The sequence below is a fragment of the Phodopus roborovskii genome, unplaced genomic scaffold (assembly GCF_943737965.1).
Source record: "Phodopus roborovskii unplaced genomic scaffold, PHOROB, whole genome shotgun sequence".
Taxonomy (NCBI): domain Eukaryota; kingdom Metazoa; phylum Chordata; class Mammalia; order Rodentia; family Cricetidae; genus Phodopus; species Phodopus roborovskii.
This window is the reverse complement of record NW_026126638.1, coordinates 8,812,609-8,956,787: the sequence shown is the minus strand read 5'-3', so window position 1 is coordinate 8,956,787 and position 144,179 is coordinate 8,812,609. Positions and strand designations below refer to the sequence as shown.

The 144,179-nt window shown below is 43.4% G+C and overlaps 1 protein-coding gene across 1 annotated transcript; it reads left to right on the top strand.

Moving 5' to 3' along the window:
• Positions 1-32,948: 32,948 nt before the first annotated feature.
• Positions 32,949-126,167, top strand: Rerg (RAS like estrogen regulated growth inhibitor). Its single transcript, XM_051173152.1, has 4 exons — positions 32,949-33,115; positions 113,855-113,911; positions 123,846-123,919; positions 125,299-126,167. The coding sequence occupies exons 1-4, from the start codon at positions 33,055-33,057 to the stop codon at positions 125,704-125,706; spliced, it is 600 nt and encodes a 199-aa protein (XP_051029109.1). The 5' UTR covers positions 32,949-33,054; the 3' UTR covers positions 125,707-126,167.
• The last annotated feature ends 18,012 nt before the right edge of the window (positions 126,168-144,179 follow it).

Sequence of the window (144,179 nt, the reverse complement as noted above, 5' to 3'; positions counted from 1 at the left end):
CCCTCCGACCTCCTTCCACAGGTCACCCCGCCCATGGTTCCACCCCCTAATGGGCGTGGTCAATGCCACAGAAGGACTATCCCACTACAGTCTATCAATCTTGCTTGGTTCTCTGTGGTCCGCCCTCGAAGTTAGCTGTATAATCACCTGTCTTGGCATCAGCAGAAAAATATCCATTCACAGTATAAAGTGTGACTCTTATATAGTCGTGTTTGCCTTTCTTTTACTTTCTATTGTTTATACAATCGGCATCCAAGACAGTGTTCACCATAAACAGATGTATGTATGTATGTATGTATGTATGAGTTTAGACCCCTGTGCCAGAGAAGAAATGGTCCTATAGAAAATATCCGTCATAGTAATGGAACACTGAGGGTCAAAACTCAAAGTGCTTAATGTTTGCCATCCACAAGGTGAAGATTAAATGCAATGTTTAATCAACTTTAATTAAGGATGCCAAATCTGAAATTCATTCCATTTCTTTTCCTTTCTGTTCTCTTAAAATTTCTGTTCTACTTAAAATTAGCATATCAAATATTCTCTCATGCCTATGGATATAGTTTATCCAGAACTGAATAGAAGAGGGGTAGCAAGTAAATCATCCTGGACTCTTCTATAAATATTTACCGGATATTTAGTGTAGCTGTTGTGTGCTCACCCATATTCTAGATCACATGAAAATGGCAGCAAAGAAGTCCCTGCGTTCATTAGAATAAGCATCCTAGTGGAATTTTCTGGCATTAAATATAAAGAAATTGCATGCAAGGTAATGACTAACCCTGATGTTAAGTTAGAACAGAGCTTTCTGTTTTGAACGTGACCCGGTAGAGAAGAGTATGACATACAGGCTGGTGATGACAATGTCTCACTGACCTCATTCATTCTTACTGATGGCAATGCCTTCCAGAAACTGAAAGCTATCAGAGTAATAAGGCACAAGACAGCCCAGCAGTTAAGAGAGTGTGCTGGAGTTTGACTCCCAGAGTTTGCATAAGGGGGCTTACAAAAACCTGTAACTCCAGGTCCTGGAGATCCTGCGCCTTCTTCTGGCCTTTGTGAGTACCTGTTCACAAATGGTACACACACATAGAGAAACACTCATACATATAAATGAGCAGTAAAAATAGGGCACCAGGGGAGGTAGGCAATGGTGCTTCAGGTAAAGTGGCAGAAAAGGGACCAGCTGTACTGAGGAAGAGGTGGCTGGTGGCATGAGGCTGGGCTGAGCAGGGAGCATGGCTGCTACCCTCTGCAGTTCACTCTGCTCCAGTCTCAGGCTGCACAGTCTTGCCTCTGTCTCAGATGAGATGCTGAACAGAAACAGTCCAACAGGTCAGCCTCTTGGCATGCTCACCACACTGACTGACAGCAAGGGGAGGGGGAATCAAAGGTGTAGATGCAGAACTCAGTAACCAGTGGATACCCACTACTTGGTATAATAGTAAAAGGTGCTTAGGTCACATGGGCCCATTTCCCTTTTGTAAAACAATAGGAGCCCAGAGGATTTATTTTTGCCCCAAGTCCCCCAAATTAGTTGCTTCCTGACCCGGGGCTGAGTTCCTAGTTTCTGAAGCAAGTGTTTTCTATTCTTTATTAATATTTGATATTAATATTTGATAAGTAGACAGTGGGAAACTTTCCAAAATGCGAAAGCAATTATAATTCAACTAACCATTATTTTAAAACAAAGTTTAAAAACTACCCACAATTATGTATTTTGTATAAAAAGGAGAAATGGCTGTGATCGCTCCATTTTTAATTCCCTACTAATATTCCTTACTCTTGTGAGTTGCAAGGGTGAGCAATCCAATGCATACCACAATAATCATAAATAATTTAAAATAATTTGCTCTTCAACATTTGCTAATAAATTTGTAAATTCTCTGGGAAAAGAATCAAATGTGTCCTGATGACTCTGGGGAGGTTTCTATGATTTTGAGAAGAAGCCATCCTCTGGCTGACTCAACTGAATAAATCCTATCAACTTTCCCTGCTCCTATCTTATCTATCTTTCTATGTTAGTCCCCTAGTGGGTCTCCAGGAATGACTAATAATGAATATGATATAAAAGCTCTTCATGGATGACATGGCAGTGTATTGAGATGTGTTGTGCACTTTGAACTTAAGCTATAGCAAAACCAGTGCCACTCATGGCCCTGAGACCACTGCCAGCTGATTAATCCTCCATCACCTACACTATGAAAAGGGCTCCAGACTGGAATAGACATGTGGTGAGCCAGCAGCAGATTCTCTGAGGTATTCAACGGTATGATTACCACCAGGATCTTGATCTGTCTTCCTCTCTGATCCCTGGCTCTTAGGATGCCCATCAAAAGAATTCAGAGGAGCCACACAGAGTGTATTATAAAAGACAGATCAAGTTAACACATGATAAATAATACAAAGCAATCTCAAGAGTAAGAATAGACATGGGTCAAAGGAGCCATTGCAGAGATTTTCAGAGAAGCCATGGTAGCTATCTACAGTTTTAAGTAGGTTTAGACCAACGGCTTTTCTGAGGGACATTTTCTTGCCCAGGAGATCACGGTGTCCTCGTGCATCAGAACTTAAGGGATGGAGAAAAGGCATGTCTCCATGGTTTATCAGAAAAATTCCCTCTGAACAGTAATCTACCGGGCATGGCTCAGACCTCACTCTTCTGACGGGAGTCTTACAGCTTTACTACTCCTTTACAAGCTGATTATGGTGGAAGTGGCTATCCTCAAGGACATTCAAAACCTTCTACTACCTAACTGTCTAGCTGTGACAGTATGACAAGAGGGTAAACCTGTTTCTTCTCTGCCAGTCACTGATATCTACCTACACACAGGGTCCTCACAGTCTTTGCCCTGTAGGACTTGAAACAGAAAACCAGCTAATGTGATTCAGCTATTTCCAAGGCATGTGTCAGACCTTCTCAGATGATTGGAGTCAGCATTCACTATGGAGGGCTGTTTCAACAACAGTGAAAAGGGAAATGAGTATATATTAGACACAGCATACTTTTTATTAAGCCAAGTGGCATACATGTATTATTTCAACGGATTCTCCTTAGAATAGTGGTTACTATCATCTGATTTAATATAATCTGAATTCCAGTATAGGTTTACTTGATTACATATCCCCTGGATCACAATACAAAAACCCACCTGATGGTCGCTCTATCATGGTGTTAGGAATTTGCATTTTCCCTTCTCATGACCGGGTTTCTAGTAAACTTAGAGTCATCTCATAACTATCTACATTTCTCCATGCAGCGATTAAAATGCTAGGGAAGGAAGTCTTCATGATGAAAGGCAGCCTAAGCTAGGGGTGTCTTGTGAACATGTAGGCATGCTCACTTCCTTTAAGACATCTGGTAGACATCCATCATACACATGACTGTCTGAATGAAGTGGTTAGAGCAGATATGAGTTAAATATCCATTACCTGAAATGCTTAGGACCAGGTCAGTGTATCTCAGATTTGATTTTTTTCCTTTGATTTAAGTGTATTGGCATATATGCAATGAGATATCTTAGGGAGGTATGATGGCTGATCTTGGTTGTCAACTTGACACCCCTGGGAAAAGAAAACCTAAATTGAGGGATCGCCTCCATCAGATTGGCCTCTAAACTTGTCTATAGGTATTCACTTAATTGCTGGTTGATGAGGAGGGTCCAGCCCACTGTGTGTGGCTCCATCCCCAAGCTGCATAAGGCCCAGCCCACTGTGGGTGGCTCCACCCCTAAGCTGCATAAGGCCCAGCCCACTGTGGGTGTCGCCATCCCTGAGCTGTAAAAGGAAAGGAGCTGAATATGAGCTTTGGACCTAGCTGGTCAGCGGGGTTCCTCCATGGTTTCTGTTTCCATCTCCTGCCTTCAGTTTCAACCTTGACTTAACCAGATGAAGGGCTGTAAAGCATAGGATGAAATGACCATCTGCTCCCCAAGCTGCATTTGGTCATGGTATTTATCACAGCACCAGAGAGGCAATCTGGGAGACAGAAAGGGAACCGTTTAAACATAAGACGTTTTAGTATTTCTTATGCACACCACACAGGCTGCCTCAAGGCCATTTTATTCATTGTTTTTACTGCACATGCACTTCAACGAGGACCTGCCAGAGGAGGACAGGTCCTGGACGGTTACCAGACCCCGTTACTCACACTGATCGCTCTTCTGCAATGAACCAGGAAACACAAGTTGCTAGAAGAGGTCCGTTCAAAGACCTGTCTCAAGGAGACAGAGAAGACTCTTCATCTCACATTTATAGGCCCCAGAAAGCACGGGATGTTGTGGGGGCAAGGTAGCTCTTGTGAGAGAAGAAAGAGGGTACTACAGGGTGACCGCAGGCAGGAAGTCCCTGTCTGGGGTGGTCCTCATCTTCCTGAGGAGGTCTGTCTTTCTTCCTGCTCACTGCTGGGAACTTCACAATGGATTCTGAGTTCCTGCAGCAGGCTGGCTAGAACCTAAGGAAGGGTTTCTCTCAGTAAAAAACAAAAGGGGGGGAGCTTCAGAAGGGAAGGAGCCAGGGTGAGCTGCCAGCGCACCCGTATAACAGCGTTTTGTTGAAGCTCGAACGGTTTTCCATGTAGGTCATATGGGTTGCAGAGCTAAGTCTGAGGTCTGAAGCCTGCGTTCCCCCACTGGTGCTTCACTGCACGAAGCCTGTTTCTTCCAGTGACGTCCAGAGCACACTGCAACCCAGGATGCAAGAGGCACAGGCGGACTCAGTGCAGACCTGCAGCACCCAGAGCTGACGCAAGCCGTCGTGGGAGAGCAGGTGAAACAGCAAGCGGGAATTTTCCAGAATGTCCTGGGGGAAGGCAACCTTCTGAAAACACGGATCACAAAATCTTGAAGCAGGTGAAGTTATACAGACTGAAATGCTTTTTTACAAACTGTGACGGGGGGCGGGGGGGGAGGGGAGCGGCTCCTGGAAGAAGAAAAATGAGAACAGAAAAAAAAAAAAAAAAAAAAAAAAAAAAACCTGGAGAGAATTCAGAATCATGTGTAAGCAAGCATGAATGCATGTGCTCAAACACAAACAACTAGCCAGTATCTGAGAGCATCTCTGGGTTACATTTTCACTCATTTATGACATATATGTATGTGCCTATGTATGTATGTATGTATGTATGTATAGAGAGAGCAACAGAAAGTCACAGAAAGACAGAGACAAAGAGAGATGATAGATATAACTATCGGCATTTTTAAATATATGTGTGTACGTTGTATGTGAGAAATTTCTAGATTTAATCACCAAAGAAATACCTATCTGAACTTCCATGGTGGAAGATTAAAGGTGTGGAGGCAGCTTAGGCTCCTATTCAGCGTAGGCTCCTATTCAGCGTGTGTGGCAATGCCGAACATTGTGCTCAAATGTCCTTTTTGACATGGCCCTAGCACTTGATACATTAAGGAAAAGGATACATTAGGATATTTGACAATAAATTATTTTAATCAGCACCAAAGGTCTGTTGGGGGCTGGAAAGATAGCTTAGCTGTTAAGAGTGCTCACTGCTCTTGTAGAGAATCCAAGTTCAGTCCCAGACACCTCACATGGGGCTGCTCACAGCCACCTGTAACTGTTTTTTTATCTCTTTTAATATTGTTTTTATTTAAAATTGAAGCAAGCTTGTTTTGCATGTCAATCCCAGTTCAATCTCAATTTTAAATAAAAACAATCAAACAAACCAGTACTCAACTTCTGAACATGTTATTACCTCTGTCTACCACTAGGTGACACCACAGGTGTAGCCCTAGCCATAGACCTTTATTTCGGCTAGATGTTTTCAAGTTCCCTGTACTGTCCATGTGCTAGCCAGAGCTAAGAGAGCTAGTGTAGTCCAGGCAATGACTAGCCTCAAACCCTTCCTATAGCTGAGGGTATAGTTGGGCAAAATGACTCAACTCAAATCCAGGAGGTGAAAAAGACAGGACCCCATTATCCCCTTCAAGGGGAACATGATTACCTAAGGCTCCACTCCCAATGGCACCCCCCAGCTACCAACTGCCCCAGTGGGAGCCACGACTGACATTCCAGGGGGCTGTGATGGTGACTACTGACAACTTGATGTGATTTAAAATCACCATGGAAACAAATCCCTGGGCATGTCTGTGATGGGTTATCTAGATTAGGTTAATTAGGGTGGGAGGAGCAACCTGACTTGAGTGGCGCCATCCCATGGGTCAGGCTACTCCGTCCACACAGGCCCCTTCCCCTTAGTGTCCCAGTTTGCCTGGCATTCTGTCTCTTTCTTCCTTGATTCATAGATTATTTACACTGGGTTACACATTTGTACTTTTGTTGTGTGCTTTTAAACACTTAATAACTTAACTATGAAGTAAAATATATGCTTTATTTGTCAGATTCTAGTAATACGTAGTTTCCTTGTTTTCTATGCGTTTGCTGTTAAAAGAATGGACACAGAGACCCATCATGTCTTACGTCTGTTTTATCTTGAAGACCAGTGTTCAACTTCCAGAACATGTTTCTTCAGAAAGAAGATTTCTCACATAAGCCATAAAATGCAGAGCATGTAAATATAGGCATGCAAATTCATTGTGCTGTAAAGAAAACTAGGAACCAGTCAACAGAGCACGAAGAACTGATTGAGAATGATGGCCAATCGGGGGCACAAGAGCTACCACGAATCTCTACAACGCTAGGCATTCGTTTTAGTTCAAGCATCATTTCAAATCACGTCATGGAAGAGAGCTGTGGTGGCTGACAGGGTGTCGAGGAAGCAGTTGGCCCAGTGGGTGGGGAAGAGTGGGTATGTAGTTGGATGGGGTGGAAAGACCGTCAAGGAGGGAGGGTAAATTATCCTCAAGAGTTCGGTCTTCATGTGCTATTTTATCCATCATCTTATTATACAAGTACTTTCAGGCAGGCGATAGAGGACATGTCACATGCACTGTCAGTCTGTGCTGAGGGCTGATTATTTACCTGTATACTTACTTCTCCCACTTGTGTTATAGTCACTTTTCCGCCAGCCTGGTCCCACAGCCACGTCAGTGCAAAGCAATACACAGAGACACTGTGTTAGTTATGAAACTGTTGGCCTGTTACTAGTATTTCTTATTGGCTAACTCTGTCTTAAATATTAATCCATAATTACTAATATATGTATTTCTACATGGTCTTATCTTGCCAAGAATGCCAGACTCACCTCCTCTCTTCCCGAGATCCCAACTCTACTACAATTCCCAGAATCCTCTACCTCTCCTAGTCCTGCCTATCTTGCTTTCCTATAGGCCAACAGTGCTTTATTCATTAACAAATAAGAGAAACATATACAGAATGACAGCTCCCATCACACTTGTTCTTTTCTTACCTCCTTACTCTGACAGAGGATGCAATTTTTTTATTTTATCGTTTATATGTGTATGTGTGAGTCTGGTGTGTGTGTGTGTGTTGTGTTGTGTTGTGTTGTGTTGGATGGGGGGTCCATGGAAGCCAGGACACTGGAGTTACAGGCAGTTGAATATAAAGAGAAATGCATGCTGAAGCCTCCATTGCTGCCCCAACCCTAATCCCTAACATGAAAACCTGGGTCACACGTTACCTGCAAAAGTGACAGAGATTTTGGAGGGTGATCCCTAGGCTTGTCAAGGGCTGTGAGCTGTGACTGTGGAAGAAATGCTACTTGTGCTGTGAACACACAGTGGGGATGCACCTGGGAGATGTGGATGGATGCTACAATACTGTGTGATGTTCATTTGAGGTGGGGCTAATACTACTACATGTCCACTGTAGGCCTTGGGTGATACTCCAGGAATCAGTTACCAAGGAAACAGGGAGATGCCTTTGTCCTTGCAAAGAGGTTACAAAGATGCCATTCACTATACTAGCCTCTTCTCCATATCCCAGGAACATGAAAGCCATGCGAGCAAGGTCCCAACACTCGGAACTTTGATAGCTGTAAGCCGCCTGGTCTTGGGGCAGCAGAGAAGGAACTGATGAGGAGACAAAGTGATTGGACAAGCAGAACTGGGTCTAAGCTAAATGAGACCAACCGATCAGAAATGATTGACACCTCAGGAACCAGGCTGGAATTATTGCTCCAGAGCAGAGAGCTAACAGCTGTGGGAAACAGAAAAGCTTGGTCTGTGCTCATCCTGTGTGAGCTGGAACGCCTTCATAAAATGGCTACAGAAGCAATACGTAGCCCACGTGCTGAAATATTGAAGGAGGGTAATCACAATCACAGGGGCACACACAAGTGCTGGATGTGAAGTTGGGGACGCCCACAGAAGTCACAAAACAAAGATGTCAACTGTTAGTCACTCAACTCATTTTAGAGCTCAGAAGTGAGCCCCAAGCCTAACGTAACTTGCAGCAGTCAGGGAAGAAGCTGACTTCAGGCGTCTGCAAGCACAAGGCAGTTTGGTGCCTTCTCAAAGCACTGCTTTTAACTCCTTTCAGCTTTCTGTCCTCTCCTTACTCCCAAACAGGAAAATCCTGTGGCTCTGCAGATCAGCACTGGGCAAACACAATCCCTTCTAGTTTTCAGATGATTAAAATACTAGGTGTTCTTGCTTGAAGCCCGTTACCTCCCAATTTCATGTCCCCCTCGCTTTCTGTTGCTGTGAATAATCCTTTGTCCAGTTAGTGTGGCCTATACGCACGTGGGTATGGAGCCATCCACTAGTTGTGGGCAATCTACCAGAGGCTGTGTCCCCAAAGGAAGGTGACCTTTCTCCCTCAGCAGCCATCAATTGAGTGTAGAGTGAGGGCGTGGCTATTCTGGAACAACCCACAGTTATTAGAAACCTTCAGGATTCCAAGGGATTCAAGGAACACGAGAAAAAAGGCAGAGTGCGGTTGGGGTGCGGGGTTGGTGTCCTTCGGGTAGTGCAAAAATGAGCAGCTGATATACACCTGGACAGTTCCAGCAAAGGTCATCTTAGCCCTGGCTGGATGACTTCCGGGAAGGACCACTCTCAAGGTTGCTACTGAGGGGCTGAGCACATGGCGTGGTTTGGCGTGGTTGGTAGCGTGTCAGGGAAGCATCCTGAGCCCTCGCTTCGAGGCCCAGCACTGAGTGAACTGAGTGTGATGCCGTAGCCCTGCAATCCCAAGGAGTTCAAGGTCATCATTGGCGACAGAAGCCAGCCCGGGGACACACGAGACTCTGTCATAAAAGAGGTGGGGGGTTGTTCGGGTCTATATTCTGAATCTGGAAGACATGCACATTACTCAGCGTGCCTGAACTTACAGCTCACCCCAGCAAAGCCTCCACTGCTGTCCCCTGGGCTCAGGATCCTCACTTCAATTGGCTGCAGAGCAGAACCAGTCAGTGTAAGAACCAGTTACATAGAGGTCACTGGCTCCCACTAACCCACACCTTCTAAGGTTCCACTCCCCCACCCCCACCCCCAGCAGTGAGCTGAGCTAGCACATGTGTCTTGAAGGTACATTTAAGATTGACACCAGCATGACACGGTGTTCTCAGCCTGTGACATCTGCCCCAGCCAGACAAAGGCATGTTCCCAGGTAATGTGGTGTTATATAAATGCCAAAGGAATTTGCACGGAGAGCATAGCTTGTCTGTCTAAAACCATGGGGGCGGGGCTAAGAAAGAATTGGCTATCGAAGGGCTCCTGGGTGCTCTGCTCCACTTAACTGCAGGTAAAGCACAGAGGAAACGTTTTAGAGTTTAGGAAGACAGGCACAGAGACAAGCCGCAATGGCTTAGTGTGACAGCATTTTCAACAGTGAAGCTGCAAAGCAGGGACTGGAGAGACGGCTCTGGGGTTAAAAGCCCTGGCTTCTTTGCAGAGGACCCAGGTTCGATTCCTAGCACCCACGTGGTGGCTCACAACTCTAACTCCAGTTCCAGGGGATCCTCTGGTAGTGCACACAAATGGTACACAAAAATGCATGCTGCCGGAATACCCACACACATGAAATAATAAATAAAAAAAAATTAAAAATCTTAAGTGCAGAGCAATGCCATAGTAATTATTTCTCTGCCGTAAAGAAAAGCCGCTCCTATTGCCATCACTATCATACAGACCCAAATCTGTTAGTTTGTGTTGAACTGTGGCATCATTTTATAAGGAGGTTCAAAACACTGATCTTTCAAAATACCAACTGACATTTTACATCCAAGCCATTTTTAAAACAAAATCTGAAGATCAACAAAGTCTTACAAAAGGAGAGAACCATGCTATAGTTTTTAATATTTCCTCAGGGCAAAGAGGAACACCTACATGAAATGATGAAAATGAAAGCAAATAACAAACTAAGGAAAGTACCAGGAGGGCAGCCTGAATTCACCTCCCCCACTCCTCCCTACATGCTAGACCATGGCTGGCTCCGTCATTTGTTCTAAAAGTCCGTCCACGCTGGAGCTAAAGCATCATGTCTAGGCTGAAGGGAAGCAAGCATATCATACCTGACATTCTCGAGGGACAAATAAGTTAGGTGGTTTTGGCATCATATACATGACTTAAGGAATGTACACAATATGTCCATGCTTCAAGAACCATAAAAAAAAAATAACTAAAAACTGAAGCCAGTGGGAAGGCTCAGCAGGCAAAGATGTCATCAAGCCTGGCGACCTGAGCTTAATTCCCAGGACCCAGGTGGGGGTAGGAAAGATGAAATCCCAGGAAGTTGTCCTGTCAACTCCACATGGGTCCTCCATGGTACGTGCATACATACGTACATGCAAACTAAATAAGCAAATAAATGTAACTAAAAATTTTAAATTAAAAAAATGTATACAAAGTCAAATTTATGTTTACCCCTGTATTCCAAGTAGAGTTTCATCTCCTAGGTAGGAAATGTGATCTGACTTAGTCGAATATATCTTGTATTCTATGTGAGTGTATGTCACATGTGCACAGGTGTCCAGGGAGGCCAGAAAAGGGCATTGGACCCTCTAGAATGAGAGTTATCAGCAGTTATGAGCCGCCTTTTGTGGGTGCTGGAAATAGACTCAGGTCTCCTGCAAGAAGACAATGCTCACTTCACCCCACGGAGCCATCTCTTCAGCTCCTAAAATCGTGCTTTCAACTCTCAATTTTTGTAGCTGTTCAAACCATTTCAACTTTGGGTGGTTATAGCTGTCACATGCATATTTTTAAAGGGAGAGTAGGCTGTTACAATTAAGGATTCGTTTCTGTAACATCTAGTTCCATTTTGTCCCTGAGAGGCTCAAAAGAAAGACACAGATGAATTGTTAAACAACACTGAGTGTACCTCTGGGACGACCATTCATGAATACCTGTGAAGCACTTTAGACTGAAAGATAATTTCTAGCATTTTCCTAACTGTAGCAAACACCTTTAGATGTTGGGTTGCAAAAATTCCTGCTAACATATCATCTGTGTATTTGAGAGTAATGATAATTAGGACTTTGCCACATAGGAAAGGGTTTTCCTGGCATAAGGGTTTGCTCTGTTGATCTGATAAAGTGGTAATTGTTTCCATTCCTGGTTATTTTTAAGTTGTTTGTGTCTGCCAGAGTCAATCCTGGCTTGGTAAAGCTTGACCTACCAGACAGCTGGTATGAAAATTACTGGTGATTTAAATAAACATAAGCATGCAAAACACGATTCTCATTATGCAAAGTGCGATTCTCCATGTCTCTCAATCCCTTCATCATAGGGACTCATCGAACACCAATATCCTTTATTCTCCAGTCATGTATTGGCTAGTCATACACATTGGGTGGCTTGTGCAGATTTTCTCCAGAGTGAAGCTCTGGACCAGTCACTCAGAAAACCTGGTGGACTCTCAGCCTTGGGACTAAGTCCCAGCCTAAGGGAAAAATCAGCAACCACTGGGAGATAGGAAGATAGAACAGGTCTGAGGTTTGTGTGTTGACAAAGGCACTAAGGCCAAGGTCCCTGAAGTTTCCAGGAGCTAATACAATTTCAAGCCCAAGGGAATGAGAAATGGGATCCTTGCTTGCGCAGAAGGAAAGAGGAGCGACGAACTACCCCCAGCCTGGAGAAAATGGCAGTGCTTAATGGGATTTCAATCCTTTTAGTTTTATTTACAGATTGGAGCTTGCATAAGTAATTACATGCACATCATAGAGCATTCAAAGGATATAATTGAAGGTGTGATGAAAAGGAAGTTCTCACAGCTGCTACTAGGATCCTGGAGGCTGGCTTGATCAAACACCCTGCCATGGACAGAAACCTCAGGAACAGAGAGTGGCTTAGGAGTCTATCCCTGGCACAGCTTAAAGGCAGCCTCTTTTCTCTGGGAACCGGACTCTGAACTCTCCAGGCTTCTTTCTCTGAAGATCCCTGGGTCAGACTGAGAGCTAGGGACCAGGCTTCTGTAGTCTTCCTTGCCTTCCGATTGCGTGGAGTCATAGACTTGTTCTGTGTTTTAAAACCCCAGGGCATCCAAAATCATAGTCAGAAAGGGTCTGATTGGCTGTGGGTATGCAAATAAGGTGAAAACGTGAGACCAATCAGAGCTGTCAAAGCTGGTTGGCAGAGGAGTGTGTATGGTTAGAGGATGACACTGGGAGCATGCCAACCATTCACAGTCAGGTCTGTGGGCATCTGGCTTTGTCTCTGTGGCTGGAGGGAAACAGACTCTTGATACCTATGATCTATCCAGGTTGCCGGTTTGGGGCTTTGTTTTGTTATTGTTGCTGCTGCTGCTGCTGCTGATGCTGTTGTTGTTTTGTTTTGTTCTTTCTGCACTGACAGCTATCAACAACCATGTGTTCGCAGTCATTTTTACCACCCAGCCTGAGTCTGCTGTCAGAAAGGTCTAGCCCCAACAGTAGTTGCCACCTTTGCCAATTTAGGCTAGAAACTCTGTGCAACTCAGTCTTTTCTCTCTGAAACGACAAAACAAAAACAAATAAAATAAAACTTTGACAACACAAAAGCCCTATCACCATGTGGAGATTATTGTTTTTATTTGTGTTGGCTGTGGGAGGTTGGTAGTCTGACCGGTGTCCTCTGAGGCCGTCAGTCACTGGCATTCATGCCTTTTGTATTATATGAGAAGCTGTGTATCCAGTGTCTGTTCCCTGATTTGTGGCCCTTGAGTTGCTGAGCATGGAAATGAGATTCTGTGGCTCAGTTCAAGTCTTTCTCACAATTGTGTACCACACCATCCATCTATGGTAAGATTTATCCTAGCCCATGTACCACGAGACTGTTAATGAAACTGCAAGTAATTTAAATGTGATTTTAATCTCTGCTTCAGCTTCCAAAGCTGTTGTTTTGTATCAAAATGTAGACATGGTTTAATGGGGCTTATCTAATGTCTGGGTAATGACTGGAGACTGGAGAATTCTGTATTCTATCCTTACTTAAGGCTCTAACGATAAAGAATTCTCTGTTCTAAACTATGCTGTCACAAAGCTTTAAAAAGAAACCCCCTTTAAAGCAACATAAAGTACCTATTTATTGCTCCTGTAGGACAGACCCGAAGCTACAATGAGAACCTAAGCAATACCTGTACATTGAAGGCCCCCTCATTATAACATGGACATTCTTATCACTAATGGATGATATGTTCCGGGAGCCCATGCATCTCTAACTCCTGTTAATTGAGTAAGTCACTAGAGGGTTTTACAGCAGGCCAAAGCCTCTCTGACTGACATCAGGAAGAGCAATGGAAGACATCCCTCATACAACAGGCTTTGCAGACAAGGAACACGCTGGGCTCCAAAGGATACGGTCTATTCCTTGAGGGATGCCACAAGAACCCATAAAACTCATCTCTCCTGTGTGCTACTTGACATTTGGTGATGCGGAGATACACTTGTGGGGCTCCTGGATGCAGCAACCTGTGCCAGACTCCTGCTACAGATGCTCAAGGCCTGGGTAGCTTGCCTGCTTGCACTGGGTTCCCTGTTCAGTCAGCTTCCCTAAAGGAACCCAGTTTGGGGAACGTTCCCAAATTCCTTAGGACTGATAAAAATGTAGCTGACAAAGAAAAGATCTCAGTTTACAGTTCAAATCTTCCCAGAGAATATGAGACGTTGCAATGTGTCATGTGACTTCTTCTGGGATAATGTGAGCAAATGCTGATTTACTTACTCCAGGTGGCACCAGCAACATAGCAAGTTCTACCCACGGCTAGCTTACTGGGCCAGTGAGCTCATTGTAGTTGCTCACAGGAACATGTCACTGAACGACAGCCCCGCCACGGATGATGCCACGTGATAGCCACACCCCTGCAGATCTCTGCACAACCTGCAAGTAGTCCCATGGAAGAATGTCTCTTCTCCCAGTCACTGTTAACTGCTCACATGATCCCGGGGAAGGGCCTTCTTAATCTGGGGATTCCCTGGAAAGTCTTGGGAGCCTCCGTCCTCCCTTGAGGGGTGTGGAGGGTGCTTCCATTATGAGAAGGTAGCTACACATGGCCATCCCTACTCCCTGCCTGCTGCCTGCCTCCCTTGGCCAGGACCCCTGGCCTCAGCATCCCAGATTCTAGCTCTCCCAGGATTTATACTATCAGTGGCTGGGAGTCACTACAAACAGGACACTGGTTTTGCATTGGAGCAATTAGGCTCAGACTTCTGGATGCTTACTTACTTTCTCCAAATAGCTTGACAATCTTTGCTTCCCTTTACATCTGGGGGTCCTCTGAGGTCACTTCAACCCATCGGTTAAGCTCCATACTGTTCAGCCTCAAAAGCACCAAGACTACCTCATAAGACCCCTTCCCCATTATGTTATACGTTGTTACTGCATATCTGCAGATTCACAGGTTCATAGAGATTCCCCAGGAAGAGAAATAGTCAGGCTTTTTAATGGTGGAGGGGACAGCTGGACAGAGCCTCATTCTGTTGCCCTGGCTAGCCTCTGACTTTGGATTGTCCTGCTTCAGTCTCTCAAATGCTGAGATTACAGATGTGTGCAATGACACCAAGCAAACCTTCAGGCTTTGACAAACAAAGCCACACAAAATACATGAAAGAAGAAAGCTCTTACCTCTGTAGCCCTCCCTTAAAATGTTGCCTTGGTTTTGATCTTTCTAACCCCAAACACCTCTGAAATTGTCCCCCCTAGGACAAGCAGGATCTGTCAGTTGAGGTGGGTAGCAACTTCAAATGTTACCTCCAGTCTCTGCCTTTCAATTCTGGTCCCTGTCTGGAAACCCATGTAAAACTTCACCTAATTTAATCCTGACACAGTCATAATCCCAGCTCAAACACTTCTGAAGCACAAATCCTGGGCCTCTGGCTCTTGCTATCTTCCCCCTTCTTTCTGGGTATTCCCTGAGCCTTGAGTGTAGGGGTCCTGTTGTGGATGTATCAAGACACTGTTACTCTTCTCTTTCAGGTATACATGCCACAATCAGTTGGGCCACCAAGCCTGGACTCCAGCTTGGGCTGCTTCTGACCTTAGCAATGACATTGTTGCCCTAAATAGTACCCGGTAGAAATTAACTTCTAATTACCTCTGTCACCCCTCACCTGGGATGGAAGAGAAACAGACAATGGACTGTGCATGTGAAGGCTGTGTGAAGTTAGGGAGGAGGAATATTGATTTCAGATTGTAGCTCAGGTATGCGACCCAGAAGATGCAGATGTTCCAGTGGAGAACAGGAGGGTTTAGGAAACTGAGGAGAAGCAGAACAGATGATTGAAATCCTGCACTGAATCATTCTGGAATAACTGATGTTTATCTAGCTTTAGCTTCTTGCTTCTGTATTGTGGCCTTGATCTGACCCACCGCTCTGCCTTTTGACTATTTGACAGTCTACTAGCATTTAATATTTGTGTGTTTTCAGTGTGGCTTCTCCTGTCTTTTCGGATGTTCTCTGGTTTGGATGCAAAATCTCTTAATATTTGATAAATGGTCCTCCTGCCCTCCACCAGTCAGCATTGGCTGAAAAGCCTCAGATGTGTCCTGTTTGCTGTACACATGTCAAATTATAGGAATAATGTATCTTTAACTGATACTTTTACCTAAGAGGGTTTGTTAAACGGTTTGCTTACTCAGTTTGCAAAGGTTTCATGTATGGTTTGGGTGGGCTTTACCTCACCTACATCTTTAGAGGAAGCTCTTTAAAGGGATGCTTTGTGATGAGGATAATATTGCCTGGGAAGGAATGCACTGTGCTTGGGAATAACTCACTCCATGCATTTGCTTATTCTGCACAGAAATCTTTTCACTTTGCTGACAACTCAGTTTTGTTAGCAAACCTGTTGCAGGCTCTGTGACAGATTGGCAAGCAGGGAACACTCTCTCATGCATTCCTGTAAGGAGTATGGTTTTTCCGCCCGCCGCCAGGTCTTGTCCTGTCACCACGCCAGCCCCAAATAACACACCTAGACTCTGTATTTGATACAATGCTATTGGCACGGTACTAGTTTCTTATCGGCTAGCTCTGTCTTAAGTATTAACCCATTTCTATGTATTTCCACGTGGTTTCACCTACCGGGGAGTGGGGCAGGCATCTCGCCTCCCCTGTCTCTCCATCTTGACCCTCCTTACTACTTCCTATTTCCTCCTTGTGTCCTAGTCCCTCCTCTCTTCCTTTCCCATTGGCCAACAGTGCTTTATTCATTAACCAGTATGAGAAACATATACAGAATGACATCTCCCATCATCTCCTCTTTTCTGTCTAAATAAAAAGAAGGGTTTTAACCTTAACATAGCAAAATATATCACATAACAGTTATCAAATAAGAATCACAGTTAGCACTATTTAGTCCATTAACATTTAGCAAGATTTAAGAAAATATTCCATCATCTATTCTATCTTTGTGTCTAAAGTCTAAAGTCTTTAATACTAAGGAAAACTATAACCATAACTATCTATCTTCAACTCCCTCAAAGACCACAGAAGGATAGTATATAAACTCTAGAAATGACAGAGGCAACTCACTGCCTGGTCACCCGAAGTTCTTTTGTAATCTTCCATCTTCAGCCCATAGGCCATAGTGTGTCTGGCAGACTCTTCAGCAAAGCAGGAAACTTTCAACTGTCTTCTTGTATTGGCAGTTTGTCAGTCACTTTCCTCTGTGTTCTGCAGACTGTTTGGCAGACTCTTCCATGAAGCAGGAACTCTGTAGCAATGTCCATCTTGAATCAGTAATCGCTTTTCTGTGGGTCCTGCATGTCCAGTTAATATAGCACAAAGTCAAACAGTCCAGACAAGAGCAGTATCTTGTCCAAATGGCTAGTCTTGCTATATTAAAAGCAAACTTCATAGCACGTTTCTTCTATGTCCATCTTCCATCTTCCTTTCTGGTGCAGGTGGTATTTCCAGGAGCAATTATGTCTCACTGTCAAGGAAAACCCTAAGCCATTTTAAATGCCATATTCTGCAGGTCTTTGAAAGGTTTGAAGAATGCCTATTCATCTCAAATACATCTCTGTATATCTAGAAATCCTAACTAACTTAACTATAAGTTTTGACTATCATAGGTAATTATCTATAATCTGTACTACATTATACATTACATTTCTAAATGAGCTATACAAACACAATACCTAAACAAGAGGAGAAATATACATATGACAAAATTGAACTTAAATTTGTATCAATAAATGAAAATCCATTCCAAAACAAATATCTATACCATAATCCCCCTTTTACCTTTAAAAAGAATTAGCTGTGATCATTAACCACTTATAACCAACCCCATTTAAATGAAAACAAACATTTATACACAATATTTGGGAATTTGGGTGTCGTTCTTTCCAAACTACTTCCTGCTGATAGGGGGCGCTGTCATGGGGATCCTAAGAAGATGCAGAAATCCTGGCTGTAGTCTACAAGGCTAATTTGTCCAGCTGTTTTGAATGTAGGATCACCTGGTACTCTGTTTCAGTGGGTCTGGCTTGATCAAACCACATTAGTCTAGAAGGAATCCACAGCTTTTTATTTTCTGTGGAAACAAAAATGGAAATCCTTTTCCCCAGTAACTTGTCCTTGAACTTAAATGTTAGAGTCAAAGCATTTTTAAAATATATAAATTGAATTAATCCAGCAGCATTTCCTTTATCAGTTGTTGTTATTTTCTCAGCAGTCAAACAATGCAGAGACAACACAATAGCATACAGTAACCAGATTCTCTCTGAGCTTTTCATCTTTACATGGCTTTATTATTACTCTGTTTCTTTTACTTTTTATTTTTTATTTTTTGAGACAGGGTTTCTCTGTGTAACTATTTTATGTCCTGGAATTTACTCTGCATACCAGGTTTACTTTGAAATCACATGAGATCTGCTTGCCTCTGTCTCTCAAATTCTGGGATTAAAGGTGTGTGCCACCACACCCAGTTCCTCTTTGTCTTTTTAAAACCATTTCATTTTTTCCCCCATGTCTACGTATTTTTTTAAAACACAATGTAAACCTTTAGAGGTTTCTCTTAATATGAGTCTGTCTTTACTGTAAATGTTTATATTTTTCTGGCCACAAGTCTTTTACCTGGTAAACAACAACATTGCTGAAATGAAAGTCATACTTGTTCCTGCTGTGGTTTACCAAAGATGGCGGCAGGTACTTTTACCGCCAGCACTGAAAGCTGTGCCCACCGCCTTGGTCTGTGCTGCCATCCAGCAAGCATGCTGCCGGCTTGGAGATGTGGTCACTGTCATTGCCATCTCTCATACACACCAATAAATTGTTAGCAGTGCTTCTTAAGAGCCATGCGGTTTTTTGCCGCTTATGCTGAGTCAGGAATCTTCCCTTAAAGGAGCCGCACGAATATCTACTTGTCTCTCACAAAGCAGAGTCCAACTGAGAAAAATGCTGCTACCAAGAAACCTTGCTTGTCTGTGTTCTTTTGTTTCTAAAACCCTTTTTTAAGCTTTTGTTAAATTTTAAGTGTAAGTTCTTATTAGCCACGTGGGCACCATATGTAAAGAATAGGGTTTTTCCTCCCGCCGCTGGTCTTGCCGCGCCAGCCCCAATTAACACACTGAGACTCTGTATTTGACATAATTCTGTTGGCCCATTACTTGTTTCTTATCAGCTAGCTCTGTCTTAAGTATTAACCCATTTCTATGTATTTCCATGTGGTCTTACCTACCGGGGAGTGGGGCGGGCATCTGGTCTCCCTGGTCTCTCCATGCTGACTCTCCTTACTACTTCCTATTTCCTCTGCTGACTCTCCTTACTACTTCCTATTTCCTCCTTGTCTCCTAGCCTCTCCTATCTTCCTTTCCTATTGGCCAACAGTGCTTTATTCATTAACCGGTATGAGAAACATATACAGAATGACATCTCCCATCACATTCCGGATTCATTTTTTCATACAGTCCATTTCGTGTGGATGTTCTGCTAGTGTGGGGTTGCTCTTGTTCCTATCTTGTATTTAAATAAATAAGATTTCTGGTTTTTTTCAGTTCTAGCAATAATTAAACATTGATTTTTAACTATACCTCTGTAAGCTACCAGAATACAGAGAAAGGTTAGTTGCTTTTAACATTTCCAGGAAGAATAAGGAAATGGTTTTCTGTTCTGTTTTATTATGCCCATGCTTGGAGTTACAAAAAAGTCAATTGGAACTATTTTTGTTTTCTAAAATAATCTCTAGCATTACTATCTACTGATGTTATCCTCTAGATCAAGGCAAAAGGAAAAACAGGAATCAACCATTCCTAAAATGTAGAAAAAGGCACTGACAGCCAGCCACCTGATGATGACTAGAGGAGAATCAGGCTTGGATAGAAATGAGTCCTTGCTGCTTCCAGCATCTCCATCCCACAAATAATCCACAGACCTGCATGAGTGACAGCAGCATGCCTGCCACTCTCACTTGCAGGGTGAGACAGGAGTGACAGCGTCTTTTAATGTGCGTCCATGCCTGCCCATTATCACCCTTCATGAGCAAGCTGTTAACACGCTACACAGCCACCAAACAGTAGTAGATGAGGCCTCTTGGCAGTAGTGATGGTGCAAGAAATATAATTGCAGAATGCAGCCATTTTCCATTTTTATGCTAGGGAATTTTGCTATAAATGGGTAAGTTTTCTTGATCAGCTTTCCCAACAATGTCCAATATGCACATATTCGCTTTATTGCTTGTTTTTAAAGGGGTAATGTGAATTTTTAAAAAATTCCAACTGATATAATTCATATACCCTCATCACAAGACAGAGAACCAAAACAGACAAAGGAAGCCTGACTCCTGAGTGTCCACCAACACCTTCTTCAGCCACCTTCCCATGGAGACCATCATATCTTTGCATATTAATACTCGATCAGACCTACACGTCCATTTGGATTGATTTCCTCAAAATTCCAGGTAATGTGGCTAAAGTGTTTTCATAAACACAGTGGTTCTAAGTTGAATTTGTTTATCCACTGCCCCCCCCCCCGTCCCAAACTGTTCTATTGCCCAATTAAAAGCCGATATAATTCATAACAATAAGAACTCGGTGATTCTATCAGGAAAACCTAATGTTTGGTGATCTGGAAAAGTGAGATGGACTCCTGAGTACTAAGTGTGGTGCAGAGGTTATGGCTCAAAGGTTTTCTCCTCAGCAGCTTGCATGTGTGGCCACATACAGCATGAGCTGTCTACTCCGCCTTATGTTTTAACTTCGACTTCTTATTTCTTATTAGAGAAAGAGAGAACATGCCATTTTTGGAGAGGATTCTGTTCTCTCATTCCATGGTGGGAATCTAATAAAAGTCACTACAATTATGACACTCTGGCTTACCATGTGATGAGGGCCGGGAAGGATTAGGAGCGAGATTCTAAGTTAAATTGACACAGAATATTGGCTACAGGTTGTGTTTCTCTAAACACGTTTGTTCCTGTATTCTTATGCTCCATACAGAGGAAGGACCAGGAAGATCCTTCAACCTTGTTGAAGGCCAAAATGGTCTTGAGGAAGAGGAGCCCATCTAAAATAAAATGTCATGACTATAAGGGTCAAGAGCATGAGGCTGTGTGTCCAGCCACAAGTTAGACATGTACACTCCCTCACTGCCAAGGCTCAGGGGACATCTTGTAAGAGTGTGTGAGAAGGCTGTTAAAAGTGAGAGGGTGAGGAAGACCACAGAAAAACAGGGTCATGAGAGGAAGGCTGCATTCATAGACTCACGCATGGTAGCTGCCTGCACAAAAACCCCACAGATCAAGCCAGTCAACGTTCTAGCACGGGGTGTGGAAGTGGGTGTTCTTAAAGCACCATCTCTTCCTGATGGTCTACTGACAGCAGATGGCTTCTGAGATGGGGACAGTTTGTTTTGTTTTGTTTTAAGGGTGTGGCACCTGGTAGTGCAACCATGCTGATAGTGGTTGGTGAACAAAATTTGGATTCAGTGAGTTATTTGAAAACATACGAGGATATGAAGTTGGAAGAAAATGGGGAAGCAAAGGCTAAATCTGAGGGGAATTGGGGAAGGAGTTGGGTGAATATGACCAAAATATGTTGTGTGAAATTCTTAAATAATTCATAAGAATATGGTAATTTAAGAGGAACATGAGTTTGGGGAGGTAACATGTACACTAGTGTAGGATGAAATTGTTTAAAAACCTGCTCCTTTCTTGTGGTTAGGTGTCATACGGCACAGCCTTTTCTATTATTTTCCACCTTCAGTTTGCCTGTGTCTTTAAGTGTTTTTTATAGACAGCATATGGTTATATTAACTCAATCTGAGTTAGTTTTATTTCTTAGTTGGAGTTTTTGGGTACATTTACAGTTAATATAATTACTGAGATGATTGAGCATAAACCTATCTTGCTAATTTTGTCAAGTTACTACCAATGTTTCTTTACTCTCCTACCTTTTGTTTATTTGTTTGTTTGTTTAATGTATATATCTGTGACCACGTGTGCCTTGCCAGAAGGGGGTGTTGGATCCCTTAGAACTGGAGTTACAGAAGGTTGTGCACTGCCATATGGGTGCTGGGAATAAGTGCTCTTAACCTCTGAGCCTTCTCTGGCTCCATTCCTCATTCATCCCTCCTTTCTTTGCTTCACACTAATGAGATATTTCATTTTATCTGTCCTGTTTGTTTTTGTTTTCCTGAGCTGGGGATTGAACCATGTCCACAAGCATGACAGGCAAGTGCTCTACCACTGATCTAAATCCCTAGCATGTTGTTTCTATTTTATGCTTGGATTTTCTAGTATTTTCCTAGAAATAATAAAAATGTATTCTCAACTTCTTTGTCTGTCTTACATTAATAATCTTTTCACACTCAGAAACCTAGGTCACTATGACTTTGGGCTTCTTACTGTGTCATAGGTTTTTGCCTACAGGTGTCACTTCATACCCTTAAGACATTTTAATGCTGTGGATTTAATTGATTAATGTTAATTTATTTTGACCTATGTGTTGGCATTAATTGAAGTTGCTGATCATTGATGCTTGTGTTAGGCTCTAGCATCAAGACCCACATTTCTCACCATATTCAGGGTTTTCCATTCGTTACTTGCCTTTATTGTTTCTTTCAGATATTTTCTAATATCACACCTTTGAATTTACTAATTCTCTCTTCTTTTACAACTTTTATTTTTTCTGGTGATTTTTAAATGAGAATTGTATTTATTTCATTTCATTAATTCTTTCTTTTAATCCTGTACTCCACAGTTGAACTTATCCCATATGCTCTTAATGTAAGGTATTACACTTAGCCAATATCATTGTTTCCATTCTTTATCAGTTACTTCCCTGCTGATGTGATAAAACACCATGACTGAGGGAACTTATAGGAGGGAGGGTTTATTTAAACTTACAATTCCAAAGGGATAGGAGTCCACCACCATCATGGCAGAGAGCATGGCAACAAGCTTGCACAGTGGCTGGAACAGCAAGCCAAAAGATCCCATTTCCAACCATGAGCAGGAAGCAGAGAGTCAACACAGAACTATCTAAAGAGCCCACCCTCAGTGACACACTAAGTCTGCACCAGTGTCAGAAGTCCTGCAACAGGCCACACCTACTAAGACTACCCCTACAGCACCACCAACTGGGGATCAAGTACCCACATTCCAAAGACCACAGAGCAGCAACTCATTTAAAACAATACAATTTCTTTGTTGAAGTCAATGCTGAAGTCGAACTTAAACTCGAGCTCCAGATTGCCTGTTGGTGTTAGCCTCTCGTTATTGCTGTGTTGTCTTTTGGGCTTTGTTACTATTTAGTAAACTTTACTGGATGTGTTATGCATGAACGTCTGTGTGCCCACAATCACCATACATTGATACCATGATTCCCATGTGACTGTACTTGGAGAAGGGCAATTCCCCATGGTCAATATGATTTCTGAAAAGAAAAAAACAGAATGTCATATAATAAATATTAAATAGACTAGTGTATCACTCAGGGCTCTATATAGGAGCAGAATTAATATATACACATACATGTACATGTAGGCATAACATGAATATATATAGACATATATGTATAAGTATATATGTGTGTGTGCATGTATATAGACTATTATTTGTATGTATATAGACTTTTAGAATGCCTTACGGGCTGTGGCCCAGCTAGTCCAACAATGGCCATCTACCAATAGAAGGTCCAAGAATCCAGTAGTTCATTCCATGAGGCTGGATGTCTCAGCTGGTCCCCAGTATACATCAGAATCCCCAGTATATATCAGAGTCCCAAAGAAGTAGGCTTTGACACCAGTAAAGAAGTGAACTTGCCAGCAAGAGCAAGCAGGAAAAGAGAGCAAGCTTCCTCCTTCCATGTTCTTTATTTAGGCTGACAGTAGAAGGTGGGGGCCAGATTAAAAGATTGTACCTTGTACCACTGTAGGCAGATATTTCATTGGGACATCAGCTCCCCAATAACGACATGGAGACTTATTATTATTAATTATGAAAGCTCGGCTGATAGCTTAGGCTTATTATAGCTCATATAACTTAAAATAACCCATCTCTATGACTCACTTGCTGCCTCCTGGCTTTATTTTTTCTTACCACTGTCCTCACTGCCTCCAAAATTCTGCCCAGCCACTGGGCATTCAGCTTTTTATTAAACCAATCAGAATGACACAGCTCCACAACATTCCAACTTAAAAGATCTGGATTAAAAATGGATCTTCACATTTCAAATGATTTAATTAAGGAAAAAAATTCCCTCACAGGTGCATCCAGACAGTTTAGCCTTTAGTTAATTCCAGATGTAGTCACAATGACAACCAGGAACAGCCATCACAACTGTACAAGAGAAGATTATGGCAGGATCAATCTAAGCAAAAATAGCTAGCAAAATACAGACAAAAAGAGGCAGCCATTGGCAGATATACAGAGGCTTGCACTTGATGAGTCATAGTAAAGAGGCAATAATAGGAAAAACCATGATAATAGTCACTAAATGAATTTCTTCCAATTAAATATAGAACTACATTTAAGTGACTTTGAGAGTGAGAGTTGTAAGTGAAATGCAAAGGATGTGCATCTTGATAATGAGTCAGTAACACCCCAGCAAAACCGGAGAGGAGGCTAGGAGTGGTGAGGACACGTAACAAAGCTAGTCTCCCCACCTTTAATTAGCGAGAAGCCACTTGACACCGAACAAAGCGATACCGCCACAGGCACCATGAAGTCAGAGCCCACATCGCATAATAATTTTGACTTTGGAGGAATTGTAAGGATGGGAAAGCTTGTAACAGAAGCCAACATCTAAAGTCCACTTCTGTTTGTGTTCACTTTGTTTACCATCTGCTAGCTAGGCATAGTTTCTTTTTAATAGGAAATGTCATTTTCAGTATGACAGTACTTAACAAACATTCCGATAAGACTATGTTCTATGGTACCTGGCCTGAAGGTGAGCATCACTATCATCCCTTGTGGCAACAGTGGCTGTTTCTCAACACTATGATCTTGGGGTCGAGTTTCTACTTCTTTGTGTTTCTCTACATGCTGTGATTATTTATGATGAGCCTATTTTGCAGCTTCACACACAGTTTCAGCTTGGATTATACCTTGTGGTTTTATTTTCTCTTCATCTGTTAGGAGTTTAGCATTAAGTCTGGAAGATGGGGAGTATGTTTGACAAAGATCGTCCCCAGGGGTGAGAATGCCCAGGAAGCAGGCATCATGGGTCCTGTGACTGATCCCTGAGACAAGTGGCATAAGAGGGGTGGGCAGTTTTGTGCCTTTTGATAAAGGATGTGTTCTGTAGATCAGAGGACCCATGGCCAGTACAGTATAGTATGTGAGGTTCCAAGGGAGGTAGCTCATCTTTCCTGGTCCAGTGTGTCCAGAACTGCAAGTGTGGCATTTGTACATCCATGTCCACTGATGCTCTACTCCCAGGACAAGGACATGGACCCAGCGTACATGCCTACTAAGAGAAGAATGGGTTTTGAAATGTGACTACACGGACAATGGGATTTTAGTCATCTGTCAAGAAAAATGAAACCATGAAACTCAAAGGAGAGTGGACGAAACTGCAAAGCATCCTGTTAAGAGAGCTGGCTCAGTCTAGAAAGATGAAAACCACGTGTTGTCTCTCATAGGTGGGTCCTAATTCCTAACGTTCATATGAACATAAATGAGGGGTTGTGAGAGTGGGTATAGACTAGATAGGACACAATGAAAAAGGAGAATAGAGGTGCCTGAGGTACCAAAGGGTGATGTATCGTTTATGATGTATTAAAGTTTGCCTGGGGATTCAGAAAGCAAAGTCAACCTCAAGCTATAGATATCAGGCAGTGGTGATACGCACTTTTAATCATAGGACTCGGGATTAAGAAGTAGACAGATCTCTGTGAGTCCAAGGGCACTCAAATCTACACAAGACTGATCCAGTCCTAAAGAGAAACAGCTCACACAAAGATGATCTCAGCGCCTGGGATCACAGGCCTTTAATCCAGCACTAGAGGGCTATAAAAGATACCTGGGATTCATTCTCCAGCCACGATGAGGTTTGGTGGAGCCAGGATCTCATTTCAGTCTGAGGTAGAGTAAGAGCTAGGGCCTGGCTGTTTTAATTTCTGATCTTCAGCTTGAGGCTTGGACCCCAATATTAGTCTCTGGGTCTTTTATCTATGGAGCGACATTGAAGGTCACATGTGACATGGAAGAGGAAAGGTATTGGAGAGCACAAAGGGGGAAGAGAGAATGAAGAGGGAGAAAGAAGAAACAAAAATTTTGTTTGAAAAATACCACCTAATTCTTTGTAGGCTAATACAAAATTTGAAAGACGTTGCAGGAGTTCACACTAATGCCTCTCTTATTGAAAGATGAGCTCTTTTTTTGTAAGGGCTATCCAAGAGAATAGAGAGAAACAGCTTCAGGGACAAGATGATAAAGGATTGTTCACACGAAACCAGCTGGTGGGCTTGTATCCTCTTCAATAATATCTATTGGGTAGGAGTGGTAAAATGGGTACTCAAACTAAAGTCATTGTAAAACACTATATATATATATATATATATATATATAATCTAAATTTTATGTAATATGTAAAGTATATATTCATAGATACTGTATATATCATATATTCAAAGACACTTTATTAAATACTGCTCAATAAAGCATTATGGGAAAAGAAAGCAGATTGAAACTTGATCATATTAATGCTACAAAATTCCACACAATTTGAATTTTATAGGACTCTGTATTATCTTCTTACTGTGGGCCTTTTAAGATATTTTGCATTCTGATGTGCTGAAATCTCTGTCTCAAATATGACAAATATGGGACCCATTCCTTCAATCCCACACTAGTTAACTCTTCCCAAATCAGCATATAAACTATTTAGATGTATCTTGACTAAAGTTGTCTTCTAATTGTATTTATTTGATCATTGTGTGGCAGGTGCCTGCAACAGAGGGATAGCACACTCACCCACACGCACGCACGCACGCATGCACGCACATCACATACACACAGAGACACACACCGCATCCTCACACACACACACACCACATCAACACACACTACACTCTCCCACACAATACAAAGCACATACCCATACACACACACATACACACCACACACGCACACACACACACACACCACACTCTCCCACACAATACAAACCACATACCCATACACACACACACACACATACACACCACACACACACACTATATTCCCCACTTGTCTGGCCTCTGGAATTTCAAGGGTTAGCCAAGGACTGAGAAGATTAGAGTGAATGCAAAGCAAAGGCGCTGTTGACAGGCTGGTGTGACATATGGAAGAGAGTATCTGCTCTAGGTCAGACCAGGGGGCCAGGGCAAGTTGGGATGACCTGGAAATTCATGGCGGATGAAGTTTATTAAGCTTTCCCAATGAGTTGTCATGACACATGCTACTGAAGGAGACACATCCCATAACTGTCACAGGTCCAACGGTTTTATCCAGCCTGCCTGCCAAGTCCTGCCTCCATAGTGACCTTTCTTCCATCCGCTTGGCCTACTGAAGGCTTGCATCACCCTTACTTCCAGTAAACCACCAGATACCCTGGTAAGAAAATCCAGATTTGGAATGAGGAAAGGGACAGGCATAGACATTTGCTGTTGCTTTGTTCGTGTGCATCGTTCTTTGGGAATGCTTTGACCTCTTTGAAGTTCCCCTTCCCCTGTGAAAGACAGCAATTACAATAGCGTACTTACCTCAAGGGAGGTGACTATCAAAGGAGATGAGGGATGCAAGCAGTCCTTGCATAGCTTAGCATAGCATGAATGTTAATTATCTTTGTTGGGGTTTGAACACAATGGGGTAGGACGCCAAGACAAATCTTATAAATGCTGGTCTTGCTGAGAAAACTAAGCGCGTTGGGGATTTTACCGTATATACAAACACGAATTGCAGTTGGATTTGGTGTTTATATCTGTCGAAGTATATTTGTTTCCGATCCGGTCCGGATTTTCTCCCAGCTATTTATTAGCTTGGACCAGTTTTTCTCTCTTTCTCGTTTTAATCCTCTGCTTCCTCTTGAATATCATACGAATAACTGAACACATTCACAAGGCATATTGGCAAGATCCTTTGAAACGAGGCATAGAGAACACTGCGTAAGTGATGCTTTTTAATCAAGAAAGCTGGAGCCTGCAGGCCTGGCGCTGAGCAAGCCTGGGTTGTGGGGCGCTCAGCTGGCAGGCTGGTCCAGCAGGGGACGCCAGAGCGCCTCACTGCAGCATCCCGGCGGCAGAGCGCGGCGGCGGCGGCGGCGGCGGGCAGCAACTCGCGTCCTGCCGCAGTCTCTGGGCAGCTAGTCTGGGCGAGCGCAAGGAAGCACCCCCGCTCGAAAACCACGCTCGCAGCCGCTGTGACTTCCACCCGCGATCGCGGGCCCCCGGCTCTCAAACACTTCCCGCAGCCCGGGTGGGTCAGCGTGGGAGGACTTCCCGGACCCCCGGGCCGGATTGTGAACTTGGAGAGGACCGCGGCTCTCTCTCGGCCTGGAGAGTAAACAGGTGAGTGACACACACGTGTCCAGGTGGCTCCCTGAGGGCAGGGTGCAAGTCCCCGAGAACTCAGCCCCTGGGTGCGCCCTCCAGATCTCGGGGTCCCTCGCCAAAGGCGACTTTGGGGTTCTCCGATTGGAATGTGAACGCCAGCACCAGGCTTGACAGCGCGTCCTGAGCTAAGGGCGTCCTTCTGATTGATGTAGGGGACATCTGCTCCCTGCTGTGAAGCCTGCAGTCTGCAGGAGCTGAAGTCCACCGTGGGCTTGCTCCTGGCTGCAGACCTGTTGAATTCAGGGTAACGAGGTAGCCCGGGGGCTTGCACAGTTACAGCCTCTTTGCTGTCTGTGTGTGTTGCGTTGTGATAAGATGAAGGAAAATTCCTAGCGGAGAAACTGAGTAATCTTGGTTTCAGGAGAGGGCTGGTCCAGAGGGAAGCGATCTCACTCCCTCAGACTGGCCCTGTTGCTGCTGTGCATAGCTTTACCGCCTTACTGTTTTGTTATTGTTTGTAGGATGCCATAAAAACGTGAAAGTGTAGTTATAAAGATACCCCCCACCCCATCCAAAGGAAGTGCAAAACACTGACCTTGATAAGCACAGTCTGTGAAATGATTTATTGGGAGCAAACCCTTTTGATAAGTAAACAGATGAATGAAGCTTTACGAACGTCATAGTCTAACAGAATCCCCACAGGTAGGGGCTTTGGTTTGTATGTACAGTGAGTCAGTGAATGTGTCAGTAGTACCAAATAAAACTACACTTTCCTTTCCTTTGCCCTAATATTTGCTACAATGATTTTATGCATAGAAAAAAAAAACCTCAGTATTTATTTAGGTGTGGCTTTATGATTGGGAATGATAGGAACTTAAAAGTCATTTGTTTATTTGTGTTGCCCCTGATAAAGCGTTCTGCTCATAGAGTGAACTTCTGGCCATGGCAGGAATTCTTCCTTGTGTTTTAGAACCAATGAGTTTTCTCAGATCTGAGGGCTAGAAGGTCTCCACTTACTAATTCAATAGAAACTTGCCTGCAGGTTACTATGACAACAGTTGACATGTTGATGGTTTCAGTCAAATTTTCATCTGGAAATAAAATGTGAAGGCATCTCTAGGGGTCAATTTTGCATCTTCCCTTTGATTTTTCTAAACATATCACGGGGCTGACAGTAGCCAGCTGGATCTTTATTATGTTATAAAGTTGGGGGAGTATTAATCCACATAATTTCTCTTTCACTTGTGAAACCCATGAGCTTCATAGGCCAATAGGGGTTGCTGAAATGTTTGACTTGGTTTAAAAAACATACATTTGATGATTACTTTTATGAAGCATCAATCAAGGCTATAATCACATTTTTAGACACATACAATGACACTTTTACATGAAATAGCAAATTACTATTTATGGGTGCTTCTGTTATAAAGATGTTCTATGTTTCAAAGAAATGCAAGCCAGCAGCTAGCTATTCATAAGTTAAAAGACAGCTAACAGGTTTAATATGCAAACCTTAAATATAAGGCCTTTTCTTGGTGGATGAGTATAAAATGATGGATAAGGAATTTTGTTTTGTTTTGGAACACCACTTGGGTGACCTGGAATAACCTGAAACTTGTGATGTAGCCCACGCTGGTCTTGGATTCAAGATCTTCCCATTCCATCTTCCCAAATGCTAGGGACACAGGCCAGTACCTAAGGAAATACACATCTTTAGCCAAAAGGATGGAGCTTTTTAAAATCTGTATATTCAAAAGACTGGGCCAGACAGGATCACTTAACATATTTAGGAAACAGATTGTGACGTCATGTGTTAAAAAAAGGTTCTGTAGCCCACACTGGCCTCAGGTTGGCTCTGCAGCTGGAAGTGACGTTGGACTTCTAAACTTCTTCCTAAATTCTGGGATTATAGGTATGCAGCACCATGCCTACCACAAACTTAACTTTACAAAGTAGAACAGTGGGTGAATTCTGAATGCCGGTGCCACCGAGTTTACCATGTCTAGAAGTGAGATTTTGAGTTTATGGTCACAGCTCGATGGAGAAGTTCAGACAGTGAGAGTCCTTAGCCCGTGGGAAAGCTGTGAGGGTTCCCTGTGATTGGCTGTGCTAGAGGATAAGCACAGAGAACATATCATATGGGAACTTCCGTTGTGACAGTTTGTCAGATTGTATATCAAGTTGGGAAGAAGGGAATGCCATGTTTTTAGAGCCATTAAAACAGCCAGTGCCTGGGGACAAATGTTCATATGGTGTGGGGGTGGTGGCGGGGGGAGTCCAGAACTTAAGCAAAGTTTTTTCAGTTGCTGTGAAGAATATGTGAACAGCTAGCTGACTGGCCCTCACTTTCCTAGAAAGTGGAAGCTTAGGATAAGGCAGTGTCCTAAGGGCTCTCTGACTGCACAGCCCCATCTGAGTGAAGGAAATGACTTGTTTTTTTTTTTTTTTTTGTTTTTTTTTTTTTTTTTTTTTTTGTTTTTTATGGTGAGGAACCAGGACATCACAGGCAGAAGTGACAAGGAGACACATCATAGCCCAATACAATAGGTAAGGAAATTCTCCTAATTTGAAAAAGCTGCCTACAAATGACACCACTTACAAAGGAAATAAAGTGATCTTGAAGACCTGGGATTGACCAATCAGACACAAACTGGTTAGCTAACAGAGGAAAATCTGCAACAGCTGGGAAATTCCCTTGACTGGTCCCCTACCCAAGGCCTTTCCCAAGTTTACATTTCTTCTAGCATTAAGAACCCAGATGTTGAGCTGACAGTATAGTCTTGTGACAGAGATGCTTGCCTACCATCATGAGTGAGGCCATAGAGTCAGTTCCCAGCACAGCATTAATTCAGTCAGTTAAAGCTGCAGATGTCATGACTAAGGAGCGGCCTATGTACAATGAGCAGAGGCACACGATGTCATGTGTGTGCCATTAGTGTTAGGACGGCATTGTAAATGGACGTGCCTGAGATCGTCTTTAAAGAGGACCTTGGATGTAGACCGCACCACATACCTTTTGTGTACTAGGGTATTACACCCAGCAAAGCATAGGAGTATAATTTGGATAGTATGTATGTATTGGCTTTTGAATCATGTATACTTGTTACATAATTTACCCTGTGATCTAGTGTGAACTGAGGTGAAATTTAACCTTGAAATGGACAGTTTAATTGCATGGTGATGGAGTTGACTGATAGGGCGTATATGGTTCATTAAAGAGATCCCAAAGTGCCTCTCCCCATCATGTGTGTCCTGGCTGGCTTTGTGTGACAACTTGACATAAGCTAGTGTCATCAGAGAAGGAGTCTCAGTTGAAGAAACCTCCATGAGACCCAGCTGTAAGGCATTTCTCAATTAGTGATCAAGGGTTGAAGGCCCAGCCAGTGGTGGGTGGTGCCATCCCTAAGCTTGTGGTCCTAGATTCTATAAGAAAGCAGGCTGAGCAAGCCAGAGGGATAAGCCAGTAACAGCATCCACCCATGGCTGATGCAGACATCAGCTCCTGCCTCCAGGATCCTGCCCTGTTTGAGTTCCTGTCCTGACTTCCTTCAGTGGTGAACAGCAATGAGGAAGTGTAGGCTGAATAAACCCTTTCTTCCCCAACTTGCTTTATGGTCATGGTGTTTTGTCAAGGCAACCCATAACTAAGACAATATATTTATATGTTGAGAATTTCTAAGTAGTAGTAAATACATTTATTCACATAGCATTTATTATCAATTATGCCAAAAAGCAATCTATTCATAAAAACATAGTAGAGGAAGTATTTTAAAGGTGATGTTATTGCCAGGCAGTAGTGGCACACACCTTTAATGCCAGCATTCAGGAGGCACAGGCAGGCTGGTCTCTGTGAGTTGGAGGCCATCCTGGTCTACACAGCAAGTTCCAAGACAGGCTCCAAAGCTGCACAGAGAAACCCTGGACATGCTCAATGGTCTTTGTGTCTCCAGATCTATGGCCACTGGCTGGAAATTTCTGTAGCAACACAATATGTACACATATTTTAAAACAAAACAGTTGTAAATTATTGTTTTTAAAGATTGCTTTTATTTGTAATTATGCATTTGTGTGTTTGGAGCTGTGCCCCCATGAGTGAAGTACCATGGAGACCAGAAGAGGACTTTGGATTCCCAGGCAGTTGTGAGCCACCCAATGGGGTGCTGGGAGCCAAACTCGGGTCTCCTGAATGGTCAGTGTTGCTCTTAAGCAACGACACTAACCTATCCCTCCAGGCCCAGCTCCAAGTTCTGAAGTCCCAACTGAACCTTGGTTCATGGTTTGGAGTGAGTTACTAAGGTCCTCTCACACGGCAGTGGTGGAAACCAAACTAGCAGATGCATAACTCCTATGGTTTGATGGTAACTGCCAACCTTGTGGAATTCTGGAAAGCACCTGGGAGATGGATGGGCCTCCGAGCCTGCCAGTGGGGAGGTTGTCTTGATGGAAGGCCCCACCCACTGTGAGGTGAGCAGCAGCAGGCCTTAGTGTCTTCTGGTTGTAGGTAAGATGTGACCAACTGTGTCACACCCCGCCTGCCATGGTGGACTATATGCTGCTTTGTCAGTGTTTTATCTCGGCAACAGGAAAAGAAACTAAGATGAAAGGTGACCGGTGTGTACCTGGTGTTTCACAGATGTAGAGTCCTTTCTCACTTAGAATCCCAACTGTCTTCTCTTTTAAGGCTCGTGGACCCTTTGGTGGTTGACAATGACACAGAGACTCTAAAGGCTGTCAGCAAAGCCAGTCTGCTCGCATCCTGAGTCTGAACAGTACATCCTGTCATCACCCGCCATGGCTAAGAGCGCAGAGGTCAAACTGGCCATATTTGGGAGAGCAGGCGTGGGAAAGTCAGGTGAGCTCCTTCTTGTGGCATTTATAGGATCTGTGAGTTTGTCACAGCTTTGGGGGTGGAGCAGGTAAGTAGCCCTGCTGTCCTTCCTCTGTATCTAGAAGTTTTATTTTTCAGAACCCACTCAGGAATTCTTCTACCTGTTTATGACAAAGTAAGTTTGCCCATAAAGTACAAGGCACTGGATAGGCCATAGACAGCATGGAAAAAAACCAAATTGTGGAAATTCCATTAAATATCTGTTCTTTCCTCACTATGGAAGATCTCAAGGGGTCAGTTATATGTCTCAACTATTTGTATATTCTCAATAAAATGGTCCAAGGTCAAACAGATGTTGGGGCCTCAGTAAGTGCTTGTTGAATGAATCTCTCTTTGTTGGTGACAGAATTGTTTTCTTGCCCAGTCTTCTATAGCAGAAGGACACTTGAAAAGTAGGCTGCAGACTTCCAAGCAAACCAGCTATGGCCAGGCCTCCAGATTGGATTTAAATTAGCAATTCTGACTAACATTAATACTTTAGAGCTCTCTTTTGTTTGGCAGTGCTAAGGGGGCGAAAGCCAGGACCCTGTACATGTTAAGCCATCACTCTATCCCTGAGCAACCGCCTGGGTCCCTTGAGACATTCTCACAAAAGTGACCAAAATCATCACTTACTCCCTATTCTTAAAATCAAATGTATGCTAAAGGAGATGTCCCCAATTTACCAGTGACAGTGACCAGAGCTTGTCTGGTGTCTCATGGGAAGGAACACAGAACTTTTGGCTATCAGTAAGGACACAAATGCCTCTGGTGGGTTTGAGTATGTAGACAGAAATCTGCCCAGAAATAACTGGCTAATCCCCACACAGATCATCTATATGCTCTTAAAGAAACACACACACATACACATGCATACATACATGCATGCATGCATGCACACAGGCACGCACGTGCCTTCTTTCCGGTTCTGTGGCCAGCCTCCTTCTAGCCATCTTCCTGGCTGTCTCAGCAGGCACCTGCCCTGCTGTAAGCTTTGCCTCTGTGTTGGGTTTTCTTGGCTCTTTCTCTTGCCACCTTGCTTCTCCTCTGCTGTTTATGCCCCTGGCAGAATCTAAACCTGAGAAACAGCTGGCCAGGACTGAAGATGCCTAAGCTCCTCCCCTTTAATCTCCTTTGGTTTCCCAATGTCGTGAGAACCTCAGCCTGCAGCTGGTAGAAGGGTCTGAGAATGAGGAAACTACCCCGGGAGGGTCTCTGGTGGGAGGGATGGAGTATGTGGGGTGGACATGGAAAGAGAAAGGTTTCGGGGGCCGGGGAGTGGGGCTGTGTGAAGATCATGTTGTAAACAGTGGCTCAGTTTGTGTAACTGAGGGGTTTGGCCATCCATCCATTCATCCAGCTTCCTTCCTTCCTTCCTTCCTTCCTTCCTTCCTTCCTTCCTTCCTTTCTTGAAAGTGCTCTTCCAAGACTTCTGGCATGGTTTGATAAGCTGAACATCAGGCTGGCAAGATGGCTGGAGGGAAGGAAGGCTTGCTGTGCAAGCATGGGACACCTGAGCTACATCTCCAGCACCTGTGGTGTAAAGAGCTGGGCGTGGCTAGCACTCCCCAGCCTTAGCTGTAAGTGATGGAATAGGATTGCCTGGGCTTGCTGATAGCCAGCCTTGCTCCAGACTCAGTGAGCCTTCACAAGGAAATTAGATAGTGAAGAAACATCACCTAATGCCTTGCTGCTTCCTCTGCACATCCCACACACCACACATGCCAGCACAGACTGTACACACACAGCTCGGCTCCCCCAAACAAATACACATTTTAATTTCAAAATAATACAGACATGAGAGGCAGCCTCAGGGAAGAGGTACTCGGTTTGTGAATGCCCATCCACGCCCCATCTTCAGCCCCTCGGTGTGAACCGGACCTTCCTATCCAGCCTGACCCACTGCCTGAGCTGTCCCTTCAGTTTCCTTTGTGAGCCTCCAGTAACTTTCCATTAATGTAGCACCTGGTCCCATCATTCCCTCCTGACCGGGTTTCCCCACCTGTGTCCAGCCATCTTCGTCTTTTCTCCAGTTTCCCATCTTTTTGCTCATTTGCTGTTTAAACATGTTGACCTGCTGCTATAGCCATTCCACAGTACTACCCATTAATCCCCAAGAAAGCGATTTAACAAGCCTACCAGCCTTTTAGGATTCTTTCAATGGCTCCACATAACTCCTCTTTGCCAACCTTCCTTCCCAGTGGGTTGGGGCATTACCCTCCCTCCTGGCTTTCTCGGTTCTTCTGTTGACTCTAACTAGTTGTGCTCTGCCTGCCTCTGGCCTTGGGTCTTCTGGAGGGTCTGGGTGATAACTGAGGCCCCCAGATTGTTCCCATTTCCTGTGGGTGATTCTCCATGTTCCGTGCAAAGATGGCACCCTCTCTAGGCCTGAGCTTTTTTATTTTTCATGTTGAAAGCAGAGGCTGAAACTGCTTGTGAAGGTTCTTAGCAGCTCCGTATTTTTATAAATCTTTTCATATCCATTTCTGCACCCTCCCTGCATACATGTTCCTCTCACTGTTCACACATGACATTGTAGGGTGTGTGTGTGTGTGTGTGTGTGTGTGAGAGAGAGAGAGAGAGAGAGAGAGAGAGAGAGAGAGAGAGAGAGAGAGAGAGAGAGAGAGAGAGAGAGCATTTGCAGACATCAGAGTTTTTGTGGGACATAGTTCTCTCCTAAAGGAGAGGTTGGAGAGGGGAGCTGAACTCAGGACCTCAAGCTTGGTAAAGTGCCTTTACCCATTGCCATTGAGCCATCTTGCTGGCCCAGATTCATCCAGTTTTGTTTCTTCCCATTGCAGTAAAAATGACAAGGACAGACAACCTGTCTTTGGCATAACTTGTTTGTTCTCTGAGAGCAGACTCTGTGTTCCTATTTCAACATCTGAACGCTTCCTTGAGACCTGAACCACACCCCTCATTGAGAAGGCAGCGTAGTCTAGATGTAGGCCTGGGAGATGATTCTGAACTTTTCCACAACTCAGTGGAAATAACCACAGTTTTGAAAATACGATGTAGTAATACTGAGCTCATGTGTACTCTAGTTTCTTAAACTGTCCCTACCTGGTTTCTGCCTGATCATGGTAGCACATAGCCACCCTCCAGCCTAGAAGACTGTGTTTGTCTTGGAAGTAATATTAGTTTACTCTCGCCTCCCTCCCTTCTTCTCTCCTTCTCTCTCTCTCAGCGTGTGTTTGCCCATGTGCCCATGACTGCTCGTGCATATATGTGTACATGTATGTGGAAGTCAGAGGTCAACCTTAGGCATCTTCAGTCAGTGGCCATCTTGGTTTTTGAGACATTTTCTCTTGTTAGCCAGGAGTTTGCCATTTGCCTAGGTGGCTAGCCAGTGAACCCTGTATATATGCCTGTTTCTGCCTCCCCAGTTCTGGGGTTACACCAGCACGCCATGGGGTTTGGAATCCAGGGTCTTCATCCTTTGCATACCAGCACTTCATCAGCTGAACCATTTCCCCAAGCCAACTTTTCCTTGTGTAAGTCTGTAAGGAATCGTACATACCGGAGCGCACTACAGTCATGGCTTACTCTGGTGCCTGCAGAGCCTCTCTTGATCCTCCCTTGAGCCCACACAATCTAATCTTCCTCCAGCTGACTAGAGTACCTCCCAGACAGCCAGCTTGAGATGGGGCTGTAGAGACTGGGTATGTCTGATTTGACTTGGTCTGAATTGTTCGAGGGGCTTCAGGCTCACTCCATCACTCTGCTTTCTCACCCACTAACCGATGTGGTGGGACCTGGGGTATGTAAACCACGTTGTCTCTGTACTATTCGAGTTTTATATCATTCTGAGTCTTGGGTTTTGGGCATGTGCTATGATGTTTGACTTCCAAGTCTTCCATGTGAACTTGGCGATGTGAGGCAAGCCACTCCTCAATTCTTTAAGCTGTGGGAGACACACAGTACTACCTATCTCAGTTATTAAGACTGAGTCATTACATGTACTTTTTTTAGTGCAAATCATGACACGTAGCAGGTGTGCATGTGTTAGCTCATACTATTACGATGTTTCATGTATGCTTTTGATTTCTGAGTACCATGGCGAATAAATTAAATAAAAAATAAATGTATATTCTACCTGGTGTTTTGTTTTATCCCTGAAAATCAAAAGGCTAAAGTAACGTAAAACTATGTCCTTACTCAGCAATACCAACTTAAGTAAACACATATGTGCATATACTCAGAGAGGGAGGGGGTAACAGACAGGGACAAAGATGAGAGAGAGAGAGAGAGAGAGAGAGAGAGAGAGAGAGAGAGAGAGAGAGAGAGAGATGAAGACAGAGAGAGGGTGTTCTCTCTTTTATGAGTCCAAGGTCTGGTTCGTGTCAATTACAGCTTGGCCACTGATGGTTATAATCCTACTTAATAGCTTTATATTAAATCATGGGAAAATAACCAGAAATATGTAGTTTCAACAGTATACCAGCACTCTTCCATTGGAAAGTGCTTCTGTATGCAATGACAGACTTTCTAATCCCAAGTGATAGATAGGTCTTCTGGGTTTAGGAGAGAAGTCAACAGAACTTCCCACTGGACGGGTTGACTGTGGAAGCGTCAGCAGGGGCACACTTAAGAATGTGCTCATTACTAGAGCGTGTGTATGATACATATATGGCAGCGTGTACATGGCCTGGTGGAGGGCAGCTTGTCTTCATGGGAGATTGCTGGCTGAGGGACAGCATGCTGAACTCAGTGGGGTGTGACAAAGTGTAGGCTATGGTTTCCCAGCCTTTCCATCTTCTACCCCAGCTGAGGAAACATTTCCCTCCACCAGCCAATGGTAGACTGTGAGTAACGTGGCTCTCACACCTCCCTCCTGAGGTTCTCAGTCTATATTATGACAGGCTCCAAGTAATTAAGCAAAAAGACCTGCCAAAGCCCGAAAGACACCAGACATACACTTTATTAAATTCTTCCGAGATGTATTCAGATTGTAGCAAGTGTGGGAAGGGTTGATTACATTAAAAAAAAAAAATCCCCCAAACATAAAAACAGGAAATTTAAATTTGGTTTCACAGTTGACACCGTCGTTTCAGAACTGAGACACTCTGTGTCACCACAAAATGTATTTCTTGAAAGGGCCAGTCTAATTGATTGAGTAATGTATCCTCTAACTCAAAAGCCAATTGATGCACTTATCCGTGCAAGCTTAAATTCAGATTCCAGGGCCATAGACTGGCTGCCAAATCAAAACAGCTTGTGATATTTTCGTCCCTTGGCACGAGGGTATTTTTCTCCTTCTTGTTCTTGTCTGCCACTTTTTACTTTAATGAAACAGCAACAATCTTTCTTTCCTTCTTTTTGGATATGGGATCTCCTGTAGCCCAGGCTGGCTTCAAATTCATTATGTAGCTGAGGATGACCTTGAACTCCTGCCTGGCCCTCCTGCCTCTGCCTCTCAAGTGCTAAATGGAAAGTGCTTTGTGCAGTGCTAGGAATGAAACTCAGAACTTGATAAGAGCTAAGCGCGGACTCTACCAAGTGAGTCAACGACTTCTGATTTTAGATGGGATTTTTGCCATGTACACTAAACTATTTTAGAATATGTGTGTATATATGCGAGAATTTACTCATGAGTCTGTGTTTGATCAGGTCAGTCTCCTTACGATACTGATATGGCTGAAGAGGCTGTACCATACTTGAAAATGTCCTTTGGGTGCCATCCAGATGGATAAAACAAAGACCAGTTTTCATTGTCTTGTCTTTTTGTCTGTGTAGATGTAGGAAGACATGCGCTTCTCTGACAGCTCCGAGGGTAGTTTTTCTAGTCCCATTCAGATATCTGCAAGCAACTTCCCTCCCTTTGGCCCATCCTTTAAAAGCCATTCTTCTAACCATTGAAGGCAGGTGTCATCAATGGACCTCACTTCTTGCAACACTTTGAGGGGAGCCAGTACTCCCAAGCTCCCAAGACAGAGAGAGGCAAGAGGACATTTTCAAGTTGCAGGACTCACTTATACATAGTATAAAGCCAGAGTTCTAAGTTCAAGCCTTTCTTGCATGCCCAAGCAAGGAAAAAGAGTATGTTTCCTCCCTTCTTTACTGTGACTAAAAACCTGACCAGAAGCAACTTAAGGGAAGACCAGCTTATTGTGGCCCCCAGGTCCAGGAGCTGCAGCGCCTTCCAGCTGGGATGGTGTGGTAGCAGGAGCATGACTTAGCTGGCCACTGCAGTGCAGGGCTGTGACAGGAGCTAGGGCTAGACTGTGAGACCTCACGCCTCCTCCATCCTCCAGTGAGGCTCCACAACCTTCCAAATCAGCACCGCATGCTGGCTGATGACCCAGTGTTCAGACGCAGGAGCCCTCGGGGGGCAACAGAAAGGTATTTAACCTGCAACAGGGGGAGGAGGAGGAAATGTGCCTTAACAGCCCGGGGGAAGAAAAGCACCAACACTTAAGTGGTGAGCCAGCAGCTAAGCGCTTTGTCTGCCTCAGCGATCAACTCCTAGTTAAACTTCCACTCAAGAACTCTTGCAACATCACATGAAAATAGCTCCCTTTCTCTCCCTTTTTAAATATGAAAGGGGCAGAAAGATACATTCATGGAAGAAACAATACAGGGCCATAAAACGGAATTAAATCACGAACTCTCTTTAAAAGTCAAAAGTGCATTTCTCTGCCTCTATTTCTTCTATTGTGATGTATATAATTACATTCAGTCACCCTTTTCTTTTAATTGCCATCTACGTTATTCATTGGAACACCATCTCCTCTCCCTAGTTAGGTGGCGGGCTTTTGTTGCTGCTGTTGCTTCTCACTGAAGTTGACTTTTTTATTTTATTTATTTATTTGTTTATTTATTTATTTATTTATTGCTTCTGACGAGGGCTAACTTTAAGCCGAATGAAGAAAATTTTGAATCATCTCTTTTATTCTCTTGTTATTCTTGGTATCGCTCCAACTTATGGGTTTGGGGAAATAAGCCAACTTTTCAAGGTGGTACCGGCCTTGAAGCCAAAATTCCAATGCAAGCGCATCGCTGTAGCTCCAGCTGCCTTTGAAAATTGATGTGGTTTCTGAAAAAAGGAGCCGTAATTTCTTCCATCCCATTAAAAATAGGAGTGCAGCATTGCAGAAGCAAGGCAACATGAAGTAGGTAATTGCCGCATATGGAAACGGATATGCAAAGCTGATGCATGCGGGTATCCATATATCCATGAGCTGCAAACAGAGAGCCTGGTGGTCACGCAGTCTGCTGGTGCTAGAGCTAGCCTCGAACCCCAGTTTAGGACCTTGTAGAGCTCTTGTGATTGTTTTCATTTTGCCCCATCCAACTCCTCTCCATGTCCTCCCAAACAGTTTCTCTTACAAAACGAAATGATCATCAGAGTTGTGCAATACAACCTTCGTGAAAGCCAATGTTTCATTTTACGAGAAATTTCCAGTGAATAACCGGTGTGTGGCAATGATTCCCGGGGATGCCAGGTGTGTTGTCAATCATTGGGAGTGCAGACCTTCCAGTAATTGGAGGAAGACCACCCACACTAGCAAGGTCACCTCCTTTCCTTCAAGTGCCCAAGCGAGTGTAGGGTGTATGCTCAGCTCCTCTGCAGCCAGCCTGGATATGCATGGTTTTGTGCTGCCATGACTGCCCCTGCTGTTCGCCTCTTTGGAATCAGAGATGTTTCAGCCTCTGCTCATGGCATCACACAGAATGTACTAATACCCTCTCCCAGTTGACAGTCCTTCACAAACAGCATGCCTCACTCAGTCCTTTGCTTCCCAGTTTAGTGACAGTCACTTCATTCACTCCCCAGAGAGCATGCATGGCTTTGGATCACAGACCCGCTCAATCTGGTTTCTCTGAAGCCACTGGTCTAGGATGGATTGTAGCCCTTGGAGGAATGGTTTGCCCAATACAGACCAGAATGAGACAGTTTTGCCTTCTAGATACACACTCTGCTCAAACGTCCTAAGGTCATGGCTGCTCTGGGGGTGGCAGGAGATGTGACGGTGGCTCATGGGGACTTCACTGCCAATGAAGGCTTTGGGTTTGCTGTGTGTGGTTTTGGCTTTTAATGTGTATCCTTGCTGAACTAAATATTCCCTAAGCAGGGTGTGTGCTTTTAACCCAGGTGGAGAAGTTTATTTTTACCCTCCTAAGTATTGTTTTGCCAGATTTAATTGGTTCTTCTGTCTGTCAGGAGACTTTTTGATCTGAATATATGTTGCCCCTCCCAGTTTTCTGTCTTCCGGATGTATATTCGTTCGGGAATATTACAGACCTGTGTCTGTCTGTGTGCATGCACACATGTGTTGTGCTTGTGCTTGTGTGCGTGTGCGTGTGCGTGTGCGTGTGCGTGTGCGTGTGCGTGTGCGTGTGTGTGTGTGTGTGTGTGTGTGTGTGTGTGTGTGTGTATAGGTCAGAGGAGAATCTCAGATATCATTCCTCATTCCCCTGGTACCACCTACCTTTCTTTTAAGACAAGATCTTTCACTGGTCTGGAACTTGCCAAGCAGGGTCTGTCAACTGGCCAGCCAGCCCCAGGGATCTGCCTGTCTCCTCTGTAATCCCAGTGGTGGGGTTGCAAGCTCATATATACCACCATGGCTAGGTTCTAGGTGCTGACCCCAGTTCTTTGATTGACTGAGCTATCTCCCCAGCTGTCATCAAATTTTCTACTTTGATATAACTTGACTTTACTGAAATGATGAGAATAATAATATTAGTCCATTGCACACTTACAGTTTATTTATGAAAAGAAAGGTTATAGGTCTTTGACCTTAGCAGACAGATATTAGCACTATATCACATTATTTCCACTTCTTTTAAATAACTTCTGGTTGGGAGTTATAGCATTAAAAAGTGAGCCAGGTGGGAACCTTACATTGCTAACTCCTTGTTTATTATTGTCCTCAACCTCTCTTGTTTCTGCAACTTATGCTTTTCTTAGGACTCAAGGTCCACTGTTATATAAAGTGCATACATGATCCAATGTGATTAGTCCCAATAGCTCTTCTAGCTAAAATGCCATTTTTCAGGGAGCCATTTCAAGACATGTATGTGTGCATCGATATAAAAAACAACCAAACTTGGTTGATTAAATGAAGTTGATACTACAAACTAGAACTGAGTATGGGCTAGAATGTTCTTTTCTGGTTACAGCAATCGTTAGGAAATCTACTCACAACTCAGGACCACCTGGAGGGGTTAGGTCAGTATGTTTCCAGAAGCCTCTGCCAGAACTTTGATTTACTAGGTGGTGAGCTCAGAGAATTCAAATTTCTAGTAGTTTATTACAAGGCTGATTTTCTAAGTACCTCGTTTTGGTTTGGGAAACAATATGTTGCTTGCTCACTGTTTAATTTCCATTTAGAGAAAAAAAAATTTTCAACTTAAAAACAAAATTAACAAACATGTATGCATTAGCCAGCTGCACATGCTGGGTGCCCAGCACCGCTGAGACTGTGACTCAGAATTAAGTGGCAGACAGGCAACATCGTACTATGTATGACAATTTTGTAGCGAGAACAGAGCATGCAGGTCAGTAAGACCCCTGTGTAAGACCCCTGTGTAAGAGGGCAAGTGTATCACTTTTCTCCTGCTCCTGAAAAGCAGGGCTTTCTCTCACATCGTAGGAGAGCAAGGATGGCTTTCTAAGTAACACAGACCTCAATAACCCTGATAAGAGGAATTTTGATTTTGAGATAGTGAGTTACTTGGTAGTAGTGGGGACAGATCCAGCTAACACATATTGTGTCTAGAAGTTAGCCAAGTAGGCCAACAATGATATAGGTTAAGCACCGCTGATCCAAAAAAATTCCAAGCTGGAAGTGCTCTGAAATTTAAAATTTTCTGAGTGCTGACATAGGGCTCAAAGAGTCTTCGGAGTCAAGATAAAAGATGATCACCTGATAGTCCATGAAACATTCCAATATCAAAAGCCACCACTAATGTCTCAAACACTTCTAGGAGAAGCATTTCAGATAAGAGACAGCTTGCCCCAACTTTTACGCAAAGTTCACACAGGAATCGAACCCAGGACCAGGATCTTAACACACACAGTCAGGTCTCATGGAGAGCCACACTGACAAACGATAGCTAGACTTTACACTGTTCTTCGGTGATCGGTGTTTATAAAACTTATTAAAGGTGGTACCGAAAGAACTGTCTACATTTTAGGAGCATGAGTAACATATTTTCTTCGATGATGCATTTCCTGTCTCCTTAAAAAAAATATTTTAAAATGTTTCCTTCTATTTTCTATCATGGGGCCATAATTTAAGAGAGAGAGAGACAAAAAGAAAAGAATTTTCAAAAAATTGTATTTGTCTGAAATTGATTTCCTTTCACATCAAGAACTCCATAAATTATAACTGAACCAAACAACGGGCTAGCTTTGTACTCACTTGGCTACACGTTGTGGGATGATTTGAAGGATGACTCAACTACACACAGTAATGGAACACAGATTATCTATCTGCTACAGTGCCTAGAAATCATTCCATTAAAATATTTGATGTCTTTCCTTTTAACTTTGTTTTCTTGTTCTGTAGTTATTTCTTTGTTTGTTTGTTTTTGTTTTTGAGGCACATCTCACTACTTAGACCTGGCTGGTCTGTAACTTGCCATGCAGACTAAACATGCATCGACCCTCCTGCCTTGACACTTGCAGAGATTACACGTTAAAATATTTTGTGGCTTGTCCTTGTATATCTGAGACAGGGTCTCATTTAGGTCAAGCTGGCTTTGAACTCATTATTCATTCTAGGGTGACCTTGAACTCTTGATCCTCTTGTATTCCCCTTCAGAATTTCCCAATTACTCCTGCAGGTGCCACTGTCTCTAGTTGTATGCGGTGGTAGGGTCTGAACCCAGGTCTTTGTGCATGCTAGACAAGCACTCGACCTGCCGAGCTACATCTCTAGCCCAATGATAGCCCATTTCTTTCTCTCTTCCTTCTATAAACCACAACATATTATTGACATGGATCCAGCTTTTCCGTATAACACATATGGCATGTTATACAGAAAAGCTAATCTTGATATATTTTTAATGCGGTTCATTCTCAGGTCCCATGTGAAGAGAGAATTGGGAAGGAAGGAATAGAGAGTAGCTTGAATAAGGGATAGAACTGGGGAATTTTTTAAAAAACTTGAAGTCCAATAGACAGATTGCTAACAACAACAACAACAACAACAACAACAAAAATGTGTTAGGCCAGCAAGATGGCTCAGAAGGTAAGGTCTGTTGCTGTCAAGCCTGGTAATAACCTAAGTTCTATAACCAGAATTTGTGTGGTAGAGAGAGAGGACTGACGATTCCAAGTTGTTCTCTGACCCGTACATTCTCATCGTGACACAGAATGAATGAATGGTTATGCTTTTCTTTAAGAAAATTTCACCTCAAGGAGTGTATGGTACATTCACCTTGGACCCTTCAGCTCATGAATGCTAAGGATGAAACTGAGGGATAGGGTGCTGGAACATTTTAGGGAAAGGCTAAGATTGAAGTCCCCCCATCCTGTCTCTACAGCTGAGCCGACCGGGTTCAGGAGAGTGGGTAGAGCCCCCCTTTACAACAGGCCCACAGCACCACCAGCTGGGGGCTTGTGCTAAAACACTCGAGCCTGTGAGCTTTGCAATTCCAACACAACCGGAGAAGGCTGAGTCAGGCTCAAACAGGGTCTATGAAAATGTGTTTTTACTTTGTTTGAAAATTGCTCGAGGAAATGGGAATTCAGAACAAAGGAAGCTGCAATTAAACTAAGAGATCTTAGAGCCTTATTATTTTAACATTCAGCTCTGTTTTAAAAATAGTTTTTCTGTTCCAAATCCCACCTATGATTTCATGCTAAAACCCTCTTATTTGGCTTTGGAGGCTGAACAGTAAGTGAGCGGCTAGGGAAGGAAGATGGAAATTATAAAAAAGATGGAAAAGAACAACTTTAGTGTGCAAAAAAAAAAAAAAAAAAAAAAAATGTGGAGCTTGTTAAATGTCCTCACTGGAGATGAAAGAAAGGATACATTAAGATTTGGCTCTAAAGAACCCCAGGAGCAAAAACACGAGAGACAATCCTTACAATATTAAGGAAAATATGCAGTCAAATCTGAGATTTTTAAAGTTATGTTCAACAACATAAAAAGGGGGTTCCGTTCGTTCCCTCACTGAGATTTGAGATGGTCTTGTGAACCAGGAAGCTGGAAGAATCAAGCCTGACCTGGAGAAAGTGCCAGTGGGCCTCCAGCAGCTGATGATCAGGACTGGTTAGGCCTGGAGCCCATCAGATAACTAGAGATCTTCTATCTGCCATGAATAATACATGGTTAATTACTGCTGGAGCTTTGGAGGTCAATATGTACTTTGGAAGATCATGATGTTTCTTATAAACACCCAGGATCACTGTTTCTATTGTTATTAATATTTTTGTTCTATAATGTAATATTCAAAGTTACAATATGTGGACACTTAATGAAAACTTGGCATGCAGACCCTTGATGGCAAAATGGAAACTTTACTTCTTTGGGGACCTTTCCCCATCCCCCAATAACGTAGAAAGAAAAAAAACCCTCAATGCAAATTAAGACATTCTTCAACCATCACTGAGACCACATAAGCTATTGTGAATGGATGTTTTTTTTCTAAAAATTTCAAGTCTCATGAAGCAAGAATTTAAAAATTATATCTTTCAGAAGATTTATTTTGTTTTTATTTGTGTGTCTGTATGTATGGCATGTGCGTGGGTATCCGTTCAAGTGAGCTGTCCATCAGTTCCCCTGGAGCTAGAGTTACAGTTGGCTATGGGATGCCCAATATGGATGGTAGGAACTGAAATCCAGTCCCCTATAAGAGGCTGAGCAATCTCCCCAACCCCTTCACAATTTAATTTGTGCAATCTAGCACTCCCATTGTTTTCATCATGTAAGTTGACAGTTTCTGTCTTGTTTGAACATCTGTAAAGATATTCAACATACCAGATATCATTGTCTCTGCTCAGTCACATTCCTCGGCAGACCTGTGAACCTTGCTTGAACATCTTGCTTGAACCTTGCTTAAAACATCTTTCCCATAAGTAGTAATTTGAATTGTCCCATGTTAATAGTAGTTTTTCCCCGCCGCAGGAACCACCACCATGCCTGCCCCAAATAACACACAGAGACAATGTATTAGATATAATTCTGTTGGCCAGTTACTTGTTTCTTATCGACTAGCTCTGTCTTACATATTAACCCGTTTCTATTAATCTAAGTATTTCCACATGGTCTCATCTTACTGGAGAGAGGGGCCAGCATTCTGCTCTCTCTAGTCTCTACATGCTGACTCCTCCCTACTACTTCCTCAAATCCTCCTTGTCTCCTAGTCCTGCCTATCTTGCTTTCCTATTGGCCAACAATGCTTTATTCATTAACCGGTATGAGAAACATATTTACAGAATGGCATCTCCCATCAGTCCCATTTTTCAAAGTTTTACTCTGATGACAAAATTTTCTTTTTTACTGAAGGAAAGGAATTGTTAAGAAATAGCATGTTCATTTTTACCCTGGGATGGAGACATGCTGATGTAGCTCAGTAGAATTAAAGCCCATCTCAGGTACTAGTTCAACTAGCTCCTAAGTTAAATTCACCGTGTGCTTTTCAACCCTTCAGTGTTTGGAGGCTGGTGGCATGGCCCAGAGCATGGGCCATCAAGACACTTGATGCCAAACTTGATAAGCTAAATTCAATCCCCAGGACCCACAAGATAGAAGGAGACAACCAACTCCTGAAAACTGTACCTTGTCCTACACACAGGCAGGCAGGCAGACAGACAGACACAGACACAGACACAGACACAGACACACACACACACACACACACACACACACACACACACACACACCAATGTTTTTTTTTTTTAATCCCCAGTTTGTGATGAATGGGTATATAATAATGTGTGTCTGTACGGTAGTTAAAGCTAAAGTTCCAGTGACTCAGAATCAAGTGAATTATCATGCTTTCTACCTTGTAAATGATATAAATTTAAGGTATAAAGGAAGTCACTACTTGGTTTCACGTTTAGTTTTCTTCCTCCATGCAAGGCAAATCCTGGTCTACAATATGGGGACATGAGAAAAATGTGAACCTGCCTCTTTTACCTGGACGCTGTGACTGTACTACATCCATGATAGCCTGATACAAACCAAACCAACAACAAAACTTACTCATGAGCATTCAATAAAAATGCCTGTGAATGCCATCGCACAATGGAAATATCTCATAAATATGCGCTATAGATGTCACAGTAACTCGATTATCTTTGAACAGTCACAGCAGGAAAAGATAAATGGTGCTGCCACCCAGGACCTCACACATCTGGTTTCATGAAGTAGATGCTGAAATTCTTGAGCTGGTGACATTTTGGCCAGACTTGTGAATATGTTGCCTTCCATGGCAAAGGGGACTTGGCAGGTGGGACTGAGGTTATGGATTCAGAGATGGGGTTTTCCTGGACATGTCCAGGGGAGCTAATCCTAAAAGTCTAAAAGTGAAGGACCTTTACTGACTGGGGTCAGAGGCTGGGGTCAGAGCCTGATGGGACTAATGATATAATGGACCTGGGAACAAAACGGTTTCAAAAGACTTTTTTGAATCTTGAAATAGCCTGTGACAGTAAGATGTTTTGAACAACTCCCCCAAGGCACAAATCTAGTAAATGATAAGTGGAAACCCACATGTCAGATCTTTGTAGTTTTAGGTCCATCTCCCACTACCTTGTGGCGACAAAGCTCAACTCAGACACCCAGCACCGCAAGTCACAGAACACAAACGTCTTCCAGTTGTTTCCCCTTAACCTGCTTATTATTTGTGAGGTTCTCATTGGACTCTCAAAGAGCCTGATTCTATGAAAGCCAATCATTGAGATTGGCCCAAGAGCCAGACTCGGATCCAAATCCTGGCCTCACTGTAGCTCTGGAGCATGAGTTACAGAGGTAGATATGTGTGCATGAGCTGACCTGGTCTGTTCCACTAATCTGGTAAAGGCCTAGAGATTGAAATAAAAGACAAGACAACAGGTCATTCATGCAACAGGAATGCTCAAATGCTGTTTATTGAGGGGAAGATAAGGGCTTATATACTGACTCACAGCACAGTGGAAAACAATCAAGGGTCAAGCGTGCAAATTCTCGGGCTTAGTTCCTCCCCAGCAGATGTGTGTTAGCAAATTGAGAAGAGGACCAAGAACTACTCTGGTGCAAGATGTTCCAGCCAACAGCTCCAGGCTTGCTCAAGGTGCCTCTGGGGTCCTTGCAGGGCCCTGCAGTCAGTGACTGCCTTGTGGAAGGTGCACAGTACTTACCTAGAGAAGAAAAGACTGCTTCAGGTTGATACTGTGATGTCCTGTGGAATAACCCATGGAAACAGTTTAGAGAAGATAGCACACACTGTTCTCATGCATGATAGTGAGTCCTGCGCATCAGTGGTTGGCTGGGCCTGTGGTCCTTGCTTGGGATGCTCACATTCGGGAGGTAGGGTTGTTTTGTGATCAGCACCTTCTCTTGTTCCTGTCCTTTCTCACCTCTCATCCCCACCAGGACTGTTCTGTTTCAATGGCAACATTTAAGTAGGATCCTACGCTGTTTATAAAATGTAAGCTCAGCTATGAACACTTAAGAATAACTTTTCCCTTCCACTATAATCATGCATAAAAAATGAATTGCTAGCAGTAGCTTAGAAGGAGTTGTTCCTTTTAAAGGTCTTTGTAAATGAATTCTCTGCCCAGAGAGGAGACATGATCTTGCTTTCTGTATTAACTTTGTGCTTTCTGTGGTGATTGTTCTGTACTGTCAACCCAACCAGATGTAGAATTGCAAGGGAAAGACAATCAGGGATGTTGGTGAGGGTTTCCCAACATGGTTTAACTGAAGTGGATAGTGCCACCCTAATATGGGTGGCACCATCCCACAGGTTGGGGTCCTGGACTGAAATAGAAAGCAAGCTGAATGCCATCATCCACTTCTGACTGCTCCTGGACTGTGGAAGCGGCGTGACCAGGCACACCATGCTATTTCCATGATATGATGGACTGGTCCCTCAGGCAATGAGCCAGCATAATCCCTTTCTTCCTCAGGCTGCTTTTGCGAAGTATTTTTACCACAACAATGAGCAAAACAGCTAAAAACCCACAGGCCAGCAAATGCTTTCCCCTGCTCCAGTTGAGTTGACCCTCAGCGTAGTTTTGGTGCAAGATCTACAGTTTTCCCATGGCATCAGGTATTAGACATGAGCACAGGTACGAAGCCCAAGCTTGACGCTACGTGCATTTGAAAAATGCCTTCCCTAGGAAAAAGTATGGTTGAGACCTGGTATCATTTTTTAGCATGTTTATGCCAGTTCTGTAATAAGCTAACAATGTTAATTATGTCTGTTCAGGAAGCAAGGGCCATCTCTTCAGTCAGCAAAGCTTTGCCTGACCATGACAAAAGGCTCCTTCTTGCTGTTTTCATGAATAGAAGTGCCATGTCTACAGTGTTTCACAAGACTGCGCACTGTGTTCAGCCCTACATGCTTGTTACTGCTCCATCTTAGGGCTAACAGTGGAGTCCAGTAAGAAACCATTGCCCAGTAGGTGCTCACACATGTTAACTCGTGTGGCAACACAGTCTCGTCCTCCTGCTCTAAATGGGTGGGGGAGGAAGGTTGTTTGTCCCACACTCTCCAAGTCTTTGGAGTGCTTGTAGAATAGCACACCCCATGGGTTCTGTGTTGGGTGTGCTAAATGGTTGGACAGCTCACCTCCTTTCATATGCTTCTCTGTTGTGTACCACTCAGGAACATAAAACATGAACCATTGATGGAGCTGTTATTATTTTAGAACAGGCTGGACATTGAAGCTGTGGGTTTTCAGGGGAGGAGAATAACACATTAGCAATGTATTCACTGTGAGTGATGCAACTTTTTGTCTCTGCCTACCTCGGATTTGTGCCATGCTGATTTCTACCCACTTTCCCAAGGTGGCTTTCATTTGACCTCTGTTTCCTCTGTTCAATTCTAAACAAATGAATGCTAATGGATTTGGGTAATTAATGAAACAAACTAGGAGAAACAAAACCAGTTAAGTTTGCTATGCCTTAAGGAGACAAGTGGAAAATTTCCATAGGTTACAGAAGCAGGATACATCATCATTCACAGAGCCGTGTGAAGGCCACCTACTTAGCCGGAAGAAAAAACGAGTGGGCAGGAAAGATTAGTGGTGACCTTTCTCAGAGCTCCCACTCTGCTTCCTGAGCAAGCCGGGAAACTGCCCTGGAGGGAGAGAGGAGTAGCCTTGGTCTGTTACAGCATGTTAGTGGTGTTGGACTTCACCCAAATCAACACTCCTAAAGGCTGCTGTGGAAATCTCAACACCCCTACCCCACCTCACCACGGCTAATTAGACTCTTCTCAAGTCAAGGTTGTTTGCTCATTAGTCACGATTTGAGTGGTGCTCACGAAGGCTCTCCTTCTCCAGACTTTGCAAACATTAATTTGACAAGCTCCTCGACTGTGGGTCGAAAACATTTTAAGGATTTATGCTGTTTTTATTTATGAGTGTGCATAAGAGTATGTGCACATGAGTGCAGGTACCCATAAGAAGTGAAAGAGGGTGTCGGAGCCCCTGGAGTTGGAGCTATAGATGTTTGCAAACAACCTAACGTGCGCGCTGTGTGTACATGCTCTTTACCACTGAGCTTTCTCCTCTGGCCCCACAGGTTCAGTCTTCCTACAGATTTGAACTGATGTAGATATTAGCAACTCAAAATTCCCCACTTCTAGGGAGCGATGACTGAATCCTTTGTGTAAACTACTTTGTGACATTAGGCAAGCGGAAAATCAGTTTTGCAGACACAGCGGACATCAGGGTGGTTATAAAAATGATGCCCAGAGAGTCCAGCCTGGTCTGCATAGAGAGTTCCAAGCTGTCTTTGAGCAGGCGAGAAAGAGAGACAAGAGCATGCAATAAGTCTTCCTCTGTCCTGCCAGCTAGCTCTCGAATAGCTACATGGAGACTTATTATTATTAATTATGAAAGCTTGGCCTTGGCTTGTTTTTACCTAGCTCTTAGAACTTAAACTAAGCAGTTTCTGTTAATCTACCACCCATCCCGATTTTCTCACATCTGCCCTTGTTCCTCTTGGGTGTCTAGATTCATTTTCTATTCCTGTGTCTCTGCCTCCTGCCCAGCTAGCTACTGGCTGCTCAGCTCTGTATTAAATCAATCACAGCAGAGCATCTTCACACAGTGTACAAATATCCCACTTGCTGCCCTTCCGGAGGACCTGGGCTCAGTTCTCAGCATCCAGGTCAGGCGGCGGCTGCCCATAACTTACTCCAGAGGATCCCAGATCCCTGCTCTGGGATTTGGGCACCTACAGTTACAAAAACAAAGGAAACCTGCTTTAATAATAATAATAATGCCTAGGGAATTTAACACTCTTCAGTAAGATTTTTTTTCCCCTTCCCAATGTTAGCAGGCTCTCAGCAGTCAGACACGGTGGGTGAGCCCAAACTCAGCAACCAGAGGGAAAATCTGTGGCCTTGCTGCCTTCTTGGAATCACTTTGAACCAGCAAAGTCAAGAAAACGGGTTTCTTGGTGACTAGAGGAGATGTTGAGCATTCTTGGTGGAGATGGGCTCCAGTCTTTTAAACAACACCATGGCTGTATACACAGTGCGCGAATCTGAGATAAGGGCCTGCTAGCAAAATGCACAGCCTTCATTCCTTTGTAACAGGAACTCCACTGCGTCAGTGAGCCTGTGCTCCCTTTAATTAAAATCTTAAACGATTAGTTAGATAAAGCTGATATTTCAGAGCCCGTCTTCAGAGGGAACATATACCTATTTTTTTTTTGTATTAAAAATTGATTCTTTTTTCATACAATATATTCTGATTAAGGTCTCTCCCTGCACCCCCCCCCAACTTCACCAAGACCCTCTTCCTTTCCAGTCCAAACCCACACCCTTTCTCTCATTAGCAAACAAGTATCTGCAGAATATTAGCAAAATAAAATGAAACACAAGTGTACAGTTCAGAATAGGACAGAAGAAACAGAAGAAAAAGCCAAAGGGAGGTACAAGAAACACATGCATATACATGCAGAGACACACACATTGGCACACATAGGACTCCACTTTCAAGGCCTGGGAAGCTGCGGGGCTGGGGGAGGGAGGGGTGGCAGGGAGTGCATAGGAAGAATGTGGTTCCAACTAGGCCAGCTTTTAGCGACTTTAGTATGATCCTACCAAGAGGCCTCTGCCGCCCCTCCCACCCCCCACCCGCAGCCCCCACCCCAGCAGCAAGGCCTGGAATGTGAGGCAGAAGGAAGTCTGTTTGTTAGTCAAAGACCAGTCTGCGCCCTGTGAATGTGTGCCAGGCAAGCCATGACGTCCCCCAGAAGCCAGCCGTCTCCTCCCTACCCTCCCTCCTGCGATTCTGCATAAACCCTTGCAGGTTCCTCAGAGGGGGAAATAATCTTAGAGCTGTGACTCATTGTTTTCATTATTCTACAGAGACTCGCTTTTTACTTCTTTTCCTCGTCTTGCAGCCAAGTCTCAGATTCAAGCTCTCTGGGGGGAGGGGTGGGAAAAAAAGGAGAGTATGAAGAACCTTCCCCCCACCCCTTCTACTGGCTCCATTCCTCAAGGTGACAATAACCAGAAACATTGCTAGCACCAAAATTTAGGGTTAGGAGGAGACAGTCAGTTGAACAGTAGTCAAAGGGTTGGGACATTTCCTCGTATTTACAGTTATACCCACATTTTTTTTTTTTCTTACTGACAGAATAGTTTTTTCATCCAAACAAGACAGAGTCAAAAATGCCAAATGATGAGGGACATTCCTAGCTTAGAGTTCAGCACACAGTCAGCTGTATTATGTGGTCGTTATTAGGTCATATATGTTCATAAAACTTGGCTTTCTAGCTTGTTTTTCTTCGAGGGGAGCCTAGGAATGAGGATGGAGCTGAGATTCTCACAGTCTTCAAAGGCAGGCATAAATTCTCCCATAGTCTTTCCAACAGAAGAGCACACCGACTGGTTATCCAGTACCAAATGGTCATCCCTGAAAACATGTTTACAAGTAACATTACACAGACTGAACAGGTTGTTTTGGGAATATATATCTATATGTGTGTGTGTGTGTGTGTGTGTGTGTGTGTGTGTTTAACAATAATTAGCATGGAAAGAGTCTCCGCATTTGAAAGAGAGCAAGATGTGTGGGAGGCTTGGGCGGGAAGGGAAGTGATGTAAATATATTCTAATCTCAAAAATAAAAGGAATAATTAAAATGTTTTTAAAGTTTAAGAGCCAGGGTTCCACAGAAAATTGGTTGCTTGTAAGGCTGCTATATGGACATGAAAGCTTAATTCTGAATACCTTGTGATGTCTAAAGGAAATGCACTGGAAGCCTACCAATGTTAATTTCTTAGTTTTGATGAACATTCGATGGTTACCTGAGATGTTGACATTCATGAAGTCTGGTGAAAGGTGAAATTCCTACAAATTTCTCCAAGTCTAAGATAGTCAGAAATGAATTGCTGCAGGTTGATATTTTGTTCTCTTTCTACACCTTTCAACCCTAAGAAATAAGTGACTATGTAATCCCCAGGTCAGTGTCGAGGTAGCTGCATCCAATGCAACTTGTCATCCATTGGTCATAACAGCCAGTCAACAGTCAATAGACCAGTTGCTCTGCCAGTCTTTGGATTGAACAGCTCACAAGTTAGGCAGACCCTGACAAAGCTGTAGGTACCAGGATGATGGGAAACACAGGAAGCCAGCTAAGGCTCAGAAGACCAGATACCACATAGGTGCAAATACATATGATTAGTCAAGATAGCCCTGACTGAAGAAAGAGGGAGGTAGGGTACGGATGTGACTGGAACAAACAGCCCAGCAGAGATGACAGTCAGATGGAGGTGTGGCATTGGGGAAAAGTGAAGCAATAGTGTCGAGATTAAGGAAATCAATGGGAGGCGAGATGAAGCCAGAAAGGTAAGCAGCGTGTAGATAACACTAAGAAGTTAGTTTAAGTGAAATGCGATGGGAATCTAATGAAGAGCTTGAATGGGGAGATGGCTTTGTAGGAGGAGGATGCTATACTAGTAAGTTAGAGAAGCAATTGAGCATGTTGATTTCTGGCCTGCACATGCACATACATATGTGCTCACAAAAATGAGCATGTGCACCCACATACGTACACACACACACATACGTGCATGTAAAGAGATTGAGTCAGGAAGTTTAATAAAATATTTCTGTTTGGGCCAAAGCTAAAACCTCTGGCTTCCCTAGGAGAGAAATCAATTACTTGGGGCAGAAGAGGCCAGTGAGGGAACAGTTGCCACAGACTTAGTATGCAATGTCATAGCCTTGGCACTCTGATAAAGGATTGGAACTAATGGGGACAAAGTCAAGGGGCCCCAGAAAGCACAGACACTGGAGGCCAATGTTTGATATGAGAAGAACCGCTGCTCAGATAACTAGTCTCCACATCCAGGGTCTACAAGTCACTCAGTCTACACAGTAAATTCAAGCTCTGCATGTGGCGGTGGCATGTGACTGATAGGTGGCTTTCCGGAGATCCATATGAGTATATGGAGGTGTGTCAGACACACCCTCACGTGGCTCCTCATCAGTCATGCCCTGCACCCTTCAGTTCAGGCAGAGTCTATAATTTGCTTGTAGCCAGTAGAAAATGACAAGGATGGTAGAATGGCACTTCTGTGACTAAATTACATCACACAGATGCATGACCTAGCTGGCAGCATGGAAAAGACCTGTCCTGTTCTCTTTGATGTTTCTGCTGTACGAAAATGTGACTGCATGGCAAGGGGTTATGGGTTAGGTCGTAGCTGTGCAAGTATCCTGGGTGACTGCCGTCATGAACCTTTAAACCTTCAAAATCACTTTGAGGTGTTGGGTTCTGCTAACCATGTGAAGAAGTTTGGAAACAACTCTTTCCCAAGCCAAGCCCCCAGGGCAACAACACTTCCAACAGATGCTTTGGTTGCTTAGAGTTAAGGAACCCTGACCTACAGAAATTGTGAGATGCTGGATCTAGTTGTGTGTACCTGTAATCCCAGCACTTGGGAGGTGGAGGCAGGAGGATCAGGAGTTCATGGTCAGCCTTGGCTACATAGTGTGTTCAAAGAGTAGTTCAGGTTGCACCATCAGAGTCTTAACCCAAAGGCTTCTTCCTTTTGGCTTTCGCTCACCCTTTATGTTTTCAGCTGCCTGTGTAGTCTGGATATTCTAAGTGTTGCAATTTCTTATCAGCTCTATTTATCAGAACTAGCTGACTTACAAATAAAGAGGCATCTTTACCACCATGGCACAAACCTAGATTGCTGGTGTCAATGAGGGACATTTGCTTCCAGGCGGTAGAGCACTTCTGTGACTTCCTGCTGCTCAAACCCTTGGAGCATTGACCTGTGCTGGTCCCCATCTTCTCTTCTGTGCCTTGGCACGGCCCCATACACCTCTGGTGCTTCAGGGCTTTATGTAAACCATCATCCTCCCCCTAATTTTGTGCTTCGTAAAGCTCTCTTTAATCCCCAGCAAACCCTCTGACTGGCCCCTATTCCCATGCCACTGAGAAGAGTTATATGCTGTGAATTAGCCCTAGAGAACGGATAGGAAATTATGAGAACAGCATGTTTGGGAATGTACGAAGTCTAAGAATTCATACCCGTGTCTATCCCTGAACCTCCCTGGTTTCCGCATCAAGCTTTGCTTGACATTGGTGATAACCAGAAGGCATTAGCTTTTGGACTTTTCCATGGATTTATGAAGACAGATTTATCAAGAAACTCCATGGTGGGGGGAACAAAAAAATCCGAAAGCTATTTTTGGCCCTCACTTTTATTGAAGGCCATGTGAATTTATCTCCCAGCAGACCCGTTTCCTAATCCTCTGGTTGTGGAATAATTTTCAGCTAATGTTTATTTGTCACTTTCTCTAAGCCAGTCTCTGCCTGGGGCTCTGGGGATACAGCACTGAACAGGCTGGTTGAACTCTGAGGAATTTGTCTTGTAAAGTGGAGATATATATCACAAGGAAGTTAATAGCTACAGCACATAGTGTTTTAGAAGGGATGGCTGCAATAAGCAAAATAAAGAGATTGAACTAGAAATAGAGCATGGTCGTTTACAAGTTTGGATAGAGTGGCCAGAAGATATTTCATTGGCAACGGTGTACTTAATGAAATGTCTGAAGGGTAAGAGAGCAGATGCTTAACACGCCAAGGGAACCCCGTGGAGAGGTCCTGTATCTTCAAAGGGGAAGGCCAGCTGAGGGGACCAGAGTGGAACAGAGAAAAGGGGAGATGTCAGAAAGACCGTGTCTTTGGAGTGTTTGGACCATGCAGATATATAGATGGCAGTGTAGCTTGGCCTAGAACAAGATGCAAGGCCACTGGGGAATTGCAAGCAGAAGAGCGAGAGAAATGGCTTCCATCTGATGGTGTGCTGTGACTTCTAAACGTTCCATGTGTTTGCAGGGTGAAAGCGAAGACAAAGGATGAAACAGACACTGTCTAGGAGACTACTGCCATAATATACAATAAATTCAGAATCTTCCTGTCACCACAGAAGGTCCTGTTGGATTTCTGGGCAGGAGGGGCACGGGAGTGTTTGTTCTCTTTGAATGATAGCATCTCTCTCCCTCCCCTGTGAGGACACGGTGGTCTGGAACATTCTCTTCGCCACTACCAATGAAGAAAATGATGAGAGGGATGGTAGAGCCCTCCTTTGCTCAAGAAGATGTCTCTATGGGCTGCAATTTTATTAGGAAAAAAACCATTTAAAGGGAGCATAAACTGTTCATTGCTGTATGGAAATACAACATTCATATGCTTTGGGTATAAGCACGCAATGTGTCAACCCATCCAATGTTAACGTTATAGCTTCACACCAATCATATAAACTGTAGCTCCACCTGGACCAAGCTACAGCTCAACGATGAAGCAAAGCTCAGGGTAGGAGCTAGGGTGGAGCATGGACCGGTTCCCCAATGCCTGGTGGATTAAAGGAAAGTCAAGATGAGGAACCCGACACCTTTGTGTAGCCACATGGTTATAACTGTAGAGACCCTGTGACCATCTCTAAGTAACCGTAGTTAGTTAAGCCTGGATCTCCAGCCAGGTGAGGTTCAGGGTTAAAGTATCACTGCTGGTCACTGAAGTGCAGACAACTTAGCAATCGTATGTAGACCCTGGAGCCGACAAATGTGCCGGCTTCCAGTGTAGCTGCATGGGTGTAGTGAGCCTTCGCTTGTGTTTGCTATTGGCAGATTTGCTCTCTCATAAGAGCAGTGTTTTTACTTTACTTATTAGTCCTTGTTGTGCCTTGATCCTGTTTGTTGTCCCAAGAGCTGGCTCCACAACCCCTCAAAGGTCAACTTTTAACAGTCTCTGTTCTCCCCTCCAGTCTTAAAAAAAAAAAAAAAATGATCTCAGTCCTAACTCCCAAGTTGGCCTCAGATAGTGGAAAAGTTCTCCCGGGTTGAGACCAGAATAGTGAGAGCTGACCCAGACAGTCTAACTATCTCCACGGGGATCTTAATTGAAACCAAACTCCTTATCCATGTTAATGTTTTCCTAGTAGGAAGAGAAAGAGGAAGCCAGACCCAGTGTGCAAACCCTCCTCTAGTTTCTGTTCAGCAGTGAAATTAACAAGGAACCTTTCCTGGGTATTATGCACTGGCTGGAAATCATTTGACTGTCCCCAGGGCCATCTACTCCTCCCAGCTGCTCCATTAATCTCTGGGAAATCCCCAGTGCTGCAACTGTCATTGTGTAATTAAATGCTTTGTTATTTTCTGCACGGCCCTGTACTTCGGCAGCATATTTTTAATAAGAGCAAGGCCTGTTGTTTGTCATTTCTTCCGTATGGCTTAGAAGAGGTAGCGTCCCGTATGTCCTCTGCGGTCACTGTTTCTTCTGAATTAAGTAGTTTTCTCTCCTCGCTCTCCTCCTTTCCTACTCCATTCGCTTCTGAGAGTCTGCTTCTGCCTGCATAAGTAACTGGACCTTTTACTCATTGCCCCACCCCCTTATCACTGCTGACAATAGGAGCACATCACGGTGTTTCCCAAATGCCGAGTTAATCATCCCGACGGAGTCTTCAAAAACAGACGGGAGAACTAACTTGTAGCTTCAAGGGAATGAGGCTTCGTTATCCCTATTTTTGGTGTGAACCAGTTTTGTCTGTCAATCTAATACATTAAGTTCTTAACACATTTTTTTTTTTTTTTTAGAAAAATCCCACTTTTGTGTGTGGGTAAAGGGCAGAAAATGGTGCGGTAGGAATGGAAACAGTGATGTTCCCACCAAGTGACTGTTGGAATGCCGTGTTACCCTAGCCAAAGACAAAAGAGATGGTCCATGACCCTCTCAAGTACACAGTAACTCTTTGGTGTTTTCCAAACCATTGCTGTAAACCCAACTGTTGGTCTCGGTGTGGAACTGTACAACACTCTCACAAGGAAGGGAAGAATCTATGATAGTTATGATTTTACGATCCTGATAGCCTTCTCTCCTAGATATGAAGGTGTTCGAGATGCCCTGAAGATGGTGGGGGGGGGAGTTGAAGGGAGGGGAGAGATGAGCTGACTTTAATTTCATCCCTCTTTCCTATCTTGGAAGCTATGGAATATTGCCTCTATCATCGCTGTACCACACTGGACGAAAGGTTTATTTTGACTCATGGATTGAAGGAATATAGTCCATTGTGTCAGAGAAGATACAGACATGAGTGGCTAAATGGCAACAACAGCTGTGGACCAGCAAGCGAGTAGAAAACAGAGCCAGGCTCTACCACTGAAGGCCTGGGTCTCTGCTTCTTCCAGATAGACCCCACAACTCAAACACATGAGCTGGGAGGGGGGAGTGCATCTTACAAAGCAAACTCTCACCCAAACTCCAGGGCCTAGGGATTTGGGTTGAGGCAAGAAAGGCCAACACACTCGCTGTGTGCTTCTGGAACACTGGCACACCATACAGGGAAATGCCCAGAACCTCATCTTTCAGCAGTGTTTGGGAATATAGAGGGTGGGAAGGATGCTTCTTAGGGGTTGGTACTGAAGATCATCATGAGGTCCGTGGCTCAGGAATGATTCCCTCAGAGGAAACTGTCTACTTCTTCCCTTTAAGGATGCTTAACTTAGTGCCCGAGACCCATGCTGTACAGAACATGCCACCATTTATATTATATAGTATTAATGCATAAGAAGTTAGTTACCCCTAATGTAGCAATGCATTATCTTGGGCCAGGAGTCTGAACTTAGCTTTGATATGATCTCTGCTAAGGGATTTGTCAGGGGTCAGCTGGTGTTTACTCTACTCTTCTCAAAAACCTTAAGTAAGAAAAGCTCTGGAGCTCCTTGGGAGTCTTAAAGCTTTTTTTTTTTTAATGGTTTGGATGTGTGTGGGCTCATACACACCATTAAGTGAAAAAAGCCATCAATAGTAACCCTTTCTTCTGACTCAGTGTCTCAGGGTTTGAGTTGTGCTTTGTCTGGAAACAGCACTTTGTAGTTTGTTTTCCCTGGAGTGTGAACTCCTATAGTCAGGGTCAACCTCCTGCTGAATCTTCCAGGACTGGATTATGGAGAAAGCAAAAGTCATCAAACAAATAGAGTTACCATAGTTACCATCAACCTCACCCCTCCCCAGGAAAAGCATGAAAGAGACACTCTTATCAGTGTGAAGCGATGAAGTCTTAAATGATGCTAAACTTAGACTAGGAAAGAGCACATCATAGACTCCCAGCCCACATTGTCCTCCTTTGGGGAATCTACTTGAGGCTGGGGTATTCACAAGCAGTATTTCAGGAATGCAGAACACCTCTCATTTACAAAGAAACTACATAGTTTGCATTCTGTATTCTAGCTGTTGAAACATGGAGAAAGTGGGTCTAACGTGTGTGTATTCTGGAAATTGTAGTGATTCTCATAGGAACTGCCTTGGGCTAGTGGATGTCATAGATATTCAGCAGGGTGTGTGTGTGTGTGTGTGTGTGTGTGTGTGTGTGTGTGTGTGTTGTTAGAGAGAGATGGGGGAGAGGGGGTACGGGGATGCACACACTTCCCTGTGACAGGGGATGAGAACTGAACTGGGAGAATGACAGAGGCAATTTATGCCATGCTTAGTCTGTGCTTGACAAATTGCTGGGGTGATTTTCTGTTCATTTCCATCGGAGAGCTATATTAGGTTAAGGAAAAACAAAGTTGCCATAAAATGGAATGCCCTTTTCTTCCCTGCCCCTGTATATAAAGACCCTATATAAGACACTATATAAAACCCCCTAAGTACCTCAGATAGGTTCCGAAAGAGCCCCCAAGCACCAAGTAAGAGGTATGAGGGAAATCACTTTGTCACCCACAAGCAGACTCTGCCATATTCATCTCCACTATCCCTCCCCAGCTGCCGGGATTTCTGTCAGCATGATTTGCTACCATTGGATGCCATTAAATCCATCATTTCAAATACACTGTGTTCCTGGGTTTACAGCTTGAAATAACAATCAAGGTTTCTGCATTCTTGACAAATGAGGCCCATCATGATCACACAATGTGCATTGGGAAGGTTTTCTGGATTAAAAACAAAAATTCTGATATTCTAGTTTGATGCATAATCTCTAATGTTTCTTCCCTGGATATAATTTTCTTTTCTATCTTAAATCGGCTAGTTTTTGAAAGCAAGCAGTACCTATTGCAGGAGCAAGACCGCCTTCCACGCGAGATCAGCCTCACACACAAAGAAACACCTTCTCCTGTCAGAAGTAGGTGCACCCAGAATTGCTACCTGTCACTCCTGCACTTACATATTATGCACATTATAAAAATATAAAGGACCAGAGATGGGCATGAGTTGGTAGAGTGCTTGCCTGGCATGCAGGAAATCTCAGATCCCTAGATTCACATAAAACTAAGTACCATGCACATCTGTAGTTCCAGCACTTGGATGTAGAAGCAGGAGGATCAGAAGTTCAAGGTCATACTCAACTACATAGCAATTACAAGAGCAAGTTGGGATACACAAGGTCCTGCCTCAACCCCCAATAAAGTGTAGGATGGTGTGCAAATCAATGGAGACAAACTTGAATTGTTCCTTCTTGTAACCCTTTGGAGACTTATGGTGAGGTGAGGAAACAGATTCAAGGGCATGAAGGGATTCTGGCTTTGTTTTTTGTTTAGTTTTTCCTTCTCTAACTGTGTTCCCTGTAACCTTCTGATCTGACACGCGTGTTGCTGGTTTTCGGGAGCGTCCAGGTGGTTTTTCTTAAATTCACAGCACACATTTCACTTTTAGAAATGTTACAGAAATGTCAAGTGTTTGCTTCCAGGTTCCTCCTCCTCTGCATGGATGGTGAAGAGATGCCTGGCTCTGATGAGGCTGGGCACTCATCCCAGCGGAGTTCATGGTAGGTCAAGCCCCAAACACTGGACTCTGGGATGAGTCAGACTGTCCCTCTTTCAAGCACCTGGCGCTTTTCTGATCTGAGACACATCAAAAATCGTTTCTCTAAAGTAACAGGAGGCCTGTTCTTACGGAGAAGGAGAAATGCTAATAGATTCCAGTTTCTGGACATCTTAGAAAAACAGACTGTGGATAAACGTGCTGGACACATCAAACTTTACAATGCATCAGGAAAAACATCTTCTGTGGCCAGGAAGTTTGGGTTGAATGCCATATTGTATGTCTCCATTGATTTTTCTTAGGATGAAAATTTGACATACATGTCTTTTTTTTGGCTGCCAAAACAAAGAATTTTCATATTCATATATGTATGTACAGTATATGTATGAAATGATAAAAGCAGTTTTAAAGTTAGTTTGATTTCACATCTATAATTTTTAGAGTTCTAAGCTAAGTTGAGAAGTCTAATTTAATATTCTTCAGTACTCTGTACCTATTTGATCATTGTCCACTCAAGTCTCCGTTTGAGATTCTAATGATACCAGATATCAGAAGGCATCCTCTGGACCGTGAAAGCTGGCACAATTGTGGGTTGTTTTTATGACATCTGAAAGGTGTGCCACAGTTCAGGCTTCTCTCACCCCATCTTGTTGTTTGTTTGTTTTATAATGTTGAGCCAGAATGTCTCACTAATACTTTACATTTGGGATGAGTGTCAGCTGGTGTTCTCAGATCTCCAGGGGACTCAGTCAGGTTGTGATGGATGCACACGTGGTGTTGCTGCTGTCGCTCTGAAACCAACACGGACAGGGAGAAGGCAGATGCTTTGCAATCTAGAACTTCACAATCGGAGCAGTGATTGCCTCCTCTTTCCTAGAATCCTTGCTATGTTTGGTGGTTTTAAATGAAGATGGAAAAGGTGACACATTTGCCTCATGTGTGATTCCAAATTCAGTTGTTTGGGCTCTTAACCCGTTCTTTGCCAACTGTTGTACCCGTGTCCCTTTATGATTTAGGCTTCAGGAGAAGTTACTGGGTACAGATAAAAAGCCCTTTTAGCAGAAAACTATTGGATCCAAATATTTACTTTAGTTTTAATTATATGCATGTGCATATGTCTGGGTGAGGGTGTGTGCACGTGCCCTTGGAGGTCTGAAGACAAAGCAGAGCCACCGGAACTGAAGGTATGAGTGGTCGTGGACTGTGCGATGTGGGCGCTGGGAACCAAACTCCAGTCCACCCTGCAAGAGCAGCGAGTGCTCTTAACCACTAATGTATCAGTAGCCACGGATGCTCCTTTTCAAACATTCCTTAGTCTGTTTCCTGTTGCTGTGATACAATAGCACACACTGGGTAGATTATAGAGAAGACAGGTTATCTCCTGATGATTCTGGTTCTGAGAGGGTGGGGCCTGGCGCCTGGGAGGGTGGGGCTGGCACCTAGGAGGGTGGGGCCTGGCACCTTGGAGGGTGGGGCTGGCACCTGGGAGGGTGGGGCTGGCACCTTGGAGGGTGGGGCTGGCACCTTGGAGGGTGGGGCTGGCATCTGGCATAGATGTTCTTGCTGTGCTGTACCCTGGTAGAAGAGGAAGTGAGGTGGAAAGAAACAGGGAGAAAAATGTGTGTGAACTCCTGTGGTAACAAACCTACCCCCTTAACAACTGCATTTCTCTCTTCATGCCAGCAGAGTCTGATCTACCAGTGGTCTCTGAAAGACAGCCCATCTTGATACCCTCACGATTGAATTAGTACGACTTTTAGCGTTCAAGCCATATCAAAATTTAATCTGTTGCAAGTTTTTCCCCCTCTGAGATAGAATTGTGTCACGAACTGTAATTTGATTCTTCAAGGTACGAAAAATAGAAAATGAATTTCCACATGGCTCCTCGCTGTCCTTGTCCTGATATCCTTCAGTTTACTCTATGAATAGCAAAGCCTCAGGCCCCTGTGACAGCAACCTCAGGGGACATTTCACCTGGTTGTAATGTGACTTCACATCTTGCCTTCTCACCTCCAGCCTCTTCTTTCTCCTTGCTGAAGTCAACTTGCACAGCACCCAGGTGTCCACCTATCGCCTTTGGTCCTGTATGGGTGGAGAGTACGTTTGCACGTGGCTAATGATAAAACCCCACATTTACTGAATTCTTAGGATGTCCAGGAATAGTTCTGAAGGATTTACATATGCTCATTAGCAGTCGTAACAGCTGGCGATGAGCAATGTTGACCCCACAGGCAGGTAACTGAGGAGAAAGAAGTTAAGCATCCTATCCAAGGTTTCCCAACTAACGAGTGGCAGGGTCTGGACTGCAAACCTGCAGGAGGAACTGACAGTGCCCTACCCTAACTTCTGAACGATAACTTAGTTCCTGAAGTCTGCAGAGTGCAGCCATCAGCAACCCTGATGGATGAGACCTCTGCAAACACAAACAAAGGAATAAGCCCCAGCCTCATGTTTCAATTAAACATGGAATTTCAGAAAATCGCTCTACTTTTAGTACTTTGTCCCTTGTTCAGATTATTAAGATCTTTCTCCCTCCATATAAAAACACAAGCTTGCCAACTGTTGAGTTCTTGGAGGAAATCCACATGACTTAGTCATCATAAGGCTCCCAGGCCTCTGCTGTCCTGGGCAGACTGTGGGCTTTCCATGGACTGCCATGTTGTTTGCTAGCTCAGAGTGAAACTAGAGTCTCCATGGCAGAGGGTGAAGCAAAAGCTTAATCTTAGAAACCACCGGTGCCTGTGCTTGGTTTCTTGCTACCCAGGGAAGTTTTGGTGCTTAGGGGAGAAGGAAGTAATTGGAAAACAACTTTGTATTTGTCTGCAGGGGACTGGCTACCATTAATCCCATGTGTGTGCTGCAAGAATTGAGATCCAGAGCATATGAAATATCTTAGCAACTAGAATCAACCTGGCTGTGTGGTCTTTCTCCAGTTTGGAGAAGGGACTTTAGGAAAGTCTGCTTTCCACTCATGAAAATGGGGACAAACTACATCGGGTGTGGGGGGGGGGGCTGGCAGATGAACCACAGGGATTTTTTTTTTTAAATCAATAAGTCATGTAAGGGATATGTAATGGCCCTGATGGTTCCCAGCAGAGAGGAGGGTTCCCTGTTTTCCCAGTGCGACTTCTGTCTCAGAGCCAGGGAATCCAGTCAGAGGGTCCCACGGATGATTTATTAGGCCTGTCTCATGAGTGTGGGTGTGGCATTTGAACATTCTTGGCCTCACTGCTAAGAGCTACTGCTTGCAGGAAGCTTGCCTCTAGCTGTTAAGCCTGTGAAGAGAGGCCAAGTCCCTCTGCACACAGCAGCCATCGCCAGTTCTTAGCCGTTTACACCGAGGGTCCCTGCCTCTTACTCTAGGACAGAAGCCTTTCCGGGGAATGCTCCTGGGTCAGTAAATGACACAGAGTGTCCCTCCCAGAGTCTGTACTGGATGTGTCTGGTGGGCACCCTTCACGATGGAAACAGGGTACATCTTTCCTTTGGGCTCACCACTTACCAGTCTTTTATAAAAGTAAAATTCCAAGTCTTCAGTTGCTAGCAGAATGACATTCTGAGTTTGACAGGTTTTGCAGCTGTGACTTTTCATGTTTAGAAGAATTTAGGTCTTTAGGGAAGGACTTTTATTTTCTTTCATCTTCTCTTGTTTTCCTAAAATAGAGTCAGATGAGTGAACATCATGTTTCGGCAGCCTCCTTCTCAAACTTCTAAATTCAATCCACTGCCTTTAAATATTCGCTGGCCCTAACCCGAGTGGTCTGGGAAGGAGCATGAGAAGGCCTAGTTTGTGTTGTCCATAAAAGCTCAGGTAGACCTTTAGAGTGCCCAATGCTCGGTGGGTAAGCTGCGGTAACATGTGACTCTCACCGAAGCAGCCCATCTTTACTGTCTCATTTTGTTTTCTCTGGTGATTGGTAACTTTGCCCATGACAAGCGGTGAATCACACTGTTGTGATTCAGGGCTTTCAGGGGTGGCAACTGGAATGAGAATCCCTGCAGGCATTTTCTCACATGTCTCTTAATGCCTTGGTATTTTGGGATGTTACATGGCAGCCAGCAAATGTTTCCTAACAGAATTTTTTTTTTTTTTTGAGGGGAAAGATGCAGTCTACATATGGAAGATAATGTATTCAAAAGAATAAGCCAGAAACTTTAGAAGGTTTTGGTGTAAATTCAGAAAATCTATGTTTTCATTGGAGCAATTTGGGGAAAAATTTACTTTGGACCACGTACAGACCTTTCACCCCGAACATCAGGGGACTGATAGCAGGGACTTTAATGCATTTCTGTACCCGGATTTAGTCAAGTACAAGAGATTTGGATTTCATTGGGCTTTGACCTTTTTGTCTTCTGAATCACTTTTAAGACTTCAAAATGTCATGGCTGATTGCAGAAGAATTGTCTTTAGAATTCATTGTACCGATTAAAGGGCCATCGTAGAGTAGAGCCTGCCAATGGACAGCTAGGAAGCAACTAGTCTGACATCAGTCCCAGAATACTAGCTCTCACATGTATTCTAACATTTGTCCTGCCTCTGAAACACACATCCTTTCTTGTTCTGCCCCTTTACGCTTCTAGTTTCCAAATACAACAAATGTGCAATTCTAGTAACAAATCTTTCTTGACTTGGGCAGAGGGAAGCAATCTCATGCTGGGCAATATAGTAGCCAGAAGAAGCAGTAACTTATAGTATCAACTCACTCTGCCAGAAACAGGATTTGAAATGTCTCTCTGAGATGACAGAAACACGTGGAAGGCTCTAACACTGGGGTCATTGTTTCAAAGTGCTTTAGGGAGATGTGTTCTCTCTCTCTCTGTCTTTCTTCACCACATGGTGAGTAATTCTATTCTGTCACACTAACCCCACCATTACCGAGGGGCACACCTACCTAAAAGCAATGGCTCTAACTCTGGTTCTCAACCTTCCTAATGTCACAACCTTTTAATACAATTTCTCATGTTGCAAGCCCCAACCACCAAGTTATTATTCTTGTTGCTACTTCTTAACTATAATATTGCTACTGTTGTGAATCATAATGTAAATACCTGTGCTTTTCAATGGTCTTAGGTGACCCCTATGAAAGGGTTAGTCATTTGACCCCCAAAGGAGTCATGACCCACATAAGGAGAGCTGCTAGTCTAACTAACCAGGACTGAGATTACTAATTCACTATGTAGCTGAGGATGACCTTGAACTCCTGATCTTTTGGCTTCCAACCCCAAAGTGCTGGGACTGCAAAAAGCATCTTTCACTGTATTAATCAGACTCTTTAAAGACTCTTTTTATTTTTAAAGTGTATGTGTGTTGGCATGTGTATGTGTGTATCTGTGACTGTAGTGCCTATGGAGGCCAGAGGAAATCATCTGATCCTTTGCACCTGGAGTTGTGAGCTTCCTGATGTGGGTGCTGGGGATTGAACCTGGGTCCTCTGGAAGAGCAGTGAGAGCTCATAACCATTGAGCCATCTCTCCAGCCTGGTCTGATTCTCTAAAGCACAGTGTAATTCTAGAAATGAAAACCATTACTAAAGGGACTGAATGAATCTTCTCTGGTGAATGTACTTTTCACGGTCCCAGGGATCCCTTTGTTAGATCTACACACAGGTTGAGGACCTTGGAGGATGTATCTGCCGTGTGTCCTGGGTTATGGATGTTTGAACTCTCCTTTCCATGCAGTCATTTGATTTACCTTTGTCACTGGGCCCTCATGGAAAGTTTCATTGTTCTTTATTTTTCAATGAAGGAAACTTAGGTTTAAATATAAGAAGAATATGTTTTACACTGAGTTAGTATGGGGTGAAACTAAAATTTAGAAATTACAACTATAAAATTAAGGGGAAAGAGAGGTATTGTCTTAGGCCTTTCCCTAGACTGTGTGTTGTTTTATTTCTGATGCTTTATTTTACATGGTATGCCGGCCCCATTCACCAGTCACAAGATGCGAGTGTTCACATTTCTAGCAGCAACTCAAATAAATGATAACATCAACTATGGCAGCAAACCCAGGGGTGCTGCTTTCAGCGGGACTGGAAGAGCAGCATGACTCAGGAGAACGGCCGAAATGAGTAGGAAGAGTGTGGCCATCTGTGCAGAGGGCATCATGTGGAATGAAGTTCCTCTCAAGGCCTTAGTGGCATGGTGTCAGCACTGTGTAAGAGGAGCTTCCTTCCCTCTGGGATCTGTGAGGCTGCCTGTGCCGGCAGCCACTCTCAACTCATCACTCAGAAACTTAATATAAATGGTGAATGCTCGGCCAATAGCCCAGACTTGTTACTAGCTAACTCTTACATTTAAATTAACCTACAGTTCTTATCTATGCCTTGCTGTGTTGCTTGGTATCTTTCTTTTCCCAGTGCGGTATGCCCGTCTTTTCCCAGTGCGGTATGCCCGTCTTTTCCCAGTGCGGTATGCCCGTCTTTTCCCAGTGCGGTATGCCCGTCTTTTCCCAGTGTGGTATGCCCATCTTGTTTCTCTCTGCATTTCAAGACTCCTCTGACTCTGCCTTTCTTCCTCCTAGCATTCTCAATTTCGCTTTCTTGCCTAACTTTATCCCATTCAGCTATTGGCCAGCCAGCTTCTTTATTAAACCAATCACAGCAACAAAAGGATTATCCCACAGCAGCTACCTTTCTCACATCCACCCTGCTGGCTTGAGGCTCTGCTGGCTCCCAGAGCTACTGTAGAGCTAGGGAAGGTTTGATAACCGTAGAGGGAATTCAAGTGATGCAAACAGTCAGCAGTCTTGTTTGTTTCTGTGACTAAACACTTTTAAGATAGTTTCAGAACTTCAGTTAGTTCTGTAGGTCTAAATACGGCCACTAAACACAGTCTCCAGCAACATCCTCGAAAGGGCGTTGTCATAGGGTAGCCCCACCCGCAGGGTGCTCATGAGAAAAATCAACTGTTTAATACCACAACAGAGCATGGTGGGACATGCGAAAGGTCAGAGGTTTCTGAAAAGCTCGATTTACTCCTGGGCATGTTGTAGGGTGCACCCATGCTCGAGGCTGTATACATACATGCTTAACAAAGATGTGAGAGGATTCCAGTGTGAGTAAGAAGTGAAGTGGATTTGGCTACCTGAGCACTGAAGGTATAACCCAGTGTGCACACCCAGAAGCATGCACACTCAGAAGCATGCACACCCAGAAGCATGCACAGCCAGAAGCATGCACACTCAGAAGCATGCACACCCAGAAGCAGACAGCTGACCTTGGTGACCAGAAGTGAACTTGGGTCCTCTGCTAGAGCAGTCTACATTTGCAACTGCAGAGCTATCTCCCGAGTCCCATTGTCCCACATTTTCAAAATCCACAGACAGTACTAAGTGTTATTTAAAAAAAAAATCAATGGCCCCAGAGTATGTAAATGATGTTGAAAAGAATAAGTAAAATTGGAGATGTATATACCTGATGCCTAAACTTTCTACAAAAAAGGCTCTGTAATCAAGATAATACAGTACTGTTGTGAGGTTTGACATATAGCTCAATGGAACAGGGTCCAGAAACAGCCCTCAATATTAAAAACCAGTTATCTCTTGAGGTATTGAATCCGTTAGTAGAGAAAGTATACTCTCTCCAAGTGGTTCTATGATCACCGCCTGTTCACATGCAAATAAATGAAGTGGGAGCTATTTCTCATGTGTACACAAAATTTAACTCAAAGTGGCCCATAGGCTTAAATAGAAATTCTAAGAAAAAAATCTACGAGTTATAAGTCAAGACTGACTTAATTATGTTTCTTATATATGAGATGAAGTACAAATAACAAAAGAGATATTTCAGCTTGTAAAAAATCAAGACTATACATACCCCTCAACCCAACTGTGGGGGCTTCAGAGCAGGAGGATTAGGAGTTGAAGCCATCCTTGGCTATCTAGGAAGTTTGAGGCCAGCCTGGACTGGAGCTGTGTGAGACTTTGTCTGAAGAGAACAGAAAGAAGGAAAGGGAGAGGGGGAGGGACGGAAGAAAGGAAGGAAAGGAAGTACAACTCATAGGATAGGAGAAAATATATTTGAATGAAATACCAACTAAGAATGCATATTCAGAATTTAAGAAAGTAATTTTATACTTAGCAATAAAGACAAACAAATCAGTTAAATCTTTACAAAGAATTTAAATTGATACTTTTCCATAGAAAATACTTAAGGAACAGTAAGCACATAAAACAATACATTATTAACATTGGGGACAAAGCAAAGAAAAACGTTGTAACACATTCACTTGAGAAAATGCTATGAAGATATTCATAAATAATGCAGAGAAGGGCAAAAAACCTGGTCTCTGGGTGCCCAGAGGATGCACAATAGTGGATGGAGCTACTTTGGAAAACAATTTTACAGTCTCTTAAAACAATGTTGCATGTGACCTAAGTTCTCTCTCCCCTCTCTCTCCCTCCCTTCCTCTCTCTCCCTCCCTTCCTCTCTCTCCCTCCCTTCCTCTCTCTCTCTCCCTTTCTCTTCTCTGTCCCTGACTCTCTGCCTCTCTCATCTCCTCCCCATTTTCTCCTCCCTCTCTCTCTCTCTCCACACACACACACACACACACACACACACACACACACACACACACAATGTAAATAAAATATCTACACAGAATGCTCTACACATATGTTTGTACAAGTAGTATTTAAAATCATCTGAAAGTTGGAAATAGCCAAAATGTCCACGAATATGTGGGTAGACAAAGCCACACCCCTACGGAATAGAATGTTATCCATAAAGTAACAAGCGTTGGCACGTGCTGTAACATGAATGAATCATGAAAACGTAATACTAAGTGAGGCAGACCGGTCAAAAAGGCTGCATGTTGTGTGATAGCATGTAGGTGGAATGTTTGGAGAAAGCAAAGCAGAGGCAGAGGGGTTAGTAGCTGCCTGGGGCAAAGGTGAGTGAGGGTAGAATCAGGATTGGCAGGTAACTGGGTATGAAGCTTCTTTGGGGATTATAAAAACAGATTGTGTAGATACTGCACAACTGTGAATACATCCAAAACATTGACTTGGATTCTTGAGTAGGAGAACTTTGTGCTCTGTTAATTATGTCTATTTTACTTTATTTTTGAGACAGGCTCTGACTGTGTAGCTCTGGCTGGCCTTGAACCTGCTATGTGAACCAAGCTTTCTTCCAGGGATCAGCCTGATTCTGCCTCATGAGTGCTGGGATTAGAGATGTGTGCCACCATGCTAGGCTCACCACATCTATTTCATAGAGCTATTTAGAAAAGAACTACATGTGACTCCAAAAAGAATAAGAGGTATTGGTGTTTTGGATATAATTATTACAGCATATTAATTGTGCAAGTCGGCATTAGGCACATGCATTAAAATATAATTATGCACATATGGTGGTTTGAATGAGAATGCTCCCCATAGGCTCATAGGACGTGGCACTGTTAGGAGACGTGGTCTTGTTGGAAGAAGCGTGTCACTGGGTGAGGGGCACTTTGAGGTTTCAGAGAAACTCAAGCTGAGCCCAGTGTAACTCTCCATTCCTGCTGCCTGCCAATCTGGATGCAGAGTTCTCGGGTACTCTCTAGCACTATGTCTGCCTACATGCCATGCTTCCTACCATGATGGCAATGGACTAAACCTCTGAACTGTAAGCCAGCCCCAATTAAACTCCTTTATAAGAGTGCTCATGGCCATGCTGTCTCTTCACAGCAATAAAACCCTAACCAAGACAGCATATAACCTATTATTTGTGCATATTAACTGCATACTAATAAATTAACTATATATACTTACGGCGTCTCTGGGACAGTTTCAGACATGAAGATACCACACTTCAGCTATACTGTTTTCTCTGCGTCTTCTTCACTTCAGGTTCCCTGGTACTCACACACATCTGTGTTATGCGAAGGGGTGCCCTTCTATACCACGTGTTTTCTTTGTACTGTGAAGGAATGATGGCTCTTACTGTAAAAGTTTATTCAGTATCTACTGAGATGATTGTATGGTTTCTACCTTTGCTTCTGTGTCTGAGCTACTTACATTCATTGATCTGAGTATGTGGCTTAGCCTCCCACCCCCCAGACTGAAACCAACTTATTCATGGTATGTGACCCTTTTAATATCATTTCAGTTCAATTTGCAAATATTTTAACTATGATTTTCATGTCTGCGTTCATCAAGGATCCTAGTCTGCTGTTTTCTCTTCCTCTACTTCCTTTTCTTATTGCTACATCCGTGTCTTTGTTTTGTTTTTTTCTTTTAGACATTTGGTAATATGGACTTTGTAGACCAAGTTTGGAAGCATCCATCCCCTTTCTATTTCGTGGGATGGTTTGGGAAATATTGTTGTTAGTTCTTCTTTAAAAGTCTAGAACACTGTATTTGTGAAATCACCCAGTCAGGGGGGCTCCTTTGATGGAAGATTTTTATACAACTTTAATCTCATTATTTATTATTGATTGTTGACTTATTTAGATGTTGTATATTATTGGCTCAATGTTTGTGTATCATCTTGGTCTAGAATTTTCCCTATTTCTTCTTGACTTTCCAATGTACTGGCATAACGCGTTTTAGAAGTTTGCTAATGATCATCTGAGTTTCAGTGGTATCTACAATAATAGTCCCTTTTTAATCTCTAATTTTATTTCTGGCTCTTTTCATTTTTTAAGACAAGTTTGGCTGAAAGCTGGGCAACTTTTACAACTATTTTCAAATCTAGTATTTGCTCAACTTAGTGTCATTGAACTTAGGCATTTTTCTTTTCATTTCTATTTTTGTATTTTTCTTATCTAACTTTGTCCTTCTACTAATTTTGATTTCATTTGTTCTCATTTTTCTAAGCCCTTGAGCTGTGCCATTAGGTTATTTATTTGAGATACCTCTGTTTTAATTATAGGTACTATTACTATAAAATTCCTTCTTTGAATAACTTTTATTTATTTAATTTAATTTTAATGAATTCCTCAATTTCCCCCACCAGTACAAGTTGACAAGTTTCACTTTGTAAAAACTGGAGGAGTAGATATGATTAACTAGTGATTGACATGCTTTATTTTGAGGATGTTTGATCAATAACCTCTATTATTCTGATGGATTATATTTTGATTATATGTATATCAAATATTCCTTTCCTAAGAAATATAACACCCAATATTCTTAATTTCACTGAACACATGGCTGGGTAAAGAAAATGTGGTGCATATAGCCAGTGGAATTTTGGCATTCTTTGGAAAGTAGATGCACTAGAGATCAATATGTTAAGTGAAATAAGCCAGACTCAGGACAAATCTCACCATTTTCTCTTGTATGTGGATCTGGTATAGGTGTGAGAGCGGAGACTTCACTAAGATTGGGGAGAGGAAAGTCTAAATGGAGGTAGGAAGGGAGAATTTGAACAAACAGTGGATGAATATGCATGTATGAAAGCCTACAGATGTCAAGAGAGATGAAAACAGGAAGCATGCAGATGAGCGGAAGGAACAAAAGAGTGAGGGAGAGGGAAGGGGTAGGGTGACCAGAGCAGCATCTAAGAATATGTGCACGTAGGAACTGTCATAATGAAATCTAGTACTTGCCCACTCATGATTACTTGACCATGGTGAATAGCACCACGGTAAACATGGAAAGCAAGTGTGTCTGTGTGTGTCGACTTAGAGGCTTTTTGATGTATTCCCCAGTGTCCCCAGGTGTGGTATAACTGATCTTACAGTGGTTCTAATTTTAGGGTTTTTATTTTGTTTTGTGTTTTTGTCTGTCTGTCTGTTTGTTTTTGAGGAACCTCCACTGCAATTTCCAGAGGGCTGCCTTAGTTTACATTGTCATCATAAATTCCCTTTAAGATGAAGGGGATTTGGGGGAAGCCAGGCTTTGAGGAACTCATGTGCAATCTCCAAGCTGGGGATCGAGAGAGGCAGGCAGGTTTTGAAGGCTTGATGGCCTGTCAGCCTAGCCTAATTGGCAATGAAGTAACAGAAACAACTCCTAAGGTGTCTATCCTCTGGCCTCCACCAGCGAGCACAGACATGCATATACACTTTATACACTTCCCCATATGTGCACTTACACACGCACACACACACACACCTAAAGTGTCATCTGGCCTCCACAAGCAAGCACACAAATGCATATACACTCCCACACATGTGTACCTATAAACATACATACACACTCACTCACACACTCACACATGGATATCACACACACACACACACACATGCAAACACAAAGCACATTGCAAGCCTGGCCTTACATCTGATTATTTTGAGTTATTGTGTTGCAGATCTCTGATTTGACCCACACATACGCACAGAATCTTTAGCCAGGGATATGTACCTTCTCTATATGGGTGTATGCCTCTGGAGGACTTCTTTTAATATCCTTGACTCGTAGTCTCTGAAAGGACTGTGAGTTAATCATGTAGAAGGGAAGTCTGGCAATGACCAGGAATTGATGTCACATAATTGCCCAGCTAGGAGCTCATAAAATAAGAATTCTGTATACAAAGGGATTTGCTGTGATAGCATTCTCTGGAGGAATAGAACCAATATGATATACATTTTAAGTGAGATTAATTACAAGGGATGGCTTACATAACTAATTCCATGGCCTGCTATCTGCATTTGGAGGCCCACCCAGGAGTCTCATAAGCAGGTTCACATTCCAACACAAGTCTAAAAGCCTGGAGGCCAGAAACACCAAGAACAGGAGTTGGGTGTCAAGCCCAGAGACAGCTAGAAGAGAAATTTCTCCTTTCTTGTCTTTTGTCCTAGTCAAATGGACTAGAAGATGCCCACCTAGGTAGGTGAGGGTGGTATTTTGTGTGTGTATATATATGTGTGCATATATGTGTGTGTGTGTGTGTGTGTGTGTGTGTGTGTGCATGTGTTTGTACCTATGTCTAAAATCAAATCCAGCAGTCAACCTTTAGTTACATTGCTAAGGTCCCACAGTAATGGCTCTATCTCCTTAGGGAGCTGTGGGGGACTGAACTCGGGTCTTTTTGCTTGCACATCAAACACTGCCTGAGCCATCTCTCCAGCCCAGTGCTAGTTTGTCTTTGCTCAGACTCTTAATTCAATCCCCGAGTCTTTCTGAACACAACATCATGGACACACCTCGAAAGACAGGGTAGTGTGAGCAATATCATGATGGTAACTTAGTGTGGGGCTGTCAGCATTTCTCACCAGTCTCCAGGTCTGAACAGAGAATGGCATGCTTGAGAAAATGCCCTCTGAGAGTGGGCAACCCGTGTGCCCCAGGGCAAACTAGTCATCCATCACAGGGGAATACGCCGTACCCACAACAGGACAGCAAGAATACGATAAAAATACCCTGGGAGTCAAGGTTCCCAAGCCAGAAGATACCAGAGCAGAGATGGAAGCTGACTCCGTAGGCTTGTGCAATGCAGCACACTTGCCTCATGACACCCTGGGACCCACATGGCTGACTGAGGTGTGGCAGAGGCTAAGCACAGCTTAGAATAATCGGGGTTGTGTTGCGATCGAAGCTACGGGAACTAGATCCAAGAGGTGGTTAACGCACCTGGGAATGACGCATGGTTCTTGGGCAATGGGATCTTTCCTAGGAAAGCTGTGTGTTGTACTTTCAAAGAGAAGCCTTAAAGACTCCAAGATGAGAGTGAAGATGTTCAGAGGTCCTCGTATAACAGGAAAAGCGGCCACAAGGCAGACCGACAGGTGTCATGAAGGAGAAACCGAGGATAAAGAGGGCGTGGGTGATCTCCCTCTCTCAGAGGCCAATTTCCAGTTACAACCCAACTTTCAAAAGACAGTTTGTAAATCTGTGTTGCCAGTCTGAAGGTCTTTGCCTTGATTTGGACAAGGAGCCAATTAAAACTTTATTAGCTCAAGGGAGAGTAAAGATAGAGGATGGATTAAAGCAGTGTGACTTTGTGTCTTCTGCGACAGATGCCCATACACAAAATGCTTTATTTAGGTGTGGTTTTTTCATAACTAGCTTATTTTCTAAGTTAAAATCCACTTCTACTGCCTCTTAAATGTGGTCTGGTCTAGGTCCCATGAGACCCAGCTCACAGGCCTGCCTATTTCTGTGGTGTGTGTATGGGTTACTTTAGATGGCAGAACTTAGGGGTGCTCCTACGGAGACTGCTCACTATAGAGTGATTCTGAGTGTGTAGCCTGATGGCCTGTCAGTAGCTCGATCAGTCCATAGGCCCCCTAAAGACCTGCTAAGTCAGAAACTCACAGGGTGGGGCTTGAGGAATGTAGGTGCCATAGGTTCCAGAAGTCTCTGATGTTGCTGCAAGTTGAGAGCCCTGTTTCAGGAAAGGCAGGCCGAGTTTTTTCAGTTGGAGAGATCTCTGTTGCCTCTGGTTTGTCTAGAGCGTAGATAGGGAGGGCTAGTCTGGAGGATCTGACTTGTCCAGCTGGACTCAGCTGGCAGTGAGAGAGAAACCCCAGGCATTGTTATGTGTACTCTACACTCAGCAAGACCATCTTTCTTCTGCACCACGGTTTGCTTTGTGTTGTCTCCTCAGTAACATACCTGTTTGCATGGCATTATTTTTGTCGTTGGTGTTTTGAAGTCAGAAGATGAAAGGGCTCATGAACACACAGAGCCTGCTGAAAAGCCATCTCACCAGCCTTTGTCAGGAGTATAGTGGTTGAATATAGCATTCATAACAGTAATGACAGTAATAAATGCTCTCCAAAGGCCGTGTCTTTTATGAAGTTATTTATACATGTTAATGTGATTTTCAAATAGCATGTGTATTGGGGAAGGTGTCTGACAGAGATATCACCCTCACTATCATCATCAGGAGGCAGGTCCAGAGCCTGCATGAAAGGGAAGATAAAGTTAATTGTGTTTTCCCATCCTCTTTTTTTTTTTTTTTTTTTTTTTTAATGGCATCCTCACAGTACCCTGGAGTGAACAGAACTGTGGAGGTTTTGTTTCTAAAACATCTCCGTTGATCCCTTTTGCCATCTCTCATGCTACCAGGGCCCTGGACTCACTGTTGATACCCGGTCCTTCCCAATTGCCTCCTGTATCAGTTCTACCACACCGCATTGCCCAAGCAACCAGCAGGGCTATGCCATGCTGATAACAACACAAATCAAAATTCCTTCACAAATGAGAAGCTATTTCCTCCCACAGAGTTAAATCCTTCTTCACTCTGTGACTGCAAAAAATTAGTCTTTCGATTTTTTAAAAAAATAATTTATTTGGCACATAAAACGATGGATTTCCTTGACATTTTAGCCCACACACACCTCTGAGCTTTGCTTTGGTTCATCCACCGCTGCACCTGCCACCGGTCCCCTTCCTCCTCCTCAACGGGCTCCCCTCTGCTCTCACGCCAGACATATTTGTATGGTTCAATGTAGCCCTGCTTAGAAGAGAAAATGAGCTGTTCCCCTGCCACCCCATTAGATATGACTTCTCCTCGTCTCCCCCCACCCCCGCCAAGTTCTTTCTCTGTCTTTTAAAACAGGTTCTCGTGAAACCCAGGCTAGCCTTCATCTTACTCAGCAGCCAAGAGTGACTTTCAACTTCTGACCTTTCTGCCTCCACTTTGCTAGAGCTAGGATTACAGGCTTGCACCCCAAGCATCGTTTTATGCAGCGGAGGAGGTGGGGTTGGGGTTTGGCGTTGGTCAAACCCAAGGCATCATCGAGTGTGCTGAACAAGCACTCTACCAACTTATCCCCCACCTGTTAAGCTCTTTTGTTGGGCATTTCACACCTGAGGTCACCTCTGATCAACCGCAAGCTGATGGCCAGTCCGTTTTAATCAGGGTGGGGAGGGTACCCTGCAGCCTCAGACAACCCCGGGGCAGCGGTGACAGACCGCCTCCTTGTTGCTCCTTCCTGTCCACGACTGCAACAAAAGCATGCTTCTTCTCATCATCGCCCCTTCCACTGGCCCAGTCAAGTCCCTGGCCGAAGAGAACAGAACGAGAGGTCCCTGGGGAAACCTAGCTGTTGTGATTCAGTGTCAGCTTACGACACGCTACTTCCGCTCCCTGAAATGCATTTCTTCGCTGTTTCCTGCAAAGATGTCACCTGCACACATCCATCCCCGGAGTCTCCTGTACCCAGTGACTTCCACCTACCGGGTAATTGTGGGGCTCCTCACGGCCACAGCCAACTGTGATCCAAGCACTCTCAAGCTTTGTCCACCTCCACCTTTACAATGTTGGTGGTAGTAGCGTGTGCGTGTGCATGTGTGTGTGTGTGTGTGTGTGTGTGCGTGCGTGCGTGCCTCTCTCTGTCTCTGTCTCTCTGTGTCTTTCTGTCTATGTGTGCCTCTCTCTGTCTCTGTGTGTGCGTGCCTCCCTCTCTCTCTCTCTCTGTGTCTTTCTGTGTGTGTGTGTGCCTCTCTCTGTCTCTCTCTCCGTGTGTGTGTGTGTGTGTGTGTGTGTGTGTGTGTGTGATAGAGAGGATAAAGGTGGACCATCCTTCTACAGGGTAGTATTGGGAGTTAGATGGGTGGGTGGGGTCTGAAAAAAACATGCTGCACTGGGAATGTGACAGTCATCATCCCTTCAGTCTGTTTGGATCTTCCTGGTACATACTCCAGGCCACCGTGACCCCAGTGCAAAAATGCATCCTGCCAGTGAAATCTTGCCAGACACATCTGGGTAGGGCTGTTATTTGAACCCACGTCTATCATTGCCTGCTGCAAATGAATGTAACGTGTATGTGGCGTGTTTTTCCACCTTCCATATCAGCTTAAATAATCTGCCCAAAGGCGGTTGGTCTATGAAATGGCTGAGCCCTGGATTACTCCTTATCCACTCTGAGTTCCCCAAGGGAAGTACAAAGTGTATATTTTCTGGAAGTAAAGTTTATTATGTTGTTTGAAAATGTTACTCCGAGCAACAGATGTTATTTTTGGAGCCTTTGCAACTTTATTTTAGAAGAAAACGTCTTGGCCGGAGTTAAAAGCCCTCTGGCTGTAAGTGATTGGTGTACAGGCCAGTCTGGGTTCTTTAGTTGTGCCATGACCGCTTGCAGGCAGAGGCAGCAAGTAGTCTACCGGTTTTCACCAGTTTCCAGACTTAGAGTGCTCACCACCCTGCTGTGAGTAATGTGCTGGGGGCTCAGAGAAGCTCCTAGATGAGTTCCTCGCTGTAACCTTCTCTTTGAAGAACCGCAAGGAAAATGACAGAGAATCCATTGGTGCCCCCATTTGGATTCGGTACAGTTCGTTCCTCTTCATTTGGCTGTGAAGAATAGCAGTTTGGAGCCTCGAAGGGAGACTGTGTAACCCTCTGTGCCAGGATTATTCACAATTTCCTCTTCCGTGAAAATTCTGAGTGGCACCCTGGCTTAACCAAGCCAGCACTCTGCTGGAGATTCAATAAGACCTCTCTGGATTGTCTCCAGGGGACAAAGGTCAGGCTTCCAGTGGAAACCTGACTTCATTTTTGTTTCATTCTCCTAGACCTTTGACTCTTCCTTGCTAGGCATCTCTCTCTTGTGGGTGGCTCACTACCTTGAGAACATGAACAGTTGGAGATCAAGGGAGGTCCAGGGAAGTGATAGTGGCTCTTCTAGCCCAGGGCTAGGTCTAAAGTACAGGGCCAGGTGATGCTGGTGGCTTCTGCTGTTCACCGAGAGCCAGCCTGGTGAGTAGACATGCAGTCTAGGGACACTTGCCATTTGGGACCCTGGGCTCCTGTTAGGTGGCTGCATTGAGGACCCAATGGTGTGTTGTGGATTCCTATTTTGTCTCCAAGAAGCTGGGTTAAGGAGTCAATGAGCTTCATGGATTGCTGTAGGTGTTGGATCTTATGCATAAGCCCATCTTCCTCACACCACCTTCCCACTTCTTGGGCTTCAGTTCCCTTCTGCTCTTGACTCTGTGTGATGGTTGATCTTTATTGAACTTAAAATTGCCTAGGACATTAGTGAGGTGCTCTTGTAGATGGTTTTATGCTAGAGTGTTTCCCCAAATGGTTAACTGTGGGAAAGACTCGAGGTGAATGCAGGCAGCACCATCCAATGGGTGTGGGGTCTGGACAGAATGAGGTGTGTGTGTGTAGGGGGGTCTAGTCACCTGAGTTCCAGCATTCCCCCAGCCTCACTTCCTGTCACCATGATGTGAGCAGCCTTCTCTGCCACATTCCCAGTGCTAACGATGCTCCACCCAGGTACGAGGGACCGGGTCATCACTGATGGAACCGGGAGAATAGTGAGCCAAAACAAAAATGTCCTTTATAAAAGTTTCCTAAGTATTTTTTCACAGCCCTGAGGAAAATGACTCAGGGAACTTCCCAGTCTTGAGCTGGGCCCTCAGGTCTTCCCTTACTTTAGATAATAATGTCTCTGTATCAAGTGGTCCCATTTCCCTTTACTGGAAGATCTCAGCCTGCAGGAGATGCCATCGACTAAATTACTTCTTTTCCTCTAACAGACATTTGTGCCTTATCCCTTCCTCAAAATGTTCTTCCTTCTCACCCATGTATTTCCTTCACATGCTTGCTAAACTTTAGTTCGTTCGGGGCATTTTGCCTTTCCACTCAAATCTGTATTTTCATCTGAAAGTTAACAGGTACCATTATTGTTCATGATGTATGAACCGAAGTCACGGAATGAAATTAAAAGTCTTAATTGGCATTCTTTCCTCTTCCCTGCTGTTTGGGATCTACTTTCCCTAGTGTGGAGCTCCTTTTCTCTCTCACTCTCTCTCTTTGAGTATTAGGCCACCTGGGGGTGACTTGCCTGGCTTTTATGTTTATGTGCCCCTTCTGATACTATGGGCTCGAAGCAAGGGAGACTGCTCATGATCCCTGCCTTATTCTGAGTTATTTCAACAAAAGGCAGAAACGCTCATTAGCAAGAGCAGGCAATGTGCAGGTCCATCGAGTCAACCGAGTCTCTCAATTGTTAGCACAACTCATGTCTTACCAAGGCTTTAAAGCTGTTACTAACAGAGGAAGGCAAGGTAAGATGCCAAGGTCCAAGGTACTATTGCCAGGAGGTCCATACTCTTCATAAGTTGTGTCCCAAGAGCTGGGTACATACTCTCTAAGAGTCCCTGAACAGAAAATTATAGCTATAAAGAAAATCTGGTTGTGGTTTTTAAAAACAATTTCTTTGTGATTTTCTTTTTTTGTCCTTGAGAACAAAAGAGACATTCAGGTGCACCAGGAAACACATGTTCTCTGCTCCCTCTCTCACAGAAATAGTCTCATCTGTGTAACACTTCATGTTCTCACCCATGCAGAGGTAAAGTAGGTGCTGCTGATTCTCTCTCATAGGTGATGAGATTGAGACAGAAGAATTACCTTAGCTAAGATCACACACACACACACCTTCTATTATATTATTTCTTCTGGTTTCCATTACGCATGGAGCCCCTACAAAAGTTCCCAGTGCATGGACCTAAAAAAGCCATGTTCCCATGGGATGTGCACTGGCCTTCCTTCTTCAAGCCCTGCATACTTCATCCTTGATGTCAGCTGGTTGGTACCTAGACCAGTTACTACAGCCAGCGAAAGAGCGTTGACCCTATCATCAGCAAAGAACACGGTCTAACACTACCCCTGTGTTTGTTCAATATGCATCAAGAAAAGGGTTTAAAATAAATGATCAAGTGCTGATTTAGAAAGAGAGATAGAGACACAGAGAGAGTACATAGAACTGTACAAACCACTGTACTGAGCTACACCTGCAATTTTGAACAAAATGAAGTTTGGTGTAGATAGTATGGAATTCTGTTCTCTGAGTCTCTCTTCCTTCACATAGAAACAACAGAATGTCAAAATTCTCCTCTACTGGCTTAAGACTAGATCCATTCAATCTCCATTTTCTCTACTGTCAAGAAGATACATTAGTTGGGAATATTTTTTATTGCTTTTTGTTTTCTTTGTGGTCTGATTCATGACTGTCCCAGCAAGCATAAGGAAGTATCCAAGATCAATAGCTGATAAAGAACTAAAAATCTCAAAATACAAAACGAGAGAATGTATTAAAATCAACAACTCAGCTTCCTATTCAATGAAAATGAGCCCGCTTTATGTGAGAACTAAATATTTATTTCTGTGCCATCCATGCATAAAAGTATGCAAACACAGTGAAATGCTGAGGGTCTGTGCTGAACAAATGAGGTCCTGCCAAAAGACTCAAGAGGCCACCTTGAAAGAACTCTCACTGGCCAGGCCCTGCACAAAGTACATAATGGTAGCAATGTCTTACACCTGATGAATAAAGTGTGTGTGTGTGTGTGTGTGTGTGTGTGTGTGTGTGTGTGTGTGCGCGCGCGTGCGTGTTCACAATAGCTTGCAGCCTACTAGCTCACCCAGGAATGTCTATGTCTCCATCGATGTGAGGAATAAATGAACAAATAAGGCAACGAGAGAAGGGCAAGCTCTCCCTTACCCTATGTCGTCACCAGCAGCTACACTAAGAATGGCAGAAGGCCATCATCAGGATGCCATCAGCAATGGGGAGGCGGACAGGGCCGATCAGGACGTTTATCAAGCATCCTAGCATCTCCCATAGACCCTGTGGGAAAGCTGTGGAGTTAGTGGGTCATACTATTTCCAGCATACCTTAAAAGTGTACAGAAGAGAAGCTTAGCGTGGAAAGTTCACACGTGCAAATGCATGTATTTCATATCATCTGTCTAAATCTGTGCACATGTACACATATATGCATACATATTTGTTACCTGTGTGGCCAATATACAGTCAGTCGTACATCTATAGGAAGAAAAATAGTAGACAGATGTTGAAAGAAATGGGACAAAATGTAACATTTAGACAAGCAGAATGTAAGAATCATCTGTTCTCTACTCAAAGGGTTGTTTGAGAATACAACAGAAAAAAAGAAACAGAAAATGCTGGAAATCAAACTGTCCCCACAGTAGAGGTCCTGTGGTCCATTTCGGTGCAAAGAGAAGGAAATGCTCTACTTCCTGAAGTGACTGGCTGGAGCTCCGTTTCCTGGTCCATCATTACCTGCGTGCATTTTTAGAGCTAAAATTCTGTTTCACTTTTTTCTTTCTTTCATGGAAACCAAAAACAGAACTATCAGGGCCCTGGCAAAGTTAGTGTCGCTTCAGGGACAGGAAGACATTCTCAAGTTTTAACAGCACATCCTCAGGAAAGGGGAAGATGGTCGTTTCCAAAAATGGCCATAAATTCCACCCTTTAAGTTGGTCTCACATAGTGGGAATTTGTTAGAAAATGACTTGCTTCTCAAGTTTCTTGCGTATCCCACGTGACATTTTAGAATGGAAACACTCAGGGTGGGTGGATTGTAAAATATTCCCCCAAATTACAAAATATTTGAAAGCTGATACCAGACTTAACCTCATATCTGCTGATTGCAGATAGTTTGAAGCTATTTTGGTATGCCTGGGCATCTCTGCCCGTGGGTGCAGTCTAATTGGTGTCGATTCTCTCTGCCTTCTTAAACAGAAGAGTTCTAGAGTATAGAGTGGGGGGACACACCGACCCATGAGCAGATCATCTAGAAGAATTCCAAGCAAAGAAGCTGATGGGCAAGACTGGCCAGAGAAGCTTGGCAGATCTGAACCCCTTCACCCCCACTGTCTCACTAATGGGCTGTGGATATTTTACAGCACTCTGCAAAGTCTAACACTTCTTCAAGTGTTATCTCACTTAATCCCCTTAAAAGCTCCATGAAGTAAACACTATTTTTATGCACATTTTGTGGCTCAGATACCTGAAGCTTGCCACATGCGTGTGGTAGTTACCAAACTTGGGCGGGCTGCCCTGTACCTTATGATGAGTTCATCACTTGTCCCTGCTTCTCTCTCCTGGGGACCATCAGACAACAACTGAAACATGCCTTGCATGCCCAGTTTCTTCTTGCACACCCTAGTTTAGAAATAGAAATAGTTAGAAACAGCAGCCCACGTTTTTCTGAACCCACTGACACCATTACCAGGCATGCAGAGCCACCGTGTTCGATGCCGGTGGTCTCCTCTTTCTGAAGCTGCTGAGCTGGGGCACCCAGTGAACACTGACCTCAAAGTTGGTACTCAGTGATGCAGCTGCAAGAGTGGATGTGGGATCCATGAGAAGCTAGATGAGTGCGGTGGCCTGAATGTGATTGCCCCCCCCCCCATAAACTCATGGGGAGTGGCACTATCAGGAGGAGTGGCCTTGTTGAAGTAGGTGTGGCTTTGTTGGAGGAAGTGTGCCACTATGGGGGTGGGCTTTGAGGTTTCTTTTGCTCAAGCTTCCCTCAGTGTACACAGTCCACTTCCTGTTGCCTTCTGATCAAGATGTAGCCAGCACCATGTCTGCCTGCAGCATGGAGCTATGCTTCCCACCATGATGATAACGGACTGAACCTCTGAACTGTAAGCTCCCAATGTATTTTAATGTTTTCTGTATAAGACTTGCTAGAATCATAGTTACTCTTCACAGCAATAGAAACCCTGACTAAGACAGCGAGGAAAGACAAACCTCCTTGGTAGGGTTCTGATTCTGAAGTCCTGATCTACTGAGGAGTACATGGACAGTTTCTATGGGAACATGTTCTGTCTCTGCAGGTAGTGTGTTCTGCACTATGGATGCTGAAAATCATTCCAGTGTTGTTAGCAAAACTGTGACTTTGTCACCAAGAAAAAGATCTATTAATTTCAATCATAATAATTGTTGCTACCTTAAAATGTCATTTATACATCCCATGAAGGTAAAACTAATGGTAGCTATTAAATTCAAAACTAGATTTTATTCAAGAAGCTAATAAAGACACAATTGCTAAGTTGCATTTTAAGATTACTTTTACTCTTATGTCAGTTTATTGCCATTAAACAATGTAATAGTAGTATTTCAACATAGCTAGTGTTATCTATAATTATACATAATATATACTGTAAAACATTATTATATTATAAAATATTATTATGGTATTTCAACATAGCTGGTTTATTTGTAATTATGCATATTACATATATTATAAAATATTACTGTGTGATATGAGTCACAGGCTCCTTAAAAATGACCCATAGCACAAAAGCAGTTAAGGACTTTATAGCAAAGACCACATTTTTTTTGGTGGGGGTATACTCTGGCTTAACACAAGCTGCTTCAAGAGCCCCCTGAGAGCTCTATAGTATAAAACATTTGAAATCTCAGTTAAAGGCAGTGAGTAGATATGACCACACAGCCAGATACTTCCCAGCCGCAAGAAGAGAGACATCATCACAGCACCTATCTCCTTGTGGGCCCCAGTTTCTCCCCACTCCCAATGTCTCCTCTCCTGCCTACTCAATTTTAATGAAGGTACCTCTTCTGGAGCTCAATGGGGATGAGACCCAGTGCTCTGGAAGCCGGGCCTCTGTGAGCAGGCCCAGTGGGTGGATAGAAACCATGACTTCCATGATTCTCTGTGCCCTAGTTTTCCTGTGGGAGCAGCTCAGGAGGCCTATGCTGGAGGGTCGATCCGCCAAGTTTATCTGTTCAATTTACTGGAAACTCATATCGTCCTTTTGCGACATTTCCTCTAATTTCACTGGTTGTGATCATTTATTTTGCAGCAGGCAGAGTTTGGTCACATCTACACAGGTGGCTCCAGGTGTATGCATATTTTTCTGACAGTTCTAACACATCATAAATACTTACTGAGAGCAGAGAGACCACAAACTGCACAGATGGTGTTTATAAACACAACTTCCAAGGATCGTCGGGGTAACTGCTAACTGTTGTTTACACTGTCTGACAGGACCGATGAACTCCCCCATGTTCAAAGTAGCAGAAGCCTTTCTGTGCTCTCTGGAACCGTCAGTAGATGACTGTAACAGCTGTTTCTAATTCCCCTGTGGGTTTTTTTTTTTTTTTTTCTTCTCTTGACCAGATTTTAACCAGGCTACAGGCTATTTATTTGGCCAAAAGGCATCGCTGAACTCTGAATCTTTTCTGATTATCAGGTTCCCCTTCATCCTACTTTGAGTTATATTAAATGCAAACTGTATTTGGCTTCATAATGGACTGGGGGAGCATATATAACACATTCTCCTCCCTGGTTGCTTTGGTCTGGCAAAATTTAAAACTGACTTCACATAGATGGCAGCATGAAGTGGACCAGGAGGGCAGGCACAAAGGCAATCTGGACAAAGCCGCTGTTCTCTGTGGAGTGCCAAGGAGACTGGGCAACTAAATGGCAGCCTCAAAGATACATATTAAGAAGGTAATCTGCATGCGGTCTTAGCACAGCCATCACACAGAACCATCAGTTAGGTAGAAAGCAGAAATGTATTCCCTTGCAGAGCTGGAGGCAAGACTTCCAGAATCACTTGCCAGTGCTCATTTTCTTTCAAAGATAAGGGGAGAATCTGCTGCATCTTTCTTTGTTAGCTTCTGATAACCCTGAGTACACCCTGGCTTTTGGCTTTTAGATGGTATTCTATCCATGCCTTTCTTATTCATTATGCTTTTCATTTGTTCATTTTTGCATGTGTTCATACAAGCACATGTGCACAGGAACACTTGAGCATGAATCTGGAGGCCAGAAGAGGGCACTGGGTATATTTTCTACCACCCCCTTTCTATTCTTTTGAGGTAGGGTCTCTTCTTGAACTTGGGATGCACATTTTAGTCCTCAGCTATGCCGGCAACCAGTAAACCTAGCTATCCTAACCCCACCTCTTGAAACTAGTGTTATGAGCATGCAAGGAGCACCCAGCGTGTTATAAAGATGTTGAATCAAAACTCTGGTCCTCATGATTACATAGGAAGTCCCCTTAAGTCCTGAGCCATTGCTCTAGTCCCTCTGTTTATGTCTGAACACCATCTGTTCTGTATACTTCTGTTCCTATGACCAAATTCCCCCCTTGGAAGAATGCAGTTGTAATTGATAACCACCAGCAAAGCCATCTGAACTCGACTGGGTCTCCAAAGATTACATTCATGGCGGTAAAGACTAAACTGGGGAGGACACAATCCAACCTGTAATATTATTCATCTTGAAAAATTCCCACAGATAATTTGTAGCTGGTAGTGGAGTGTGTAGGCTCAAATAATTTGCATTTAATGAATGTATTTATTCTAGATGTCTTATCCAGGTAAGGGGATGCCAAAAATATCAAATTATGAACATTTTTTTTCTCCCTATAAATTACAAATGTTCTTTAATTCCATGTATCCCAGGGACTGGTTTTTGCTAGTTCTTCCTAGAACTTGATGGCATTTTTCTGAATGCTGTTGCTTCCCTTTCCTTTGTAAACTTTAGAATCTCTCTGGTTCTTTAAACACATGTCTGATGATCAGGATAGAGTTTCTTTTGTGAACAAAGTATATATCTCTGGCCCTGTTGTAGGGGAAATTTTATGAAAATCATTCATTTGAAAAAAGCAAAACTGACACCCCAGGGGGAGCACAGCTCACACTCCAGGGGGAGCACAGCTCACACTCCAGGAGGGAGCACAGCTCACCCACTCCATGGGGAGCATAGTTCACACTCCGGGGGGGGGCACAGCTCACACACTCCATGGGGAGCATAGTTCACATTCCAAGAGGGAGCACAGTTCACACTCCAGGGGGAGCACAGCTCACACTCCGGGGGAGCACAGCTCACACTCCGGGGGAGCACAGCTCACACTACAGGGGGAGCACAGTTCACACTCCAGGGGAACAAAGTGCACACTCCAGGTTCCTGCTTGATATTTGCCAGAGAAGCAGCCTTCACAGTGGTTGGTTGTATTGTCTATAAACGGCAGATAATTTAAAAATTCAAGATGAATACCTATCACAGTGCCCCCTTTCTTTCAAGGAAACCCCAGGTGACCCTAAGGCTGCAGAGTGGCTGTAAAAACATTGACCCAGATAATAAATGTGTAACAAGTCACATTTTCCCCATTCCACAAGGGAAACTGTGGTGTTAATTTTTATTCTTAATCTATCTGCAAAGTGTAAATCTATGAGTCACTGAACTGCTCCCTCTTTCACCATAAATATTAAGATTTGCAAAGAGGTTGAGTCCATGTGTGATGCGCAAATACGTTCCTGTACTTATTCACTCATAAAGCTGGAAGGCGGCATTTTTTTTTCTAAGTAACAGCAGAAACTTTAATGTCATTAAAAAGCAGTATTATTTTCAAAGAAAAGTTATACTAATAAAAGAATCTTTTTTTCAGATAATAATATAATTGCATTAGGCTTTAATACCTAGAAGCATGCAAGCTAGATCTGGATCTAAAAAAAAAAAAAACAGCTCTGTTAAACTTCAAATACTATGCGAAGTCAATTAAAACAAATATTTGATTCTGGCAGATATTTATCCCTAGCAACAGGGAACCATGTGGCAGAAGTCCCACCTGAACTGGCTTCCCCAGGTCAAGCCATCATGCTATTCCTACGGCACACAGATATGAAAACTTGGGTACAGTGCCGCAGAAGGGACAGAACACATGTCCTCTGTGTTTCCAGCAGCCTCTTCTGTGTCGGACCTAAATCAAGAAGCGTGAAATAGTAGTCTTCCCTCTCCATGAGGTACCTGCACTGTCCAAAGCAAGAGCCTTCTGTTTCATCTCTCTCTGGACCTTTGAAGTTGGAGGGGGTGGGCACTGTATACCATAATGTCAGAAGGTAGCCCATATGCCTTGTTAGAGGGGGCAGAAATGCCAGTCAGTGTCCGAGGCGCGTGCACCGATATGTTTAAAAGTACCCGAGTCATCTTGGGACTGCGGTACGGAAGGAAAGACTTCTTAACCGTGTGATTTCAACATCATTGCATCTTTGCTAACAGTTTTCTGCTCCCCTCTCTGCCCACCCTAGGTGGCCGCCTCCGTGCTTTCCATGGGAGGGGAGGGACTATCATTTGCTGTTATTTCCTAGTGAAACCTGGTGGCTTTTTCGGAATCTGCCTGTTTCCTTTTGTTTACAGAGATTAGGTTGTCTCCCCCTCTTTGCCAAGAAGGCTGTAGCCACTGTTCTCCTGGGGGACAGCAGTGGTAGTTAAGGGGCAAGGCAGAGTCCCGCCTTCTGTGCTTTATAATGCCAGAGTCACTGCATGTGCTTTGTAATGATCTCAGGAGACCTTTGGTCATCTCCAGAGCACAGGCTGAAGATGCTATAATAGTTCATTTAAAGCCATCACCGGACAAGTCAGGACTCTGTAGAGACGACACTCAGCATTTATTGTAAAGGCACAGATTTTACAGCCAAATGGTTTCAGCAATCGAAGGGGGCCCTACCAATTGTCTGTAACACTGACAATCGCCAATCTCCTGTAGGGGCAGGGGTGGCGAATCTTACCTGACTTACAGGAGAGAGAAGCTCCATAAAGGGGGTTCTGGTGACACCTCTCTTTGCACCTGATGGAGGAAGGTGGGGAGGACTTTCAACACATCTTCGCAAACCTTCATGCATTCTGGTGGTGCCCTCTGGTGGATGGATGGAGGGCTCAGCTGACACCCTTAATTTGGGGGCATGCTACCATACAGCACTTGCCCCTGCATCTTCTTCTAATCCCAGGAGTTTCCTGTGATAAGATGGACCACAACAAATGTGCCTGGATCATGGTCTGTGGGGAGCATCTATGGTAAAGTCGACCAAAGAGGAGAGCAGGTTTCCCTATGGCCTCAAAGTGGCCTGGACAGTGTGGGTGCAATTTGGCTGTTGCGTGCAAGCGTCAGCCTCCGTTGTGTTTTTGTAAATGGCTCAAAGCTGTGGACCGTGTCTCTGGCAAACTGCTCACGAGGAACAAAGGAGAAATAAGAATGTTTTTCATTTGAAAAGACATGTGGTTCTTATTGCCTTCCTGAGATTAGGTTTTGTTTCTCGTCCCTTTTATTTTTAAGGTTTGTTTTCCACTGTGAGATGAAGTGATTTTCGTAGGAACTGTTGACAGTATAGGGGGAGGGGATCGACTGCAGTAATGCCAAAGCAAGGAATGATTTGGAATGTAGCCAATGGCGCGGGCTACTTCTTGGAATGTGTGCCCTGAAGAATTTAATGGGATGAGCTCATTTACCTATCTGCACAGCTGCTCTGCCTGATTTAAAGATACATCAACAGCATTGCGTTTATACATTTTTTTCTGACTCGAATTAGGAATGGTGTCATTGACATACTAACTATCAAAGCTACTTAGTCATGTCAAAGGCTTCCCTTATCTCCCAAGGAGCAACCCTCAGACCATGGTCAGTCATTTGCCACAATTCCTGCCAGAGCTTGTTCAACTTCTCTGGTCCTTATCACACCAAGATTTGTTTGTGTAATAGTAATCAAGTATAGCTTATATGGGCCCTATCCCATAAAATCATACACAGCTTGAATTTCAATCTGGCCTTCCCACCTAGTACCTGTGACTTCTCGGATAAGCAATGTACAGACTGGGTTTCAGATTCCTCATTTTATGTCAAAAAGAGGTCCCGAGGCCATAGGAAAACACAGAGGAAAGTAAGCTATCATCAACTAATAATGCCTGGCGCAGGCACCAAATGGGGAGGGGTGGTCCTTAGGCTTTTGTCAGATGTCACTAATATACATTTGCATATACAGTCTTTTAAGTATTTTGTTTTCTAAATCCGGACTTTGAGTGCTGCCTATTGAAAGCAGAGGCAAGAAGATAATGAGTTTGGGGCTAGCCTGGGCTATGTATGTAGCAAGACTCTGTCCAAAAACAAGTAAGTAAATGAACAAAGAAACAAACATCTCTGCTATTGAAAGGCATTAAAAATGGGCTGGGGTTGTAGCTCAGGGGTAACGCAACTGCTTAACAAGTAAAGGGGGCTGAGTCAATGCTCAGTGACAACATACCAAAAATACATACCAAAGAAATAACTGAAAGTTCCCACGGCTGTTAGGAACCATCTGGGAGTCAGTGAGATTTCTTCTCAGGAGGCAAGGGTACTCATCACAGGCCTGACCACCCAAGTTCTATCCCAAAGACCCACATGCAAGAGAGCTGAGCCAGTTCTAGCCAGTTCTCTGACTGCCACAAAAATTCTGTGGTGGATGTGTGTGTATGAGCGCACGCACACAGAGTATAATAAAAATAATTTAAAATACCTAATAAGCAAATAAACATAGCCCTTTTCATAGTCATTATCAGAAACTAACATTACCTATTAAAAAGTAACTGTCTATTAAAATGGGCATTGTAGTGCACAACACATCCCAGTACTTGGGGGTTAGAAGCAAGGGAATCTGGAGTTCAAGGCCAGACTTGACTATATAGCAAAATGAAGGAATAGCCTGGGTTTCAGAATGCGACCTTATTTTATTAAAATGCAAACCAAAAGAAAAAATAGAGGAAGGAGGTGGCTAATGATAGACAGAGCTAGTGTCCAAAACACTGATGTCCAAAGTCTCAGTTCAGCAGACAGACTAACACAGGAGCTGCAACTCAGAGTTCACACCTGCTGACTGCTGTTACCCATCGGGCTCACAGGTGTATGTCCAGTTCTTAATTCTGAACTAGCAGGAAGGGTCAAAGCATTAGCTTCATTTTAAAGAAAGTATCTATTTCTCCCAAGCAGAAAGGTGTTAGTTATGTGGTCTCTCTTCCTGGAACAGCATAGTAAGACACTAATTTGTTTAGTTGACCTGCAAATGCTTCCAGATCTCAGCTTTCCTTCATCTGCCTGGAGTAACACTCTTCTTGCTGTTGAATGCCTCCCAACCATTCCCCTTGTCCCTCCCTTCCTCCCTCCTCCCCTCCTTCCTCCCCTCCCTCCTTTCCTTCCTTTGTTTTGTGTTCAGGTGTAAGTCCAGAAAGCAGATGTTTCAGGTTCTAGTGTCTCTTTTAGACCAATTGTACACAGGCATGTGGATAACTGCTGGAAAGTGTAAGTTTCACTTGGAGCTTACAGAGAGACAAGTCTTTCTCTTTTTTTCTAAATAATACCCAGCATTAAATATCTGTTATAAGCACTTTCCCACCAGCCTGGTCCCTCAGCCGCATCAGCTCCGAAATAACACACAGAGACTCTATTACTTATAAAGCTGTTGGCAAATGGCTAGAGCTTCTTATTGGCTCGTTCTGTATTAAATATTAACCCATTTCTATCAATTAAGTGTTTCCACAGGGTCTTATTTTACCAGAGAGAGGGTCTGGATCCTCTTGACATCTTGACTCCCCTCTACTACATCCCCCAGAATCCTCCTTGTCTCCTAGTCCCGCCTATCTTGCTTTCCCATAGGTCAACAGGGCTTTCTTTATTCATTAACCAATAAGAGAAACATATTTACAGAATGACATCTCTCATCAAATGTCAGCTGAGCTGAAATAAATACGACCTTAAAACAAAGAGACAGGGAGAGAAAGGATGGAGAGGGGAAAGGAGAGGGGAGAGGAAAGAGATGATAGGAAAAGGGTGGGAGGGGGAAGAGACAGCAGTTTTAAGCTTCAATAACTTAGCTTTAGAAACTGGACACAAGATCTTTAAGATGGTATGGAAAGGGCAGATTAAAGGGAGATATGGGCTTTCTACTTTAAAATATTTGAAGGAAACACAAGTAAAAATGAAACTAAAGCAAAGGGCCATGTGTGTGGTATTCCTAAGGCATTTCCCGTCGAGTTCATCTGCCTGTGTTGGGACTATTTGCCAAAGCTTCGGCCAGATCCTTAGAGTAAACAAGGCCAGGAAGTTGCCTGCTCAGGAATTCACCCTGCTCCTAGCCTGTGAGGCCCAGTCAGATGGAGCCCTTGCTCTGAACCTCAGAGAAAGAGGCTCATTCCACACCATAAGGTTCTAGTGCGACGGGAAGAGTCATACTGGGCTTCACAGTAGAACAGCCTGGCCTTCCACTCCCCAGACCGCACCTGCTTGTTCATAAGGCAGTATGGCCAGCTGCAGGCTAATTATTCAATCTGGGTGAGCATTGTGACCTTTGCTTTCGAAAAGGAAGCAAATGCTTGCATTACCTTGAAAGATAGAGGATGCGGGAAGGACATCATGCTTACTCTCCCAAGCAAAATGTCTACCAAAAAATGGGAATTATCTAAACTAATCCAGTAAAACATCAACCAAACATCTCCACCTCAAGCAAGCCAGGAATAAAATAAAATGGTACAATGAGATATAGGATTAGAATACCACAGCTCAGGGTGCCTATCATGGCCAAGGTCAATGAGTGGAGACAGGAACTGAGTTTTTACAGTTGTGCTTTCATCAGATGACAGCAAGTCAGCATCCTTAGAAAGCAAAACACCTGCCTTACATCTCATCTCCAGGCAACAGATCCTGTAAACAAAGATCCTGTGAACAAAGGCAGCTAACCATTCGGGCTGCTCACCCTGGTCAGTGCCCAGTCACATGTCTGAGACTTGTAGTGTCTGTGGCTCTCTTGTGATCACTCCCTTTACTTTTCCCTTGCCCTCTGTGCTGGGCTCAGGCTCCCGAATACCTGCTGGTGTCAACCTTGTTCTCCTCCAGGACATCTGGCTGTGGGAGGGGCCCAGTAATGGCAAACAAGCCATCAATACTCTGTACATACTTAGCTGTTAGTAACATGTACCTGCAAATCCCTTTCTAGAATGAGGAGGAAGTACAGATATTTCCTTATAATACAGAGCACGAAAACACCCACACCTATCGTCTCTGTCCTCTATCATATGTAATAGATATCATATATATATATCTATTATATCATATATCATAGATATCATATATCATATATCTATCCTAGATAGTGTTTCTTCCATTCCACATCGCAGTCCATCACTAAAGGCAGTCAGGGCAGGAACTCAAGGCAGGAAACTGAAGCCAGGATGTAAGAGACACAGAGGCCCTTGTTCTCACAGATTAGCTCCAGGGGAACCTAGAGTGTTAACACACCAGGTTGTTTCTTCAAGGGAAGGAATGCATGATTTGTTTTCTGCCCAGAAGGCTGGGAGTGAATGTGGTTAATAGCTTGACCCTCAGGTGCCAACAAGGCCTCAGGTGTCTGCATATTCTTCGGCGGTCATAAGAATCACAAACATTGGTGCTGACACTGGCTGCGGTAGGGCCATCAACCCAGACATGGCGCTAGGCTACATGCAGATCAGGCTAGGATGACGCCTTGGCCCTGGGTGGTAGCACAGGGCACTCAGATCTGTATGGCCCTGGCAACAGCATGGCCCTTGAACACTAATATGGCCACCTTTATCATTTCTCCTCCTATCCCGGGCAGCTGGCTCAGCCTAAGGGAGAAACACGGGTCACCATCACCATTCTCTCTGGTTGTATGTCCTTGCTTGTCTGGTGTGTTTACCTCAGGCCTCCAAGTATGAAGTGTCCAGAGGCAGGGAGGGCACAGAGGTCTCACTGGAAACCGGCGTCAGTCTTGTGATATGTCTCCAGTCAGCATTTCTCTCCCCTTTCATATTTGAGCTCGGAGTGCAGAAGTCAAGGTCTCGTGTAAAGAGGAAAGAGAAAAGTGGAGGGGAAAACTACAGAAATTTTCGGCTGAAAAGATCTCACCTCCCTTCTGTAACCTGTAAGGAGTACAGTTTTTCCACCCGCCGCCCGGTCTTGTCCCGCCGCCGCGCCAGCCCCAATTAACACACTGAGACTCTGTATTTGATATAATTCTGTTAGCCCGTTACTTGTTTCTTATCGGCTAGCTCTGTCTTAATTATTAACCCATTTCTGCTAATCTAGTATTTCCACGTGGTCTTCTTACCGGGGAGCCGGCCGGCATTCTGCTTTCTACAGATTCTCCATCTTGACTCCTCCTTCCTACTTCCTCTTTCCTCCTTGTCTCCTAGTCCCTCCTATCTTCCTTTTCTATTGGCCAACAGTGCTTTATTCATTAACCAGTATGAGAAACATATACATCTCCCATCGGTAACCTCTGCTCATCTTATTCTGGTCTTGTTTCCACAGCATTGGGCACCATAGCATTTAACCTGTATTTGGTACCGGTGAAAAACAGCTAGAGGGATCATTAGGTTTGGGTGATTCAGTCTTATGGTTGGATAAAATCATAGCCAATGCATGTTTTAAATAATCACATCAGAGAACTGACTGTTGTTGTAATCTAAGAAAGGCAGCATGGGAGAGAAAGGTGCCATGAGACAGGGCTCAAGAAGAGGGTTTTTTGTTTGTTTGTTTGTTTGGTTGGTTGGTTGGTAGTTTTTTAAATTAGGGAAAGGGATCATAAAAAGGAGAGGGGGTAGACCGGCCTCGGGGGATGAAAGCAGCAGGAAAAAGAAAAGGAGGAAGGGGGGGGAAGGTGGGCAGGGCCCTTTAGAAGGGAACGTAGTGAATGTGCACAGGTGGTGCTCTTAGTCTCTCAGTGGCAGCAGCTGAGGGCGTATCCTGTCAGAACCCCAAGAGCAGGCCAGTCCAGATGCCTGAATACTAACAACTGTGACTGAAGAACAATTTGATAACAGCTTGAGGCTGAGATCCACTCACATTTCCCAAGTTCGCTCCAATGAAGCTGTTACCCATACCAATCCATTGCCGGCGGCCTCACACACTGGGCCCAATTCTGAGCCCTCGTGTTATCTGCAGTACGAGAAAAGGGTGTTGGATCCCTTCTCTGCAGAAAATGCTCATCCAGCAGCTTTCAGGATTCTAGATGGCTCCTAGTTTCCTTCTTGCTTCACCTTCCCAGTAACCCCCACTAGTTTCCCCCCCCCCCATGAACTCGGTGTTAAAAGTGTATCACTGACCCAGACTCCACGATGCTTCTCCATCCTAACTGGGTCTCCTAGTGACCTCATCCAACCACAAGGTTTTCAATGTCATGATTGCACTAACGAGTATCAAGCATGTGTGTAGCCTAAGTATCTGTCTACACCGCCAGGCTTTTTTTCTTCTTCAGTTTGGTATGCGTGTGCTGTACATAGCACTCGGCTCCATGAAGACATTTTCATGCAAACGTATAATGTACTTTAACCTGACCCTGCTGTACTCTGACCCTCCCTCCCCCCATTAGCTGCTTTATCCTGCTTTGAAAATTTCATTTCTACTTTCATGTCACATGTTCGTGAGTTTATGTTTCTGTGTAAAATCTAGGGCCCGAAAGAAGAGAAAACCTTGTCTCTTAGAGACTGGATTAATTTACTCAGTGTGATAATACCCTCTTCACTCCTTTTCCCCCAAAGATGACATCGTTTGTTTTTGTCTTTTTAAAGGATTAAAACTGTATAGTGTGGAATTCTACATTGCTTTCAGCCATCCCCGCCTGTGAGCATGCCCAGATTGGTTCCATAGCTTGGTGTTGAACTGGATTCCACAGTAGATCTAATTTGGTTTCCTTGGGAAACTGACATGGGTTTCTACCGTGGTGGGCTAGTTAACATCCCCAGCGGCGGGATGGAGGAGTCCCCTGTCTCGGTGTCTTCTCCAGCATTTGTGGTTACTCTTTCTGTAATGGCTGCCATTCTGGCTAGAGCAGATGGAATCTCCGTGCATCATTCCTCTGCTGACTAGTGATCTAATTCTGGACTCTGAATTTTTTTGCCTCTGCATCTCCATTGCTCATCTAGAAGATATTACCATCTTGTAAAGATTTTTCCCTACACTGACTTCTCATCCCTTCTTCACCCACAGCTTTTCTCTACTTCAGGATCTGGCATTTCATCCTCCTACTTCCTTCCCTAACAAACCCCAGAAAACCATTCCTCACTCTTCCCTTGCTCTCCATGACTGGCCCCAAACTAAATCTGCTCATTTCCCACACATGGTTGTTCCCTGGTCCATGCTGCATTCCAGTTGTCATAGAAACCTTCCAACTGCTTCCTCCTCCACTTCCTTGCTCACCCTGTCATAGGTAGTCGATGGTCCACAGGAAAGTCAAATCCTTCCTTGTAATGATCAGATGCTTCCCAGCCTCAGATCAAAATGCTTTCATTCACCCGTGGATTCTCTGTGACCTCACAGCTCTGCCTGGGTGTCTTCCTCTCCTCCTATCTTTCCCTTTCTTCTCTCTCCATTTTGGGTGTTGCTGGCTGTGTGTCTTCCTTACACACACCAAATGCATTTGTGTATTGGGGACTTTGCACTCAAGCTTCCTTCTGCTTCATACATTCTATGCTCTTCTCCCAGATACGTAGATAAGTCAGTCCCCTGCCTGCCTTCAGTCGAGGCACTTTCTCAGAAAAGCCTCTTGCAGCCATGCCCTGCTCCTCTTCCTTTTCCTGTTCTGCACTTGTTGCCATAAAACATAGCATTTTTAAAGCTTATGTTCTGATTCAATAAGTGTCTTCCTGAATTCTAAGGATTGTGAAACTCCTGGGGTGAAGCTTTTGTCTGTTTATACTCCTAGGACCCAACAGAGCCTGGTTATGATAGTTGCTTGATAAATGTTGAATTAATTAATTAATTAATGAAGGAATAAACAAAATAGACTCCGGGCCAGTAGAATTCCTCAGCAACCATCCTAGTGCCACACACTCATTTGTTACGTGTAACAATGTGTTATGTGTTGAATGAATGGATACAATGTGCTAGATATATAAGCAATTATCTTGAACTCTAAAACTAACAGAAACACACACATACACATAGTACATCATTTATATTTTCTGTAGGGTTTTTCTTTTGTCTTTGTTTTGATTTTTTTAATAGTAAGGACCCATTCACTCACATGGAGTTGGTCTAGACTGTGCTTAAACACAACCTTGGTACTCATAGAAAGCAAGAGGATTTGTGTTAGTTGCCAGTGCCCAGCACATGTATACACCCCAGAGACCCCCAGCACAGCCTGAGCTGGTGCTTACATGAAGAAAGGGGTCCCATGGTACTCTTTTGTGTGCAGACATTCTCCTTCAGTGCAATTAGTTTTTCTACCTCGTAGTATAAAATGAGTGTTCAAAGCAGTCAAAAGAAAAGCCAGGGAAATTAATAAATATATATAAACTCCAATGGATTGTTAAGGTGCCTTAACTACCTTTAAAAAATTGAATGAGAGAGATCAATGTTACGTATTTATTTTTGCTCTCATTTCTTTCTCCCTTGAGATACCAAACAGTGTTATTATTCAGAGAAATGCTAAGGAAAACTGACACGAAATAACTCAGAGACTAATTGGCAAATCATCACCAAATAACTACGCTGATATTGGCACCACACCACATGAGTCTCATCAGCAGCACATCTTTGTTTGGATCTGTAAATGAACACAACAGTGGCTTGATTCATTTTCACATTCAGTTATAGTGAAATGGTAGGAGGGGAAACAGAGAGGGAATAATGTGAAATCTCACAAAACACTCCAGAGAACCCACCAGAAACATGCCCTTTGCTGATGGGGCCCTAGCTGTTAAATCCTGGAGATTTACCCTTGAATAGATCTGCTCTCTGAGAGGCTAGAAGGAAAATCTTTTGTGTTATTTGTGTTGAAAAGAAAATGAGCCTCGCGTGTGACTGTGAAGTGGGGCTTCCAGTCCGAACAAAACAACAGTTCTGGTTGTAACAGCAAAGGCAGTGCATGGTTTATGAATTGCAGAACACAATACATGTCCATTATGGAGCATAGTCACTAGTTTTACATAGATAGATACAGATATATTAACCAACCATGTGTTTGGATACAATCTGTGAAGTTAAGCTTAGTGTGACAAGGTAGCAATAAAGCAAACAAAAGTAATGGCTCTCCTGATTGGCTCCTATGTCTGTGTATATTGTGTCTTCCGGGTTATGGTCCATCTTAGAAGGAAGCCAGGGGAGGATGTCAGGGCAGGAACCTGGAGGCTGGAACTGAAGAGAGACCATGGAGAAATGCTACTTACTCCCTTGCTTCTACTGAGCCTGCTTTCTTATGCAACCAGGCCCACCAGTCCAGGGATGGCACCACCCACAGTGGTTGAGCCCTCCTCCATCACTCATCCATCAAGATACTACCCAGAGTTTGGTCTCTGCTGGATCACAGCCAGCTCCCAGAGATCTGATATCATCTTCTGGCCTTTGCAGGCACACACACACACACACACACACACACACACACACACACACACACACACACCTAGTGCACACACATGTCCACACACACCCATGCACAAATGTACACACACACTTATTTACATGCATTAATAAAATTGTAAAAGAAGAAGTGTGTTTTAGGTTAAAACTTTGGAGAAGATGAAGATATCATGAAATCTTTTGTGTTTTTTTATTCTTTAAATGGTTTTTTTATAACCCTTGTTCAAACAAAGGAAGTAACAATGCATACAATTAGAATGAGTGACAGTAATGACACAGGGCAAGGGCAGATGACAGTCTACACTTGAGGAAGAGGTTTTGGCTCAGAAACTGACCGAGGTGTGCTGTATATTACAAGCTCTAAGAAAAGCACTCCTTTTTAAAAAATGTAGTTGACATGTTAAAGGAGACTCAAAAAGTTTTAAATAGAGCTTTCTTTTATGTGTATTGGTGTGAAGGCATCAGATCCCCTGGAACTAGAATTACAGACAGTTATGGGTGCTAGGAATTGAACCTGGATTCTCTGGAAGAGCAGACAGTACTCCTAACCACTGAGCCATCTCTCCAGCTCCAAGACTCAAAATTAGAACAGTGCAAGATGTTCAATCAAACCAAAACTCTGGGAAAAGAGGGAAGGAAGAATGTGTAGGAGAACAAAACAAATAGACTTCCCATGGACACAGCAGGGGTGAACGAGTGTGGATTTTAGTGGGGCCAGCCATCGAGGGAGGTTCATCACTGGTACCAGAAGCACACCCTGGTGTGAGTTATGAATAATGCAGCTTGGACTGGTCTTGAACTAGCAGTCATCCTCCTGCCTCAGTGCTAGGATTACAGCTTGTGGCTATCTTGCCCTACTTAGATAATGCCATATCCTATTGATGAAAAGGCTATAGACCCAAGAGTGTGCTGTCAGTCACACTCTTAAGAATGTAAAATGATGCAGCCACATTGAAGGACATGGGTGATTTCTTATCAGACTAAATGTATAGTCTTACCATAATCCAATAACTGTGTTCTTGAATATTTACCCAAACATTATGATGATGTCTCTCTATATAATACTTGTTTGTGAATTCTCTTTACTGAACCATATCTACCCCCAAATGGGATCAATTAAGTTACTCATCAAATAGGCCTACGTACTCACAGACTGGAGTGCTTAGCAATAGGAAGATGTAAGTTATGAGTCACACCATGAGAAGGATGAACCCTGGCGTTGCTGCAGGGTGACAGAGTTAGTCTGATAAAGCCACACGTGACTATTTCTAAGCCCGATTCTGCACAGCTGCTAAAGGTGGAGGGAAATGGGCAGCGTTCTGTCTCGTTTGTTGTCCTTATGTAGCGCTGGGAGCATTTTGGTCTCACCTGCCCCCCCCCACCCAGTTCTCTTTGGTGGGGAAGCAGCAGCCACGTGGATTAAATAAAAACACAGCCATTCATCTATCTCTATGCTTATTCTGCTTTTATTTACTTTTATAATTTTTAATTATCATATATTCCGTGTACATGGACTGCACTTCTGTGACCTCTTCGGGCAAACACAAGATGCATTTCTGAGCACATGGTTGTTTGTCTACACTCTCCTCATGGGTGGCTCTCTAGCCCAGTGAGCCACAGTTCCTGTCCCCTACACTCTGAGATTTGTGAGTGAGCCCTGGCTACCTTCACAGTGGACCTTTTGGACCCAGTTTTTATGGAGCTCTGAAGACAGCTTCAGGATCTGAAGGCAGCTCACGGAAGATCCCCGCTGCCTACAGTCATAGCTAACCAGTAGCCATAGCTGGTTAGACCAGTAAATGCCACGTAGTCAAGAATAAAGACCACAGCGGAGAAAGGACTTCTTTGGACAGAGCCCTGTGAGGTCCGTGGGCCTTTCCACGACTGGTGCCCCATGAGTATTGTGCCAGTGTGTCCTTGGAACACGTAGGCATTTGGAATCTCTTTTATGCCCACATTAAATTCCAGCTGTCAATGTCTACTGTTCTGTAGCTATAGACAGATGGAGGAAAAGAAATATACATTAATAACATGTGTATTTCTCTTCCAGCAAAAAGTAAAAATAAAAACAATTCCTATTCAAATCTTTTGATAATATAAAAGAATACTTATTTCCTTGCAGACAAGTTTGGTGAAACCCATTGCCTTGGAATGAAAAGTTGCTTTAAATAAACATACAAGAAACTAAAAATTGTAAATACAAGCCCCATGTTGGAAAGTTGTCATTTATTTCTTAATTGTCACCCTTATAATTAAAGCAAATAATTTTTGACTTGTATGAAGCTAGTTAGAAAGTTTGGATCAAGAATGTGTAGATTAGCCAGGCAGTGGTGGCGCACACCTTTAATTCCAGCACTCCGGAGGCAGAGGCAGGTGGATCTCTGTAAGTTTGAAGCCAGCCTGATCTACAGAGTGAGTTCCAGGATAGCCAGGGCTGTTACACAAAGAAATCCTGTCTTCATAAATAGAAAAGGTGTAGACTTTGACTGACATGTGATGTATTAACCTTCAGATTCAAAGGCAAAACCTAGTGACCTCACTACAATATTCCAACCCGATTGCCACTTGTTTATTCTTTCTGTTTTCATTGAGCAACAACACATTGCCAGCCAATCATACACATTGATTTTGCTCTTGAAAAATGTATTGTCTTTATTTTAGAGTCTTCATAAACATTCCCTAACTTCTTGTCAAATACATTGGGAGTCTTAAGCCATGCCTCCACCGTCTTTCCTACTCTCATTTGTCATCCGAAGACACAGTTACCATTATCAAATTCATCCTTACCTAGACACTTCCACAGCAGTGTGAGTCATGATTCATGCATGATTTGAATGTACTGAAGTGAGACCCCATAGCTAGGGTTTCATAAACAAAATGTTTTCTGACAGCTCTTGGAAATCGTATTAAGAGAAGCCTTTCACCGAAGACTCCCATTGCCGTGGAAACTTCTCCCTTGGGGTGATGTTCTTCTCAGGATGCCGGTCAAGTCCACATCTTCAGGCTTAAACAAACAGTCATTTCAAAGCTATTTTTCAGCCCCATCTGGATCTAATTTCTCTCACATTTTCACTGCTAGCTTATAAAGCATGCATCATTATGCCGCATTCATTTTACATGTCCATTAAGTTGCTCCATTTCTTTCTTTCTTTCTTTCTTTCTTTCTTTCTTTCTTTCTTTCTTTTTTTTTTTATGAGGCTTAAGGATCTTTGTGTGTCAATTTGTTTTGACCTTCACAGGAAAGACAGGAAAGACAGCAAGGGGCCAAAATGATAAGGGGTGGGGTGGGGTGGGGCTTCTGAGGGTACAGCTATAGAAACGGATTCTATAAATACCCGCCCTGGTCTGGATCCATTCATTCATTCTTTTATGCAACTGTTAATTTGAGATTAGGTAGAGAACACAGGAAGCAAGATAGGCTGCTGTAGCCGTGAAAAGGCTGCATTCTGGACAAAGTTTCTGCTGTCTTTAAACCACCTACCACATCTTGGCCACATCAACTTCGTTTGCTACCCAGCAGAGGGGCACGATGGCATGGACCACTCTCTCCAGCTGCAGGGCCGGCTGGCAGCTGTGGAACAGTGTCTGACAGTTAACTGTGATAGGACAGACAGCCGAGAAACGCACGCTGCCTATGTAACAGATGGAAGGGTGACTGAGAATCACAGGTGACGCACGAGTGAGTGTGTGTGGGCACGAAGCGATGGGTAGATGGCGTTTCCATTAACATCACGTGCTCACCATCTTCCAGTTTGATGTCACTACTGAAAAGATTCACTGATCTTCCAGAATGTCATTCTTTCTGAAGCCCTTGTACTCATTCCTCTCCTGTGCTCTCAACTCCTAATCAGTGAACATTTCTGGGCCAGACCAGGTCCAGTCATGTTCATCCTCAGGAGCTTGTGTGTGTGTCCACGAACTCCAGAGTAAACCCAAGCTCCTCAGGGTGACATGTGTGTTTCTCCATATTCTCCAGAGTAAACCCAAGCTCCTCAGGGTGACATGTGAGTTTCTCCATATTCTCCAGAGTAAACCTAAGCTCCTCAGGGTGACATGTGAGTTTCTCCATATTCTAACTTCAAAGAACTTCAGAGCCCAGCACCAACACACATGTGTGATTCCGCCCACACAGCACTTTATCTGTCCCCAAACATTTGATTCTTAGCTGAACTTGGCTCTTCTGCTTCAACGCCATTAGACATAACGAAGCCTGTACTTGACTCTCGTTTTAGAAGTCAGCAAGTGTCAACTCACCCAAGCCTCAACTCACAATTTAGCTCTAGTAAGATGTCATCTTCCCTGTGGGATCTTCTGTCTTGCTTTCTTTTTGGTACTTTGTGTGATGTTCCATAAATGTGTATTGATTAAATGTGAAAATTGCATATGGGAAAAAGAAAGGATTAATAAAAAGGTGTGTGTGTGTGTGTGTCCTCATGTATGTATGTGGGCAATACGAGTACACATCTGTGTACATGCACATGTGTGTGGAGTCTAGAAAGAGGTTAATGTCAGATGTCTTCCTCAATTGCTCTTCAATTACTTTTTATTTTAATTTTTATATGTATGGGCATTTTACCTTGCATGCATGTCTGGGCATCAGATCCACATCTGGATGCTGATAATGGAACCCAGGTCCCCTGAAAGAGCGGCTAGTGCTCTTACCCACTGAGCCATGACTCCTCCCCCCCCCCCCACACACAGATAGGGTTTGTCACTGAGCCTGGAGCTCACGGATTAAACTGGGCTTGCCGCCAGCAAGCTCCAGTGATGCACCTCTCTGCTTTCTCGGGGATGGAGCTACAGACACAAACCACCATACTAGCTTTCCATGTAGGGCTGGAGATCCGAGCTCTGGTCTTCATCCTTGCCCAGCAGGCACTTTACTCAGCGTCTTCCCAAACCTAAAGAACTTTCAAAGAACTGAAGTTAGTTGTCAGGAAACACATGTGAAACTTGATTTTCATATCTATGTCTCTCCAATGAGCCTTCTTACGTTCTGACATTTCAAATCACGCAATGGTTGCCATTCTACCTCCAGTCCAGCAGATGTTTCCTTCCAGCATAGTTCACCAGTTCTGAAATTAATTTTGTTTTCCTTTGACAAAATCTTTGAGGCTTCAAAGTGGCATATCATTGGTCTCAACTATTGTCAATACCTGATAACCCAAAGCTTCAAAAAGCTGCCCTTGCTCTTCATGGAATACCACACCAGGCTTTGTGACAGGACATCAATAGTTCCATCTTCCCCCAAGGCACAATGGCTGCTCTGGGAGGAAAGAAGCCACAGAACGCCCCACCCAGAGGAAAAATGTGCGTGCAGAGGGTCAGGTAGAAACAAGACCAGGTCTGGAAGAGAAGAACTGTGGCAGGCCCAGAGCATGCAGAGGCAGGGACATGACATTTGAGGCTTTGATTTGACCTGAGCGGACAAAGGAGCAGCTGAAAGGCAGGGAGGTGTGCAGCTCATCAGTCTGAACTTTGCGGGTATGTGGGGGTCTGAGCAAGAGGATGGCTGGATCTGAGCTGGCCCTGAGGTGCGCACTAATTTGATGTAGAGAACAAAGGAAAGAAATAGGTGAATGAAAGGCTGAGACAGCACATGCCTGTGATGCCAGTACACAGGAGCCTGGGGCAGGGGGATTGCCACCCATGAGTTTCAAGTATGACCCCTGCCTCAGAAGAGAACAGAGGACAGAAAGGGGAGGGGACGGGAAAGAGAGGAGAGAAGAGGAGTAACTGTGGAGGTATGTCATTGTTATTGCTGTTCCAGAAGGAGTCTAATATGGAGATTAAGTCTCTGTGATGCTGAACTTGAACATGTGGCACTTCCAAAAGCTATAGCCTGGCAGAGAATTGCCAGTTACCCGCCTCTAACTCGAAGCCAGAGCAGAAGCATTAGATGGTCCTTCATAAAGTGTGACTCCAGGTTCATCTCTCCTGTTTTACACGCTGGAATATGCAAATGTTATTCCTCTGGCTCTCCACCATCTGCCTTTCTTCTTCTTTTCAGTCCTTGCAATGAGACTTGGGTTATGGTTTAGTCATTCTGATCAATCATCCCACCACCATCACCCCTGTCTTGGCTTTCCCAGGGCATGCAAGCAAGAGAGAAAATTCTCAAGTCTTCAAGAATAAAAACCATGTGTTACTTTATTTGCTGAGATGGTTGCCAAAGATGGTTCCTGACATTCTAATATTTTTTTTTTTTTCTGAAAGAAGCTAGCCAGGAGACAGCAGCTCCCCACACACTGCCTGATAGCTGCACCCTTACTTACGTACTTCCTGTCTCCCCGGTCTGTTGCATAAATAAAAAAGCCTTTTCAAGAGAAAAACAGGCTTACTTATCTTAAAGTTTCCTTTATGCTTCTCAAAATTTATAATCTCTCACTGTGTTGCCATGGTTTGGGGTCACGGTGATTTTGTTCAGTAAAGAAGAAATCCAGTCATCAACCAAAAATGCAATTCCCAAAGCCTGCTTCTCGATAGAGTGTACACTCATATAGAAAAATAAAATCTCAACCATGTAGAATTAAGTCATGTGTGGAAATATTAAACTATAGCAGTAACTATTGCATAGTGCTAAAAGGTTGTGCTTTGAGATTAAAAAAAAGTTACTGGATTCTGTCTTGGCTTCTCCATTTAACTGTTCTGCAAACAGAAAGTTCATCTAGTTTCTGTTCATGTTCTTTCTGTATAAAATAGGAGCATTAATTCCTACTTTCAAGAGTTTGTGCGACAAATAAATACACTGATGATCGATATCCATTATGTGCTTGGCTCCCCTTGAATGTTCAGAATGCTCAGCCATTGCTCTTGAATTGAAAACATTCCTGGACACTCTCTAATACCACCTTCAAGGAGTGTGCACACTTCAGCCCAGCAGCTAATTTGATTAATGAATGGAAACTGAGCTTTACATAACTGAGTCATGATAATCCACACTCAGTCATGTCCTGGGTCCTTAGTGGGAGTTCTTTTGTGATGAGCACCCGTTTTTTTTTTCTTTTTGTGGTTTTTTTTTGTTTTGTTTTGTTTTGTTTTGTTTTTCTTTCTTCCTGAAAACCCTTGATTAGTGTGAGGCTAACAGCTGTGGGGGCAATGATGGCGGTTCCTCTCTGACCTATAGGAGGAGGCACAGTTGGTCCTGTAGTATTGATCAATCAGGTTTGCAAAGTAGGTGGACCAGATGGGCACTGGAACCAGGGATCAGACCTGAGAAGCGGTTGATATATTTTTGAGAAATATAAAGTCCTCCTTAAAGAGCATATTTCTCCAACAGTATAAGCACACCAGAATACAGACAAACTTCAATTATGGTATCCAAACCAATGATTTATTAAGATTTTAATTGTTTCCTTATCCATTTCTTAAATAGATAATGGCTGTCTGTCAGGTTAGGCATTTATGACAAAGGGTGGATTTCATCTCTGACTTAACAGGATCATTCACACTTGATAGAACATAGGAATAATAAATATTTACAGTCACTGTGTATGTTCTGTAACAGAAAGAAATGAACAATGTCATGGCACAGTAGAGGAAGCTATGTCCTGGCAAGGCCAGGGAAAATTCTAAATGGGAGATGACAGCTTCCGTCGGCCTTTACTATACATAGACATGCTGTGTGCTACAGAATGACATTAGCTACAAGTCTGCTGTGTCCTGTATGTCCTTTATGTTCCCTTCACTTGGTGATGTTTCAGCCTTTATTGCCTACTTGCTATGCTGATCACTTGTTAGCTTGTCAGAATTATAAGGAAGCCAAGTTAAAATAAAATTGTCCTGAGAGGACATTGGAAGCAACCCCACCCCTCCCCCATCACTGCCGAGATGCTCTTGCACTATACTTAAAATACTCAACCCCAAAGAAAACAAATTGAGTCAACTAAATGAGGATGATGAGGCAAAGCAGTGTGGAAGGATTGTCACACTACCTGTGTGTGTGTATCAGTGTAGTATGGGTTACAGAAGTGAAAAGCACGTCCTTGCTCCACACTGAGAAAATATGGGACGATAGCCAACACTTAGCCTTATATCTAGAAAAGTATTTTTTCAGGTTGTGTTTTCACCATGGGTTTGACTCTTTTGTAACAAAGGCAGTGTTGAACAAAACCAAACAATGTTTTGGGTCTCCCCGCCCCCAAGATGGAACAATGCAGGCAGCATGTGAGTAAGAGCACATGTGTGCATAACTTACATATGGCATCCTCCAGAAAATTTTCACCCATGAAACAGTGCCAGTAGGGGGATGTGGCAATCTCTGGCAGCATCTTCTTTATCTGAACCCCAGTGACTGAACAACCGAGGACATTGAAGCTGAAGGTCCTGCTTTACATGAGAAAGAAATGGGGGGGGGTGGCTAGTGAAATGGCTTATGTGCAGGTGTGAGAGCATGCATTGGCACATATGCAAATTCGTGAGAGCATGCATACGCACTTATGCAAATTCCTGGGCAAGCCAGAGAACTCCTACAAATAAAAATAAGTAAATAAATAAATGCAATTAAACACTGCAAAAAGAAATGTGTAAATGATCCGAACTCTAATTTCCTCTTGCTACATGGGGTAGCTAGGCCTTTGCAAAGGCCTAGCTTGGTGGGTTAGAGTAGGTAATACTAACACTACTGCATTCTTTCCCCATTATAATCTTTATGAAACTGTTTCACTCAAGGCTGTGCTTGGTGAAACGAGCAAACAATTCAGGGTGATATGAAAACTCATCTTTCTCTCTTGCATAATTTTTAGTGCTTGCTTTATTGTGACATTGTAACTACAAACCATAAATTTGACTGAAAGCAATTTCGTATTGATTTTGCAACCCATGTAGGCTTGGCAATAGGTACCCATGGCCTCTGGTGTGAGCTGGTATTAAAGTCAAATAATGATGTAGTGGGTGCTGAGGAGGAGGAGAGTTAGGAAGAGAGATCCTCTGAGGATACTGGCTCATTTTAAGAAGCTCCGCCCTTGGGTTACTACATAAACTTACTTTAATGTCCTCAGATAGTTTCAAACTTAGGACTTTTATTAGATGGTTGTAAGATAAATTGGTAAAAAAAAAAAAACTGACAAAAAAGGAAAATGATGAAGAGTTCTTACCTCCAAGACTAATGGACCACAAAGGTGCAATGCAACAAGTTTCCCTTCTATTTTGTGTAACAAAAACAATTGTGTTTTTTTGGCAGAACATTTGAAGGTTTTTTTTAGGAGAGCAGTTAATAAGATGTGTAAAAGCCATCACAAAATGATGCGTTATTATGTGGTCTTGGAATATTGAATGTTTTCACAAAGGTCTCGCAGGTTATAGGATGAATACAAGAATTCATTTATGTATAACCAAACTTTTCACTACCTTAAATTAAGGGTTTCCACTGGGGTGTGGCCAGGGTGGTGGACACAGCTCAGGTACATGGTGACCAGGTGTGAAGCAGAAAGAATTGATGGTTATAAAAGCTTTGACCTGGGAGCTGGCAAGATGGCTCAGTGGATAAAATGCTTTCATCCAACGCTGAGGACCAGAGTTCAATCCTCAGAACCTACATGATGGAAAGTGAGACCTGACTGCCACAAGCTGTACCCTGAACTTCACATGTGCTGTGTGGCATGTGTACACATACACACATACACACACACCATAAATAAATAGGTGAAAGTATTCAAAACTTGGTATTTTCAACACTCACATGTAGATTTTTCAGCTCAATCAGTGTGTGTTATTTTTCTCTGCTACGCTATAGTAAATGCTTATTACCCCACGCTGCTGAGATTAGTCAGTTTGTTGTACAGCTATGTCTGAGTATCTGAGGCCCTGCAGAGATGAGCAGTCTCATTTCTAAAGTAGATTGCCTGAACTTGTGCATCTTAACAACATACAGTACAAACACTGGGAATCACGGCCACTTTACGAACTTACCGCTTAGCAGGAGCCTAAATAGTACTATCTGGAGGTTCTGTCTATGTTGCTGTTTATTCAAACACTTGTAATTATCAGTGAGTGCCGGATCAGTTTATTTCTGTCTAAAAAGATTTATTATATGATGCAGATGTCCTTCTGTATATGTTTCTTTTATCGGTTGATGAATAAAACGCTGTTGGCCAATAAGGCAGAAAGGTAGGTGGAGTGAGGAGACGAGGAGAATTCTGGGAAAGGTAAGCAGAGAAAGCCCAGCCAGCAGAACAGTGGTCATGGTAGGCTGCCAAAGAAATAACAGGTGTCCGGGCATTCTCCGGTAAGCCAAGACCACGTGGAAATACATAGATTAATAGACATGCCAATAAGAAGCCCTAGCCACCAGCCAACAGTTTTATAACTAATATAGCATTTGTGTGTGTGTGTGTTTTGTTTTTGTTTTTGGTTTTTGTTTTTTTGTTTTGTTTTTTGTTTTTTGAGCTCAAGGGCCGTGGGACCAGGCAGGACAGAAAACTCTTCTTAACAATTATATACAACACCAGACTTGAACAGCAGTCACCTTCACCGGCTGGCTGCGTCTCTAGCCCCCAACAGTACATATTCATAAACCACAGAATAACAACCTTTATTGTGATCATTACAAAGACTTTATATGCCTCCCCTATGCTGATAGAACTCTAATATTATATATCCACATCGCTTCTTTGTTTTTTAAATTTTATGTGCATTGGTGTTCTTCCATGGGTGTTGGGTCCCCTGGAACTGGAGTAACAGGCAGTTGTGAGCTGCCACGTGCGTGCTGCGAATTGAACCTGGGACCTCAGCACTCTCAACTTCTGAGCCATCTCTTCAGCCCCCCACGTCATTCCTCAAGGGAAGATTTATACAAAGGCACATGGCACTATTGGGGGTTCTCAGGCTGGTTGTTTTTCTGCTGTGTCTTCTGATGCTTGGTTGTTATTGCCCTGTTAAGAATGAATTACTGTCACCATCCTTGTTTTTCATCCACCTAGTAAGTATCTTTTCGTCTACCAGGAAGTACTCTAGACACCAGAAAACTGATGAACAGAACAAACCCCACTCTCTTGTGAAATATGCATTCCTAAAGAAATGGCCAAGCAATGTAACATCATCAGTAATAGTAATAATAATAATAGCTGTATGAGATCCCTGTTGTTCTGCTCCTTTTAATATGAGTAGGGGGTTGGGATAGTTAGCAGCTGAGGTTCTGTCATGAGCAGCAGTGCATTGTGGGACAACGCTATGAAACTGCCCCTACCTCCAGCTGTGCTTACTATCGCCCCTTTTACGCCAGCCACACTGCCTAGCTCATGCTCCGGGATCATGTCGGCCACCCACACTTTCCCGTCTCAGGGCCTCTACAATCGCTCTTCTTTCTGTCTGGATGGTTATCCCTTCAGATATCTTCTCTTATACATTTCAAATATTCCTTAGCAAAAAGGATTGCAGGGGCAGGAGAGGTGGCTCCGTGGTTACGGGTACTTGCTGCTCTTGCAGAAGAATCGGGGTTTGGTTTCCAGAACCCACTACATCAGGTAGCTGCCAACTTCTTGCCACTCCAGCTCCAGGAATCTGATGTCCTCTTCTGGTTTTCTTGGGTACCTTCTTGCGTGTGATATAGTCACGCACACAAACATGTAAAATTAAATTATTTTTTTTAAAAAAGAGGATAGCCCTTGCCACTCCCTTAAATAGCATTCCCTCATGTGGTGATATTTTGTTGATGATCTAACAAATAAAGCTTGTCTGAAGATCAGATTGCAAAGCAGCCAACCACCAGAGAGCTCTTACCTCTACCAAGGCTGGGGGTGGGGGTGGAGGTGGGGGGGGGAGCCTTTCCTCAGAGTGATTGCAGACTGACTGTCTCCACCCATGTTATATTCCTCCCTAGTGCTGGGATTAAAGGCATGTACCGCCACCACCCAGATTCTATTGCTAACTAGCGTGGTTGCTGGTATTAAAGGTACATGCCACCACTGACTGGCACACATGGCTGACTAGTGTGGCTAGCTATGTGCTCTGTCCTCAGGCAAGCTTTATTTGTCAGATCATAAACAAAATGTCACCACAATTCCTATTTTTTTTTTTGTCTAATACAAAAAGAAGGTTATAACTAATATAAGAAAAACTGTATACAATAAGTACAATGACAATATACAATATATACAGGCAATAAGTACATCAACACCCTCTCTCCCTTGAGCATCAGTGGGAATTCCTCCCCAACTTACTCTGGGTATTTTGCCAGAGCACTCATCCTCTCCGGCATACTGCGCACTTCAGCTGCCATTTGAATTTTTAACCTGTTTCTTCCTGGAAGAGAAGGTCCTGAGGTCAGACATGGTGGTGTAAATTCTGACCTCGACATTTCCAAACAGAGCAGATGCCAGCACAGAGCAGACACTGTGTGGAGTCTGGATCAATGTCATTCATGAGGTCATGGGGCATCTAAGACAAAGACGTTGTGTGAGATGGGCCGTGTCGAACCTTAGCACAAGGAGGTTGCTCAGGTGAATAGAGGCAACGCAACGATGAGGAGGTGATAGCAGTATTAACCGGTGAAGCAGGAAATTAAATCTGCAAGGGTGGGGCCAAGATCATATATAAAAACCACATTCTGTAATGCAAGTTTTTAAAAAAAAATCTTGGGGCTAAATAATACAGAAATGTGGTGTCATTGAAGCATCTTGGACACAGTTTAAAGAGTAATCAAACAAACATTTAACTGACAGTACAGCACAGTACAAAATCATCCTTTATCCTTTATGTTAATCAAATTAAAATAGAAATATAAATCTAAAGCTATATCATTTTGTCCTTCTCAAAAATTAATCTCTAAGGAAAAAAAAAAATGAAATCACATCTCTAAAGAATGCATGCCATTGTTTCTGTGTGCTTTACCAGCATTTGGGATAGATTAGTTTTTTTTTTTTTTAAATGCACTCTCCTATTGTTAGAAATAATCATTGTGTGCAGCTGTGTAAAAAGAATATTGACATTGTTCAGATTGGTTACTCTACTGGAAGTAGATTGACATTGTTTAGATTGGCTACTCTTACTCTGTATAGTTGGCAGCAGGAATTTAGCTAGTATCCCAGGAGTCAGCAGGAACAGTTTACCAACAACAAGCATGATGTCTTGAAGGTAGATGAAAGCTGTACTTCCTTACTGTGGTTGTGTGGTATGTATGTGTGTGTGTGGACATACACATGCCGTGGAATACTTGAGGAAGTCAGAGGACAACCTTCCAAAGTTGATTCTTTCCTTCCACCATGGGATCAAACTCAGGTCATGAGGCTTGGGCCGTGAGCTATTTTACCCATCAGGCCATCCTGCCAGCCCAAGTTATGTTTTTTATGAATATAAGAAATGTCTTTGGAGTTAACACATCCAAATTCTTCCTGTATTATATACAAGTTTCATAATAGGGTGACAAGTCTTTGCTATAATAAAAGTGACAGCAGGGAATAACAATGTGCCATTAAGAATGGTCCTAGTGACCACAGCTGAGGGACAAAGTAACATTATGTAAAACTTGTCTATACATATTCAAAACCTTCAAGCCAGCATTCTTGATGTCTTTTGCACAACTTCCTTCAAACCATATTGCTAGACCCAGACATCATCAAATGATGCAATTATGCTCAGAATGCTTGATTTTGAAAGGCGGTGAAGTGTCTAATATAGTTCAGACATATTTTGAAAAATGATTAAATTTTAAATGGCTTTGGAATTGAGAAATGCCAGTTATATCTTTTTAAGTAGCTTATTTGAATACATCTTTACTTACAGACACAAACACTTCCTATAGATTGGTCTTTAGAATTAAAATAAGCATTCTAACTAATGGTGGGGCCCTTTAAATCCTTTGGCCAGTTCTGTTTACTAACATGGTTTTGTTGTTGAGACAGGGTCTCACTATGTGACCTTGGCTGCCCCAGAACTCAAGCGCTGAGACTAAAGGCTAACATTTTTTTATTTTTAAAAGAGAAAAGTGTCTATCTGTACTTATCATTTCATACATGCCAAAAAAAAAATCCTTAAAAATAAAAGCCTTATTCTTGAGAGAATTCCCAGTAACAGGCAGAGGGCACAGTGGAGACCACAAGTATACTCCCTGTGGGAAGGTTGACAGAGACCTTGGCCATGCCACTTCAGGCTCTGATCACACATTGGCTCAAGTTATGTCTCACACTCTGCAATTAAGAAAGAATGTTGCATTTTTCACTCTTCAGTCACCAGCAGTGAAGTCTCGTATAGCTGTGGCCTGTCTGACAATGGCCGTGTGGCACTGTGCACTGTGACAGCTCACAGGAAACAGGAGGAGAGAAAGAGACACACTTCTCTGCTGATCCTAAAAGCTGTGACAGGCACGGTGGCCATGGCCTGCCACCAGTTATCTTTGTCCTTTCAAGGAGTATCTGTGAGCGGCTCATGCAAGGCATTTTTGTAAAAGCAAAGATGTAATTGATATTTTAAACTAGTGTCCACGGTTCTTGAGTTTAGTGCAGTGGAGTCTGCAAGACCATCAAGGGTCTTCAAGAAGCTCCTGCTCTGCCACAATTATTCGCCAAATAGTATGAATGTGATTCCTCCCCCCTCCCCCAGGGAAAGGATCCAATATGTTTTGTCTATTTTTAGTGTCTGTGACAGCCTCCTTCGGAAACTTTCTCAGATTTGACAAGCACTCTCGTGAACTGGAAAGGAGTGCAAAGGGACTCTCTGACGTGAGTCCCATCAACTTTCAGGGCGACCATGTCCACGTGTTTAAGTGTATTTGTTCTGTTTTCTTTTGTTTGAAGACAGGGGCCATTTACTCAGCTCAGGATATCCTGGAAGATGCTATGGAGTTCAAGGTACCCTCAAACACACTATCCTCCTGCCTCACCCTGCCTGTGCTGGGATTACAGGCATGTGCCAGCATACCGATCGATCATCTTTGTCCAAGCCCATATTTCCAGCCAGAGATCATCCAGATTGCCCATGACTTAAAATCAGTGCAGAGCAGCGGAGAGATTGCAGGCATTTCTTTGAGACAGGCTCGATACTGCAGAGACCTGGGACAAGGCGCCCAGCAATTCCTGTCTTTGGTCCCCTCTCCTCTCAGCACATCTGGGGACACAGGCATGCATGGCCGCACCCAGCTTTGGGCACTTTCTTATGAGCTGTCATGAATTCCTAATTCTCAGTTTCAGATAGCTACATTTCTATAACATTGTCGGCCTGTGGCTTGTGGCTAGTAGTGGTGATCTTTTCCAATTTTAACTCACCTTTGTCAATCTCTATCAATACTCAAACTCCAGAGACTTGTGAATGTGAATTAAAGACTTTGTTGACATTTTTTTCTGTGTGCTTTTACACACTCTGCTGGTTGGCTTTAAGCCTGTGACTAGAAGAATAAGTGTAAGCTGTAAATTTGTGAACAACAAGCATATGAAAACACCACCCAAGTTTGAGGCTGCCATATGAGTCAGAGGTGCATGGAAATAATCATAGGTGATCCGGGCCCGTAGCCAAGGGGATATGGAATGGGCCTGGTGGTGCCTGAATCTCTCCTGTAGGAGGGTAAGAACTCCAGCAAGAGCCCATTTTTGACGTGTTCTTTCTTTTCCTTCCACAGCTATTGTAGTGAGATTTCTGACGAAACGATTCATCTGGGAATACGATCCAACCCTAGGTACGTCGCTCATGTTATCCTCACCTCCTCCTCCAACGTGTTTATGGCGTCCAAAACGCATGACATGTCTGTGACACCCTTGTTAAGCCCCCTTTGGCTGTTTTGAAAGCATAATGTTTAATTCTTCACACAGGAAACCCTCCTAGAGGCCAGCACTGTGCCTCACAGCCTGTGTTTTGAGCCCTGCAGGACTTAGTGCAGAAATGAAGAATTTAAGTCCATCCTCAGAGAAGCAATTGGGTTCCACAGGATGCTGGCTCTCCCATCCAATATGATCCAATATGCAACCTTGTCCTACCGGGAGAAAGGGTGACTCGGGCAGCATTTGGGGTGGGACAAAAGGGCATGTCACCATAAGAGCAAACCTCTGCACAGTGATCAGGGGGGAGTGTGATCAGGGGGAGTGTGATCAGGGGGAATGTGATCGGGGGAGTGTGATGGGGGGAGTGTGATCGGGGGAGTGTGATCAGGAAGCCTTATTCCATACCTTTAGCTCCCAATGACCAGACCAAAGTGGTGTTTGTAGGTAAAGAAGGAAGAAATTGTGTTTATGCATAAATATGGGTAAAGACTATTCCTAGGTGCTTTTCTTAGTGTGTGTGTGTGTGTGTGTGTGCGCGCGCGCGCGCGTGTGTGTTGTCCATGTGTCATAGTGTATGTGTGGAGGGCAGAGGACAACTGGCAGGAGTCAGTTCTCCCCCTCACCATACGGATTTCAGGGATCAAGCTCAGGTTCTTGGGCTTGGTAGAAACTGTCTTTGCCCACTGAGCCATCCTGCCAGTTCCACTGTTTTGATTTAGTGTTTATTGATACCTATGCTTTGTACACAGTATCGAGTTTCACATGGGCAATTCCCTGCAGATGTATGATGCACGAGGCTGCTTGTGCAGCTCAAGAGGGAGTTTGCCCCTTGCACTTAGCTTGTTTTAGTCCTTCACTCCACACATATTCTGACTGCCTTCTCTGCACTTGCCCTGTAGTTCAGGTGCTAGAGAGACACCAGTTAGCAGACTCTGATCGCGGGGTGGGAGCGCTTGCTTATGCACATGGAGGTCAAAGGCTGGGTGTCCTCTCCTGTTTCTCTCCACTTCATTTTTTGAGACAGGATCTCTCACCGTATCTGAATGAAGCTTACCGTTTCTGCTAGACTGGCTGGCCAGCCCCCAGGACCCTCCTGTCTGGTACCCCTGTGCTGGGATTACAGAACTGTGCCCCTATGCCTGGATATTTCTATGGGTTCTAGGGATACAATCCCAGGTCTATACTTCACTGAGCCATCGCCCCACCTCAAGCCCCCGCATTTTTGAGCTAGCCCTCAAGAAGAGTAGGAGCATAAATAACCGTAGTCAGATGTGGTGAGGATGTGAACAAGGAAGGGATAAATGGTCCTGTTGATTCACTTCTGTAGTGTTCAACTTTAGAATCTATCTGGAACTTACTGTAGTGAGGAGTAGACATGAAGACCCAACAACTGTTGTCAATCGTACATCAGATTTCCTGTCATTAGTTGCACAGCCTCAACCTCTTCATGTGACTTCTAAGGCCATCTTCAGAAACCAAGTCATTTGTAGTAGGATTCAGTTGAAACATCCAATGCCATCCTCTTTATCTTGTCTTTATTTTCATCATATGTGCTATTTGTGGTACCATGCTGCCTAAGGACACTTCACACAGGCATGTGCAGTGCATTGAATCCCCCCATTCCCTGCTCCTTAAACACTCCTTCCTCCTGTTAGTTCCTTTCATTCCTCTGGACAGCTTTGCCTCTACGTTCATGCCATATAGACCCATATAATTTCATACATCTATATAAAATCTATGAACCTCAAGTGAGGAGGAAAAAACACATGGATCTATCTCTGAGGATGCCTTGATTTGTTTAATATAGTCATCTCCAGTTGCATCCATTTTCCTGAAATGGAATATCTCTGTTCTTCTGGGTAAGTAGAAAGCATCTCCTTGTGTGTACACACACAGTTCCTTTGTCTATCCTTCGGCGGTTGGGTACCTAGCTTGCTTTCATAACTCAGCCATTGTGAGTAACAATGAGGCCTCCCCCAGCTCCATTCTGTGCTGAGAGAGCACAGAATGCTCTCCTCTGCTCTCAGACAATGCTATCTTGGCTGCTGTCTGAGATGCATTTTTCTAGGTCAGTTTCAGAGATTCTGATAGCATGGCATGACTGATTGGAATTGGTTGAAATCATAAATTATTTTGAAGCCTCATATTTTATGACGTTCAATCTTTTAGACAGGAGTTTGACTTATATCCATTTCAAGGATCCTCCTCTGCCTCTGCTTTTTAGAAGACTATCACAAGTGACTTTATTAGTAAATACATAATCATAACCTTCCAGATTTGTATCTGGGACAGAAATATCACCAGATACATCCATGAAGATGCACAGAAAAATGAAAAGTTATATGCCAAGACATTAGCTATTGAATGAGATGAGAATACAAGGTAATATTTTCTGATTTTGCTTACCTAAATATATCTTCCTAACACAGACAGGAAAAGAAACACACACACACAAAAGACCCACATAATATGTCTTAGTTAGGGTTTATATTGTTATAAAGGGATATCATCACCACAACAACTCTTATAAAGGACAACATTTAATTGGGTTCAATCCATTATAGTCATGATGGGAAGCAAGGCAGCGTGCAGGCCGACATGGTGCTGGAGAAGGAGCTGAGAGTTCTTGCATCTTGACCCACAGGTCTGTCTCACTGGGTGTGGCTTGAGTACATATAAGACTGCTGAGCCCACCTCCACAATGACACCCTTTCTCCAACAAGACTGCACCTGCTCCTACAAACAAGGCCACACCTCCTAACAGTGATACTTCCTTTGGGGGGGCCATTTTCTTTCAAGCCACCACACAATACTTCCCCGGCTTAAGTATAAAAGGAGGAATTAAATTATTTAATAATTTAAGTTTCTAAAATTATTTTATAGGCATGCATTATTGAACAATTCTGTTGGTGGGAAAATACAAAAAGTATTCTTTCATTTTTCCTTTTCTTCCCTGTATATTTTCTGATCTTGCCACAGAGTTAGGGAGAGGAGTAATTACTTCCTGAGAAATTTTTTCAGCTGCTTACAGGTATATCAATACTCTATATCATTTCGAAATAAAGATGAACCTGGCTTTTAAAAGGAACAATGATCTGTTGTCTTTCCCAGCTGTGCAAATACTCTCTCTTGTATTTTTCTCATTTATATAAATTTTATGTGGTACTTTCCACAATTCATAGGAATTCAGTTGGAAGCTACATATTCACATTCTCCACACATCATAACAAAGGATGAAGCTTACAAAAAAATCTTGACTTTTTAACTCTCTCCCTCTCTCCCTCTCTCTCTCTCTCTCTCTCTCTTTCTCTCTCTCTCTCTCAATGTGTTCTAGTAAGTAACGTAACTAGTAACTATTTTTAATTAGTCTGTGGTGAAGCATTTTCCTTTTATTCATTCTCAACAGTCACAGATATAACTAGGAAATGAGCCTGCACTGGTTATCTGTAGCCATCCTTTCCTGGGGAGTAACCTTGTACTGTGCTGCTCAGCCAGGACCCTGGCTGCTAAGCAACCAGAGCCTTCCTCCACCTTCAGGAGGAACAGGTGGGTAGCTCACTGGCAGGTGATGCTGTCATTAGCTGGCACGCTGCAGCCTGGATCTGTGTGGGCGTGTACATTGAAAGCCTGTTAATTTTCTAGCACACAGGAAACCTCAATCCAGTGGATTCTAGAGAAGTTAGCATTTGGGAGCTTAACATCCCACACCCATCAGGAAAGACTGGATCTTTGTGGAATTTGTGGTTACTTCACAAGTTTCAAAACAGCCAGCAACCAAAATAGCCACATTTCCAAGCAGAGTGGCGTGTTTGTGAAGGAGACAGAGGGAGGAGGATGGGGGAGTTGTCCTCTTGAATTCTGATGTCAGTCCCCTCCTCAGAACTTGAGGAAGTGGGTTGCTTGATTTTGGACTTTTGCTGTTGTTTCATGAGAAGCTTGGAAATATGAACTCCATCCCACGTATTAACAAACAGAATAGTGACCACTCTTAAACAGCCCTATGAAGAAAACACTTTGCTCTTTGTCCTGGATTGGCATTCTATTGCTGTGATAAACACCATAACCAAGGGTGAGGAAAGTGTGTCTGGATTATGTGTCCAAATCACAGTCTTCCCTGAGGGAAGCCAGGCAGGAAACCAAGGCAGAAACTTGAAGCATAACCCTTCCCCATGGCTTGCTCAGCTGTCTTTCTACTAAAGCTCAGGCCTACCTGCCTGGGAATGGTACCACCCACAGTGGGCTGGACCCTCCTGCAGCAAATAGCAATCCAAAAGAAGCAGCACAGACAGGCCCGTAAGCCAGAAGACTGATGGACACAGTTCCTCAACTGGCCTTTCTTCCCAGTTGATGGCTGGGAACGTTACAATATCTAATCAGTAGACTGTTGTAGTGGTCAGTGAGTCTAAGAGCCAGGGACTTTTGTTGCTGTTGTGTTTTTGCTGAATTTGTTTATAAAAGAGTCTATCATGATGATTCTAATTAGAGGTCCGAGCAAGGGGTGGAGGGAGGGTGAAGGGAATCGAGCCTACACAGACTTAAGCTCCCATTTTACAAAGAGGTTTTTGTTGTTATTGTTGTTGTTTGTTTTTGTTTTTATGCAAGTATTTTGAAGGATGAAGTCTCAGAAAACCCCACAATCCTTTATATGGAATGATTCTCATTTTCTGCAACTTTTTCTCATCTCATCAGTGGATTCTTTGCCAGATTCATCCCTGATTTGTTAATAACAACAAAAACTGCCCCTGAAGTTCATCAGATTTTGGATGTGGCCCATTTAATCAGGGAACAGACTCTACGGTGGGAGGTGGATTCCGGCTGAGGACTAAACAAAATCCACAAATGTCTAGTCCTAATCAGGAGTTGAATCCCGCCTTGCAGAGTCATGTTACCCTCAAGGAATGCTGTGAGACACTAGTCCAGAGAAAAGCTTGTAATTCTGTGTATGTCCCTGCCCATGGGTGTATGCTGGAGGCCTGGACAGAGCAAGAGAGGGGTGCTTCTTAGTAGTAGCACTAGTGTCCTGGGACAAAGAAGATGATGCACACTGCGTGCGTTACAATGCAGGGTTGCTGTCCTTGTGCACAGTAAAAGTTCAGCCCGGAATTCAGGAAGGAGTTGGGAGATGCAGTGCACCCCACTGGCTCATTGCTTCTGTACTTGATTCATCTTGCCTGTCTCACAGCTTCTCTGCTTGCAAAGGCTCTCAGGCAGAGAGACCAAAGCAGAAGTGCTCAGGCATGCCATAGAACTATTTAGTACCAATATTGCAGGGAAATGGGAGCTAGGCATTGGACGAATAGGGCTGGAGAAGCAAGACTGCATCCAAGATGGCATGATGGGTTTTGTAGTCTGGCCAGAACCCAACTCAGAACAATTTCCACCCTAGCATAAAGCCATGTTGCTAACTGCTGCTGTTACAGCACTGGCCAACAGGCCATACTAACATGATGAAATGTGCAAAATCAGTGTAGTCCAAGAATTAACTGCAAACAAATGGCCAAGTGTCCAACCTTGCTAAAGTACACAAAATACACTCTTTACAGAAGTGTCATGGGATGCATGTTTTTCAAAGCTTTATTCTTATTGTTTTTAGTTATATGTTGGGGACGGCGGAATGTGCACATGAGTGCAGGTACCCATTGAGACTTTCAGACATCTGGTTGACCTGGAGAGGAGGTTGTCAGATAGGGGGTTGGTACTAAACAAGGTGCTTTCGAAGAGCAATATACACTCCTAACCACTGAGCCACCTCTCCAAGCCCCTAAAAATGTTTTAAATTGTGTTCCTTCACATGTGGGAATCTGAAAGATAATTTTAATATACCGAATTCAATTATGAAACTGATGTCTGTTTTAGAATATAACTTTTTGAGTGTGTTTGGCTGTAGATCAATCAAGCATACCCCCAGCCCTCCAAAGAAAGAACCCATGCTACCATCTTTGTTAATGAAAAGATAATAGAACATGTGGAAACAGTCCACACATGGGTAACCTTTGGTTGTTTTGTTTTAGTGTTTTGAGACAAATCCCTGGCTGTCCTGGTCCTCACTCTGTAGACCAAGCTGGCCTCACCATGCCCAGCTTTCTTTTGAATTTTAAAACAAGGAGCAAAAATTACGTGTTTTGTTAGAATTATGTCAGAAAGGTTCACACATTCATATCTAGTATTTTACTTCTTTTGGTAATATTTTCAATGTCTCGCACGTAGAGAAAATGAGTTCATAGTGAGAGAAAGACACACGAAGGAAAAAAATGCTCAGGACAGTGTGAAAACAGTATTCATCCTGGATGAAAATGGTTCACCACCACCCGCTGCTATGTCTGCAGCAGACATTCCCTCATTCCTGTATTTCATCCCATTCGTTACAGTTACCAAACAGCCAGAGAACTGCACAACTTCATGCAAGTTTCATTCTTGTCTGCTGCCCCCTGCGGTGGCCTTCTGCAGCTGAGACCTGAGCCCATTTATCGCAGGAGCCGCAAAGAAAAGCGCCCTTTCCTCTTAGACGGATTTTGGTGCAGAGATGGATGGGAGTGTGGGTTTCTGTTTTCCAGGCTGTGGGGCGGATGCCAGCCATTTGAAAAGGGGAGTCAGTACAAAAGGCGCAGAAGAACAGCCTGGGGGAAGGAGCAGAAGGGCATGGATGCCTAGCATGTGTGCAGCCAGCTGGACTTCTCCTCAGGCCCAAAGATTCAAGAAGAAAGGAAACCACTGGGAAAACACTTGCAGAGCAGTAGCTGCTATAAATGGCGTTTCGAGGGATTCAGTCACCCAACTAGAGCCTCTCCCTTAATATAAAAGAGTGCAGGCCTGGACACCCTTCCCTTGAGACCCCACATGCTCTCAGTGTGTGCATCGTGACTTCCAGGAGAGGGAGGAGAAGCAAAATACATTTATTCAAGTATATTGAATGTAGTGTCCTTTTAAAATGACAACTTTTAAAGGGCTTGAGTTATGCAGGCTCCAGCGGTGACCATTTACAGTATTGTTGCTAAGTTTTGCCCATAGCAAGCTTCCTTTCTGCATTCTATGCCTTAGATAGGCAATTGTGTCCTGTAAGAAAACAGGAAAGTAGTCCCCAAAGGCTGTAAAAAGTAGGTGATGAGAAAGGAAGGAAGGCTGGCCAGTGGTGGCACAGACCTTTAATCCCAGCACCCATGCATGAGGCAGAGGCAGGCAGGTCTCTGAGTTTGAGGCCAGCCCAGTCTACAAAGTGAGTTCCAGGACAGTGAAGACTAAATGTAGAAACCCTGTCTTGAAAAATCAAAAACCCAGTTAGTAATTGTGTTAGACGCTTTGCCATCTCTCCAGCACTCTCAATGGAGATTTTTTTTAAAAAAGGCAGAATTCCTGGTTTTATAACCAAATATATAATGAGCCTACACTTCTCAAATTTTGCTTTCTTGTTACTGCTTTTGTCCCAGCAGCCAGTGGGGTTGGCACCTGTGATGGGTGATGGCTTGAGCTCTGTCCTCGCATCATTGTTTATTTATTCTGGCTTCCCTCTCCGACTTTGTGGAGTTGAGTACTTAGCTCACTTCTCCCAGCCCTGCCCCTTGTTTCCGGAAATGTTTGTTAGTTAAACTTGCCTTTGATCTCTGTCTCAACTTGGTCCTGAACGGACACATGAGGACCTCTAGGATGAATTACAATTCTGGGTTGCTTCTGATGTAGCTTCATTGATTTGCTGTGTGCCACCAATGTCCTTGAATTCAGTTTCACTGAAAGGAAGCTCGGTGTTAACTGAGCCATGCCCCTTCACGGGAAGTGGGCTGTTTTCCTCTTACTCTGCCCCCCCCCCACACACCCATCATCAATAGCCTTGAATTTCACTGTAATGGGTACATTCTGCTGGATGTTTTTGTCTTAAGACTTTCACTGGCTCTTGTTCCCGGAAATTCTTAGCCATCACAACCTCAGCTGTTTCCACAACCCTGTGGCTTTTGTTCTCTCCAGGGAGGCTTATCTTTACAAAGAATAAGATCTACCAATGTGCTATACATATTTCTTTCCTTCTTAGCAGCTGGTGATGCCCTCTGAGCAAAGCCCCCAGTGTGACTTCCACCAGCTCAATCAGTCACTCTGGGCTCTTTGGTCTGTGCTGCAGCGTTTACAAATGGCAGCAGCGGCTGACACTGCTTAGTGTGTGAATTCCACGGCTGGCCAGGCTTCTTGTACCTGCCACGGTCTCAACCTTCCGGGTTTGGGGACCACTAAGGACCCAGAGACTGTGGCTGTTATGTTCTGCTTTGATCGGGCAACATGGAGGAGGAATCTGCGTTATTCCATCTGCTCAGACCCCTTATACTTTGGGTTACCACTCTTCATCCACCAATACAAGCTCAGCTGCCCCCTACTCTCTCAGGGTCCCAGATAGCTTCGCATTACATGTTACAGCCTAGAGGTCTTGACCAGGTTTGGTTTTTTGTTTGTTCCTCTTTAAGTTAAGGAAATAAAAGGCCCAGAAGCTCGAGTATGATGGGAAGTAGTGAGGGAAATTCTCAAAAGCAGGGGACATACTCAGCCAGTAAAGAAAGGCTTTTATTAGAGGTGAGGAAATATACACAATGCAGCAGACAGAACAGTCATGTGTAGCTCAGAGAGGAGACTTCTTAAAAAGCCTTTGAAGGACTCCCCTCCCTAATTTGGGGTTGGTTAATTTGAACAAAGACAAGATGGCTGGTTAGAGTACAACTGTTATGTAAATGAATGACCCGCAGAGGGCACGAACCCTCACGCCCTGACTCAGGAAAGGCGCCCCCCCCCAAAAAAAAAATCACTCACGAGAAATGGTCTTGATGCAAAAGCATGAGGTCTTTTATATTCCAGTGCACTGGGGTCCGCAGCCATACTCCACGTGGAAGTTGGGGACTGGGAATCCTGGGTACAGGGTTCAGACAGCTTTTATAGGGTTACAACAAAGCCCGCGCATCATAAACCAATCATCTCATAGCATCCAGAGTGGACCAATCAATTTGAACTATCAAAGCCGGCGCTTTTCCCAGGAAGTCTGCTTTCGCTAGGGCTTCTGGGTAGTGTGACAAGGCTCATTTCCTGTTTTCATTTACTTACAGGTGCTGTCCATAAACCACCCTTTTGCCTACTCACTGCTAGTGGGCAGAGTCTAGGGAGAATTAGGCTAAATTTTTCCATCCTTAAGTAAACATGTCCTGATCAGTCTTGCCTTGTCAGGTCCTTCAGCCACAGTGGCCTCTTACTGGTGAGAGAGAAAGAGAGAGAGAAAAAAAAAGCTTTTGTTTTAAGCTACTAGGCTTTTGCCTCAGGTCAGGGAGGAGGGGAAGAGGCCAGCCATCTTGGAAGTTCGCCACCTTTATCTGTCTCCCTATCATGGACTCTGACTAAAACCTGGTCTTTCAATCCTACCTACCACCTCCCTCTAACGTTGATGATCTTTACAGGGTTGAAGTTAGGACAAGACACAATAGGGTTTTCTGTATAAACAAAACAAAACAAAACTGAATCTTAGGAATATCAAGGCAGCATGTATTTTTTTGTATGGAAAATGCCCTTTTTGCTTTAGAAGTAGATATCTCATCCAATGTAAATGGAAAAGAGCACCAGTGTGTGTGTGTGTGGGGGGGGTGGCCTCATTAGAGAACAAGATGCAGCCTTGAGGAAAGGATAGAGGATGGAGGAGGCAGACCGCTGGAGTTCCTGCTCTTACAAAGCTCTGGAGATGGTGGTGCCTGCTTCTTTGTCCTTCCGCTCTTCCCTGGGCAACCCCACCCCTGCATTGCTACAAAGGCAGGGCTGCTCCTCACATGCCTAATTTCTGACTTCAAGGATCAAACTGAATCTCACCTGTGCCTTTGTGTGTCCTCATTCTTTTAGAGTCAACCTACCGACACCAGGCAACCATCGATGATGAAGTTGTTTCTATGGAGATCCTAGATACGGCTGGCCAGGTGAATAGAAATTCAGCTAAGTATTTTCTGCATCAAATAATGAGACATGTATGATATGTATAATATTTTTTAAAAAGTCAAAGGATTTTTCTGTGCATGACTTTTACATGCCTAACACCTCATCCCTTCCATTTTCTTGGCACTTTATACTTCAATGCATGTGTAATTATATCCTTGTGTGGATAACCCCGTACTTCCAGAAGGTGCTAGAAATATTACAAGACTTGCAGACCATCTAGGGTAGACTTTCCCTCTATATTGGGGCGGGTGGGGGGGATGTCAGTGCATTCATGTGCTTTTACAGCCAAACATGCTTTTGAAAAGTTCGGATGAATTTAAATAAGTATCTCTATTGAAAGGAATTACTAATATCCTCATTGCAAAGTAAGTCTTTGAGAGAGCCCTCGGGTCTACACTGCGCTCCAAGTCTCTGCGATCACACACAGGTCTATTTGTGCATTTCACACTTCAATGTGGAGATGCTTGCCTGCTAATCTGCTGGAAAATTTCCTTTGACATTAATCAGATCAAGTCTTACAAAGGGTCCCATAGACTCAGCTCCTGCCTATAGAAATGACTACAAAGGTGATGGTTAGCTGATCGGGCATTTCCATGGAGCTCTAACTATGACCAGTGACCGCTAAGAAGACTTGAGTTAAAGTGCTTAATCCAGGAAATGCTCCTGAAATTAATTATATCCTTTCCTTCTCATCAGTCCCTCATTGTGTATGGATACACCAACAGGCAGAAGCCTCTAGAAGATACTGAACCTATGAAAACAATGCTCTCTCTCTCTCTCTCTCTCTCTCTCTCTCTCTCCTTCCCTCATCCTGTCTTCCTCCTCCTCTGTCTTTCTTCCCACACACAATGTCTCTTGTCATCTTACCACGTAGCCCAAGCTGGCCTTGAACATGACATCCTCTCACATCAGCATCCCAAGTACTAGGATCACAGATTCATGGACCTCTAGACCCGGCCAGCAAACTTTCAGACTGTGCCAGTCTTCTCCTCATGGAGAAGTCACCATTCTGAGAGTCCCTGCAGGAGGAGTTTCACCGTACCTACTACTGTATAACACCGATTGGGATGTCAGGGTGTGTGGGTGGGGATCCCGATCCCCAAGCTTAAACAGTGTATTCTATACAGCATGGCACTGGTTTTTGTGTCTATAATACAGAGAGGACATTAAAACAAATGGGGGTGGGTTGTACTTACCTTCCAAACTAATTAAGAAAATAAGCTCCACTAGGAAAACAGCCAAAGCATTTAATGACAAACAGACATGAGGAGATGTAATTAAGGGATTATTCTGGCAATAGCAGTGTATACATAGGGATTAGGCCCAGGTCTCCTGATTACGAGTCTTTCTTTGCCCACAGGAAGACACCATCCAGAGGGAAGGCCACATGCGCTGGGGGGAAGGCTTCGTGCTGGTCTACGACATCACTGATCGAGGGAGCTTTGAAGAAGTTCTGCCGCTGAAGAATATCTTAGACGAAGTAAAAAAGCCCAAAAACGTAACTCTCATCTTGGTCGGAAACAAGGCAGACTTGGACCACTCCAGACAAGTGAGTACCGAAGAAGGGGAGAAGCTAGCTACAGAGTTGGCATGTGCGTTTTACGAATGTTCCGCCTGCACGGGCGAAGGGAACATCACCGAGGTATTCTATGAGCTCTGCCGAGAGGTGCGTCGCCGGAAGATGGTGCAAGGCAAGACCAGGCGGCGCAGCTCCACCACGCACGTCAAGCAAGCGATTAACAAGATGCTCACCAAAATCAGTAGTTAGAGGCCCTGCCAAGACATGCTGAAAATTGAGAAGTTCTTCCTGACTCTTCCTTTGCCCTTCCAAACACTAGCGAAATATTCTTCTCCTCATTCTGACTTTGGGAAATGTCCGGGTTTGTCATGGTTCCTGGTCTGCTATATGCTGGGAAGTTCTCCAGTGTCCTCGGTCCTGATGCTGTGACAGTCTCTCCCTTACCTGCTAGCGTAGGATCCGTGCTAATGTAGTTTGAAGATGTAACCACCAAAGATGCTGAAGTGGCTAGGCTTGCAGAAGCTAATTTTAGGCATCCCTGCCTTGCTTAAATAAGTTGAAATCTTTTCAAAGGCATTTTAAGATTCTGTTTCTTGTAGGATACTGCAAAGGTCGCCATAGCGTTTTGTAATGTCTAGTGAGAACTTGCGAAGGGTAGCTCAGCAATTGGAATGGGAACAGAACTCTAGTTTCCTTTTGAAGTAAGGCTTTTTTGTTTGTTTGTTTGTTTGTTTTTTGGTTTTGGTTTTTTTTTTTTTTTTTTTTTTTTGCAGTTTTTCTTTAACCCTTTATTTCATTTTTAGGTTGAAATGTTACCACTGATTTTTGTTTTGTAATGTAATTGACCATTTCGATTCAAAATGGCCTCTCAATGATCTATATTGGTCCTTACATGTCCAATTCCATTATAATTTCCTTAGTAGCAAAAGAAACAAGACCCACAATTCACATCCTGCTGTGTCTTTGCACCCTGAAGCCTGGATGATGGAAAACACCAGGAACCTTTGTACCGAACCACATATCGCTGCATGTTATAAAGGAGCTAAAATTAACAACACCTGGTTTGCATATTACTCTATTAGCACCATAACTGGGAGATAACCCTCTAAATAAGAAAATTATGCTACCTAGTTATTATTCCCCATTGGAAACCAAGGCTGAATCCCATGCAGTCAGCAGAGTCAACCTCTGATACAATAAGTTGGCCACATGTGTCCTTAATCTTCTCACCTTTGGGTAGAATTAATGCCCTTGGAAGAATTGGGGGAAAGGATGGGTGATTAAAATTCATTGCACCTGAACGTGGATGCTCAGCGGATTAAAGGAACTGTGGAACTGCCAAGAGTTTATAGCCCTTTTCTCCATTTCCTGCCCCATGTTAAGATTTGGGCACTTTATTTTAGAAGAAAATATATATCTTTTACATATGTATGTATTTATATGTATACATATAAGTGTGTATAAAATTTGTAAGCATTGGAGGCTTTAACTCACCAATGTATTTGAACAATCCGGTGTAACTGACTTTGTTTTATGTGACTATAATAAAAAGTATAATTTTCAAATTCTGTCACAATGTTTTCTGTGACTAGCTTGTAAGTTTAGGGGAAGCTTGGGAAGCGATTGAATTGCGGAAGGAAAAGTCGGTGAACCCGATTTGAAGAAAACTCAGCTCCTGCTAACAATAATAGCTGCTACCTTAGAACACTCGGGGTTATTTGGGGGCACTTGGTTCGTTTTTCTCCCAATCATCACAATTATCCTAAAACAACAGTGCTGTGGTAACCATGGTAGAGGTACAGATACTGAGCCAGACAGGAGAAGTGATGTCACCAAGCCTACATCGGTGTTTGGAGGGTAGAGCCAGAACATTAACTGAGAGAGTCCAACTCTGTGGTCCACACTGTTAGCCCACTAGACAGTTCTTAGCCTTGACTGCAAGCATGAAGACACAAAATAAAGCAGGTAAGGGAAAACTTGCCTTCTTTATTCTCTTGCTCATGCATTCACTGCAAATTTTGTTTTTATCTGCCAAACGTGTGACTTTATATAGCCCACCTGATGGTATATGACCCAAATTTAAGGAATACATTAGAACACTCTAAGAAAGATGGTGAAAATCTACATAGTAGAAACAGCATGAAATAAAAACATGGAGACATAAATGTTGTGGTGAACACAGAGTCCTAAAGGAGTTTGGAGGGCCACACAGTATCATTTTTAGAGGAAGAAGGGACAGGAAAGTTGCAGGAAAGAATTAAAAGTACGCAAAAAGTAGGAAGCAAGAGAGACATCAAAAACTCATATTCCTGCAAGAATACCAGTTAAAAATGGAAGTAAATGCCATGGTGATTGTTTTCATGCATCTGGACCATCCAAACAGAAAGAAACAAGGAAAGTTACTGTTTGTAATTTCTAGTCCAGTCTCTTTAATCCTCACGTATCTTTACTAGGAAATGTAGCTCAGCCAATCCCTGCTAAAAACAACTCTCGAGGCAGTGAACACATGAATGTCACTCTCAAAAGTTAAGGAAGTTGGAGCTGGAGAGATGACTCAGCAGTTAAGAGCACTTGCTGCTCTTGCCAAGGACCCCAGCACCCACATGAAGGTTCACAATCGCCTGAAATTCCAATTCTGGGGGATCCAAATCCATTTTCTGCCTTCCAGGGGGCACTACACATGTGTGGTATACATACATGCAGTCTGGCAAGCACACAACATATAAAATAAAGTAAATAAAACAAAAGTGAGGGAGTCAAGCCCATAGTCAGCAGGGGAACTATGATAGACATGTAAACCCACGCAAATATAAAAGGTCTGTCTTTTAACTAAAGAGCATGGGAGTTCGCCGACATAGCTTAGTTACTCCTCTCATATCCCAAGCTTCTCCACAAAGAGAGATTACAAGCAACCCAAGTTACCAGTTGATTGAAAGGCCAGCTTTATTTTGATGAATGCTAGTGGCCTAAGCTTCATTTGCTAGGGAAAAGATGACTTTCCACATCAAATGCTTGCCATTCATGCAGCCACACTGGGGTGACAAGAACTCTTTTTATTTCTGCATCTCGCACTACTAGAAAGAACTAGAGAAAGTATAAGTAATAATTTTGACTGACACTGACTAGTGAGCAAAAAGGTGCTGGTATTCCGGAATGAATGGAGAGTATCAAAGCCTGTGACTGTATCAACTTCATGTCAAATAACTGACTCAAACAAAAACAAACAACAAACAGAACATGGCTTCCAATGATAGAATAAACCCTGGCAGCTCGCTGATACAAAACTCAGAATTTGAGGAGGCCAAGTTCATCAGAATCTGTGGCTGAAGAAATCTGCTGAAGACTGGCGTGCAGACTCAGGCTGAAATAAAAGGTGAAGAACAGTGTCCCTGCTTACTTTCCTCACCATTGTGTCCAAGATAAGGGGAGAACAATGCAAGGGAGGGAAGGTTGATTTTGGGCCCATAGTTTGAGTGAATACTGTCCAAAATGGCAGGGAATGCGATTGGAAATTGTTCACTCCTGGATTCAGCCCTTGGGGTGACACTGCCTACATTCAGTGTGCATCTTCCTCAGTGAATCCTTTCTTAATCTTCTCTGGGGACTCGGGCGTGACTGGCAGGAATGCCCCCACTGAAAGAGATGCTCGTGGTGTTTCTTAGTTCAATCAAGTTGATGGTACAAATTAAGCAGAACAAGAAGGGTGTGTCAACAAACGTTGGGAGAAGCATATGCAGGACTGGAAACAGTTTGTGTTTCCTCTGAAAGGACCTGATAATTTACAAACAATACACGGGATCATGGAAAATCATTGTGTCAATATGCAGGGAGTTGCCAGGATGTGGTGGTGGCTATGAGTCTAAATTATTCCTTACCACTTGCTACTCCAATAAAGCTTTCAAGTGTGAAGCCAGTCGGTCAGACTGAATTCAGGTAACTTTTTTGTTGTTGCTCTAGAAAAATATCTAACATCCTATTACAAAAGTATACAAGCAAACTCTGTTGGACAAATTGAAGCTCAAGATGGCTTATATCTGGTTTTAAATTTAATTTTAAATTTAAATTTAAATACACAAAGAGGCAAGAAAATGTGCCCTAGAAATAGGATTAAAACCCAGTCAATGGAAACAGACCACAGTGAGATAAGCTATCACTGTCAAACAAGGACATTAAGACAGCTTTACAGATGTGCTCGATGTCTTCATGGAGGTAAAGAAAGGTCTGAGCATGACAGGGACAGACGGAAGGGACCAGCGTGAGATGAAAGTGACTTCCATCTGAACAGATAAAGGACCGGGTTCTGTTGTCAACAGACCGGATGCTGAAGAAATGCCAGTCAGCGAGAGTGAGGGAAACAACAAAAAAAGGAAACAAGGAAGGAAGGAAGGTAGTTGACCTCGCTTAGCAAAGCAAGCAGAGAAACATGATATGCTTGAACTCCCAGAAGTAGAGGTTACTAATGGTGGAGTATAAGCTAGTAGCAGGCTGCAGGGAAGGCTCATTAAGGGTGCCGGATGCTCTTCCAGAGGATCCAGGTTTGATTCCCTGCATCCACATGGTATCTTACAACTGTCTATAACTCTAGTTCCATGGAATCCCACATCCTCGCTTGGCTTCTGTGAGCATCAGGCACACAAGTGGCACACAGGCATACATGTAGGCACAACAGTCATACACCTAGAATAATTTAATACAAATTTCAATGAGTAATAATTGAAAAATAATCACCGCAAAAAAAACAAACAAACAAAAAAAACAAAACAAAACAAAAAAACACACACACAACTTGTAAACTTTCAGATCTAAAAAACTCAAAAGACTCCAGGAGTAAAATACTCAAAGATACCAATAACATAATTGTTAAAATCAAATTGATGAAAGACAATGATAAGGAGAAAGTCTTAAAAAGGACCTGAGTGAGCAGGAGATACACATTACCTACAGAGGACTAAAAGGAGTGATGGGCAGACTGGAGGAGACTAGAGTGGAATATTAATTAAACTATTGGAGAAAAAACAGCATGGAATGCCATTACACATTAAAGCACTTTTCACCAACAAAGACGAGAAAAGGCTATCACCCATGACAACAAGACCAAGGAGAATTACTGCGGACAGGTTTATCCTATCAGGGAAGTTAAAGGTGTGCTTAGGCAATGCCTATCTGCAGAGGAAATGAACTGTACTGGTGATGCAGTCGCTCTCTGTCTCAGAGTCTTTTCTGTTACTTTAATAAAATACTCAGCAAAAAGCGACTTAAGTGAGATTTCAAGTTAAAGGCCATTGTTGCTGCGGGGAAGTCAAGGCAGCAAGAGCAGGAAGCAGTTGGTCACATGACATCCACCGGCAGGAGAATAGAGAAATCAGTGCCTGCATTCAAAATATTACACTCATTTTCTTTGCTCATAGAGCCCAAGGCCTCAACCCCGGGGAACAGTGCTGTCTACATAAAAGCTGGGAATTCTCATATCAATTAAGGAGATCAAAACAATCCTCATAGACATGCTCGGGATCAGCTTGATCTAAGCCAATCCTTTACTGAGACTCTGTTAGCAGGTAGTGATTTCAGGTTAATTCAAACTGAAAATTAAAATGAAACATTGCAATGTCCATGCCCAGAGCTGAGAGGCCCAGTGGTAGCTTCTTTTCACTGAGGGCTTCAGACAGGGTACCCACTGTGAGGCCAGCTGGATGATCCAACCTCATGACACCTGCTTGAAAGAATGGTTGTTCTTCATAGGTTGTCACCTTACATCTTTTATGATGTTAAAAAAGTATCAATATTTTATACTAAAATAATAATTTTATTTAAACCCCTGCGCTGAAAATAACTTTCCTTATTTTATGAAGGAGCTTCTCTCTCTGTCTCTCTCCTTCCCTCTCTCTCTCCTTCTCTCTCTCTTTCTCCCTTCTTTTATTACAAGCAGTTTTTCTGCCAGCCTGGTCCCACAGCATTGTCAGCCCCAAATAACACATAGAGACGCTGTATTAGATATAAAGCTGTTGTCCTGGTACTATCCTTTCTTATTGGTTAGCTCTGTCTTAAATGTTAACCCATTTCTATTAATCTAAATATTTCCACGTGGTCTTATCTTACCTGGTCTTATCTTACCAGAGAGAAGGTCCGGACCTCTACCCTCAAGTCTCTACATCTTGAATCTCCTCTCCTACATCTCCCAGAATCCTCCTTGTCCCCTAGTCCCGCCTATCTTGCCTTCCTATTTGCCAACAGTACTTTATTCTTTAACCAATAAGAGCAACATATTTATAGAATGACATCTCCCCCCCTCCCGTGTGTGTGTGTGTGTGTGTGTGTGTGTGTGTGTGTGTGTGTGCTGTATGCATGTGTATTATAGGTGCACTCACTGGTGTATGCTGGTGTGCAGGCCAGAGGTTGATGATCAATATCTTCTTCTATTATATCCACTTATTTTTTGAGACAGCATTTCTCACTAAATCAGAAGCTGAACATTTTAGTTGCAGTGCCTGGCCAGTGGGCCACTAGTCTCCACTTGTGAATACTGGGTTTTCTGGTGTTGTGGTTGTTTGGATGAGGATGGCCCCCCTAGGCTCATATGTTTGAATGCTTGACCCTGAGTTATTGGAACTATATGGGAAGGATTGGGAGGTATGGCTTTGTTGGGGAAGAGGTGTCACAGGGATGGGCTAGGAGTTTCAAAAATCCAACCCAGGTCCAGTGTCACTTCCTCTCTGCCTACAATTTCCAGGTGAAATGTGAGCTCTCAGCTACTCCCCAACACCATGTTTGCTTGCCTGCCTTCTACCATGCCTCATACCATGATGATAATGAACTAAGCCTCTGGAACTGTAAGTAAGCCCCCAATTTTATAAATTGCCTTGGTCTTGGTGTCTCTTCGCAGCAATGGAACAGTGACTAAGACAGATGCATACCCCTATGCCAAGATTTTGTTTTCTTATGTGAGTGCTACAACTCCTAACTCAGGTCCTCATGATTGAGCAGAGACCATTTTATACACTGAGCCATCTCTCCAACCCCAAGGAAGACTTGAAGGATAAAAGGCATCGCTGTAACCTAGTGAGATTCTTGATGAGGGATACATGGTGTTCCTCCATGACAGCCTGTAACATAGTCATAAAAACTTCCATTGTGTCATTATCCCATCTTCTCAGAGTTTGGGGAGCCAAGGGATTATTGCAAAAAGCAAAACATTACATGGAAGCAAATATAGAATGTTGACTGAATTGTTCCCTGAGCTTCAAAGTCAATCTGTGTGCCAGTGACATCCAACCTACAATTTATGTGCCTAACAGTTGCTGGAAAATTAGCTTTTGGGAATGCTGAACGCAATTTCACCAGAAAACAATATTGTAAATCTCATCTACATTCCCCCAGAGAGTCCACAGCAGCATACTTAAACCATATAAAGCACATCGCTTTTCCTTGGGGTATACATCAACTATAGCACCTCAGAAAGAATAAAAATAGCTTTCATCATCCTCTCCCCTATCCTTCAGTTTTATGCTGACATAATCAGGCCACTCTTCTTAAACTCTTGACTAAACACTTTCATTTGGGAGAAGTTTCAGGTTAGAAATGTCTGAAGATCATGGTTGATAAGACAAACAGAGTTAACTGGTGCTACTTCAAACAGTGTGGAAAAGTAGAGGAAAAATACATATATTTAGAAAAGATGTATATATACACAAAGCAAGTATTCAGACATCTGTCCTGGCCTGCGTTTGGAGTTCTGACAGGATACGCCCTCAGCTGCTGCCACTGAGAGACTAAGAGCACCACCTGTGCACATTCACTACGTTCCCTTCTAAAGGGCCAGCCCACCTCCCATCTCTTCTCTCTCTCTTCTTTCTCTCTCTCTCTCTCTCTCTCTGTCTCTCTCTCTCTCTGCCTCTCTTCCCTCTCTCCTGCTGCTCCTGTCCCCAGAGGCCAGCCTCCCTCTTTCCTTTCCCTTTTCACAATCCTTTTTTCTTAATTTAAAAAAAAATCCTCCACTTGAACTCTTTTATGGTGTCTTTCTGGAGCTACTTTTTAAATTATTATCATTATTATTACAACATTGTTCCTTGATCAGGAATTTTTCATGGCTGGGTCTCCCTTTTTATTTATTATAAAAAATATGAGGCATTAGAAAGGGGTAGCAAGTGAGGTGGGGATGAGGACACTGTGTTCTGGAAACTACTTCCTGCATACAGTATCTAGACTCTCTTACTGAAGAGAGGGTCTGGACCTCTGCTCTCTCAAGTCTCTACATCTTGAATCTTTACTACATCTACCAGAATCCTCCTTGTCTCCTAGTCCTGCCTATCTTGCATTCCTATTTGCCAACAGTGCTTTAATCACTAACAAATAATAGAAACATATTTACAGAATGACATCTCCCATCAAAGAACAATCGCTAGCTTGCTTCTAAAAGGTTAGGGTACAATTTCTCTTAAAATCAAAAACATTCAGGAAACTTAACATCTGAGACTTTTTATAGATTTCCAGTTTATAAATACATTCTCCAGACTGTGTCCAGTACAGAATGGTGCTGCTTGCTTGCTATTAGTGTCAGTCTCCAGAGTGGATGTTATAGCTAAAAGCCCAGCTTTTGTCTATGTCTTTATGTTTACTAGGTGAAGTAGTTATCTTGATAAACCCAAATGCCACAAGGAATCTTGTTACATAGGATCCTCCTGTTGAGAAAGAGAAGACTACTCAGCTTCAATCCATCTGCTTAAGACATTCACAAGTCAATGATATCATTTAATAGCTCAGGTTTCCACGTTCACTCTTTCCCTTAATCCATTTTACTTGAACTTAGTAAGAACTGAAGGAATTGAGGAGCACACTAGGTCAGTTAATATGTGATTAGCCACTTTTCTGTTCATGATTTCATTTCATATCTATGGTGATATTTTGCAAAAAGTGGGTCTGTAGTGTGTGAATGTACCATATTACCCAAAGTTCAAATAGTACAAATGTGAACCTGGGTCAGGTACTTCATGGAAACAAAACATTTTGTTGTTGCTAGAAAATTCCTTTAGGAGATGTAGATACAACTCACTGGTTAAGAATGAGTACTGCTCTTGTAGAGGAACCAAGTTTTGTTTCCAACATCTATGTTGCTCTCCACCATGGGTAACTGAAGCCCAGGGGATCTGATATCTGGTGCCCCCTTCTGGCCTTCCTAGGAACCTGCACACACACACACACACACACACACACACACACACACACAGAGAGAGAGAGAGAGAGAGAGAGAGAGAGAGAGAGAGAGAGAGAAAACTGAAAAATAAAATAAAAACCCATACAAAGGACAAGTGGAAACAGGGCAAGGAGACAGCATCCAGGTTTCTCAGGCAACCACCAAATATCAAAGTAAAGATACAATGGTTTAGTGATCTTCTCAGATGAAATAAATTAACAATGAGTCAACTTCCTGTCTTTATCAACCATCCTGACCATAAACAATCCATTAAACTCACAGCCGCAAGTAGGGAACAGACATGCTGATCTCCCTCATGCTTAAGAGCGACTGGATTGTGGCCAGAAATACCATGAGCAATTAAAACAGCATGGAACGCTCCTCCCTGCCTGTAACTACAGGGCAATGGCCCACTACATACCGCTGTGCCTGAATTCTGCTTAGTAAACCCAGGCTGCATACCAGATGGCAGACCTGCCAGATGTTTCCTCCACACAGCAAATCCTGTCCTTGCTAAAAGGTCAAAGGTAAGGTATGGAGAAGAGCCTTAAATTCATCAGTAAGTAGTTCTTTGTCTTTAGACTGCCTTGGTCAAATCTTTCTGGCAGTACAACAGTAATAAAATGTCCAAATGTCGTGTCCCAAGTCTACCCTGCCTGGGAATGGGAGATTTTAAGAGTCTGCCCTGACATAACTGACACCTCTATTCCCTGTGGCAATATTGCTCCATATTGGGCCCCTGGGCCACTGTCAAAGAGTTATCTGGGAAGCTTGTTTAAGATTTAAACCCTGGACCCATTCCAAAACTACTGAACCAGAAGATGTGGGCTTGTTGCCCAGAAATCAGCACTGTGACAAGCACACTTCAATACGATCATGAACATCAAATGATGGCTCCTTGGGATACAGCGCCAGAGAGAGAGAGGACACAGCACACATACCAAATGTCTATTTTCCAGAGAGTTTGTGAGTCATGAGGAAGGAGAGTGATCTCTAAATTGTGTAGGCTTCCCCCACCCCATTCCACTATAGAGCAGTGATTCTCAACCTGTGGGTCTCGACCCCTTTGAGGGTCAATGAACCTTTCCACAGGGGTTGCCTAAGGCCATTGGGAAACACAGATATTTACATCACAATTCATAATAGTAGCAAAATTACAGTTATGAAGTAGCAACAAAAATAATTTTATGGTTGGGGTCACCATAACATGAAGAACTAACTATATTAAAGGTCACAGCATTGAGGATCAGTACATTAGACCATAGTGGGTTTTCTGGTGTGTGTGTGTGTGTGTGTGTGTGTGTGTGTGTGTGTGTGTGTGTAAAACAAACACATTTTTCTGTGTGTCTATGTGTACATGTGGGTGCTTATACGTTCACGTGTACATGAGTCAGCCCTTTCATTCCTGGGCATATGTAGGCTTTCTGGCCAGGGAGCATCTCTGCCTCCTCAGCTCTGGGTGACAAGCATGCACTACAATACCTGACTTTTTAAAGTGTGAATTAAAAGATAAATTCAGACCCTTGTGTTTGCAAGGCAAGTACTTTACCAACGAGGCTGTCCCTTCAACTCCATTTCTAGAAAAGTATTTTCAGGAAATAACAGAAGGGGAGTAAATAATAAGTGCTAAAGAGATTAACTATTAATTCTCACAGTCTCAAAACACAAGTAAAAGTCTGTGTTTAAAAACAATGGTTTGTTTAAAAGTATAAATCTAGGGGGCTAGAGAGAGGGCTCAGAGGTTAGGAGCACTCTCAGAGGACTTGGGTTCAATTCCCGGTACCCACATGGCAGATCACAACTATATATAACTCCAGTTCCAGGTGATCTGATACCCTTATACAGACATTCATGCAATCAAAATACCCATGCATATGAATCAATAAATAAAACAATTTAAGCAGAGTTTAAGTCTAAGTAAATAAAATTGATGCAGACACTGTAATATGATTGGGAAACTTTTTAAACATGGAAAAGTGCCCAGTTCACAAACACTTGTACTACAGTAAAAAAAGACACAGTAAGATTGTCATGGACCCTGTGCAAAGAAATATGGAAATGTGTTCCATCCCTGTTTCCTTTATATCAGACACTAAGAAAATTGAAGATAAAATATAATTATAGAAGTTAGTAAATACTGAATATTACACGAGTATAAAATGCATTTCTTAAATCACTTCATGTAATTGACAAGTCAGGTCTGTAAGTTTGTTATTATGTGATGACATTCGAAGGTGAGGACAAGACTCAAGAGATGCAAAATTCTCCCAGAGTCACCGAGATGGATTTTAACCAGCAGCCAACTGGTAAACCTCAGGATCTTGGCTGTAAAGTACATCTTCTGAAGCCTGTTTTTATGTTGTATGACATGCACTCTTATATCACACACCACACACACTCTCATATTTATCAGCCTGTTATCTTAGAACGAGTGAGGTACATTGAGGGTTTCAGAAACCTGAGAATACAACAACCTTAGTGTAGACTTTAGTATTTAAAAGACGCAGACTGTGTCCAGGTTATGAGGGTTTTGTTTGTGGGACAGCTAAAAAAAAAAAAAAAAAATGAAGTGTTTTGGTTTGTTGGATAGTATGGTCACAGGACTATATGGACAAAATAAATATCTTGAATTTGAACTTAGAAGGTAAGGGAGAGCTCTCAAAGAAGCCCAAGCAACAGCAGAGCTGAAGTCAGGTACAAGAGGACAAATAAAAGACATTTGTCGCCAATACAATGCCTATCAGTGGCTCAGGTGATTAGGTTTAATTTCTCATTTAGTTACAGAGTAACAATAAGAGAGTCCCATTCATCACAGCACTGCTATCACAGTTAGAGAGTAATTAATTCAGTTTTCACTGTAACCCTCTGACAGAAAGGACAGCGACAGCAACACAGCATGTTATTGTTAAAGAGCTTGTTCAGAGAACATGTGTCCAAGAACACTGGGCAGACAGACTAATGGCCCCCACTGCTGTGAGCCTGGGCCTGTGTCACCTACACAGAAAGGGAGTTCTGCAGATATAATGAAGTTGAAGATCTCAAGAGGTGACAATTGTCATGCGTTGTCAAAATAAGTCAATCACTCAGATCCTTTAAAAAAAAAATAAAATAAAAAAGGAGAAATGTTGTTAAACAGTCAGAGATGTCACAGGGACCAAGCAGAGCTGGAGCAAGGAGAATTTGAACAAAACTGTTGCAGGTTATCCTGCAACGACACCCTTGGGGGGGGGGTGAGAACACACAGCACCATTGACTCAGGCAATGGGGTCAGTGAGTAGCAGAGCGTGCTGCAGACTGCTTTATTCAGGAAGTTAGATCTGCCTTTGTGCCCCCTCCCAAGGTCCCATTGGCTCAGGAGGCTGACTCTGCTGCATGTCCTTTCCTCATTGGTGTCTCTGTGCCAGGTGTCTCTCTGTCAGCAGTCTCCGGGCATTGAGGCAGGCTTAGCAGCCCACTGGGACAAGTGTCAGAATGTTCACCTCCATAGCAGTAGCATAGTAAGTAGCTTTGCTTCAAGTCAGTATATCTGGGATGACTTGTTACAGTAACAATAGGCAACTAATACAAATGTACAGAAGAGTCTGGAATCCTATTAGTATTACCTGAGTGCTGCTGTCAGTCACTATGTTAGTCTCCTCTGACGTGATTGCAACGATCTATAAAATAACCCATGAAATATCGCCCCTAGTGCTCAGATAAGAAAAAGATCAGGCTTGGCTTGAGCTAGATATGGCTCAGTTGTTAAGAGCACTTTTTGCTCTCCCAGAGGACTTGAGTTCAGTTTCTCCTACTGGCCAAAGTAACTCACAACTGTCTATAACTCCAGTTCCAGGAGATCCAACACCCTCTTCTGGAATCCACAGGTACTGCACTCACCTAGGCACATACCCACACATAGACACATAGAGAAACCCAGGACCCAGACCTCACTTACACCAAGCAAAATCCATCTCTGGGGGAAGAGGATAGCCTCATGTTACAGAGATCATGTTTGTGAGATTGGTAGGCCATCATAGCAAACATACAGGTGGGGTAACTTCAACCAAAGGGGTGGACTTTCACAAGTCTAAAAGGCACAAATCAAGATCAAGATTTTACCAGGTTTGGTCCATCTTTGGCTCCCAAATGAATATCTTCCCTCTTCACACATGCTTATTTTATTTCATTTGTTTATTAAATCCTTAGGTTGTCATGATCATCTTATGAAGACACCAGTTATAATAAATTAGGTTCTATAAATATGACATCTTTTTATCTTAATTAGCTCTTGGAAGAGTCTGTCTCTAAATACAGACACGTTCTTAGGTACTTAAGGTTAGGACTTCACTGTGTGAACTTGGGGAAGACAGAAGCAAAGCATTATACATGGGTTAGAAATACTGCTTTACAGGCTTTCTAGGCCACTATAAGGTATTGCATACCTGTTGGCTATGAAAACTATTTTTTCTGATAACACACTGTCTCAGCTGCAATATCTAACAGAAGTCTAGAGCCCTGACTTGTTGTAAGAAGTATAGGATGCTGGAAATATTCAGAGCTTGTTAATGACCAAAGTGGTGCTCGTAACTGATAGCTCTGTGAATTTACTCAAGTATCTGAACAACTCCAAGCTTTCTCACTCTGTTATTTTTATTTTAAAGAGTCATTTTCTTGTAAGTTGGTTCCCATGTATGGACAGGAAGTCAGAAGAGGGTGTCAGATCCCCAGGAGGTGTAATTATAGATACTTACGAGATTCTGGGCATGAGTGATGAGAACTGAACTCAAGCATTCTGCAAGACCCCTAAGGACCCTTAACCCCTGAGTCACCTCTCCCACCCCAGGCCCCCACTGAGCCGTCTCTCCCATCCTGGGCTGTTGCTTTGACAGCACTGAAATTTTGCTGTGAGTAGTTAATGCCCTCAGTATGTGTTACTCCTGAACAGACACTTGGTATAAGTGTAAGCACAAAAACCTCCTATCTCACTTGAAGACCCAGATAACAAGTGAATTCTAGTTGCCACCTAAAATGCCTTTGCATTTAACCATTACACTTATTGGATAATCCTTCTACATCTAACTTATTATTACCTTACATTTGCATAGTTGTCTTTTTGTTCCTTGCCTATGTGGCCCATGTTATGATCGAATTCCTGGCCCTTCTGCCTCAGCCTCCCACATGCTAAAATTATAGTCCAGTATTCCCACACCCAGCCTGTCTAGTAGTTTTGCAATAAATTTCAAATTATTTCTTTATATACTTTATGGCCTAAGATACTTTGAAATATTTACTTTAAGGTGCAAGCATCACTTGTTAGAACATAATTTTTATGATAAATGTATTTATTGATAGTGTGAGGTGGTGCCCATAGCTTAACAAAAGTTGATCATGGCAAGTAGAGGGGAATCCTCCACCCCAGTAAACTTACTATCCTCTCACAGCATGGAATATCTTATGAATAAATATCACTGGTTATGACTATCTCTGTCTTCTTGATAAATGGTTGCTGGGACCATTTGCACTACAGAAACCAATCACAATACATTAAAACTCACTTAGCATGATGGCAAGTGAGACATAAATACATAGTTATAAAATGTCTCCTTATAAATTTCTAGTGACCACTAAAGAAGCCACAGTGTCACCCAGAAGCCTCCCCTTCAGGGTGTCCGTTAAGGTCCCTCTTTGAATGAGAAACTATTTGGTGAAATAAATGCCTGGTTTCTGACCTAACATTTTAGGACTTATCAGTGGTTCAGAAATCAGAAAGTGTTTAGTTGACTTCTTTAATAAAAGTACAGAAGATGTTATTATAATGAAATCATTGATTTTATTATCAAATTATTAAACATACTAACTCTTATTATGCTCAATGAATTATCAGCTCTTTTTAAATTGAATTGAGTTGCCCTTACTAATCCTAAGGCAATCACATTTACCATCCAAACTTAAAGCACTTGAGTACAAAAGAGAGCACTGTCAATTTCCTTTACCGGGAAGACATAAATCCTATCTGTCCCATGCAGCATGTCACCTGTGGCAATGCTAATAATAAGTAAACAATTCTGCCATAATATCAAGGGAAGTGTCATTGATGTCTATTAGTTTATTTTTCCTCTGATGTTATTATGAGTTTAGGGGCCAGGGAGATGGCTCAGTTGTTAAGGTTCCTGCCTTGCAAACATGAAAACCTTACTTTGGGTCCCAGCAGCCACACAAAAGCCAGGCATTGAATGCTTCTGTAACCCTGCAGTAATGGGGGATGGCATGGGTGGAGACCAGTGGGTCCTTGGAGCTCACTGGCCGGCTAGGCTAATTGTAAGAGGCACTGTCTTCAAAAACTAAGGCGAGAAATGATGGAGGAAGGCATATCAACAAATGACTTTTACACATTTATGCACACATCTATCGGCCCCTGCACACATGTGAGCGCACATCCACAATAACGCATACACACACACACACTCGTGTGAATGCTATGATTTTCATTAAAAAAAAAAATCTATTGCCACCTAGGTCATTTACTCCTTCGAGAAAGAGCCCAGATGTTGATCCAACACAGAGCACGTGTTACATAGGGCATGGAGCAGAAAACTAATATCGCCCCCTTTAGCATTAAAACATGACGCCCTGGTACTGCACAGATCTCTCCTTGGAACCCAACTCATTTCAAAGCTCTGTCTTTATTCCACATTGCATGGAAGAACGGGAGGTAGAATCAATTATTTTGTCTAGACTGTGTCAATCAATGTCACCCACCAAATTAAAAGCAAGCCTTTAGCACAATGATAAACAAGAGGACAGAAGCGGTCACGGTTAAACCAGAGATCCATCCCCATATGGAATTCACGAATAATGTCTGGCCTTGCCTAAGCCTTCAGATTATGTGCCTTGTAGAAATCTGAAAAGCTGACACCTACATACACAGAGACTCAAAAGGGCATCCTGATCGTAAAAGAGATTTGAATCATTTCAGGAAAAGAATAGGGATAAAAATATCTTTATCCCACACAGCTAAATTTAAAACACATTTTTGTTTTGTGACAGCATGAGATACTAAATTTGAAGTGCCTTTGCTTCAAGACCTCAGGGTCTTAAAGATTATGATCTGGTTCCCTTGGGTGGCTGCCATTCAAATCACTGTGCACGGATTCAATAGTTCATGCAGTTCTAGAACACAGACGAGTGGGGGGGGGGGGCAACTAACTCTGTCTCCTGCAGAGGCTGCTTGTCTCATGTGGAAGGACAGAAGGACAGAGACCAGGCCCCAATCTAAATCAGATATATTCAGTATCTTTGTGCAAGAGAAAGTACAAAAGACAGACCAAGGTCAATTTTTGTGTTTAGCTATGCAGTGTTATTGCGATGCTTTTGCAGTGGGGCTAACGATAGATTATCATAACAAATGCTCCTGGAAAGAGAAATGGAATTATCACTGGAGCCTAGTGAGTGTCATCATCAAGGCTTGCGGGCCATGACAACTACCGTGGGTGCTTTTATAAGAAGCAGCAGAAACATAGGGATGCCATGGCTTGCCTAAGGTCACCCTGGTGGGTGGCAGGGCCACAGACGGACAGTGTGTCTCCCGCTGTGTTGTGCTACGGAGTGCTGGGCATTTTAGGTATTTGAGACTAAGTGTTCTCATGACGCTTTGTGGGGGGAGAGAACTCATTATGAGTTAACGATGAAATAAACTCGGTCTTTGCTTTGAAGCATGAGACTCATTCCATCTGACAGTCTGTTAGACATCCAGTTTCAGCCACCATCACAGATCGACCTACAACCAATAAGCCAGGGAGGGGACAATAGCAGAAAAAATGAGGTGCCTAGAAGAATACAAATGTGCACTGGACGAATTTTTTAAAATGGGACCTGAAAAATCAAACACACTCTTGTTGGTGGTATTTTTTTTCCCTCTTTGCTCTTTACTTTTTAAGGGGCTCACCACCATCACCCAGCTCCCAGATAATCACACCGAGACTTATTCTTTCTTATAAAAGTCTAGCCTTAACTTGGCTTATTTCTAGCCAGCTTTTCTTAACTTAAACTATCCCATTTACCTCTGCCTCTGGGTTTTATCTTCCTCTATTCTATATGCCTTTCTTTACTTCTTACTCTGTGGCTTGCTGTGTAGCCAGGTGGCTGACCCCTAGAGCCCTCTCTCTTGCTTTTCTTGCTCTTCTGTATTTTCTTTCCAGGTTCCCCCTCCTATCTATTCCCTCTGCCTGCCAGCACCACTTATCCTTTCTTCTGCCTTGCTATTGGCCATTCAGCTCTTTATTAGTTCAATCAGATGTTTTAGACAGGCAAAGTTACACGGCTTCACAGAGGTAAACAAATGCAACATGAAGGAAAGCAACACACCTTTGCATCATTAAACAAATGTTGCACAGCATAAACAAACATAACACTCCTTCAACTAATATTCCACAGCACGCCTCCCTCTGGACATTGCGATCAATGCAAATGCTGAATAACCCATAGCCATGAAAGCTCTCTCCCAAGGTTTCTATACATTGTTCTGTGCCCACATCTGTCCCCCGACGCCTGGTTTCTGGTTTCTAAATCGTGATCTTCCAGCCCACGTGTCACGTGAGTCTTCTCCAAAGGAACAAAGTCAAGGAAAGAACAGAGGCGTTGCACAAACTCTTCCTGAATCTGTGCGGACTCACTGGTGACTTGTCAGTGGCAAGAAGGTTTCCATACTGAAGCAAGGCAAACCAACTCTAATCACAGAATGGAATTCCTCGTCCCCCAAAGTTTCTATACTTGACGCTCAAGCACTCAGTTGATTAGTACAGGACTCACTGCACATCAGACAGGCTTCCTCTTGATTGACATCCACACAGAGAACCACAACTAGTCAGAGTATGGAGAATAAGTGACAGTAGAGTGCTCATCCAAAACGGGCCGTCCGTATCCCATTCCCTTCCCTTGAGGTTCCGGGGACACCAAGGAAGAGCGCGCAGAAAGAAAAGCCAGAGGGCCTCAAAGGTTCCTGTCTGGACAGGCCAGGTATGCATGATACAGCCAGGAACCCTCAAAACCTGTGCGAGGCTACACAAGATCTGCACAAGACCAAGCCTGTCAACATTCCAGTGTGAATAAGGAAGGGCTCCATGGCTCCCTCCTGTTAGAGGGATCACAGACTTTCAATGGAGGCTGCTGAGGATCAGACAGTTTTCTTCAGAGGTCTGACCCCAGGTAGGTTATTCATGCCCTAGTGGACAGCCTTACCCCCATGCACATATGGGCAGTGCTAACTGTACACTACATTGAGTTGGTTATTTAAAAAAAATTTTAAAAGGGAGGAGGAGGAAGACAGGAGAAAGTTAAAGGGAGGAGGAGGGGGCCCTGGGAAAGTTGAGAGAAGTGTCTGGAGTGGATATGATGATCCAGATATATTAGATCCATTATGAAATTGCCAAAGACTAGTGGTTAGGCTTTCCCTGTGACTTCGTCTCTCCCTGCACTCAGCCTCCCAGGCTGAGCCTCCTCTCATCTCATTCTTGGTCCCGCTTCTACAAAGGCAGGTCAGAAGGCATCAGCATCCATC

Coding starts and splice junctions, on each gene's coding strand:
- Rerg (XM_051173152.1), top strand. CDS start 33,055: ATGGCTAAGAGCGCAGAGGTCAAACTGGCCATATTTGGGAGAGCAGGC. Junction 33,116..113,854: donor AGCAGGCGTGGGAAAGTCAG/GTGAGCTCCTTC, acceptor TTCCTTCCACAG/CTATTGTAGTGAGATTTCTG. Junction 113,912..123,845: donor GGAATACGATCCAACCCTAG/GTACGTCGCTCA, acceptor TCATTCTTTTAG/AGTCAACCTACCGACACCAG.